The sequence below is a fragment of the Entelurus aequoreus genome, linkage group LG01, assembly GCF_033978785.1.
Source record: "Entelurus aequoreus isolate RoL-2023_Sb linkage group LG01, RoL_Eaeq_v1.1, whole genome shotgun sequence".
NCBI classification, from domain to species: domain Eukaryota; kingdom Metazoa; phylum Chordata; class Actinopteri; order Syngnathiformes; family Syngnathidae; genus Entelurus; species Entelurus aequoreus.
In genome coordinates, this window is record NC_084731.1 from 76157198 (window position 1) to 76301376 (window position 144179).

The window sequence follows — 144179 nt, forward strand, 5'->3', positions numbered from 1 at the left end:
CCCCATTTTTCTGCATTCTTTCGTATCTTGAGTTATCATTACGTATATGTATTGTTGCATTTGAACAACTGTATTGTTGATAATAAAGGTAAAGTATTGGTATTGTTCATTATCAGTAGCGCTATTTCTATTGGTATTTGTATTGCTCCATTTTTAGTGTAATAATGCTCATTGTCATTTCTGTATTATTTTTTATTTTCGCTAACTGCTTATTTGCTATTACTTTTACCATCATATTTGTACATGTCGTATTTGCTGATGTTGCTCTATTGTCGTTGTTGTTGTTGTGTTTGCTGTTGTTGTTTTTGTCTCTCTGTCTAATCCCCCTCTTGTCCCCACAATTCCCCCCTCTGTCTTCCTTTTTTTCTCTTTCTATCCCCTCCTGCTCCGGCCCGGCTGCACCAAATGATAATATAAATACATTTAATAAAGTCAAATACAAATAAGGCAACAAGAGAAGTATCCTACACTTCTCTTTTGTAAAGTAAATCTGAACAGCCGATATGGGCATCTACATCAACTATATGATTTGCCTGAGAAGCTGGACAGGACATAACATTTAAAAAATAAAAAATAAAAAAATAAAAAAAATAAAATAAAAAAAATGAATAACTTGATTAACAAACTAGCTTACAGGATGTGAGGCAGTGGCGTGCAGTCACTAGAGGCAGGGGAGGCGGGGCCTCACCTGCCATCATGGAAATAAAAAAAATGTAAAAAGAAAAATAAATTAATTAAATTGTTATATGTATCCAGTGATTATACTAAAGTTATTTTCCATTTAACTTCACCAGTTTTAGATTATTTTTATTTTTATTTTCACATTTGCCGTTCAAATACTGTGAAGAGACGGTGCCAGTTGAGGCACGTCACTGACTTGAGCCTCAACATGGATTGTGCGCAATGACTCGGCTAACTGCTGAGCTGCTGTGCAGTGAGACTGTATTGCTATATGAACTATATCAGCTAACTAAACCATAGTTTAGTTAGCTGAGGTATATAATGTACAGTGTATTTTGTCAACAACTGTATGTGTGTAACGTATTTCTTCAGCTGAGCATTCACAAAACTGCTGCCAATGACGTACTGTCTGAGGCTCGCAGTAATCCGGCCTCCTGGTGGTAGAGGGCGGTACTGATCCCAGAGATCATTCCTTGCCGCAGAAGAAGAAAAAAAAAAAAGTTAGCAATAATAAGTGCAGCGTTTTTTTATTTCCTCTCGCCTGAACTTTTATTAAAAACATGGAGGATTACATATGTAAAATAAAACAGTTTTCTAAACTGGACTTTCAATCGAAGCATGAGGTAATAATTAGAGGTAGACCAACGCCGGAGCTAAAAGGTTTGCTTTTGACTTCGGGACAGAAGACCCGTTCTTTTCAAACGGCGTGGTACACACGCAATGGCTGGATGTCCAGCAAGAAAGGTAAGACCATAATAATGTTTTTTTTATTAAATGTGCTTTTTTGTGTGCTAGTTTGTATGTGTAAAGAATGCTGGTATGAGCTTTTAAACATAACCCGTTAACTGCTGCCAATCACATGGTGAATAAGATACTATTTAGGGTTCATATGTTTGTAAATCTGACTGTGATGATGCAGTGCCTCACCAGACATTAACCTCACCGCACGCCACTGATGTAAGGGATGAAAACGATGTCAATGAATAACTTGATTAACAAACTAGCTAACAGGATGTTCCAACAAGCTCACATTTCTTCAGGTACTCCGGTCCGTAGTCATCCCTGACATGCTGGGGCATCTTGTCCCACAGTGACCTGACATTGTTGCTCAAGATGGCGGTATCAGTCACGTTTGTTTTGAAGAAGCCTGGTTCAATGCACAGGACCTTGACACCGAAGGCGGCCATGTTCAACCTGCGCGGACAGAATGTCACCGTACAAAATCACTAATTGTTTCCCCCGTCTGGGTGCTTTCTTTCACCTGAGGCTGTCGTTGAAGGCCTCCACGCCGTACTTGGAAATGGTGTACGGGCCGCCGGTGGCGCTGATCCTGCCGAACACGCTGGCGACGTTCACCACTCTGCCCCTGGCCTTCTTGATGAGCGGCAGGACGCTGAGGGTCACGGCGATCACGCCATTGAGGTTGACGTCCAGCATGTATTTGTAGTCGTCGATGGTCAGCCAGTCACACGGGGCGGAGGGCACGGACACGCCGGCGTTGTTTACCACGGCCCACAAGCCTGGGAAGACCACACGGGTCATGCCATACCATTGTGTACCATTTCAGGATTTTCAACACCAGGCCTGAATGGAAAATTCTGACATTTTGCTTTGAAACCCTCTAATGTTGACAACATTGCCACTCATTTTATAGTTCCGCACCTAAAAATGACGTCTGAAGGTAACAAATACACACAGTTGAGATTCTAGGCTTGTTTCTAGTTTGAGCACGCTTCAAAACACCCACTTTTAGCTCCAAAATGTGGGCGGGGCTTGCATCAGCCTTCTTACGCCAGAAGATTTAGGCCCACCAAAAAAGGGGGGCTACCGGGGGTGCGGGGGATTGTTTCATTGACCGTAAGTGAGGGTGGGTTTTATGACACCCCCAGGAAGCGGACGTGGCCTCCATGGACCCACTAGTTATTCGGATCTCCAGTACTCTGGAATGCCCTCCCGGTAACAGTTAGACATGCTACCTCAGTAGAAGCATGTAAGTCCCATCTTAAAACTCATTTGTATACTGTAGCCTTTAAAATAGACCCCCCTTTTAGACCAGTTGATCTGCCGTTTCTTTTCTGCTCTGCCCCCCTCTCCTTCGTGGAGGGGGGGCACAGGTTCGGTGGCCACGGATGAAGCGCTGGCTGTCTATGGCCGGGACCCAGGGTGGACCGCTCGTCTGTGCATCAGTTGGGGACATCTCTGCGCTGCTGACCCGTCTCCGCTCGGGATGGTCTCTTGCTGGCCCCACTATGGACGGACCCTCACTATTATGTTATATCCACTATGGACTGGACTCTCATACTATTATGTTAGATCCACTATGGACTGGACTCTCACTATTACAGTATGTTAGATCTACTATGGACTAAACTCTCACACTGTTATGTTAGATCCACTATGGACTACACTCTCACAATATTATGTTAGATCCAATATGGACTGGACTCTCACTATTATGTTAGATCCACTATGGACTAGACTCTCACAATATTATGCTAGATCCTCTATGGACGGGACTCTCACTATTATGCTAGATCCACTATGGACTGGACTCTCGCTATTATGTTAGATCCACTATGGACTAGACTCTCACAATATTATGCTAGATCCACTATGGACTGGACTCTCACTATTATGCTGGATCCACTATGGACGGAACTCTCACTATTATGCTAGATCCACTATGGACTGGACTCTCACTATTATGTCATATCCACCATTGACTGGACTCTCACACTATTATGTTAGATCCACTATGGACTGGACTCTCACTATTACAGTATGTTAGATCTACTATGGACTAGACTCTCACACTATTATGTTAGATCCACTATGGACTAGACTCTCACAATATTATGTTACATCCACTATGGACTGGACTCTCACTATTATGTTAGATCCACTATGGACTAGACTCTCACAATATTATGCTAGATCCACTATGGACTGGACTCTCACTATTATGCTAGATCCACTATGGACGGGACTCTCACTATTATGTTAGATCCACTATGGACTGGACTCTCACTATTATGCTAGATCCACTATGGACTAGACTGCCACTATTATGTTAGATCCACTATGGACTACACTCTCACAAGATTATGTCATATCCACTATGGACTGGACTCTCACTATTATGCTAGATCCACTATGGACTGGACTGTCACTATTATGTTAGATCCACTATGGACTAGACTCTCACAATATTATGCTAGATCCATTATGGACTGGACTCTCACTATTATGCTGGATCCACTATGGACTAGACTGCCACTATTATGTTAGATCCACTATGGACTAGACTCTCACAATATTATGCTAGATCCACTCAACGCCCATTGCGCCGGTCGCCCAACGGGGTCCCCACATCTGTGGTCCCCACCAAGGTTTCTCATTATTATCCCATTGGGTTGAGTTTTTCCTTGCCCTGATGTGGGATCTGAGCCGAGGATGTCGTTGTGGCTTGTGCAGCCCTTTGAGACACTCGTGATTTAGGGCTATATACAAACCCCGTTTCCATATGAGTTGGGAAATTGTGTTAGATGTAAATATAAACGGAATACAATGATTTGCAAATCCTTTTCAACCCATATTCAATTGAATGCACTACAAAGACAAGATATTTGATGTTCAAACTCACAAACTTTTTTTTGTTTTGCAAATCATAATTAACTTAGAATTTCATGGCTGCAGCACGTGCCAAAGTAGTTGGGAAAGTCCACAGTTTCCGAAAACAATTTGAAACGTGGACTCGTCAGACCACAGAACACTTTTCCACTTTGTATCAGTCCATCTTAGATGAGCTCAGGCCCAGCGAAGCCGACGGCGTTTCTGGGTGTTGTTGATAAACGGTTTTCGCCTTGCATAGGAGAGTTTTAACTTGCACTTACAGATGTAGCGACCAACTGTAGTTACTAACAGTGGGTTTCTGAAGTGTTCCTGAGCCCACGTGGTGATATCCTTTACACACTGATGTTGCTTGTTGATGCAGTACAGCCTGAGGGATCGAAGGTCACGGGCTTAGCTGCTTACGTGCAGTGATTTCTCCAGATTCTCTGAACCCTTTGATGATATTACGGACCGTAGATGGTGAAATCCCTAAATTCCTTGCAATAGCTGGTTGAGAAAGATTTTTCTTAAACTGTTCAACAATTTGCTCACGCATTTGTTGACAAAGTGGTGACCCTCGCCCCATCCTTGTTTGTGAATGACTGAGCATTTCATGGAATATACTTTTATACCCAATCATGGCACCCACCTGTTCACCTGTGGGATGTTCCAAATAAGTGTTTGATGAGCATTCCTCAACTTTATCAGCATTTATTGACACCTTTCCCAACTTCTTTGTCACGTGTTGCTGGCATCAAATCCTAAAGTTAATGATTATTTGCAAAAGAAAAAAAGTTTATCAGTTTGAACATCAAATATGTTGTCTTTGTAGCATATTCAACTGAATATGGGATGAAAATGATTTGCAAATCATTGTATTCCGTTTATATTTACATCTAACACAATTTCCCAACTCATATGGAAAAGGGGTTTGTAACACTTATATAAGACTTTTAAAGTAATTTTGATAGTAGGCTAATACAGCTAATATAGACACTTACATCATGTGTTACCTTCTTTTTAACACTTATATAAGACTATTAAAGTCATTTTGATAGTAGGCTAATATAGTTAATATAGACACATTGTGTGTTGTCTTCATTATAACACTTATATAAGACTTTTAAAGTCGTTTTGATAGTAGGCTAATGTAGTTAATATAGACACATTGTGTGTTGTCTTCATTATAACACTTGTACAAGACTTTTAAAGTCATTTGATGGTAGGCTAATATAGCTAATATAGACACTTACATCATGTGTTGCCTTCATTATAACACTTATATAATATATGTTGCTCTGTTATCTTGCACTACAACGAGCTATGCAACAAAATTTCGTTCTTATCTGTACTTCCATCCATCCATTTTCTACCGCTTGTCCCTTTTGGGGTTACAGGGGGTGCTGGAGCCTATCTCAGCTGCATTCGGGCGAAAGACCTACTGTAAAGTTCAAATTTGAATGACAATAAAAGGAGGTCTACCTACCTCCAAAGACATGCACCTGGAGATAGGTTGATTGGCAACACTAAATTGGCCCTAGTGTGTGAATGTGAGTGTGAATGTTGTCTGTCTATCTGTGTTGGCCCTGCGATGAGGTGGCGACTTGTCCAGGGTGTACCCCGCCTTCCGCCCGATTGTAGCTGAGATAGGCTCCAGCGCCCCCCGCGACCCCGAAGGGAATAAGTGGTAAAAAATGGATGGATGGATGGATGGATTCTGTCCCACCACCAGAATTTGGTCCTCCGAGCCCAAATCTTGCGTGAACAAACGTGATCTCAAGGGGTTAGTGTATCGATACTAAGGTGGGTACTGGTATCGGATCGATACCAGCGTGAGGGATTTATATTTTTCTTGTTGGTTCCCCGCCCCACATGTAAAGCTGCTTATTTTAGTACATTTGTTCACATTTTAAAATGTATATTTTGGTTAGTAGCATTTAAGTTAGCCAACAAGCGGCGTGACGGTGCTGTGAGTCGGATTGTAACGATAAACGGTATTAATGAAAACCGCGGTAAAACTACCGATGGTTAGTATGACTGCTCTAAATTAAAACGATGTATGATATCTTTAATAACTGCACTTTGATAGACTCACAGACTAAAAAGCGCCAGCTCGCTAACTTATATTGTAATTTCAAATGTTTCTATTTTTAATTTTATTTAAATATTTTATTTTTTGTATACAAGTTTTTATTTATTTTATTTCTGGTTGTATTTCTTTTATTTGTGTTTTATTGTTGTATGTTTTTTCTTCTGTGATATGGATCCCCCTGGGTCTGAAATAAAATGACTATCAGTATTATTATTATTAAACGCTAACATGAAAACAACGACAGAGGTGTTTTTTTTGTGTGCGTTCAAGGACCGCTGAAAAGAGTAGGACACCACAACGGCCGCCAGAAATAATAAATAATAATAATAGATTTTATTAGTTACGCCGTTTTTATTGAAATAAATCTTAAAAGTGCTAAAGTACAATATTTAAAACAATAAAAGCATAGTTAATAAAACTACCAAGACTAAAGCACATTTAGTGGAGCATAAGAAAACAAATCATGCAAATTAGTGGCTTTTTTTTTTTACATTGATTTTAGTTGTTTAAAAATGCTGAAAAGCCTTCAGTGACTGCATAAGTACTTTTTGAACACATTCACAATACCCCCATGCTAGTTTTGGTCGTGATAACCAAAGTGCGGTAATCCATAAAGGTTTTACGATAATTCAAGTGATGCTGTAAAATTATCCACGATTACTGTTGTAATGTTTATCATGAATGAGTAATTGTCACAACCTGGGAGTCTATTACGGTGATCCTAAATGATCCACTTGATTCCAATGTTATGTCCGACGTGTGTGAAGTACAATACAGGCAAGAAAAACACCTGTGCCAAGTGGAACAACAACTAAAAACTCACCACGCTGTCCGACTTTGTCCTTGATAGCGGCCGCGACTTTGGCGACGCTCTCGGCGGACCGGACGTCCAGGTGCGTCGTGGTCAGGTTGCCCGAGCAGGACTTCCTCAGCTCTTCTTCGCCCTTCTCCGTGTAACAGGCGGCGATCACCCGGAAGCCCAGCTTGTCCAGGTGGCGGGCCAGGAGGTTTCCGAAGCCCGTGTCGCAGCCTGTGACGTACACATATTTGCCGCCCTTGTCCGAGACCCTGGGCAGCTCCCTGAGCCAGCGGTACACGTAGTAGAAGAGCAGCAGTCCCAGCAGGTACAGAAACATGTCTACAGGAGGTCGGAAGGGAGATGGGTCTTCGGATCATGCGGTTTTATCCTGTGTGTGAAGCAACATTATTGCGCAACGTGTTTGGATTCACAGAACAGGACCTTTGCCCTCCTGCACAGAATAACACGCTACTTCCTGTGTCGCCAACCTCGCACAGAGAAACGTCCTACAAGTCACTTTTCATGCAGTGGCAAGAAGAGACCAAATCTGAAATCTCTACATCTGGTATGTTTTTTTTTCTTCGTGAGATTCTTGTGCTGAACATGCATGCAAGAAGCAGAGTGACAAGCTTACCTGCGGACCAGAGGAAGACCAGAGGACTCTCAAGCGCTTAATCCCACAGTTGTCCTCGATCCTGACAATGTCCCACCTCTCAGAACTTGGACAACACCCCTTTTCTGTCTGCAGAAGGCTGCCCCCAGCTGTCGAGAGGGGCACTGCAAGACCTTGACACCTCTAACCCATTCATAATTCATAATAACATGTGATATATATATATGTTGTAAGTATAAATGTAATGTAGTAACACTCATAATAACATGTAATATATACATGATGTAAGTATATATGTAATGTAGTAACATTCATAATAACATGTAATGATGTAAGTATATATGTAATGTAGTAAAAGTCATAATAACATGTAATATATACATGATGTAAGTATATATGTAATGTAGTAACATTCATAATGACATGTAATATATACATGATGTAAGTATATATGTAATGTAGTAACATTCATAATAACATGTAATATATACATGATGTAAGTATATATGTAATGTAGTAACATTCATAATAACACGTAATATATACATGATGTAAGTATATATGTAATGTAGTAAAAGTCATAATAACATGTAATATATACATGATGTAAGTATATATGTAATGTAGTAACATTCATAATAACATGTAATATATACATGATGTAAGTATATATGTAATGTAGTAAAAGTCATAATAACATGTAATATCTACATGATGTAAGTATATATGTAATGTAGTAACATTCATAATAACATATGATGTATACATGATATTACTATGTAATGTAGTAATATTCATAATAACATGTAGTATATACAGTACATGATGTAAGTATATATGTAATGCAGTAGCATTCATAATAACATGTAATATATACATGATGTAAGTATATATGTAATGTAGTAATATTCATAATAACATGTAGTATATACAGTACATGATGTAAGTATATATGTAATGCAGTAGCATTCATAATAACATGTAATATATACACGATGTAAGTATATATGTATGTAGTAAAAGTCATAATAACATGTAATATATACATGATGTAAGTATATATGTAATGTATTAACATTCAAAATAGCATGTAATGTATCCATGATGTCCGGATATATATGTAATGTAGTAACATTCATAATAACATGTAATATATACATGATGTAAGTATATATGTAATGTAGTAACATTCATAACAACATCTCATATATACATGATGTAAATATATATGTAATGTAGTAAAAGTCATAATAACATGTAATATCTACATGATGTAAGTATATATGTAATGTAGTAACATTCATAATAACATATGATGTATACATGATATTACTATGTAATGTAGTAATATTCATAATAACATGTAGTATATACAGTACATGATGTAAGTATATATGTAATGCAGTAGCATTCATAATAACATGTAATATATACATGATGTAAGTATATATGTAATGTAGTAATATTCATAATAACATGTAGTATATACAGTACATGATGTAAGTATATATGTAATGCAGTAGCATTCATAATAACATGTAATATATACACGATGTAAGTATATATGTATGTAGTAAAAGTCATAATAACATGTAATATATACATGATGTAAGTATATATGTAATGTATTAACATTCAAAATAGCATGTAATGTATACATGATGTAAGTATATATGTAATGTAGTAACATTCATAATAACATGTAATATATACATGATGTAAGTATATATGTAATGTAGTAACATTCATAACAACATCTCATATATACATGATGTAAATATATATGTAATGTAGTAACATTCATAATAACATGTAATATATACATGATGTAAGTATATAAGTAATGTAGTAACATTCATAATAACATGTAATATATACATGATGTAAGTATATATGTAATGTAGTCACATTCATAATAACACGATGTAAGCACAAGTTAACACTTGCAGGGCATTACTGCGTGACGCACCTCCGACAGTGCCATGTGGTGCTGGCTGCAGGGTCATCAGCCGGGAGCCACCTTTCACGGATGTTTCGCTCCTTTAATCCCGGAACATCTCTGGGTAGTGGAGCAGCGACAGGGACGTCTCCCTGCCGCCCCCTGCCGCCAGCTGAAGGATCCATACTGTACCCACATTCTAACCCCGGTGTTATTGCTGTTGTGTATATGTAATGAGTCCCAAGGGATTATGCATGGCAGGGATGTCCATCTCCCTGAGTGAAGCGTGGGCCTGACCGCATACCATAACATGGCAGCAGGGAAGCCTCCCTACTGCCCCCTGTCTACGCGCCTTGCTTTCCCCACACCTTGTCGTTTCTTCTGAGCCACAACCAGAAGCTCCCTTGTTCTGCCTCCTCTGCCAGGGCTTTGAGGGCCTTCTTTAGATTGGAGCCTTTGATCCCGAGGGACTTTAGGAGTCGCTGGGTGGACGCTCCAGTGTAGCCTCTACAGCCAACTTCTACTGGATAGGTGAAGGGCCTCCATCCTGCTTGTGCGCACTCGCTTGCCAGCTCTGAGGATTTGTCTTTTTTTCTTTCAAAGGCAGCCTCCATTCCCTCTTCCCATGGTACCGTTAATTCTACCATGATGACAGTTTTAGTAGAGGTGGACCACAGGACAATGTCTGGGCGTAACGAGATTGTTGTGATCTCCTCTGAGAATTTCAACTGACGATCTAGATCAGCCCTCATGTTCCATTCTCTGCCAGTTGACAGGAGGGACTGGATGCTCTTGCTGCTGCTCTGAGGCCTGGCCACCTTGCTTGACAAACTTAATCGACCGCTGGGCTGTTCCCGGACTGGCCCCATTTGCTTCCATTCTGCGTGCCTCCAGGATTTCAGCTAGCTTCCGCAGGACGCGGTCGTGCCGCCATCCATACTGGCCCTGTGACAAAGCTACCTTGCAGCCAGAAAGAATGTGATGCAAGCTTGGGTTCTGGGAGTCACAGAGCTGGCAGGTCACCTCTGCCCCGTACCACACATGCAAGTTCCCGGGACTAGGGAGGGTATCGTACGTGGCCCTGATGAGGAAACTTAACCTCGCCCGGGGCATCTTCCACATGTCTGCCCATGTAACAACTCTGTTGACAACGGCCTCCCAATTGGTCCATCTCCCTTGATGCTGTTGGCCCACAGCCTTGATCATGTAGCTCTCCTCTTCCATCTTGACCACTTCTGAGATCACCAGATATTTTCTTTCCTTCCTTGAGGCTTTGGACCACATCTTGGATGCTGTTCCCCATCCGAAGCCGGCTCTGCCAGACTGTATCTGTCCTACCATCTCCTGGTGTTTCAGTCGGACGATGGCCTGGTCTACTGTCTGCGTAGCATTCCACTTACGCCCTGTACAGACTTGGGTCTTGGTGTTACGGACAGACGGATCAGGTGAGTCCCTGAGCTCGAACACGAGCCTCACTTTCTCCTGTTTGTAGCCCAAGCTGATGGATTTCAGTGGTAGCTTCAGAATGGTTCTTCCAAACAGTGCCGTGTTGGAAAGACATCTGGGAAGGCCCAGCCACTTGCGAATGTAGTTGTTGGCTTTTGAGTCCATCTTGAGGACTGTTGTGGAGGTGATGTCGCACAACTTCTAGGGCCACATCAGGCGATGGTATGTGGTGAACCGGTAACACCAGACCTTGAATTTCCCTGGAAGATAGCTTTGGTCAATTTTGTTCAGGCTTTCTCCTGGTCATTGGCTTTCCTCCACTGCTTGCGTAAGAGGTGGCGTTCAAATGTAGTATATACATGATGTAAGTATATATGTAATGTAGTAAAATTCATAATAACGTGTAATATATACATGATGTAAGTATATATGTAATGTAGTAGCATTCATAATATTATGTAATATATGCATGATATTCAGTGTTGGGTTAGTTACTGAAAACCAGTAACTATTTACAAACACTAGTTACTCAATTTCAAAAGTAACTCAGTTACTAACTCAGTTACTTACATCAAAAAGTAATGAGTTACTGTGAAAAGTAACAATTTAGTTACTTCTTTTTTTTTACAGCTCCCATTAATGCCCTTTTAGCCTTCATTACAATACTGTTATTGCACTGGAGAATAATACAATCTCTTGATCAACTTGACATGCATTTTTATTTTCATTTTAACATAATTAATGAAAAACAGTGCAACATAAAAAGGCATTTCTCCTTTCTTTAAACTTGGACCAATGACCATTAATAAAAAACAACTTAAAGTGCAACATAAGAAGGCACATCATCTTCCTTGGAACATAGATAGTGAAATAAAGCCTGATGCTGCTGTCTTCCACACTTGGAGTCATGGATTGTACAATCCTTGTTTTCAGTGGCGGGATCATTGACACTGATGGTGAAGTTTCAGTGCTCAGTAGAGATGTAACACTTTTGAGGGGTTTAAGCACCTGGAGGACCTCCTCTGCCACTCTCACATCATCATCAGACAGGTTGATGATGTCTTTGACATTTTTCTTCAGGGTGTTGTGGGTCAATGCAGAGTATATAGCTGCCTGCTGCTGCAACATATCATAAGTGGAGTTCCACTTCGTTGGGACATCATGAATGAGCTTTATGAGTAGGCAGCTTTAGCATTTCTTGCTTTGTCTTAAGTACATGAGCAGCTGTTGTGCTAGGAAACCTCCTTCCTGATCCATCCTATTGACTGAGATGTGATGCCAAATTCACTACATGTGCAAAGCACCTATCTGTGGTCCCAGTCCTGCCTCATTCACTGTATTTATGTGATTTTTGGCATTTTCACTTGTGACTGGGATATCTTTATCTTCCATTCCTCCACTGCTTGTGTCAGTACATGTGCAAGGGGACTCTCGTAGAGGGGGCGTGTCTTTTCATCTGCCAGTCTGCTGTGATGAAGTGAGCGCTTATAGTTCCCCTGGACGTCCACCAGTCTGTCGAGAGCGCAACAGATGATGCTGGGGATAGTTCATCCACAACTTTTTTTTTCTCCTGCTCATAAAGATCTAGCACAATCTTATTGCTGAAGTGGGTGCGCGACAGGCTGTCGTAACGTGGCTCAAGCACGTTCAGCATGTGTTTAAAACCCTCGTCTTGCACAACGGAGTCTGCTCCTATAAACACACCGATTAAATGGCGCGGGGCGTTCAAGCTCCTCCGTTACTCTGCTTGCCATGACCACGCTGTGTGTGGACTGAACGTGCATGCGAACAACCTTTTTGTTTTGTTTTATATATCAAACCGCGGATCACGTGTGTCCCTCCCCCCCACACCCACACCCAGACACACACACACGCCTCTTTTCTTCTCTCCGGCGTGTGACAGAGGAAGATTCAGAAGAACGACACCGCAGCGCATCTGTTTCTAGCAGATACTACATAAAAAATAACGTAAAATAACGCAGTAACGCATCATGTAGTAACGGTAACTGAGTTACTGAATATAAAAAAAATAACGCGTTAGATTACTAGTTACCGCCGAAACTAACGGCGTTACAGTAACGCGTTACTTTGTAACGCGTTAGTCCCAACACTGATGATTTTACTATGTAATGTAGTAATATTCATAATAACATGTAGTACATACATGATGTAAGTATAAATGTAATGTAGTAACATTCATAATAACATGTAATATATACATGATGTAAGTATATGTGTAATGTAGTAACATTTATAATAACATGTAATGTATACATGATGTAAGTATATGTGTAATGTAGTAACATTCATAATAACATGTAATATATACATGATGTAAGTATATGTGTAATGTAGTATCATTCATAATAACATGTAATATATACATGATGTAAGTGTATATGTAATGTAGTAACATTCATAATAACATGTAATATATACACAATGTAAGTATATATGTATGTAGTAAAAGTCATAATAGCATGTAATATATACATGATGTAAGTATATATGTAATGTACTAACATTCAAAATAACATGTAAAGTATACATGATGTAAGTATACATGTAATGTAGTAACATTCATAATAACATGTAATATATACATTATGTAAGTATATATGTAATGTAGTAACATTCATAATAACATGTAACATATACATGATGTAAGTATATATGTAATGTAGTAACATTCATAATAACATGTAATATATACATGATGTAAGTATATTAATTAAAAAAAAAAAAACATTTATTTTTTATTTTTTTTATAACTTTATAAAAAGTTTATCGTGATACATGTCAAAAAAAAAAAAAAAAAAAGTATATTATTGGCGAGCACTACTTTCAGTACACATTAACATTGATCCAACACACTCAATACTTGGGAAAAAATAGATATTTGAAGACAAACTGAGTTGTAGTTTGCATAGCAGTATTGGCATAAACTTTTTCTCATTACTTTACATATTTTTTGCTCTTTTTTTCTTGCATTTTGATTTGATTTCCTTTCAACATGATGCGGCCCACACATGCCAGACTAACATAGCAAAAGACATAAACAGCTGTGGTCCATTTTCAACCAGCGAGCAGCAGGAAGTCACGACATTCCTCACACGCAAACAACATTCTGCTTTGTTTACTTTGGCAGCCGACCTCACTTCAGCGTGGAGGCAGGAAGTTCACGTGCACCAAATAAAAGTCAGAGTGGGAAGGATGGCAACGACATGTACAAAAACTCATCTATTAGTTTGGCACAAAAGCAACAATAGTAGAAGAAGATGTCAATAAAAGCAAAACAATCTCCAGATGCACTTCAAACTCTTGAAAAAAGAAATCCTTATAAATATGCTGCTGCCACTTCAAACCACACAAAGGATTAAAACAACATCTGATTGTCATCTGTGCAAATCCAGCATGTTGTTGCTAATAAAAGTAAATACGTCACACTGGTACTTTTGACTGAGTTTGTTTACATATCTGGATTAATCGCGCAATAATTAGTCAACAACATTCTGTAATAAAGTGTGTCACCTGTGTGCAAATATTAAAATACAAAATATTAGAAACCACTGTTGTAGGTGGTTCTTATGTTTTTAACGTGTTATTATTCATAACCAGCCCCTCTGTCCCAACTGTTTGTGCTACACATTTATAGTTTTTATGTTGTGGGGCTGGTTGTGAATAATAACACGTTAATAACATAATTCAGGGGGGTCCAAACTACAGCGTCTCCAACATGGCCCACGAGATATCATGAGTTCAACAAAGCATCGCACTACGGTAATCTCATATGTCTTTTTTTAGGTTCATTTAAATTACATATGCAAGGAATTTACTGATTAATCACGATTAATTCAAATTCAAAATTGTGATTCATCGGACGAGGAATTTGCATTATTGTCAAAATATTGGGGTCTTTTTTTTAGGTTAATTTAAGCAATGAATTTACTAAATAATCACGATTAATCCAAATTCAAAAGTGTGATTCATCAGATGAATTTGCATTAATGTAAAATTATTGGGGTCTTATTATAGGTTAATTTAATTTGCGTAAGCAAGTAATTTACTGTGATTAATCATGATTAATCCTAATTCAAAAGTGTGATTCATTAGACGATGAATTTGCATTAATGTCAAAATATTGGGGTGCTGTCTCTGAATGCTACAAATTGCTGCCATCTTGTAGACAGGGTGAGTGAATCAAGTCAATGACCCTTGAATGTACTTTAATAAAAATAATAGCACAACATTTACTTATATGACACAATCCAAACAACCTTCCCTAGTCATGGTGCAGAGAAAAAAAAATCAACCAGCACAAAATGTCAACACACATGGTCACTGAACATTATGGATATGATGAAAAACGTCCATGCACCATAAACAATTTCAAAATTACACCCATATCCATCAGAGTGCATGATGTGAAAAATGTAAAACACTCTCCACACTTATCCATGTTTGGCACATTTTAGCTGCTTGATATTTATGATTGATTACAAAACTTTAAGAAGGTCATCACTAGGGATGATACTCGAAACCAGTTTTCCCGGTTGTTCGATGAGAAAAGAACCGAGTCCTCGGACTCGAATCCCTTTTTGAGAACCGGTACCCGTTATCGAGACCACTATAGTAAAGAAAAAGAGTTGGTTCTTTATTCGAATCCCTGGAATCCCGTCCCGACCAGAAACGCTTTGTGTGACATCACAAGAAATGACGTCACGTAGCTCAGTCATTAGGCGCAGATAGCGAAAGCAGGAAAACAATGCACCGGAAAAAGCGCTCCAAGGTGTAATAAAGTTAAAAAAAAAAGGTATAATCCAATGAATAACTTTACTGAGAGATTTGAGCAGGGTACAAACACATGACGAACACTTTTACGACCAACCGGAAACATAGCAACCAGGCTAGCAACGCACCTCCTTTACGGCAGCTGTCACAACATTCTTAAAGCAACCGCAGCACATACATATATACGTATGACATCTCCCTTTTTTAACTTTTGTTTTTCTTTCCTTGTAAACAAAACAAAATCACACTGTATATGTGTTGTCTGTCTAATTATAAATAATGCAGACGAGGCGTGTTGGCTGAGTTCTTGACGTTTACTTTCACAGCGTGCTCATAACCTCATTCTTAGCTTCCGGTGGCGACATGCAACAACACTTTTCGGGGCTACCGCACATGCTCGTCACTCCCATTGCATGCTGGGTATTTTCCCTGGCTCATAACATCACATCTTTCCCCCTATAAAGAAAGATTTTAACTCAATAAAGTGTATTTCTTTTTTTAGCTTTAACTTTTCATTTTTTAGCATTGTAACCACATTTGCAAACAACTTTTCTCTTCATAGAATTTTCTTTCAATAAAGAAATAAAGTGCAAACATGTCAAAGCAATAACAAACAGTTATGTCAAATAGCAGCAGAAGTGCACTTTTCGGAGAGCTGTATTATTTTCAGTTTTGTGCCCAGGGAACTTATTTATACACCTATAGTGATCACAGAGACAGGTTGTTTTTGTGTTACTGTATATATTTGTTTTTCTGAAAAATCCCACTTAATATACTTTGCATAACAACAGTCAATATTTATTTATTTAATTTAATTTTTTTAGGGGGGTAACAGTCAATATTTATTTATTTATTAGATGTTTTTTTTCTTATATAATAAAAGTGAGCTTTTGTTAAACCAAATATTGTGTTTTTTTTTCCATATACAACAACCTATCTGGACTCGATAAGAGAATCGATAAGGAATCGGTTCGATAAGAGGATTCGATAATGGGCTCAAACTCGATAATTTCTTATCAAACATCATCCCTAGTCATCACGGAAGTGAACAAAGTAGGAGTCAAACTCTCACATACTCTTAATATTCAATTATATATACCTTGTATTAATATAATATGTATACACACACGCACACACAAATGTATATGTATATATGTATGTATATATGTATGTATATATATATATATACATATATATATATATATATATATATATATATATATATATATATATATATATATATATATATATATATATATATATATATACATACATATATACACATATATACATACATATATACACATATATACATACATATATACACACATATATACACATATATACATACATATATACATATATATGTATATAATGACATACATATACATATATGTATTTAAATACATACATATATATGTATATAATGACATATATATACCTATATGTATTTAAATAAAAAAAAAATATATATATACATATATATATATATATATATATATATATATATATATATATATATATATATATATATATATATATATATATATATATATATATATATATATATATATATATATATATATATCCATCCATCCATTTTCTACCGCTTATTCCCTTCGGGGTCGCGGATATTACGGATTTCCGATAATATCGGACTGCCGATATTATCGGCCGATAAATGCTTTAAAATGTAATATCGGAAATTATCGGTATTGATTTCAAAATGATCGGTATCGGTTTCAAAAAGTAAAATTGATGACTTTTTAAAACGCTGCTGTGTACACGGACATTGGGAGAAGTGCAGAGCACCAATAAACCTTAAAGGCACTTCCTTTGCGTGCCGGCCCAGTCACATAATATCTACGGCTTTTCACACACACAAGTGAAAGCAATTCATACATGATCAACAGCCATACAGGTCACACTGAGGGTACCCGTATAAACAACTTTAACACTGTTACAAATATGTGCCCCACTGTGAACCCACACCCACACCAAACAAGAATGACTAACACATTTCGGGAGAACATCCGCACCGTAACACAACATAAACACAACAAAACAAATACCCAGAACCCCTTGCAGCACTAACTCTTCCGGGACGCTACAATATACACCCCCCCGCTACCCCCCCACCTCAACCCCGCCCGACCCCAACCCCGCCCACTTCAACCTCCTCATGCTCTCTCAGGGAGAGCATGTCCCAAATTCCAAGCTGCTGTTTTGAGGCATGTTAAAAAAAATAATGCACTTTGTGACTTCAATAATAAATATGGCAGTGCCATGTTGGCATTTTTTTCCATAACTTGAGTTGATTTATTTTGGAAAACCTTGTTACATTGTATACTGTAATGCATCCAGCGGGGCATCACAACCAAATTAGGCATGATAATGTGTTAATTCCACGACTGTATATATCGGTATCGGTTGATATCAGAATCGGTAATTAAGAGTTGGACAATATCGGAATATCGGATATCGGCAAAAAAGCCATTATCGGACATCTCCTCCAACACGAACATTATTGTTGGCCCTGTGCAAAAGTGCAAAAACAATAATGTTTCTGTGTTGGCCCTGTGCAAAAGTGCAAAAACAATAATGTTCGTGTTGGAGGAGTTGTGAATGACTGCAGGGACACAACATTAGGTACACCTGCAGAGTGCAGCACGGATTTCATATTTCATTCATTCACAACTCCTCCAACATGAACATTATTGTTTTTGCACTTTTTGGCTTCTTATTAAATAACTTTTTTAAATAGATTCAATCTTGCACGCGGAAAGTTTAAGTGTGGGCTTTAGTTGATATAACACTCCCGTCAGGGGGTGCATTCTACGGAGGGAGTGCATTAATCCAGCACAACAGCGGCGCATGGACTTAATTTATAAGTAAAGGTAAGACCATAATAACGTTTTTTTTATTAAATGTGCTTTTTTGTGTGCTACAGTTTGTATGTGTAAAGTTAAAGTTAAGTTAAAGTACCAAAGATTGTCACACACACACTAGGTATAATATAATTTGTCCTCTGCATTTGACCCATCCCCTTGATCACCCCCTGGGAGGTGAGAGGAGCAGTGCCGCCCCCGGGAATAATTTTTGGTGATTTAACCCTCAATTCAAACCCTTAATGCTGAGTGCCAAGCAGGGAAGAATGCTGGTATGAACTTTTAAACATAACCCGTTAACTGCTGCCAATCAAATGGTGAATAAGATACTCTTTAGGGTTCATAAGTTTGTAAATCTGACTGTGATGAAGTCAGTGCCTTACCAGCCATGAACCTCACCGCACGTCGCTGATATATATATATATATATATATATATATATATATATATATATATATATATATATATATATATATATATATATATATATATATATATATATATACATACATACATATATATATATATATATATATATATATATATATATATATATATATATATATATATATATATATATATATATATATATATATATATATGTATGTATGTATATATATATATATATATATATATATATATATATATATATATATATATATATATATATATATATATATATATATATATATATATAGTCTGAGGTTAATTTAAAGGAGCACATGTGCTCACAATAAATAAATACATTTATCTGCTATGAATCTGCGTATATACATGATTAATGCAGTATTTTATGCGTTAACTCGTTAATTTTGACAGCCCTATATATTTAAATTTTCTAATTTTGACTAAGCACAATTTATCGCAGTATTTTACTTGCAATTGTGATTTAAAAAACCTCTAAAAAAAAGACCCCAATATTTTGACAAATGCAATGTTATTGTCATACAGGAACATTTTTCCGGTACCCATGAGGTTCATTTAAAGGAGCACGTGTGCTCAAACTAAATTGCGTGATTATTCCGTGTACATACATAATTAATGCAGTTTTTTTGTGTGAATAATCGCATGCATTAACTTTGAGAGTCCTAAATATAATATGTGCGTTAAATGAGAAATTTTCAAAAAAATCTGATTAATCACACTTTTGAATTTTGATTTAAATTACCTTTATATAATATTGCAATATTTTGACACAAATGCAATGTTATTGTCATACAGGAACACTTTTCAGGCACACATGAGGTTAATTTAAATTATTTTTGTTTTTTTAAATGTATATTATAAAAATTAATTATTAATTATGTGTGCTCAAAATAAATTGTGCAATGATTCTGTGTCTAAACATGATTAATGCCACATTTCTGGGGATTAATATAATACAGTAAAACATTTAAATCCAACACTTTTTACACGGGAGCTTTTAAAGGCTGATGAGGAACCTTTCAACATGACAAATTAACAAATGAAGAAAAACTGTTAATGTTCTTCAGAACCCAGACCTAAAACCAACAGAATATCTCTGCACTGACCCAATGAACACATCATCTGACACAGTTGGAGCTCTTTTGCACAAAGGAAATATGAACCAATAAACAATAGTCAACCTAGTAATTAATATCTCTAGAACGTCATCATTGTACATTAAAAAAAAAAAAATACTTTTTACAGTTATGTCTATTTTCTACTGCCAATATAAAAGTTATGTGTCATGACTTTTTTTTTTAGAATGTACAAAATGTTTTCACCAACCAGATTCAAATTTAACAAAACCAAACAAATACCTTCAAAAAATAACACGTGTGTGGTATTAATAAAATACAGCATATCATTTACATTTTTGTATGATTTGTCAGCACTGCATGTGCATGTTTTGCCACCAGGTAGCAGTAGTGGACTTCGACATTTTCTGCGGCTTTCACAGACACTCGGATAATATATCTATCCATCCAATTTTACCGCTTGTCCCTTTTGGGGTAATCAAATACAAATACAAATGCCCTTATATTAACCATGTGCACCTGCAGCATAGTGTCAAACTCAAGGCCCGCCACATCATTTATATAGCCCACCAATGACTGGAAATGATATGCATTAATAAAGTATTTTCTTCCTAAATGTGTTCGTTTTTTTCCCGTTTTGACATGAAAAAGTATATGTACTGCATGAAATTGCATAATTTTTAAATTTTATTAGTATCCAATATTGCAACAAATATTGAATCATCATACTTTCTAAACAAATGGTTTGCCAAAATAAAAATAAATACTTACATATCTACTTGACTCATGATTCCAAAGTAAGTTATCCATCAAAAATGACAATAGATTTATGGTAAAATAATGGTTTTTCTTTATAATTTTTTTTTTACAGCTTATTATTGTAAATTGAAAAAACTAGCATTCGTTTTTTTCACGGTAAAATTCTGTTAAAGTTTTTTTTTTCTTTTTACTGTAAAATCCGTTGGTTGTTTTTGCGGTGTATTACTTATTTAAAGGCCTACTGAAATGAATTTTTTTTATTTAAACGGGGATAGCAGATCTATTCTATGTGTCATACTTGATCATTTCGCGATATTACCATATTTTTGCTGAAAGGATTTAGTATAGAACAACGACGATAAAGATTGCAACTTTTGGTATCTGATAAAAAAAAGGCTTGCACCTACCGGAAGTAGCGTGACGTAGTCAGTTGAACATATACGCAAAGTTCCCTATTGTTTACAATGATGGCCGCATGAAGTGAGAGAGATTCGGACCGAGAAAGCGACAATTTCCCCATTAATTTGAGCGAGGATGAAAGATTTGTGGATGAGTAAAGTGCAAGTGAAGGACTAGTGGGGAGTTGAAGCTATTCAGATAGGTAAGATGCTGTGAGAGCCGGGGGTGACCTGATATTCAGCTGGGAATGACTACAACAGTAAATAAACACAAGACATATATATACTCTATTAGCCACAACACAACCAGGCTTATATTTAATATGACACAAATTAATCCTGCATAAAAACACCTGCGTGTTTGTTATGCTAGCTCCTAGCTCCTCTGCTAGCTCCTAGCTCCATAGAACACGCCAATACAATTCAAACAGCTGATCAACACACACAATCACTCAGCCCAAAAGACCGTTTACCTAACCCAAGGTTCATAAAGCTTATATATTTTTAAAAAGTTACGTACGTGACGCGCACATACGGTCAAGTTATCGAATGTTTAGCAGCCAAGGCTGCATACTCACGGTACCTGATATTCAGCTGGGAATGACTACAACAGTAAATAAACACAAGACATATATATACTCTATTAGCCACAACACAACCAGGCTTATATTTAATATGCCACAAATTAATCCTGCATAATAACACCTGCGTGTTTGTTATGCTAGCTCCTAGCTCCTCTGCTAGCTCCTAGCTCCATAGAACACGCCAATACAATTCAAACACCCGATCAACACACACAATCACTCAGCCCAAAAGACCGTTCACCTAACCCAAGGTTCATAAAGCTTATATATTTTTAAAAAGTTACGTACGTGACGCGCACGTACGGTACGGTACGTGTTATGCTAGCTCCTAGCTCCTCTGCTAGCTCCTAGCTCCATAGAACACGCCAATACAATTCAAACACATGATCAACACACACAATCACTCAGCCCAAAAGACCGTTCACCTAACCCAAGGTTCATAAAGCTTATATATTTTAAAAAAGTTACGTACATACGCAAAAAAAAGCCAAAGCTGCATACTCACAGTAGCACGTCTGCGTCTTTGTCATCCAAATCAAAGTAATCCTGGTAAGAGTCTGTGTTGTCCCAGTTCTCTACAGGCGTCTGTGTATCCAAATCAAAAGTCCTCCTGGTTAGAGTCTCTGTTATCCGAGTTCTTCCATCTTGACTGCATCTTTCGGGAATGTAAACAAAGAAGCGCCGGCTGTGTACTGTTGTGGCTGACTACGTTCGAAAAATACGTCCATTTCGCACCGACAACTTTCTTCTTTGTTTGCTCGGCTTCCTTCTCCATAATGCAATGAACATGATTGAAACAGATTCACGAACACAGATGTCCAGAATACTGTGGAATTATGAAATGAAAACAGAGCTTTTTCGTATCGGCTTCAATGTGGAAGGCATACCCGTGTTCGCCGGGCTACGTCACACGCATACGTCATCCTCAGAGGCGTTTCGAACCGGAAGTTTAGCGGCAAATTTAAAATGTCACTTTATAAGTTAACCCGGCCGTATTGGCATGTGTTATAATGTTAAGATTTCATCATTGATATATAAACTATCAGACTGCGTGGTCGGTAGTAGTGGGTTTCAGTAGGCCTTTAATGTCATTGGAAAAACGGTAACACGTTTTTTTCACTGTCACTGTAAACTGTCAGCTCATTTGCCAGAATTTAAAAAAACCCAGTGGTACTATTTCCATTTACTGTAATATGTTGTAACAAAAAACACAGTGTATTTTACAGTACCATTCTGGTGACTACGTTAGCGGTTTTTTACTCGAAAATCTACAGATGTTTTTTACAGTTTACATATATGATAGTTATATATATATATATATATATATATATATATATATATATATATATATATATATATATATATATATATATATATATATATATATATATATATATACATATATATACATATACTGTATATGTCTATACATATATACATATATGTATATACATGTATATGTATATACGTATATACATATATATATGTATATACATACATACACACACACATATATATATATATATATATACGCACATTTATACATATATGTGTATATTCAATCAATCAATCAATCAATGTTTATTTATATAGCCCTAAATCACAAGTGTCTCAAAGGGCGGTACAAGCCACAACGTCACATATATATGTTTATATATATACATATATGTGTATATATACATATATAAATTGATATATACATATATATGTGTATTTTCATATATACACACATATGTATACATCTGGATATATATGTATGTATATATATGTAAATAACACACATATATATATATATATATATATATATATATATATATATATATATATATATATATATATATATATATATATATATATATATATATATATATATATATATATATATATATATATATATATATATATATATATATATGTATGTATATATATATATACCGGTATATATATATATATATATGTCTATATGTCTATACATACATCTATATCTATATATGTATGTCTATATCTATATATACACATATGTATATATACTCTCTCTCTCTCTCTCTCCCTCTCTCTCTCTCTCTCTCTCTCTCTCTCTCTCTCTCTCTCTCTCTCTCTCCCTCTATATATATATATATATATATATATATATATATATATATATATATATATATATATATATATATATATATATATATATATATATATATATATATATATATATATATATATATATATATATATATATATATATATATATATATTCATATAATATGCTGTTATCAGCTTCCCCCTGATGTGGCCCTCAATGAAAACTAGTTTGACATCCCTGACCTAAACCATGAAGCATAACTTTCTACATAGTATTCTAGTAATACTGCATTACGGTACTTCATGTGTACTTCCCAACTTTTAAGTATTACTACTGGGAAATCCCGTCGCCTTAAAAATGCCGGCATTATCAAACAATTTCAGCATACTTCAAGATGGCACTGGTTGGAATTAGGATATTATTTGCAGGAACGGACGCATTTTTTTGCGTCCGTGTAGTTTCCCGACGGCAGTGAAGGCAGCAGGAGGACATGGAGCGAGTGACCTGCCGAGCGTTGAACTGTCTTTTCCTGCTATCAGACAAGGAAGAATGGAAGTGCGGATTGATCACATCCCCGAGTGCTTACAAGTATGCAGTTTGAAAGTGAGGTCCAAAATGACAGCATTTGATCAGGTTTCAACTCTGAATGGTGTGAAAATGTCCTCTCAGTCATGTTACTTGAATCATTTTTTTGGGATGTTTATATCTAAAACACTTTTTTTGTGTTAAATCCATAAACCAACGCACCAGATAGAATCTAGAGCAGGGGTATCAAACTCATTTTAGATCGGGGGCCACATGAAGAAAAATCTACTCCCAAGTGGGCCGGACTGGTAAAATCTCGGCACGATAACTTAAAAATAAAGACAACTTCAGATTGGTTTCTTTGTTTAAAAATAGAACATTGACATTCTGAAAATGTACAAATCATAATGTTTTTTGTTTTTTTTTACAATTACATGTTGCGGTTTATAGTATTCTCTCTTTATTTGTTGTTATTCATGTTTTCTGAATAAATGATGTGATAATGTTCATCAGTCAACTCATTGGTGTTAATTTGCAATCTATCAAGATACAGAAATACATCAATATCAAACTACAGTATGTTATTTATGTAGTTTGATCATTTTCCTCGACTGATATACTAACATCATGTGGTTTATTTTGTACATATGTAGCATCGTCCACAAAGATACAAAGAATTGCTATTGCGACATCCAGTGGACACATTTAGAACAGCAGTTTCTTTCATTCAAAAATTTCAGGTTAATTTTTGTACTTAGCAAACTCATCCCGCGGGCCGGATAAAACCTGTGTATGCCGGCCTGATCCGGCCCTCGGGCCGTACGTTTGACACCCCTGGTCTAGATCAAACTTTTTTCCACCAAGTTCCACCATAGTGACCGACATCAAAGTGCAGTAGCGTAGTAGGCCTGAGTATTCATTAAAAACAAGGCAGACATATATTTTTGGCCACTGTAACATTACTTGAACAGTAACACAGTGTGCAAATATTTAACTCAGTGATCCTTTGGCGCATGTCAGGTTCAAACACTGATGACATCTATTAAACAGACAAGAAGCAAGGAATCATGCAGAGACAGAGTTCAATTTGGCTCAATGAGGAGAGATGTTTTGGGGCTGCACACTCAGTTACAATCTCCCACCAATGTGCTGACACTCGCGATTTCGCCCTGTCTCTGCTTTGTCTGCGTCACGGTACTCGATGTTCTGGACACAAGCACTGATACAAGACGACTCGCAATCTTGGATTGCAAGTTGTCCCTTTGCACAGATAGAAAAGTACAACTTCAGCACAATTGATAATAACTATAGCAACAGCCTTTAAGCATAGGAGTTGTGTGATAACTTACACATAATTATTCTAACAGCGCACCACTAGATGGAGCCTGAGTACATTCAGTTTGAGAACCACTGGTCCAAAGCCCCAAACTGTTCGGGCTATAGTGCAACATAAAGGCACAATAATAACACCTTTGCCATTGTCCAGTTCGAGTGGTTGCGTTTTAATTGTTATGCCTCTAGTTAGCGTAGCGAACGTCCCCGTCAACACCCCAGGAGCCAACCAAAACGTCCTGCCTTACTCGCTAGCATTAGCTCACAGCTAAAGATGGACATAACTTTGTTTTTCCAAACATTGGGAAGGAAGAAAGCGAGCGCTGGGAAGAAGAAGCTGGAGATAGTCGTGGAATTCAAGAAATAAATGAAAGAGCGTGTAGCTCGCTAACTCGGCGAAGCAGCTGAAGGCTAAGCACCGCGAGTCTGCACCGTACTGAAGCAGATACCGCCGGCCAACAATCCTAAAACAATATCTCAATGATTGGCATTTATCCATTAAAGTATGGAGAGGCTGCTGATGGTGTGTTTGACAGATAAGCAGCTTGGGGTCCACTCTCCAAGGTAAATAGTGTACATTACTGCATCACTTCATGACACTACTGTCGTTGTTTGTACGACATTCTGTTTTGTTCTCATGCCGTATTTATTACTTCAAAGTTTGTTTTTCTTTTTAAAAGACATGCTACATGTGTAAATTGTGCTAACCAAGTTTGGAGTTAAGAGCTCCATTTAAAAAACCCCAACCCTTACTTGTGGTTTAGATCAAATGTTTATAACCTTTATAACATTTATACTTTCTGCATGTGTCTGCAAGATATTCCATTCCGGAGGCGTTCCCGGATTGCAAACTCCAAAAGTATCGCTGTTTTTTTTTTTTTTAAATGTACACTGTCGAATATCCAACCTTGAACCCATCACTGCTATTTTCTTTTTTTTTTTTAGACAATCTTCGTAAACATTATGGTTCTCAGTTGTAATACACTTCTCCACCACTTGTGGCAGTAATGATAATATATAACAGACAGAAGACATTGAGAAGTTTCTTAAGCGCAAAAAAATTAGACTCAAGGGTTGAAGCTGTATGTTTATTTGGACTTTGATTCTACTGACAGTTTAGTTATCAATTTACTTTATTTATTTTAGCACATTATTGTCAGGTTCAAACACTGATGACATCTATTAAACAAGACAAGAAGCAGGGAATTAAACAGAGACAGAATTCGATTTGGCTCAATTGAGGAGAAACGTCTGGACTGTACTCTTTTTACAGTCAACTGTACTCTTTGTACAGTCCCACCACGCTCTGACGAAAGATTGTACACCCCCTCTTTTATTTGGACTTTCCCTGATTACATGGCAACAGCTGTTTCTAAGGGAGGGGGGTCGTAAACACCATCGCCTTTGGTTACAAAACAGTTAAAAGAAAAGGTCGTGAAACAGTTCAAAGAAAAGGTGCCTGGAGCTTGGGAAGGTCCTGCTTCCTCTCCGCTTTGTAGATCTCGGGTCAAGACAATATCTTTCTGTGGATTACAATACATCAAAGAAACTGATGCCTTCATGTCAATCCCCATCCTACACAGTGGAGTTTTACAAGCCTTCTGCTTGGTAGGATCAAAGACAGCTTTTGTCCTCTCGCAGGGCGAGCTGAACTCAATGTAACACAAAGTTTTGTGATAACTTAGATATAATTATTCTGACAATTATTGTTTGCAAAATGTGTTATTGATTAGTATATTTTTTTAATTAGTATTTATTTTTCTAATCGGCCTGACTTAAGCCTTGATAATAATAACACACGCTTTCATAACAGACGACAAGGTTGTAAACTGTAAATAGGTCAGACACAGTTACTGAATACGATTACTAGTTCAGTGTAAATATTGGAGTCGGGCCCCCAGGACCCTCTGTAGTGGAAAAGTTGGGCCCCGAGGTCAAAAAGGTTAGGATAACACAAAAGTTCCAGTCTGGCTCAGCAAAGAGGGGCGGACACAGCAGGTCCAAGAATGCCCACATAAGTACGTCCGTCAATGTGTGACATCACAAATTATTCTATTTCAGGTCTAAGTCTAATTTTAGGGTTTTTCAACATATTTCGTTAAATATGCACTTGGGTTGTACGGTATACCGGTACTAGTATAGTACCGTGGTACTAATGAATCATATTCGGTACTATACCGCCTCTAAAAAGTACTGGTTCAACACCCCTGCACCTCCCTTTTTTAACGGGCATGATGGCACGTCGTCATGACATTGCTGGTTCTACGAGCAGAGGAGCATGTTCGGCAGCGCACACACACGGAGTACTTACAAGCAGACACAGTGTGTAGACAGAAAAGGGAGAATGGACGCATTTTGGCTTAAAAACTAAAGATAAAGGTGAAGTTATAACACTGAAACACCCCCAGGAAGAGGTGCTTTAAGACATGGCTAGCTAGCTAGCGGCTAAAGTCCAGCCCTAGTCGGCAGTGTTTTAGCTACTTCTAAAACACTAATACTCGCCTCCATGGTGACAAATAAAGTGAGTTTCTTACAAGTATCATTATCACTGCAGGAAGAGGAATAGCTAAACATGCTTAACTACACACCGTAGGAGGATACAATAGTTCACCGCTAACAGGCTAGCGCTCGTCAATGTAAACAAACGCCATTGGTCGATCTACACCTGACATCCACTGTAATGATACCAAGTGCAAGAGTGTATCTAGTCGATACTACTATGATTACATCAATATTTTTTATCGTCACAAAATTTTTTTTCGTTTAAAAAAAATCATATTATGTTTATAAAGTCAGGAAATATGTCCCTGGACACATGAGGACTTTGAATATGACCAATGTATGATCCTGTAACTACTTGGTATTGAATCGATACCTAAATGTGTGGTATCATCCAAAACTAATGTAAAGTATCAAACAACAAAAGAACAAGTGATTATTACATTTTAACAGTGTCACGACTTGGTCCTTGGCGTGGATTGTTTTTCCGTGGTGCAAAGCAACTTAACTGGACATGACGTGCAGGTGAGGACATGTTTTAATATTTAAACTCAAAAGGCTCAAAAGTGTATAAACAAAAGGCGCTCACAGCGGAGGTAAAAAACTTGACTAGGAAAACAAAAGGCGCGCACAATGGCGGAGAACTATGAACATTAAACAAAAACTTACGTGACAAGGAACTGTGAACATGGCATGAAGAAGCGTGATCATAAAGGGTGCAGAGCATAAATGTGGAGCATGAATGTGATGTTGCCAGGATGAACAACAGAAACAGAAAAGCTTATATAGTGACATGATCAGTGAAAACAGGTGTGTGACTCTAACCGTGAACAGGTGCGTGACATGACAATGTGAACCAGGTGAAACTAATGGTTGCTATGGTGACAAATAAAAGTGCACAAAAAGTCCAAAACCAAATCCGAACATGACTAAAACAAAATATAATCACAGACATGACAGAGCCCCCCCCTTACGGACAGATCCCAGATGTCCAAAACAAACAAAACAAGGCAGGGTCGAGAGTCATGGGAGGGCGGGACGGGGACATGGCGGTGGGTCGCCAGACCAGGTGTCCCCGAATCCACCGGGGCAGAATCAGGTGGCGGCGACGCGTGGACCGCCGCTGTACCTGACGAGGTGGGCGACCCGGGAATGGCCATATCCATGGCCGACGAGGAGGTGGGCGCACTTGGCGTGGCGGCTGACCAGGTAGTGGCCACATCCGTGGCCGACGAGGAGGTCGGCGTACCTGGCGTGGCGGACGCCCATGGACTGGCCACATCCATGGCCGACGAGAAGGCAGGCGCTTCGTCAACGTGGCAGTCGCAGATGACGAAGCTTGGCGTGGTGCGTCGGGCGGAAAAGCTTGGCGTGGCGTGTCCTTGTAGCGTGGGTCTTGGTCTTGGCAGTGTGGGTCTTGGTCTTGGTGTTGGTCTTGGCAGTCTTGGTCTTGGCAGTCCTGGTCTTGGCAGTCTTGGTAGTCTTGGCAGTCTTGGTCTTGGGGTGGTGTGTCTTGGTCTTGGCGTGGTGTGTCTTGGACTTGGTCTTGGCGTAGTGTGTCTTGGACTTGGTCTTGGCGTGGTGTGTCTTGGACTTGGCGTGAGGGGTCTTGGACTTGGCGTGAGGGGTCTTGGACTTGGCTTGAGGGGTCTTGGACTTGGTCTTGGCTTGAGGGGTCTTGGACTTGGTCTTGGCTTGAGGGGTCTTGGCGTGGAGCTGCGACTGGCGGCACTTGGCGTCGTGGAGCTGCGACTGGCGGCACTTGGCGTCGTGGAGCTGTGACTGGCGGCACTTGGCGTCGTGGAGCTGCGACTGACGGCACTTGGCGTCGTGGAGCTGCGACTGGCGGCACTTGGCGGCGTGGAGCAGGTAGCGGAACTTGGCGTGGAGCTGCGACAGGTGCCTGGCGTGGAGCAGGTACTGGTGGCGCTTGGCGTGGTGGAGCTTGGCGTGGAGGAGCTTGGCGTGGAGCTGGGCGTGGAGCAGGTGGAGGTGGCCTAGCTGGAGGCTGTGGCTTGGCAGGTCGAAAGACTGGTGGTGGGGGCCATGCTGGTGGCTGTGGCTTGGCAGGTCGAAAGACTGGTGGTGGTGGTCGTGCTGGAGGCTGTGGCTTGGCATGACGAAATTCAGGTGGTGGTGGCCGAGCTGGAGGCTGTGGCTTGGCATGGCGAAGCTGACCCACCCTACCTGAACAATTCCCAGCCCTAGCCCCCCCCTCAAGGAGCGGATCCCAGACGCGCTCCCCGCGGTCTGGAACCGTCTTTTGGGGTGGGTGGAGGGAGGTCGGAAGGGAGGCAGAATCCTCCCCTCCAAACTGTCCAAAAAGTCTCTCTTTTTCTACCTGGGACTTTGTGAGTGAGAAAATTTTTTTTTGTGACATGGGCGTGACTTGAGTCCTGGGGGGCGGGACATGAAAACTGGGTGACTGTGATTGACATGCTCTTATTTCTAAAAACATGTTTTGGTAGTGCTTTATCTTGGACTTAGAGTCTTTTGCTGGGGGCGGATGATCAAAAGAAAAAGAGTTCAGAAAAAAAAAATCCTGGTCTGTGATGTCATCCTGGGGAAGCCGGGCAGGCTGCGGCCCATTTCCGCCCGGAGGGGGAGGAGCTTGCAGGAGCGCCGCGTTCTGTCCGCTCACCTTCCCTGACGTCCTGGGTCTGGAGCGGCGCTTCCGGGACTGCGGTGACGCAGCGCCATCCTCGGACCAAATGGAGCTAATCGGAATTAGCTTGCCATTTGGCCCCCACATCAAATCTCGGTCCCCCATGGCACCTAGCGCTTCCCACCTTCCTTCCTCCATCCGCCAAGTTGCTTGCGGAAAAACGGATTGCTGGCGACATCTGTCACGACTTGGTCCTTGGCGTGGATTGTTTTTCCGTGGTGCAAAGCAACTTAACTGGACATGACGTGCAGGTGAGGACATGTTTTAATATTTAAACTCAAAAGGCTCAAAAGGGTATAAACAAAAGGCGCTCACAGCGGAGGTAAAAAACTTGACTAGGAAAACAAAAGGCGCGCACAATAGCGGAGATCTATGAACATTAAACAAAAACTTACGTGACAAGGAACTGTGAACATGGCATGAAGAAGCGTGATCATAAAGGGTGCAGAGCATAAATGTGGAGCATGAATGTGATGTTGCCAGGATGAACAGCAGAAACAGAAAAGCTTATATAGTGACATGATCAGTGAAAACAGGTGTGTGACTCTAACCGTGAACAGGTGCGTGACATGACAATGTGAACCAGGTGAAACTAATGGTTGCTATGGTGACAAATAAAAGTGCACAAAAAGTCCAAAACCAAATCCGAACATGACTAAAACAAAATATAATCACAGACATGACAAACAGAAGTGTAGATAGAACACGTTGAAAGAGAAAACAAGCAGATATTAACAGTAAATGAACAAGTAGATTAATAATACATTATTACAGTTTGTCCCTCATAATGTTGACAAAATAATATGATGAGAATGATAAATTACACAATATGTTACTGCATATGTCAGCAGACTAATTAGGAGCCTTTGTTTTGATTGGCAACACTAAAATTGGCCCTAGTGTGTGAATGTTGTCTGTCTATCTGTGTTGGCCCTACGATGAGGTGGCGACTTGTCCAAGGTGTACCCCTCCTTCCGCCCGATTGTAGCTGAGATAGGCTCCAGCGCCCCCCGCGACCCCGAAGGGAATAAGCGGTAGAAAATGGATGGATGGATGGATGTTGGTTTACTTACTACTAATAGACAAGTTGTCTTGTACGTTCACAATTTTATTTAAGGACAAACTCGCAATAATAAACATATGTTTAATGTACCCTAAGGTTTTTTGTTAAAATAAAGCCAATAATGACATTTTTTGTGGTCCCCTTTATTTAGAAAAGTATCAAAATACATTTTGGTACCGGTACCAAAATATTGGTATCGGCACAACCCTACTATGCACTCAGATACTTGGAATAAAAACAGGTGTATTGACAAGACCACAAGAATGCAGTCCTGATAAGGTCGTTTGCCCGTGCGGTCGGCGACCTTGACGGGCCGCGCGGACAGTTACCCTTCAAACAAAACACTCTGACCCGGGGGTCCCAACCAACGCCAGAGGAGCACGTGGGTCACTTCCAAGGTGCGCGCCTCCTAAATACGAGCGGCTCACCACAGGACAGTGTAGTCAGGGGGAGCGCAAAGACCGAATGGAACAGGATTTCAACGCCAAACAGGATCAGTTCTCGGCACAGTTCCAGGACCGTGTTACTTGGTATGCATATTCTCGTCTCCATGACGACGTAGACTCAGAGTGACTTATCGACGTTTACGCGTGACGTAGGTGAGCCACCATGCCGGCCGGGTCGGTGAAACTGGAAAGTATCAAAAGGTTTGGCCAGGAGAATCAGAGTTACGATGTCTCCGATGACGGTAAGTCAGTCTTGGTTGAGGTCGTGACCTGAGTCTAATGGCCATTTCCTGTCTTGCAGAACCAGCTGGCTCCTATATGTACGTACCTTTTGTCATTTGGAGAGCTACTTTCATAAAAACATGAACTATTGATCTTGTCTCATGGGATTCGATGCAAGCAGTGTGCAAAATATGATAACTCTTGTGAATCACCAACTACAACCATAACTCATAATTGCTCAGCATTATCATCTTGGCAGAATTTCTGAGCGTGTAGGAAAGTCAGTGTATTCTACTCTATTACTTTACTTATTCTACCGTTTGTCCTGTCCCGTCTTTCCATTTACAGCAATGCACTGTAACAACAACAGCCCTTGATGTTTTTGTAAAAATTGCAGCTCAGTTGCCAAAATTTTCGGGTAGAAATAACAGCGGTAATGCACTGTAAAAAACAACAACCGTAGATTTTAAGCGAAAAATGTAGCTCTGTCGCTAGAATTCTACTGTAAAAATAAAAGTGGTACCGTTTTTTATTTACAGTAATGCACTGTAAAAACAACAACCATATATTTTACGTAAAGAATGTAGCTCTGTCGCCAGAATTTTTCCGTGAAAACAACAGTGCTACCATTTTTATATTCACAGTAATGCACTGTAAAAACCACGACTGTATATTTTACGTAAAAAATGGTGCACTGTCATCAGATTTTTTTACTGTAAAAAAACAGTTGTATTTTTTTTTTCTTTTACAATAATACACTATAAAAAAACAAGGACTGTAGATTTTACGGTAAAAAAAAACAACCTAGCAGCTCAGTTGCTAGAATGTTACTGTAAATATAACATTGATACTGTTTTTCCATTTACAGTAATGCACTGTGAAAACAACAACTATATATTTCACGTAAAAAAATGTAGCTCTAATTTTTCCGTCAAAATAACAGTGGTACCGTTTTTATATTTACAGTAATGCACTGTAAAAACCACGACCGTATATTTTACGTAAAAATTGGTGCACTGTCATCCGAATTTTTTTTTACTGTAAAAAACAGTTGTATTGTTTTTTTCTTTTACAATAACACTCTGTAAAAAAACAATGACTGTATTTTTTAAGTAAAAAATGGTGCTCTGTTATCAGAATTTTTTTTACTGTAAAAAACAGTTATATTGTTTTTTTTAATTTCACAATAAAACTGTAAAAAAAAAACAATGACGGTAGATTTTTACGGTTAAAAAAAACATAGCAGCTCAGTTGCCAGAATTTTACTGTAAATATAAAAGTGGTATTGTTTTTACATTTACAGTAATGCACTGTAAAAACAACAACCATATATTTCACGTAAAAAAATGTAGCTCTGCCGCCAGAATTTTACCGTGAAAATAAAAGTAGTACCATTTTTCTATTTACAGTAATACACTGTAAAAACCATGACCGTATATTTTACATAAAAAATGGGGCACTGTCATCAGAATTTTTTACTGTAAAAAACAGTTGTATTGTTTTTATTTTTTAAATTTACAATAATACACTGTAAATAAAACAATGACGGTAGATTTTACGGTAAAAAAACCCCTAGCAGCTCAGATGCTAGAATTTTACTGTAACTATAATATTGGTATTGTTTTTCTATTTACGGTAATGTAGGGTAAAAACAACAACCATATATTTTGGGGAAAATATGCAGCTCAGTCATCAGAATTTTACCGTAAAAATACCAGTAGACCGTTTTTCCATTTACAGTAATTCACTGTAAAAACAAAGAATGTAGATTTTGTTTAAAAAAAACAATGGCTGCTCAGTCAGAATCATTTTTCTGTAAAATTTACAGTGGTCCTGTTTTTCCACTTATAGCAATGTGCGGTAATAAACAACCTTAGATTTTACAGTAAAAAAACAGCTCAATCGGCAGAATTTTTTTGTAAAAATAATAGCACAGTTTTTCTATTTACAGTAATGCACTGTAAAAACAGCAACCATATATTTTACGTGAAAAATGTAGCCCTGTCGCCAGAATTTTACTGTAAAAATAACAGGGGTACCGTTTTTCTATTTACAGTAATGCACTGTAAAAACCACGACTATATATTTTATGTAAAAAATGGTGCATTGTCATCAGAATTTTTTTACTGTAAAAAACAGTTGTATTGTTTTTTTCTTTTACAATAATACACTGTAAAAAAACAATGACGGTAGATTTTACGGTAAAAAAAACAACCCAGCAGCTCAGTTGCTAGAATTTTACTGTAACTATTAAAGTGGTATTGTTTTTCAATTTACGGTAATGCAGGGTAAAAACAATGACCAAACATTTTCTGTGAAATATGCAGCTCAGTCATCAGAATTTTACCGTAAAATTACCAGTAGACCGTTTTTCCATTTACAGTAATGCACTGTAAGAACAAATAATGTAGATTTTGTAAAAAAACAAAACAATGGCTGCTCAGTTGGAATAATTTTTCTGTAAAATTAACAGTGGTCCTGTTTTTCCAATTACAGCAATACGCGGTAATAACCGACCTTAGATTTTACATTAAAAAACAGCTCAATTGGCAGAATTTTATTGTAAAAATAATAGCACAGTTTTCTATTTACAGTAATGCACTGTAAAAACAACAACCATATATTTTATGTGAAAAATGTAGCTCTATTGCCAGAATTTCACAGTAAAAATAATAGTGGTACCATTTTTCTATTTACAGTAATGCACTGTAAAAACCACGACTGTATATTTTACGTAAAAAATGGTGCACTGTCATTAGAAATTTTTCACTGTAAAAAACAGTTGTATTCTTTTTTTATTTCACAATAATGCATTGTAAAAAAAACAATGACTGTAGATTTTACAGTAAAAAGACCAACCTAGCAGCTCAGTTGCTGGAATGTTACTGTAAATATAAAAGTGATACTGTTTTTACATTCACAGTAATGCACTGTAAAAACATCAACCATATATTTTACGTGAAAAATGTTGTTCTGTCGCCAGAATTTTTCCGTGAAAATAAGAGTGGTACCGTTTTTTCTATTTACAGTCATGCACTGTAAAAACCACGACTGTATATTTCACGTAAAAAATGGTCATCAGAATTTTTTACTGTGAAAAAACAGTTGTATTGTTTTTTCTTTTATAATATTACACAGTAATAAAACAATGACTGTAGATTTTTCAGTAAAAATAACCTAGCTGCTCAGTTGCTAGAATTTTACTGTAACTATAAAAGTGGCATTGTTTTTCTAGTTACGGTAATGTAGGGTACAAACAACAACCATATATTTTCTGGAAAATATGCAGCTCAGTCATCAGAATTTTACCGTAAAAATACCAGTAGACCGTTTTTCTATTTACAGTGTAAAAACCACGACTGAGGAGTTTACATGTACAGATAGAAGATCAGTTGCCAGAATTTTACTATAAAAAACAGCAGTACCTTTTTTTTCTTCTCAGTAATGGACTGTAAACACAAAGAGATTTTACGGTACAACAAAAAACTGGCAGCACAGTCACCAAAACTTTAGGGTTGAAATTTAAGTGCTCCTATTTTTCCATTCACAGTAATGCACGGTAAAAACAGTGACACTAGATAACACGTAAAAAACTGGCAGCTCAGTTGCCAGAACTTTACCGTGAAAAAGGTGGTACCCTTTTCAATTTACAGTATGAACCTTTTAAATCTACTGTAAAATTCTGACGACTGAGCTGCCAGTTTTTTTTTGTCCCGTAAAATCGACAGGTTTGTGTTTTACCGTGCAGTGTACTCGTACTGTAAACCTGTCCCGTACAAGGTCACACAGAGGTCAATGTTTGTGTTTGAGACAAAGTAGGCCATGTCAAATACAGTCCAGTTGCTTCACGTATGCACAACTCTCCTTTGCATGCAGGAGCATGACCACAACCAAGGAAACAAAGCAGTGAGTATGGCAGTTTAAGTAGTATATCATCGGAGTACCACTAACAAATAACGTGTTGTTGTTGTTGTCCAAACAGAGCTGAAGGCAAGAAGAATGATGCCGCAATAAGAGTTGGCTTCTTTCAGCTGGTAAAAAACAAAACATTTTTTACTTTTCCAAGTCTGAGTGATGGATAGGAATGAGTACTTTTCACTGTCCTAACGAGACAATATCAACTACCTGGGCAATTTTCAGTACTTTTGTGTGTACAGTCGTCGGTCACCACATTGGAATTCTTATCTTCACTACATGTCTATATTTTTTTAAAGCATATTCTTCATCTTTTTGGGCTATATTTAGCATTTCAAAGCATGAAAAACGCCATATGGATTAAAAAAAATCAATACTAAGGTAGTATTGGTCACTGGGTGAGACCGGACCAATCAGAGGGCGGGGAGTAGGCCTGGGCCGATACTCGATAAGTCAATCAACCGCACGATAAATGTTTGCCAGCCTGGATAATCGCCATGTGCGTGCGTTGCTACGGGTTACAAGAGCGCTCACGGTTACAGCGGCTGCGGGCGTTTTGTGCTACAAATAAACAGCAATAACGGTAACCCATTGTAAAATTCCCGACAGGTTAGTATTACCGTATTAAATCAAAATGATCAAAAAACCGCGATTGATAACCACACGTTGCTAAAATTACGGAGACCAACTAGCGTTAGCTTGAATGCTAACCTGTAAACAAGTGACATTACGTCTTTTTCTATTCAGAAACGTCATTCCCCAATCTAAACGTGTACAAACACATTACGTTTTATTTACCTTGAACAGAAAAACACAAAATCATTGCAACGTCAAGTTGAAACAGACGGACACAGACTCCCTTCAACGGGAAGTGAACTTGCGCGATGTCACATAAATCGGAAAACCGGACAAGTATTAAAAAAAAACATTCTAAAACGTTTACAAATTAAAATGGAGGAAGATAAACATACACTATATAACTCCCTAACCAAACATGCAATATGTCTAATAATACCTGGAATAATGTATCTTTGTGAGTTTTACTAGAAACATGTGCTTTTGTGAGGTTTGCAAACACAAAATTAGTTTTTACTCAATATGAAAGTAATGTTTTTAGAATCCTGAGATAATGTGAAAAAAGCAATAAAAAATGTATTCAAACATAACTCCTAAACCAAACATGCAATATGTCTAATAATGCCTGAAATTATGTATCTTTGTGATTTTTACTAGAAACATGTGCTTTTGTAAGGTTTGCAAACACAACATTTTTTTTTTTTTACTCAATATGACAGCAATGTTCTTAGAATCCTGGGATAATTAGTTTGAAGCAATAAACATTTTTTTCAAGCATATCTCCTAAACCAAACATGTAATATGTCTAATAATGCCTGTATTAATGTATCTTCGTGAGTTTTACTAGAAACATGTGCTTTTGTGAGGTTTGCAAACACAAAAATGAGTTTTTTTTATTCAATATGACAGTAATGTTCTTAGAATCCTGGGATAATTAGCTTGAAGCAATAACATTTTTTTTCAAGCATATCTTCTAAACCAAACATGCAAAATGTCTAATAATGCCTGTATTAATGTATCTTCGTGAGTTTTACTAGAAACATGTGCTTTTGTGAGGTTTGCAAACACAAAAATGAGTTTTTTTATTCAATATGACAGTAATGTTCTTAGAATCATGAGATAATGCAAAAAAAGCAATAAAAAATGTATTCAAACATAACTCCTGAACCAAACATGCAATATGTCTAATAATGCCTGAAATGATGTATTTTTACTAGAAACATGTGCTTTTGTAAGGTTTGCAAACACAACATTTTTTTTTTTTTTTACTCAATATGACAGCAATGTTCTTAGAATCCTGGGATAATTAGTTTGAAGCAATAAACATTTTTTTCAAGCATATCTCCTAAACCAAACATGTAATATGTCTAATAATGCCTGTATTAATGTATCTTCGTGAGTTTTACTAGAAACATGAGCTTTTGTGAGGTTTGCAAACACAAAAATTAGTTTTTTTATTCAATATGACAGTAATGTTCTTAGAATCCTGGGATAATTAGTTTGAAGCAATAACATTTTTTTTCAAGCATATCTCCTAAACCAAACATGTAAAATGTCTAATAATGCCTGTATTAATGTATCTTCGTGAGTTTTACTAGAAACATGTGCTTTTGTGAGGTTTGCAAACACAAAAATTAGTTTTTTTATTCAATATGACAGTAATGTTCTTAGAATCTTGAGATAATGCAAAAAAAGCGATAAAAAATGTATTCAAACATAACTCCTGAACCAAACATGCAATATGTCTAATAATGCCTGAAATGATGTATCTTTGTGATTTTTACTAGAAACATGTGCTTTTGTAAGGTTTGCAAACACAACATTTTTTTTTTTTTTTACTCAATATGACAGCAATGTTCTTAGAATCCTGGGATAATTAGTTTGAAGCAATAAACATTTTTTTCAAGCATATCTCCTAAACCAAACATGTAATATGTCTAATAATGCCTGTATTAATGTATCTTCGTGAGTTTTACTAGAAACATGAGCTTTTGTGAGGTTTGCAAACTCAAAAATGAGTTTTTTTATTCAATGTGACAGTAATGTTCTTAGAATCCTGGGATAATTAGTTTGAAGCAATAACATTTTTTTTCAAGCATATCTTCTAAACCAAACATGCAAAATGTCTAATAATTCCTGTATTAATGTATCTTTGTGAGTTTGACTAGAAACATGTGCTTTTGTGAGGTTTGCAAACACAAAAATGAGTTTTTTTTAATTCAATATGACAGTAATGTTCTTAGAATCCTGAGATAATGCAAAAAAAGCAATAAAAAATGTATTCAAACATAACTCCTGAACCAAACATGCAATATGTCTAATAATGCCTGAAATGATGTATCTTTGTGATTTTTACTAGAAACATGTGCTTTTGTAAGGTTTGCAAACACAATTTTTTTTTTTTTTACTCAATTTGACAGTAATGTTCTTAGAATCCTGGGATAATTAGTTTGAAGCAATAAACATTTTTTCAAGCATATCTCCTAAACCAAACATGTAATATGTCTAATAATGCCTGTATTAATGTATCTTCGTGAGTTTTACTAGAAACATGAGCTTTTGTGAGGTTTGCAAACACAAAAATGAGTTTTTTTATTCAATGTGACAGTAATGTTCTTAGAATCCTGGGATAATTAGTTTGAAGCAATAACATTTTTTTTCAAGCATATCTTCTAAACCAAACATGCAAAATGTCTAATAATGCCTGTATTAATGTATCTTCGTGAGTTTGACTAGAAACATGTGCTTTTGTGAGGTTTGCAAACACAAAAATGAGTTTTTTTTATTCAATATGACAGTAATGTTCTTAGAATCATGAGATAATGCAAAAAAAGCAATAAAAAATGTATTCAAACATAACTCCTGAACCAAACATGCAATATGTCTAATAATGCCTGAAATGATGTATCTTTGTGATTTTTACTAGAAACATGGGCTTTTGTAAGGTTTGCAAACACATTTTTTTTTTTTTTTTACTCAATTTGACAGTAATGTTCTTAGAATCCTGGGATAATTAGTTTGAAGCAATACCATTTTTTTTTCAAGCATATCTCCTAAACCAAACATGTAATATGTCTAATAATGCCTGTATTAATGTATCTTCGTGAGTTTTACTAGAAACATGTGCTTTTGTGAGGTTTGCAACACAAAAATGAGTTTTTTTATTCAATATGACAGCAATGTTCTTAGAATCCTGAGATAATGCGAAAAAAGCAATAAAAATGTATTCAAACATAACTCCTGAACCAAACATGCAATATGTCTAAATATTTTGCTTTATTGTGTTTGTATCATTTAACCTGGTATTTAACAGTTTACATTTCAGTTGCACTGTTAAAATATAGGAGAAATACAAGTTTATTGCATTTGAAAGGGTACACTTGCGTTATTATTGTGTACTATTACTACATCGGTGGTTCATTTGGTCTCCAAAAAAACTAATGGCAGTAATATCATTTATTGGCAATCATTTGTAGGTCGATACGTCGTCAAGCAAAATGTGTTATCGGCCCCGGCCTAGCGGTTGCAGCGTTATATTTATTACATTTTAACAGAAAGTAATCAAGTTATTGACTAAATAATACAACCGTAAATGATGCAAAATGTTACATCAGCAGCCAAATTAAGAGTTTTTGTTACCCGTTTTCAAAAGGTTCTGTTATTATTTATGTGATATATCGTTATGCAATACATCACGATGTAGATTTCAGGCCGTATCGCCTGTTAATTCAAACCCCCCCCCCCCCCCCCCCAATTATCGCACAGTTCCATTTTGCAACATGCCACGAGGTGGCGATGATGGCGGCGGGCAGCGTGTGCGCCGTGCTGCACGGCTCGGCCCAGCCGCTCATGCTGCTGGTGTTCGGCCTGCTGACCGACACCTTCATCGAGTACGACATCGAGCTGAACGAGCTGAGCGACGGGAGCAAGGAGTGCGTCAACAACACCATTCAGTGGAGCAGGAACCACACCGACGGGCTCCTGCACGCCGTCCAGCAGTCACACTGGGGCCCCGGCAACTTCTCCGCCTGGGCCACGGTGGCGCCGCTGAGCAACCGGTCGTGTGGGTAGGTGGGCGGGGCCTCGGCAGGTTGTGTCCAACACTCGAGTGCTAATCCCACGTTTTTCAGGATCCTCGACATTGAGTACGAGATGACCCTGTTCGCCTTCTATTATGTCGGGATCGCAGTAGCGGTCTTCATCTTGGGATATTTTCAGGTTAGTCACTTTTTTTATTTCATGCAGTTGGAATGTTCACACCTGAACATACATCACACCAGGTGTCATAGAGAGGAATTATCTAAGATTAAAGTAGCAGTAGAGTGGAAAAACAAATTGACTTCGTTGTGTTTCATTGTGTCCATTTAACATATCTACCGTATTTTCCGCACTATAAGGCGCACCGGATTATAAGGCGCACCTACAATGAATGGCCTATTTTAAAACTTTGTTCATATATAAGGCGCACCGCATTTTAAGGCGCATAGAATAGACGCTACAGTAGAGGCTGGGGTTACGTTATGCATCCATTAGATGGAGCTGCGCTAAAGGGAATGTCAACAAAACAGTCAGATAGGTCAGTCAAATCAGTCAAACTTTATTAATAGATTACAAACCAGCGTTCTGACAACTCCGTTCCTTCCCAAAATGAATAAACAGCTGTTTTATTATTTTGCCCGAGGTAAAGTCAGTGATGTGGTATTTCGTTTATCTTTTAACAACAGCAAGGTATAACATGTAGTGCAACATTTATATCACATAGTGGAGGGAAACTTTTCCCTGATTCAATAAACACGTAAAAAACAGTCTGATACTGTTACGGTAAAACAAACGTTAATGCTATCACAATATAGTAACACTCGGAATAGTGCAAAGCAATAACAATGTATCAATAACTCAACGTTGCTCAAACGTTAATGTCACACAACACAACACACAAAATAAACATGTAAAGCTCCCTTTATTAAGTCTTTCCTAATCCACGAATCCCTCAAATTCTTCTTCTTCAGTGTCCGAATTAAACAGTTGGGCGGATACGGCATTAATCGAGTCAGTGTCGCTGCTGTTGTCTAGCAGTTCAGTGACAATTCCTGCCTCGGACCGCACTCTGCGTCGTAAGCGTGTCTCTTAATAGGAGCCATTTTGGCATACTTGCCAACCTTGAGACCTCCAAATTCAGGAGATTTGTGTGGGTGGTAAGTATTTCTTATATATATATATAAATAAATAAAATAAATACTTGACTTTCAGTGAATTCTAGCTATATATATATATATATATATATATATATATATATATATATATATATATATATATATATATATATATATAATAAAATACATATGTATGTATATATATATATATATATATATATATATATATATATATATATACATACATATGTATTTTATTATATATATATATATATACATATATATATATATATATATATATATATATACATATGTATTTTATTTTATATATATATATATATATATATATATATATATATATATATATATATATATATATATATATATATATATATATATATATATATATATATATATACATATGTATTTTATTTTATATATATATATATATATATATATATATATATATATATATATATATATATATATATATATATATATATTTATATATATATATATATATATATATATATATATATATATATATATATATATATATATATATATATATATATATATATATATATATATATATATATATATATATATATATATATAAAAATAAAATAAATACTTGAATTTCAGTGTTCATTTATTTACACTTATACACACATAAAACTCCTCTCTACTCATTGTTGTATTTGAAAGTGCAATGCTTTACAGCCAGTAGCACAGCCTTTGAAGGAGCATAGGTATGGGCAGTGTAATATTCTGGGTTGGAGTCAATAACCAGGCGAGGTGACGAAGTTACGTCTCTTTACTTCAGACTTCAGAACCGACTACCACACTTGCATTAAAGATGTGCTACTTGGATTTACACTGTATGAAAAACAATTTGAAAAGGAATTTTACCTTTGCAACCTCATTATACTATTGGCTAAGTTTTATATTCATAAATGTAAGTTTCTCAATACCCGACCAGTTTTTTGTGCCTTTAAAAAATATTTAGAACTCTACATTAAAACACTTTCTACCTCTAACAACCAAAAAGCTGTGAAAACGATGATGCTGTGTTCCAAATTTAAGTTATTTACTGAAATTGAGTGAGCCTATGGCTTTGCACTTTGTTTATTATATATATGTATATATATATAGATATATATATATTGTATTCTATTTTAGTTACTTTGAATTTACAACCCCCTGGTTTGTACTGTTTTTGTATTTACTTTGATTATTATTTTCAACTGTTTTGCAAATGTTGAAATGTATAAATAAAGGTTTATAAAAAAAAAAAAAAAGAAAAAAAAAGACTACCACACTTGCCGTCAGGGTGCGCAATACAACGTAAACCGTTGGCCAACTAAAAAGTAACCACAGAACACTATACGGTATAGTGTTCTGTGGTTACTTTTTGGTTGGCCAAGCGGACGTGACGACAGGCTGTCCTCACTCAGGTCCGCACGGACCTGGAGGGGGCGTGCCTTAAGTCCGGCTGGAAATCAGGAGAAATTTGGGAGAATGGTTGTCCCGGGAGATTTTCGGGAGAGGCACTGAAATTCGGGAGGGTTGGCAAGTATGCATTTTGGGGTCTTTACATAAACACACAAATGGAAATGCAATGGCACGCCTCGCGCAGTCATATATCCCAGCATGCACCGCGTGCTTCTTCTTCTACGGTAAGCAGCCGCCGACTTCATTTTCCCCCGTAGAAGAAGAAGCGCTTAGTAGAAGAAGGTCTCGTAGTTGCGAGACCTGTTGTGGCTCAATATTGGTCCATATATAAGGCGCACCGGATTATAAGGCGCACTGTCAGCTTTTGAGAAAATTGGAGGTTTTTAGGTGCCCCTTATAGTGCGGAAAATACGGTAATTGTATTTACAATCCGCAAAGTACCGTTTACAAATATTCCACTCTGACTATTTTTGGCAATTTCCGTAGATTCTACACCAATGTAGGAACGCTTCTCCACTCTGACCATATTATTAGATCAGTCATACTGGAAATACGCAGAAATTAGACAGAGATGCAGGCCTCAAATTTTTACTTTTTAAGGTCAAGGCAAGTGTTGCCGTAAAGGAGGGCTCATATTTTAGGACATCAAGGCAAACATTATTTTCTTTCGAGGCAGGGGCTCCAAAGCATGCATGCATACATTATATATATATATATATATATATATATATATATATATATATATATATATATATATATATATATATATATATATATATATATATATATATATATATATATATATATATATATATGTATATATATATATATATATATATATATATATATATATATATATATATATATATATATATATATATATATATATATATATATATATATATATATATATGGTAACACTTTAGTATGGGGAACATATGAACAATTAATTAGTTTCTTATTAACATAGGGTTAAGGTTAGGGTAAGGGTTAGGGTCAGGGTCAGGGTCAGAGGTTAGGGTTGGGGTTGGGGTTAGGGTTAGGGTGGGGGGTGGGGTTGGGGTTAGGGATAGGGTTTGAGTTTGAGTTTGAGTTTATTTCGAACATGAGACTCTTAGTTAATGGCTTACTGGTTGTATAATAAGGCCATGCAGAATAAGGCATTAATAAGTACTTAATAAGTAGTTAATAAGTACTTAATAGTTAACAGCCAATATGTTACTAATTTGCATGTTAATAAGCAACTAATGAATTGTTCATATGTTCCCCATACTAAAGTGTTACCATATATATATATATATATATATATATATATATATATATATATATATATATATATATATATATATATATATATATATATATATATATATATATATATATATACTGTATATATATACACAGTATATGTATATATATATATATATATATATATATATATATATATATATATATATATATATATATATATATATATATATATATATATATATATATATAATTGTTTTTTCTATTCATTATTAATATAAACGTGTCAGCTTTTCGTCATTTCATGTTGCCTTTATCTTTATTTTTACATTTTGATAGAGGGAGGTTTTTATTATTATTTATTTATTAATTAAGTTATGTATATATTTATGTATATATATATGTATATATTTATATGTACATGTAGATGCTGTATCGGGACAGATCCATCAAGAAAGAGTTTGAGTAGAAATATGTCGTGCAGGAATTAACTATACACAATAAAACATTAACAACGTGCTGTGTCACATGAATGGTTTTTACAGTAACACCTTTGTGACATGAAAAAAACACAGGTAATGTAAAAATAACATGGCGTTTACTTTTTGATATCAATATAAAACTCAAAGCAGTTTGACTAATGAAGATGAAGTCAAATAAACAAGATGTGTTCTTCTCCAACAACGCCTCCTTGTGGTTCAGTGCAACAGTTTGGCAAACAAAAATAACAAGGAGTGACACCTCACACATCGAATACACAATCTTCAAAGCCTGCGTTCAATTCGATGAGATGACAAAACATTTGAGCTAGTATTGATGTTATTTGAACACTGATACATTTTGCAGGTAAATAAAGGAGGAGTGAACATTCCAGTAAACAAACTAAAGACTTTATAAACAAGTTGTGACAACGTTGACGACACATCGCCTGCTGCATGTTTCCTCACCTCATTAACTCTCAGTCACAGCAGCTGATGGACGCTGTATTGAGAAAATAACAGCAACATTAAATAGTTTTCTCCTTCGCTGTATACTTTTAGTGTGGGGACAAGTGTGTCTGTCTCCAATATTGTCCACACCTGTCTCCATCTAAACACAGCACAGCCACTGTACTTCTGCTTCTGCACTCTGACCTTATTATTAGATCAGTCATACTGGAATTACGCAAAAATTTGAGAGTGATGTGCTCACAATCTTCATACAAGACGTAACCACATATGTTTTTCTTTTTTTTAATGCATTCTAAGTCGTACATAAATAAATACCTAAATAGTCTGTCAATGGGGGCTCTCTATTTAGCCCACAAAACCCTCTAAGTAAACATCCAAAACCCGCCAACAATGACCTGAATATTGACCAAATATTAGCAATGTTGTTATCAAAGGCGCTAACACAGACTGACCATTTTTTAGCAGCTAATATCCCTCTGCTGCTTTACTGTAGCTGGTCCTGCTGCTCCCGCATCCTCCTCCAAGTTATTCTGGGTTATAAATCATGCCTCTCATCTGGATATTAGGAATATTTAGCCATAAATGTAGAAATTGTTCATCTGTGACATTCAATTTATACCCGGGGATGGAGACAAACACACGCAACCGAAGACGGTGTCTGCAGAGAGACTTTTCCTTGTTAACCCTTGGTGTGCATCACGACTCATTCTTCATCTAAACAGGAAAATTTGAACATCCTATCAGTTGTCATCACAGTCAGAGCAGACATTGTACAGTAAGAGTAAGAGATTGTTTTATTATGTTTGTGTTACTTGTTTAGCACTTAGCTGCTACATGATGCTTAGTATTTCCCTAAATCTGGATCTGTTTAGTAGAGCGTCTAAAATTTGGAGATCATCCTCCTTGTATTCAGGCTCAATAATATAAGGTTCTGGATCATCATTTGTTCCAAATGAATCGTTGTTGGCTCTCAGAAAGACTGCGTGATTAGCATAGTTGATTGTTTTCCACTCTACTGCTACTTTAAACATACAATAGGAAAGGTGTATGGATGTTGAGTTTAGGGCGGGCCCTTCGGGGGTCCTGGGTCTGGGGCCCTCATTGATCCCATGTCTGCTAGATCTCCCTGTGGGTGACGGCGGCCGCCAGGCAGATCCAGCGCATCAGAAAAATCTACTTCAGCAAGGTGATGAGGATGGAGATCGGCTGGTTCGACTGCACCTCGGTGGGCGAACTCAACACGCGCATGTCCGAGTGAGTGCGAGTGGCGGCACGGCGGCGGCGAGGATGTTGGCGTAGGGTGACATGGTGTGGTGTGTGCGACCTCGCAGCGACATCAACAAGATCAACGACGCCATCGCCGACCAAGTGGCCATTTTCCTGCAGCGCTTCACCACCTTCGTGTGCGGCTTCTGCGTGGGCTTTGTGAAAGGATGGAAGCTGACGCTGGTGATCGTGGCGGCGAGTCCACTGATTGGTGTCGGCGCCGGTCTGATGGCTCTGGTGAGATCTTTCATTTCTAAAATGTTCACTTTAAACGTATTTGTGCTCCCGGCACTCAGTTCACGCATTACAATTGTCCAGTGAGTCTCAAACGGCCACGCAAGCTCTATCTAGTGTTATGCTAAAGAATCACTTAATTAAATATTCACACACAGTGTTACTGTTCAAACTGTTTGTCATGCCACACATGGCCAAAATATGAAATATACTTGTTTGATAAAACCTCTGCCTTGTTTTTAATGAATACTTAGGTCTACTACACAACTGTATCTACTCTTGTCATTATGGTTGTACTTGATGAATACTTATACCTACTACACTAATGTATTTCAATGTTGTCATTATGGTGGTACTTAATGAATACTTGGGTCTATTACACTACTGTATTTCAATGTTGTCATTATGGTGGTACTTTATGAATACTTATGTCTACTACACTACTGTGTTTTAATATTGTCATTATGGTGGTACTTAATGAATACTTAGGTCTACTACACTACTGTATTTTAATACTGGTCATGATGGTGGTAATTAATGAATACTTAGGTCTACTACACTACTGTATTTTAATGTTGTCATTATGGTGATACTTAATGAATAGTTAGACCTACTAGACTACTGTATTTTAATGTTGGTCATAATAGTGGTACTTGATGAATATTTAGGTCTACGACACTACTGTATTTTAATGTTGTCATTATGGTGGTACTTAATGAATACTTAGGTCTACTACACTACTGTATTTTAATGTTGTCATTATGGTGGTACTTGATGAATACTTAGACTTTATACTTAATTTTCCTGAGGGAACTCTCCTGAAGGACTCAATAAAGTACTATCTATCTATCTACCTACTACACTACTGTATTTTAATGTTGTCATTACGGTGGTACTTAATGAATTCTTAGACCTACTACGCTACTTTGTTTTATTTTTTTGTCACTCTGGAGGTACCTGGAGAGCCAAGTTTTTCCTGAGGTGTCATTAGGTGTGCACAAAAATATTGATTCATATCTGAATCGCGATTGTTATTCATCCGATTCTAAATTTTCCAAAAAGCTTTATTTAAAAACCTTTTTTTGTTTTTTTTGGTAAAAAATCAATTTAAAAAAATAAGTTCTCCATGCAACCAGAAGGAACTTTTCTTTTGAAAATGTTATCATAGAATAGAATAGAATAAAATGCCTTTTATTGTCACTATACACAGGTACAATGAGATTAAAAGCAACTCCAGTATCAGTGCGACAGTCTACAAACATGCAAAACATAGGAAGGAAAGAAAAGAAAAATAGTGCAAAAGGAGGTAAGATGCACAGTCCAGTCCTGAGAACGAATGTTCTGAATGTGTTTTTTAAATATTATACTATATACCTATATACAGTAGCATTCAGACTGAGGGTGGAAAGTAAAAATTGCACACAGAGAGGTGCTAAACTAAAACATCAGTGCCTATGAGAGTTCACCGTGGTTCTGGCTTTAGGGAAAAAACTTGCTTGAGTCAGTTTGTCTTAGACCTGATGACCCTGTAGCGCCTTCCTGAGGGCAGCAGGTCAAACAGGTCAAAGCCAGGGTGGGAGCTGTCCTTGATAATGTTGGTAGCTCTGCTGAGGCAGCGGGAGGTGTAAATGTCTATCAGGGAGGGGAGAGGGCAGCCGATGATCTGCTGTGCTGCCTTTACCACTCTCTGGCGCCTCTCCCTGTCTGCAACGGTGCAGCTGCCGTACCACGCTGTGATGCAGTATGTCAGCAGGCTCTCGATGGATGAGCGGTAGAAGGTCAGCAGCAGGTTGGAGTCCAGGTTGTACTTCTTGAGGACTCTCAGGAAGTGCAACCGCTGCTGAGCCTTCTTAGTGATGGCAGTAGTGTTATCTGACCAGGAGATGTTGTCAGAGATAAGGACGCCAAGAGACCGGAAGTTGTGGACCCTCTCCACACATTCACCCTTGATGTAGAGGGGGGCTATGTCAGTGCTGTGTTTCCTGAAGTCGACCACGATCTCCTTGGTTTTCTTGGTGTTCAGAGCAATGTTGTTCTCTGAGCACCAGTCTGTCAGCTTCCAGACCTCCTCTCAGTAGGCTGCCTCGTCCCCCTTTGAGATGAGTCCGACCACCGTAGTGTCGTCCGCGAACTTCACTATGAGGTTGTTGTTGTGGGTCGGACATATTTAGTATACCAAATATTATATTGCGAGAATCGGTTTCAATCGAGAATCGTGTTGAAATGGAGTATCGATTCTGAATCGATACTGTTCCCAGTTAGCATTCCTCAACTTTTTCTGTCTTTTTTGCCACTTGTGGCAGCTTTTTTTAAATATGTTGCAGGCATTAAATGCCAAATGAGCTAATATTTGCAAAAAATAACGAAGTTTTCCGGTTTGAACGTTAAATATCTTGTCTTTGCAGTCTATTCAATTGAATATAAGTTGAAAAGGATTTGCAAATCATTGTATTCTGTTTTTATTTACCATTAACACAACGTGCCAACTTCACTGGTTTTGGGTTTTGTAGAAAAGGTGTGTTTTATCCAATTACTCGATTAATCGAACACATTTAGAATAGGTGTTTTATCCAATTACTCGATTAATTAAATGCATTTACAATAGGTGTGTTTTTTCCAATTACTTGATTAATTAAACACATTTAAAATAGGTGTTTTATCTAAATCCCCAATAATCGAACACATTTAGAATAGAGGTGTTTTATCCAAATACTCGATTAATCGAACACATTTAGAATAGATGTGTTTTATCCAAATACTCCATCAATCGAACGCATTTAGGAATAAGTGTGTTTTATCCAATTACTCGATTAACTAAACACATTTAGAATAGGTGTGTTTTATCCAAATCCCCAATAATCGAACACATTTAGAATAGGTGGGTTTTATCCAAATACCCGATTAATCGAACGCATTTAGAATAGGTGTGTTTTATCCAATTACTCGATTAATCGAACAACCTAATTGATAAATTGCTAAAATAATCAATAGCTGCAATTCTATTTCAGGTTGGTATGATATGGCAGTGGCACTTTTATATATATATTTTTTATCAAAGTTTAATATCTGATATCGGTCCGATATCAGCACAAAAGAAGAATGCGATTATATTGGCTTGCATCCAAAATGTCCGTAACAAGCAGTCCTGCATCGCGTTCATAGCCAGTTAGCATCCGAATGTCCTCCGATAAACACACAAGGTTGCTCTTTTCTTCTATTTTAGTCATTTACAAAAGGTAAACATCCTAGCCTATAGGCTACTAGCAGCTACACAACAGCTAAGCACACAATAGCACACAAGCTCGACCTACGTCGTAGGTGTCCTTGAATTCTGTGCTTCTCAATTGTGTTGCGCCCCCTCGCCCCCAGGAAGAAGGAAACATTTTACGTCCCCCCACTCTCCCCCGCGACTATAAATAGTGTCGTTGATCTTTAACATTGTTATAAGTACACCTCCGCACAACAGTGTATCCCTGTTAACTTTAAAGAAAACCAAAATAGAAAGAAATATAGAACAACTTACAACAAATAATAATTATATTAATAGTTTTTTAGTCTGCAACAGAACATATTTGCCTGAAATATTGTTTTCTATTATTATTTCAACTATAAACATTTTTGACAGTAAAAAATAAAATACAATTCTTAATTTTATCTATCTTTTTTTTTTTTTGTATCAAAATGAGAAAGTCAGGATTAATGGCTCCAATGATTCCCTGGGGTCACGGGGGCCCCTACTGGTATCGCACCGCCCCCCCAGGGATGCCCATCCGACCATTTGAAAAAAAAAAAGCCTTAAGTGAACAATATTGCAGGGTAAAACAACACATTTTATCAACACAAGTATCAAATCGTTATAGTTGCATACTTACACATCTCCGAAGCGCGTTAGAAAGTATCCAGTAACAAATGTGTCCGCATCATGCAATTTACTGCCTCATGAACTTAACTTCATGAATTATTTTGACCACTAGGTGTCACCAAAAAAAAAAAGTCCCACTCCACTTTTATTTGAAGACATATCATACATCAGTGTTTTTCAACCTTTTCTGAGCCGAGGCACATTTTTTTCATTGAAAAAATGCGGAGGCACACCACCAGCAGAAAACGTAAAAAAATGAAACTCATCAGCTGATATTGACAGTGAAAAGTCGTTCTCGCAGTTGTTGGATATGACTTTAAACCATAACCAACCATGCGTTACTATAGCTCTTGTCTCAAAGTAGGTGTACTGTCACGACCTGTCACATCACGCCGTGACTTATTTGGAGTTTTTTGTTGTTTTCCTGTCTGTAGTGTTTTAGTTCTTGTCTTGCGCTCCTATATTGTTGTTGATTGTCATGTCATGTACGGATGTACTTTGTGGACGCCGTCTGCACCACGCGCTGTAAGTCTTTGCTGTCGTCCAGCATTCTGTCTTTGTTTACTTTGCAGACAGTTCAGTTTTAGTTTTGTTTTGCATAGCCTTCCCTAAGCTTCAATGCCTTTTGTTTATTTTTGGTTTAAGCATTACATACCTTTTTACCTGCACGCTGCCTCCCGCTGTCGTCTGCATATTGTGATCACGACAAACCATGTTCCCGACATCTACAAAGCAACCTGCTGCCACCTACTGATATGGAAGAGTATTACACGGTTAATCTGTCGAGCTATTGACAGCACAGACAATAATTACAGGTTTGCAAAAAATATTTTTAACCCAATTAGGTGAAATTACATAATTTTCCACGGCACACCAAACAATATCTCACCGTACTCTAGTGGTTGAAAAACACTGTCATATCGGATCAAGATCGGTCTCAACCAATACATAAAGCTTGAGTGTCAATATCGTATCCAAAGTGAAAAAGTTGTATCGGGACACCCCTACTTTTTACAAATTTTAATATAATATAATTGAATTTAATTTAATTTAATTTAATTTAATTTAATTTAATTTAATTTAATTTTATTTTATTAAAGTGAAAAAGTTGTATCGGGACACCCCTACTTTTTACAAATTTTAATATAATATAATTGAATTTTATTTTATTTTATTTTATTTTATTTTATTTTATTTCATTTCATTTGGAAAGAAAAAGCAGATTCATTTGTTTACCTTTCAACACTGAACTGAGTGAAGTAAGGTGACTTGTGGACAGAAAAGAACAGTTTGTCTTGAAGTGACGTCCCTTTCACTTTGTGTGCAGTTTGTGGCTAAGCTAACGGGCATGGAGCTGCAGGCCTATGCTAAAGCTGGAGCCATCGCAGACGAGGTCCTCTCCTCCATCAGGACGGTGGCGGCTTTTGGCGGAGAGATGAAAGAGGTGCAACGGTATGCAAAAAGTTTTTATTACAAAATAAACAGTTTTTACATTTATTTATGGCCTTTTTTTTGTTTACTATTTTAATAGAAGGACTATTTTACCTTAATATTGTAGGTATACATAATATTTTGGCTACACCAAATATGACATGATCAAATCATATTTGGGCCACACATATTCTGGGAGTACTGAATCAATATTTTGGTACCAAATGTGTGCTTCATATTTTAGCTCTGTGTGTGCTTAATATTCTGGCTGTAAATATTTAGGGGCATCGTGTGTACCCAATATTTTGGCCTCAAGTGTACCTAATAATTAGGCCAAATTGTGCAAAATATTTGTGGAGTACTTCATATTTTGGCCAAGAATTTACCGAATACTTTGGCCAGGGATGTACCTAATATTTTGGGTGTAGTGAATATTTAGGCTCCAGGTGTGCCTACTATTTTGGGTGTACCTAATATTTTGGGGCCTGTAGGTGTGCCTAATTTTTTAGCTCTGTGTGTGCCTAATATTCTGGCTGTAAATAATTAGTAGCATCATGTGCACCTAATATTTTGGCCTGAAGTGTACCTAATAATTAGGCCAAATTATTTGAAATATTTGTGGAGTACTTCATATTTTGGCCAAGAATTTACAGAATACTTTGGCCAGGGATGTACCTAATATTTTGGGTGTACTTAATATTTTGGGGCCTGTAGGTGTGCCTCATATTTTGACCACAAATAATGTGTACCTAATATTGTAACCTGATGTACTGTACACCTAATATTTAGGAAACATATATACCGATCGTTTTCTGTCACAGGTGTACCTAATATTTAGGCCAAATGCATGCTGTGGAGTACCTAATATTTTGGGTGTGGTGAATATGTTGGCCCTTATGTTTGGATATTATTTAGGCTGCAGGTGTGTCTTAATATTTTGGGGATATGTAATGTTTTGCCCACGCCCCCAAAACAATATTGTGCCTATTAGTGTGCCTAATAATAAGTAATGCCTTGCTTCAAGTGTATGTCAGATTTTATCCGCAAATGTACCTAAAATTTTGGCCTGAGATACAGTATACCTAATATTTAGGAACAGTATGTACCTGTTATTGAAGTTGTAATGTGGGTCGAACGATGTTTACCAAATATTTTAGCCACAAATGTATCAAACATTTGGACCTCAGGTGTACTTACTATTCAAGTCAAATGTGTGCCTAATTTTTGAGTGTTAGGTAGGGAAGGGTACCATTCACATTTGAACCGATACGGTAGGTACCAATTTTTGGTACTTTTGTGTGTTAATAAATATTAGTTTTTTAATTAAAATATATTTTTTTAAATTTCAACATTTAAAAATTCTTCTTCTTTTATTATCATCATATTATCTTGTGCAAGTATGATGTTAACTTGCGATTACAGTTGCAAGTACAAGACGTTAGACGGCAGTGGTGTTATAGTTTATGGTGTTTTTTGTTGTTGTTGCGCCCTAAAAAATGTTAACACTGTAATTATCAATAGGTATGATGTAAGTATTGTACTTATTACGCACCAGCTGTTTGATTATAACACGCATCTTAGTTGTAGTTCTCATTAACACATTTTTAAAGGTGCTAAAATCGCCATGCAAAATCGCTAATGCTAATCAGTAGAATGTTAATAGCGAAGCTAATGTATATTAGCATCAAGCTAACGCACATTACTTAACTTGTGAGTTTTTTGTAGTCGATTTCTTTGTCGGCATGGAAAAATTGCAACATTACCCAGTGGTAGTTTGGCTGAGTCCGCTCTCAGTGCTGCTGGAGTGATCGCCAAAATGTGGCGATTCCGAAAAAGTACCGCGTGTCTAATATTTTGCCCGCAAGTCATCTCTGGCTTCATGTCTAGCCAAGATTTCAGCTAAAAATGTACCTAATCTTTTGACCCTGAGGTACCTAATGTTTAGGACAAATGTGTGCCGATCATTTTGATCACATGTGTACTTAATATTATGGCTTAATGTGTATTTAATAATTTGACCTCAGCTGTACTTAATATGCAGGTCAATCGTGTACCTAATGTATGAGCACAGATGTGCCTAATGTTTTGACTGCTGGCGTCCTATTTTAGCGGCTGATATGTAGAAGAAATAATATTAGCAGCATAAATAATAATCCAAGTGTTGCTCTTCCAGCTACGACAACAACTTGGTGTCAGCCCAGCGTTGGGGCATCAGGAAAGGCTTGATCATGGGGTTTTTCACGGGCTACATGTGGCTCATTATCTTCCTGTGCTACGGCCTGGCCTTCTGGTACGGCTCCAGTCTGGTGGTGGACGCGGGGGAGTACACGCCGGGCACGCTCCTGCAGGTAAGACCTTCCAGGCTGCTACTCAAACGCCCGTTTTTTTTTCTTGAAACGGTCCTCTAACGGGTGGTAAAGTCTCCCCTGTGGTCTTGTTACCTTTGAAGGCCTCCTTCAGGAGCTTTGCCGTTTAGTCGGACAACGATGCAGTACAAAAGTATTGGGACAGTTGACCTGAAATCCTTTTAGTGAAGTGAAGTGAATTATTTTTATATAGCGCTTTTCTCTAGTGATTCAAAGCACTTTTACATAGTGAAACCCAATATCTAAGTTACATTTAAAGGTGGGTAAAGTGTCTTGCCCAAGGATACAACGGCAGTGAATAGGATGGCGGAAGCGGGGATCGAACCTGGAACCCTCAAGTTTCTGGCACGGCCACTCTACCAACCGAGCTATACCGCCCTTTTAGTCTTCCGTAGATTCTTCATTTTAACACGTTTAGTGCTACAAAAGGAAGGAATTGACCTTATTTTCGGGTCTGCAGAATGGTAGAGTGGCTGTGCCAGCAACTTGAGGGTTCCAGGTTCGATCCCCGCTTCCGCCATCCTAGTCACTGCCGTTGTGTCCTTGGGCAAGACGCTTTACCCACCTGCTCCCAGTGCCACCCACACTGATTTTAAAAATGTAACTTAGATATTGGGTTTCACTATGTAAAGCGCTTTGAGTCACTAGAGAAAAAGCGCTATATAAATATAATTCACATTTCACATACTTTGGCTGCACCCACCAAATTTTAGAATACATTTTTTTCCCCATATATTAGCCGCACCAGACTATAAGTCGCAGATATACAGGCCAAAAGTATGGACACACCTTCTCCTCATTCAATGTGTTTTCTTTATTTTCATGACTATTTACATTGTAGATTGTCACTGAAGGCATCAAAACTATGAATGAACACATGTGGAGTTATGTACTTAACAAAAAAAGGTGAAATAACTGAAAACATGTTTTATATTCTGGTTTCTTCAAAATAGCCACCCTTTGCTCTGACTACTTTTTCGCACACTCTTGGCATTCTCTCGATGAGATTCAAGAGGTAGTCACCTGAAATGGTTTTCACTTCACAGGTGTGCTTGAACCTCGTCGAGAGAATGTCAAGAGTGTGCGAAAAAGTAGTCAGAGCAAAGGGTGGCTATTTTGAAGAAACTAGAATATAAAACATGGGTAACACTTTAGTATGGGGAACACATATTCACCAATAATTAGTTGCTTATTAACATGCAAATTAGTAACATATTGGCTCTTAATTAGTCATTATTAAGTACTTATTAATGCCTTATTCTGCATGGCCTTATTATACAACCAGTAAGCCATTAACTAAGAGTCTTCCCCCAATAACCTCAGAATTATTGCTTATTAGTAACCCTAACCCTAATCCTAACCCTAACCCTAACCCTAACCCTAACCCTAACACTAACCCTTATCTGTTCCCCTAGTGTCCAAATAACTCTAAATTAAGTCTTTGTTACTTTAATACGCAACTAATTAATGGTGAATATGTTCCCCATACTAAAGTGTTACCAAAACCTGTTTTCAGTTTTTTCACCTTTTTTTGTTAAGTGCATAACTCCACATGTGTTCATTCATAGTTTTGATGCCTTCAGTGACAATCTACAATGAAACATGAAAATAAAGAAAACACATTGAATGAGGAGAAGGTGTGTCCAAACTTTTGGCCTGTACTGTATACGTTGTGAAATAAAATATTTGTAAATGTTTATTTTACATACCTTAATTGTTTCCAGACATTGTCTCTAACACAGCAAAACAGATGTCATCGTCATGGACCCGCTAGCTGCGTAAGCTAGCTCTCCAATCCGCTTACACAGACTCAATACATTTACCAAACTGAAAAAAATACAAAAAGAATGCCATTGTGAGTTAATAATACTTAAGACACTTGTAAACGTGTTAGCATTCAGTTAATGCTAACGACGCTTGCTTGAGTACATTACAACAATTGTGCATGAAAACCCCCTACAGATGTCACACATGCGACGGTTTAGTAAGTAAGATTTTTTTGGTTACATTTAAAAATTCACAAACGTTGCATGGAGTGTCGAACGAATAATCCTTTCGAGCAGAAACACTGTGGAAGGTTACGCTTCCGGTTCGAGGCACAAAACAGGAAGTGCATTTTAACCTGCACATAGCACAAACAATTACACACCTTTCGGTGTCTCTGTGGGTCCAAGATGAAAACTATTTGTTGAATACAAAACAATATGGCGCTTAGCGGAGGAAAAATCCATAAATTAACCGCACTGTTTTACAAGCCGCAGGGTTCAAAGCGTAGGAAAAAAGTAACGAGAATACGGTATATGACCACTGCTGTCAAAAGAACATATCATCAAGAGCAGGCCGGACCTTCTTGTTAAACATTTGAAAGAATAATTTTTGTCTTGGCAGGTGTTTTTTGGCGTCCTGATTGCAGCCATGAATTTGGGGCAGGCGTCACCTTGTCTGGAAGCATTCGCCGCAGGCCGAGGAGCCGCCACCATCATCTTTGAAACCATCGACAGAGTAAGACGTCTTTAGTCTTATCTTTGGTCTCATCTTCAAGCCGCTTTCTGACCGTCTCTTCAGGATGCGCCATCTTAGTTGAAGTTTTTGGCGCGTCCCTATGGCATTTACTGACAGATATAAGATCAAAATATACGCTAAATAATCAATAAAGTATCTCTCTATCTAACTACCAATCTCAAAAATGTCAACAGTGGACGACAATGGCGGACTCGCGCAATGCACTTGGGGTACATTTCCACCATATATGGAAAATACACTGATGTTACAATCGGGAAAAACGTCACAATTTGGTCGGATCGTTTGGAGGAAGTTTAAAAGAAGGCAATATTGTTTTCTAAATATCTCCGCCATGCCTCCACGGTTTGATTTCAAATTATCGGGGACTTATGCAGATCCTAAAGACACAAAAACAGGTACCAAGAGGTAAGAACATTTGGTTTTGCATAATAGGTCCTTTTTAGTCCATTATTGTGGCCACTAGATGTCGCCAAAAAACTGATTGTCAGAATCCAAAATCGCTTTATTAATAATCCCCGAGAGGAAATTGGGGCGTTAGCATGGCTCTTCATGTATACAGTAATTAGGTAATAAATAATGGTTAATGCAGTGCTCCCAAAACTCCAGATACGGCCCGCCGGCATCCAAGATCCGGCCCGTGGGAAATATTTTTATTAATTTTTTTAAATCTGTCTTTTCCAGCCCATTCATTAATCCATTTTCTACAGCTTGTTACTCTACCCGCTCAGGGAGATCATATTGTCTAAAAATGCATTTTCCCATCGATAATGGGACGTCATCAGCTCGCGCCGCAGTGTGTTTATAGGAATTTTCGACCATTCTTCCAAAAACGCATTGGTGAGGTCACACACTGATGTTGGTCGAGAAGGCCTGGCTCTCAGTCTCCGTTTTAATTAATCCCAAAGGTGTTCTATCGGGTTCAGGTCAGGACTCTGTGCAGGCCAGTCAAGTTCATCCACACCAGACTCCGTCATCCATGTCTTTATGGACCTTGCTTTGTGCACTGGTGCACAGTCATGTTGGAAGAGGAAGGGACCCGCTCCAGGAGTTGGGCTTGGCCCCTTAGTTCCAGTGGAAGGAACTTTGAATGCTCCAGGATACCAAAGCATTTTGGACAATTCCATGCTACCAACTTCGTGGGAACAGTTTGGAGCGGGCCCCTTCCTCTTCCAACATGACTGTGCACCAGTGCACAAAGCAAGGTCCATAAAGACATGGATGACAGAGTCTTGTGTGGATTAACTTGACTGGCCTGCACAGAGTCCTGACCTGAACCTTATAGAATACCTTTGGGATGAATTAGAACGGAGACTGAGAGCCAGGCCTCCTCGACCAACATCAGTGTGTGTCTTCACCAATGCACTTTTGGAAGAATGGTGTAAAATTCCTATAAGCACACTCCGCAACCTTGTGGACAGCCTTCCCAGAAGAGTTGAAGCTGTAATAGCTGCAAAAGGTGGACCCACATCAATTTGAACCCTATGGGTTAGGAATGTGAGTCAAGGCAGGTGGCCAAATACCTTTGGCAATATAGTGTATATATATATTTATTTATATATAGCCCAACGCGGCCCCCGGGTCAAAAAGTTTGGGCGCCCCTGGGTTAATGAAATAAGCAATATAGTAAAATTAACAATGCAGTAAACAAAAAGTACCAAGTAAGACTACTGTGATATGTACAAGATAGACAATAAAGACAATATTTACATGGTGAAATAACAAAGGTATTGCAGGTATTGCACATTTTGTGAAAATATTACCATTCCATTTCAACTTAAAGACAGTATAAATCCATTCCAGATGGTTAATAATAAATAGGTTTGTGTTTTTCATACTTATCATTGTTCTCTGTTTGACTCATTACACCTTTTCTAACATCGCACTCTACAAAATTACAACAATACTAATAAAGTATGTTTGATTTCTGTTGATCTCGTGTGGTATCAATATTGATATCATACCAGGGGTAAAATAATGTTGTATCGGGACACCTTTACTTATTATGTTGTGACATCGATATGTTGTTTTTTCCCCCCTAGGAGCCTGAGATTGACTGTTTATCTGAAGCGGGATATAAACTAGATAAGGTCAAAGGTGACATCGAGTTCCACAACGTGACCTTTCACTACCCTTCCAGGCCGGAGGTCAAGGTATCAAAGTCCACACAGACTGCAGAACTAGGGGTGGGGACTGTTTACATTCGAACCGGTACCAAATGCCCATACCTGGAAATCGATACCGGTACCAATTTTCGGTACTTTTGTGTGTGCTAATAAATATTAATTGTGTGATAATAACATGAAATGTTTTGTGTAACATTTAAAATGAGCTGATTATGACAACTTTGCTGTTACATCGTCTTTTACTACACCATTTAAGTCTCATTCGCATGCCAATTGCACTTCTAAGACATTAGATGGTAGTACTGTACATGTAACTTTTCCCATGAAGCGGCATGTGTTATGTTGCGCCCTACAAAGTGTGTTTACTGTAAGTACTGTGTTTAATTGTAACATTCATCCTAATTGTAGTTTTCATTATCAAATTTGAAGGCGTTGGCATTGCCGTGTAAAATCGCTAATGCTAATCAGTAGCCCGTCTATGGCAAATTCAGTGTGAATTAGCATCAAGCTAGCGCATTTTTGAAGAGTGGTGCCTTACTTTGTGTTGGAGCGTTTTCTACCTAGCATACTTGCTTTGTTTGGGGTTGAAAATGGCAACATTACTTAGAGCAGTGGTGTCAAACTCGTTTTGTATTGAGAGCCTCATCGGAATTATGGCTGCCCTCAGAGGGCCACATGTAACAGTGAATATATATGAACATGTAAAATAGCTTTGTTACACAATTTGCAAATGAAAATGTTTTTGATAATCATATTTTTTATAAATTGATGGACAACATGCTTTGAAATTGTAAGTCAAGAAGATAAGCAAATATTTGAGTGTTTATTTTTGATGAAGAAAAAAATAAAATCTTGGAACATCAGATAAAATTAACGTTTAGAACAATTGCAAACTTTTTCTGTCAAAATTGAAAGAACAAATACATTTAGCTCGAAAGTCTTTTTTTTTTTTTTCCAGCCTTTTGCAGACCACTTGAATGATGTGGTGGGCTACATAAAGTTACGTAGAGGGACAAATTTCAAAATGAAGTGGGGGCCACTTTAAAATGGTATGGTGGACCACATTAAATGACGTGGCGAGCCACATAAAAAGATGTGGGAGCCACTTTGAATGATGTGGCGGGCCACATTAAAATTTCAGGGGTGGGCAAAAATAAAATTATGTGACAGGCGACAATAAAATTAAATGGCTAACCACATAAATTATATGGCGGACCACATAAAATGATGTTGGGGCCACTTTAATATTATGGGATGGGCCACTTGAAATGACATTGAGGGCCGGATTAAAATGACGTAGCGGACCACTTAAAGTTATGTGTCAGGCCTATTAACAATTATATGAACCACAGTAAAATGATGTGGCAGACCACGTTAAAAGAGGTGGCAGACCACATAAAATGATGTTGGGGCCGACTTTAAAATTATGTGGCGGACCACAATAAAATGACGTGTAGGTGCAGCTTAATATTATGTGGTCGACTAAATTAAATGACGAGGTGTGCCATATTAAAATAATGGGATAAGCAACATTCAAATGACGTGGTGGGCCACAATAAAATTATATCGCTGACCACATAAATGATGTGGCGAGCCACATAAGAAGATGTGGGAGCCACTTTAAAATGATGTGGCGGACCACTTTAAATCATGTGGCGGGCCACGCTTTAATAATTATGTGGTGGCCCAAATTAAACGATTTGGCATGCCACTTTAAATTATGGGATGGGCCAATTTAAATGACCACATAAATTATACAGTGGACTACATTAAAATGACGTGACGGGCCACAATAAATTATGTGACGGGCCACATTTGGCCTTCGGGCCTTGAGTGTGACACCTGTGACTTAGAGCAGTGGTCCCCAACCACCGGGCCGCGGCCCGGTACCGGTCCGTGGACCGATTCGTACCGGGCCGCACAAGAAATAAAAAATAAAAAATAAAAAAATATATATAATTTTTAAAATATTAAATCAACATAAAAAACACAATATATACATTATATATCCATATAGATCAATACAGTCTGCAGGGATACAGTCCGCAAGCACACATGATTGTATTTCTTTATGACAAAAAAATAATAATAAAAAAATAAAAAAATACCATAACAAATACTGCAATTACATATAGTAAATATACATAAATACTGAAAGTACATGTAGTACATACATAAATACTGCAAGTACATATAGTACATATATATATAAATAGTGCAAGTACATATAGTACGTATATATAAATACTGCAAGTACATATAGTACATACGTATAAATAATGCAAGTACACATAGTACATATATATACATGGTGCAAGTACATATAGTATATATATATATATATATATATATATATATATATATATATATATATATATATATATATATATATATATATATATATATATATATATATATATATATATATATATATATATATAAATAAATACTGCAAGTACATATAGTATATATGTATAAATACCACAAGTACATATATTACATATATATAAATACTGCAAGTACATGTAGTACATACATAAATACTGCAAGTACATATATGTATAAATACTGCAAGTACATATAATATATATGTATAAATACTGCAAGTACATATTTTACATATAAACATATATAAATACTGCAAGTACATACATATAGTACATATATATGAATGAATGAATGAATGAATGAATGAATGAATTATCTTTATTTGTCATTGTGCATGTGCAGGTACAGGTCCAACGAAATTTAGGTTGCTTCCCTGAGGTGCTTTGCATTTAAAAAAAAGAAAAAAAAACACACATATATATATATATATATATATATATATATATATATATATATATATATATATATATATATATATATATATATATATATATATATATATATATATATATATATATATATATATATATATATATATATATATATATATATATATATATATATATATATAAATACTTGCAGTATATACATACTGCAAGTGCATATAGTACATATATATAAATAGTACAAGTACATATAGTACGTATATATAAATACTGCAAGTACATATAGTACATACGTATAAATAATGCAAGTACACATAGTACATATATATACATGGTGCAAGTACATATAGTACATATACAAATAGTGCAAGTACATATAGTAAATATATATAAATACTGCAAGTACATGTAGTACATATATAAATATTGCAAGTACATATAGTACATATATATAAATACTGCAAGTACATATAGTATATATGTATAAATACTGCAAGTACATATAGTACATATATATAAATACTGCAAGTACATATAGTACATATATATAAATACTGCAAGTACATTGCAATATGTTGATATTTCCTCATCCTGCTGACTGTGCTGCAGATTTTGGAGCAGCTGAGTGTGGCGGTGAAGTCGGGTGAGACCACCGCCTTCGTGGGCCCGAGTGGCGCCGGAAAGAGCACGACCGTGCAACTCATTCAGCGCTTCTACGACCCTCGAGAGGGGATGGTAAGATGGCCACATGTTCGAATCTCGCTCTGAGCGACCGAACAGACTTTTTTCATCTCTAAACTGTTTCATTATCCTGCCGCTCATTTTCCTCTTTTCCTGGACTTGAAGGCTTCACTTTGATCATGCGCTCCTGTCGTTTTGTCCCATCATGCATCAGGTGACCCTGGACGGTCATGACATCCGCGGGCTGAACATCCAATGGCTGCGCTCGCTCATCGGCATCGTGGAGCAGGAGCCCGTGCTGTTCGCCACCACCATCGCCGAGAACATACGCTACGGCCGCCCCGCCGTCTCCATGGACGACATCGTCGCCGCCGCCAAGGAGGCCAACGCGTACAGTTTCATCATGGACCTGCCGCAGGTGGGGGAGACGCAGGGAGCGGACGTTTGGGGTTTCGGGCGCGACGCCACAGCCTTTTTGTTTGTTTCCACAGAGGTTCGACACCCTAGTGGGGGAGGGAGGCGGTCAGATGAGCGGCGGTCAGAAGCAGCGTATCGCCATCGCCAGGGCACTGGTGAGGAACCCCCGCATCCTGCTGCTGGACATGGCCACCTCAGCCCTGGACAACGAGAGCGAAGCTGTGGTCCAAGAGGCCTTGGATAAAGTACGTGTGTGTGTCCCTGTAAAGGCCTACTGAAATGAATTTTTTTTATTTAAACGGGGATAGCAGATCTATTCTATGTGTCATACTTGATCATTTCGCGATATTGCCATATTTTTGCTGAAAGGATATAGTAGAGAACAACGACGATAAAGATCACAACTTTTGGTATCTGACAAAAAAAAGCCTTGCCCCTACCGGAAGTAGCGTGACGTAGTCAGTTGAACATTTCCGCAAAGTTCCCTATTGTTTACAGTGATGGCGGCCAGAAGTGAGAGCGATTCGGACCGAGAAAGCGACGATTTCCCCATTAATTTGAGCGAGGATGAAAGATTTGTGGATGAGGAAAGTGCAAGTGAAGGACTAGTGGGGAGTGGAAGCGATTCAGATAGGGAAGATGCTGGGAGAGCCGGGGGTGACCTGATATTCAGCTGGGAATGACTACAACAGTAAATAAACACAAGACATATATATACTCTATTAGCCACAACACAACCAGGCTTATATTTAATATGCCACAAATTAATCCCGCATAAAAACACCTAGGTGTTTGTTATGCTAGCTCCTAGCTCCTAGCTACTAGCTCCCGTCCATATAACCCGCCAATACAATTCAAACACCTGCACAACACACACACTCACTCAGCACAAAGGACCGTTCACCTAACCCAAGGTTCATAAAGCTTATATATTTAACCAAAGTTACATACGTGACACGCACGTACGGGCAAGCGATCAAATGTTTGGAAGCGAAGCTGCGTACTCACGGTAGCGCGTCTGCGTCTGTGTATCCAAATCAAAGTAATCCTGGTAAGAGTCTGTGTTATCCCAGTTCTCTACAGGCGTCTGTGTATTGAAGTCAAAGTCCTCCTGGTAAGAGTCTCTGTTGTCCGAGTTCTTCGATCTTGACTGCATCTTTCGGGAATGTAAACAAAAGAAACACCGGCTGTGTTGTGTTGCTGACTTCCCTCGCAAAATACTCCGCTTCGCACCGACAACTTTCTTCTTTGCTTGCTCAGCTTCTTTCTCCATAATGCAATGAACAAATTGCAACAGGTTCACCAACACAGATGTCCAGAATACTGTGGAATAATGAGATGAAAACAGAGCTATTTTGTATTGGCTTCAATGGGGGAGACATACCTCTGTTTCACTGGCTACGTCACACGCATACGTCATCCTCCAAAGGAGTTTTCAACCGGAAGTTTAGCGGGAAATTTAAAATTGCACTTTATAAGTTAACCCGACCGTATTGGCATGTGTTGCAATGTTAAGATTTCATCATTGATATATAAACTATCAGACTGCGTGGTCGGTAGTAGTGGGTTTCAGTAGGCCTTTAAGAATGATTATTATTATGTATGTATTATTTTACCACAAAGAAGGGATCAAGATAATAGTTCACATATTAATGTCTGAATATCGCCCTGAGATGAGGTGGCGACTTGTTCAGGGTGTACCCCGCCTTCCGCCCGATTGTAGCTGAGATAGGCTCCAGCGCCCCCGCGACCCCGAAGGGAATAAGCGGTAGAAAATGGATGGATGGATGGATGTCTGAATATCAACGCAGAACTTATCAATTAAGGACTTATGGAAAGCTGCACATTGAAAAATCAAACCAAGCGGTGGCCATTTGGATATTTTTTACTTTCAAAACTAATACTATATACAGTCGTGGTCAAAATTTTACATACACTTGTAAAGAACATAATGTCATGGCTGTCTTGAGTTCCCAATAATTTCTACAACTCTTATGTTTTTGTGATAGGGTGATTGGAGCACATACTTGTTGGTCACAAAAAACATTCATGAAGTTTGGTTCTTTTATGAATTTATTATGGGTCTACTGAAAATGTGACCAAATCTGCTGGGTCAAAAGTATACATACAGCAATGTTAATATTTGGTTACATGTCCCTTGGCAAGTTTCACTGCAATAAAGCGCTTTTGGTAGCCATCCACAAGCTTCTGCTTGAATTTTTGACCACTCCTCTTGACAAAATTGGTGCAGTTCAGCTAAATTTGTTGGTTTTCTGACATAGACTTGTTTCTTCAGCATTGTCCACACGTTTAAGTCAGGACTTTGGGAAGGCCATTCTAAAACCTTCATTCTAGCCTGATTTAGCCATTCCTTTACCACTTTTGACGTGTGTTTGGGGTCATTGTCCTGTTGGAACACCCAACTGCGCCCAAGACCCAACCTCCGGGCTGATGATTTTAGGTTGCCCTGAAAAATTTGGAGGTAATCCTCCTTTTTCATTGTCCCGTTTACTCTCTGTAAAGCACCAGTTCCATTGGCAGGAAAACAGGCCCAGAGCATAATACTACCACCACCATGCTTGACGGTAGGTCTGGTGTTCCTAAGATTAAAGGCCACACCTTTTCTTCTCCAAACATATTGCTGGGTATTGTGGCCAAACAGCTCAATTTTTGTTTGAAATATTTCACAAAGTGTAATATTTATTGTGAAGTAATTGAAACCTTAAATTCGGTCAATAATTTAGAACAAATTCTTCTTTTTTTCCAGCAATGACAGTTTCGGACCCTACTCATAAAAGTGTTTAAAAAAAAAAGTGAAATATTTAATTTTTTACTTTTGACATTTATGTCTTTATTTGTCAATAAGTTTATTTTTTTTAAAGTTATTTTTTTTATACCCTTTGTTTTTTATGGCAAACACAAACAAATGAAATATTTTCCTGAATAAATATTTCAAAGAGGAATATTTGATGTGAAGTAATCAAAGCCTGGAATATGTCAATAATTCATCACAACATTCATTTTGATTCATTATTATTTTGTGAGTTTAAATAAAACAACCTACATGGCAGCTTTGTGTTATTAGAACATGAACATTGCAACTTTTTCTCGTTACATTTCACCTGTTTGCTCTTTATTCCACTTTTTTATGTTTTTTTTTTGTTTTAATGCTATTTTTAGAATGTGCCATTAAAAAATTAGCTGTATTATCGACCATAACTGTCGATTTCTGTATCGATCCACCTACTTTTGTTTAGATTCAAGAGCTCTAGCTTGCGGTTAGCAGTTAGCATATATTCCTACGCCGTTTAGCTAGTCTTGGTCCTCCAGTGATAATGATACTTGTAAGAAACGTAGTTTACTCTGCCCTCATGTTTACTCTGCTGACTCGGAAGTGGCGTAGCACTGTGGAGGGACGTTAGCAAAGACGCGCTCGTTCGATTGATATCATTGATATCGTCTGTATCAAGCCTACAACTGTGTAAATACAGGAAGTTGAGCTACAGCCACACCTCACATTTCCGAAACTTCTCCACAACTTTTGCTCCAGGCTTCTTCTGTTTGTTTGACATTGTCATTACTGCCACAAGTGGTGGAAAGGTGTATTACAACTGAGTACCACAGCTTGTTTGAGCGTCCCCCTTGGGGCGAAGAGACACTTTCAGGCGACATCACGTCTATGAAGAAAGTGTTTTCGCCATTCAAAAACGGCCATTTAAGCGCCTCCTTGTTCAATAATGGAGCAAATAAGTGAGAGAGATGATCGATGTTCCTCAAAGTCCGCTCGAGGGACACATAATACTGTAATAAGATCATTAAAGAAATCAATTTGACTTGAATGTCCCCGTTCTAAAGAGGTTTACTCTGCTCAGTGATGATGGATGCTGCTGGTGGTGCAGCTCAGGAGGAGAAGGGAGGAGGGAAATATTCATTGATTGAAACGGCGTGAACCAAATGTTGACAAATAAGGCTTTGAGTTGGCAATAGAGAACTTATTGTTCCCCGCTTGCATTGTGAAGGTGCGCCATGGCCGGACCACCATCTCTATCGCCCACCGACTGTCCACCATCAAGAACGCCGACGTGATCGTGGGCTTTGAGCGCGGCCAGGCGGTGGAGAAAGGCAAACACAGCGAGCTGCTGGACAGGAAGGGAGTCTACTTCACTTTGGTCACCTTGCAGAGTCAGGGAGACAAAGCCCTCAATGAGAAGGCCCGACAAAGTGCGTTACACACCTACAGATCCACACATACTATCATCCTCATCGTCATTGTCATTGTCATCCTCATTGTCATCATCATTGTCATCCTCATTGTCATCATCATTGTCATCTTCGTTGTCAACCTCATTGCCATCCTCATTGCCATCCTCATTGTCATCCTCATTGTCATCCTCATTGTCATCATCATTGTCATCCTCATTGTCATCCTCATTGCCTTCCCCATTGTCATCATAATTGTCATCATAATTGTCATCCTCATTGCCATCCTCATTGTCATCCTCATTGCCATCCTCATTGCCATCCTCATTGTCATCATCATTTTCATCCTCATTGTCATCCTTATTCTCATCTCATTGTCATTCTCATCTCATTATCATCCTCATTGTCATTCTAATCTCATTGTCATTCTCATCTCATTGTCATCCTCATTGTCATCTTCATTATCATAATTGTCATCCTCATTGTCATCATCATTGTCATCCTCATTGTCATCTTCGTTGTCCTTCTCATTGTCATCCTCGTTGTCATCATCATTGTCCTTCTCATTGTCATCATTGTCGTCTTCATTGTCATCCTCATTATCATCCTCATTGTCATTCTCATTGTCATCATCGTCATCCTCATTGTCATCCTTATTGTCATCCTTATTGTCATCATCATTGTCATCATCATTGTCCTTCTCATTGTCATCCTCGTTGTCATCATCATTGTCCGTCTCATTTCATCATCGTCGTCCTCATTGTCAGCATCATTATCATCATCATTGTCATTCTCATTGTCATCGTCATCCTCATTGTCATCCACATTGTCATTCTCGTTGTCATTCTCATTGTCATCATCATTGTCATCCTCATTCTCATCTCATTGTCATCCTCATTGTCATATTCATTATAATAATCGTCATTGTCATCATCATTGTCATCATGATTGTCACACTCCTTGTCATCCTTATTGTCATCCTCATTGTCATCATCGTCATCCTCATTGTCATCCTCATTGTCATCCTCATTGTCATCCTTATTGTCATCCTTGTTGGCATCCTCATTGTCATCGTCATTGTCATCCTCATTGTCATCCTCATTGTCACCCTCCTTGTCATCCTTATTGTCATCCTCATTGTCATCATCGTCATCCTCATCGTCATCCTTATTGTCATCCTCATTGTCATCCTTATTGTCATCCTTATTGTCATCCTCATTTTCATCCTTATTGTCATCCTCATTGTCATCCTTATTGTCATCCTTATTGTCATCCTCATTGTCATCCTCATTGTCATCCTCATTGTCACCCTCCTTGTCATCCTTATTGTCATCATTGTCATCATTGTCATCCTCATTGTCATCCTTATTGTCATCCTCATCGTCATCCTCATTGTCACCCTCCTTGTCATCCTTATTGTCATCATCTTCATCCTCATTGTCATCGTCATTGTCATCATCATTGTCATCCTCATTGTCATCATCATTGTCATCCTCATTGTCATCATCATTGTCATACTCATTGTCATCATCATTGTCATACTCATTGCTCTCCTTTGCCTCCAGTGGCTGAGAATGAAGAAGTGCCAGAGAAGATCAGTCTATCAAGGGGTGGCAGCTACCGGGCCAGCTTGAGGTACTACTACACAATATTCATCCATCTATCATCCATCCTTCCTCCCACCCACAAACCCACCCATTCATCCACCTGTTGAGCCATCCATCATTCATACCTCCATCTGTTCATCCATCCATCCGTTATACCAACCACCGGCCATCCATTAATCATTCCACCCACCCACCTATACATCCATCTGCCCGCCCACACATTATAGTAATTTCTTTCAGCCTGACCTAAGTCTTGATCATAAACTGTAAAAAGTCTGGAGCTGAAGTTATAGAGAAGTTTCTTAAGCGCAAAAAAATATGTCTAAAGTAGTGAAACTGTATTGAAATTTGCACTTCCCTTGTATTGGCAGTTTAGTTAGGAAACATACTCATTGGGTTTATTTTAGCACAACATAATTGCATGTAAATTAATGTAGTTACGAGTCCCTTCCTATGCAGTGTATTTGACTAACACTGATTTTTCTAATCAGCCTGACCTAAGCCTAAGGTTTATGTGTTAAATAAATATTAATCTTTGTGATTAACACGTGCTTTCTTATCACTTGACAAGTAGGTTAGATGTAATTATTGAATACGATAAAAATCAAAAGTAAGATTACTAATTCAGTGTTCACATTTGAGCGAGCAGGACTCCTGTGTAGTGTAAAAGTTGGGCCCCGGGGTGAAAAAGGTTAAGAACCCCTGCATTAATCCATGTGTGGTATCTATGCATTTGTTGAGCCATCTAACATCCATCCAACCAACCATTAATCCGTTCATCCATCCTTTGCCCAAACCCTATTCATTTATTATTATTATTTTGCCTTTATTTAACCAGGTAAAATCCCATTGAGATCAAAGATCTCTTATCCAAGGGAGACCTGGCCAAGAGGGCAGCAGCAAGGTTACATTAAAAACAGTAAACAACACAAAAAACATCAAATTGACAACTTTAAAACTTGCTCACATAACACATGGACATACAGACAAGGTAGACTGCAATCCTTTCACAGAAGCTTTAAACTCATTTAATGTAACAAGGGTTTGAAGTTGAAGATTTGATTGTAGGTTATTCTAAGCCTTCGGTGCTGAAAACCTTATTGCTTTCTTGCCCAGTTCAGTTCTTACTTTGGGGACGACAAATTGCAGAATATCCATTGAACGAAGATTGTGACTTCCTTGTTTCTTTGTTAAAAGACAAGACAGATAAGATGGGGTGATACCCAGAATGGTTTTGTAGATGAACACTAGGGCTGCGAATTTTTAGGTGTCCCACGATTCGATTCAATATCGATTCTTGGGGTCACGATTCGATTATAAATCGATTTTTTCGATTCAAAGCGATACTCGATTCAAAACGAAATTTTTCCGATTCAAAACAATTCTCTATTCATTCAATACATAGGATTTCAGCAGGATCTACCCCAGTCTGCTGACATGCAAGCAGAGTAGTAGATTTTTGTAAACCGCTTTTATAACTGTAAAGGACAATGTTTTATCAACTGATTGCAATAATGTAAATTTGTTTTAACTATTAAATTAACCAAAAATATGACTTATTTTATCTTTGTGAAAATATTGGACACAGTGTGTTGTCAAGTTTATGAGATGCTATGCAAGTGTAAGCTAATGTGACACTATTGTTCATTTAAATGTTTTTATAAGTGTCTAATGTCAATGAGGGATTTTTAATCACTGCTATGTTGAAATTGTTACTAATATTGATACTTTTGTTGATAATATTCATTTTTGTTTCACTACTTTTGGATTGTTCTTTGTCGTGTTTGTGTGTCCTCTCAATTGCTCTGTTTATTGCTGTTCTGAGTGTTGCTGGGTCGGGTTTGGTTTTGGAACTGGATTGCATTGTTATGGTATTGCTCTGTATTTGTTTTGTTGGATTGATTAATAAAAAAAAAAATAAAAATAAAAAAAAATCGATTTTTGAAAAATTAGAATCGATTCTGAATCGTAGAACGTGAGAATGGCGATTTGAATTCGAATCGATTTTTTCCCACACCCCTAATGAATTGAGGCATCCAGCACATAAAGACGTCCATTGAGTATAACATACAATGGTGAGTAAGGGGTGCGCAGTTGGTGATGAATCTCAGTGCCCCGTGGTACGCACTATCCAGCTTGTGGAGACAACCAGCAGTAGCATTCATGTACAACACATCTCCATGGTCAATCACAGGTAAAAAGGTTGTTTCCACCAATTTCTGTTTCACAGTAAAATAAAAGCAAGACTTGTTTCTATAATAAAATCCCAGTAAAAGTTTCTTTTTTTTTTTTTTTTACAACATACCTAATGTGCTCCTTAAAACTCGAGTGGTCATCAATTAAAAATCCTAAATACAGTATTTAAAAGAAGATACTAACACAATTTGTTGTCAATTTCTTGTTCAAATGTTCTCACACAGTGCTGATCTTACAGTTGTTGATGTGGTAAAGAACATACACTTTGTTTTCTCTGCATTTAAAACCAGTTGAAGATAGCAAAGTTGTCCTTGTACTCTGTCAAATGCATGTTGTAAATATTTAAAGGCCTCAGCAGGAGTGGGTGCTGTGCAGTATATGACAGTATCATCAGCGTAGAAATGGGAAGTTGAGTTTGGAACATTCTCTCCAAGATTATTTATGTAAATGTTGAATAATAAGGGGCCCAACACAGAACCTCGAGGGACACCCTTTTTCACTTGCAGTACGTCCGAGGAGGAACCCTCTATCTGAACAGCCTGAGTTCTACTTGTGAGGTAATTTGCAAACCATCCACTGCTAGCTGAGAAAAACCAATAGCTGAAAGACGTTTGATTAAAATGACATGATCAACAGTATCAAATGCTTTTGAAAAGTCAATAAAGGAGGGACAGACAGCACTGGTTCTTGTCAAGAGCTTCAGTTACATAATTTATAAACTTCATAGCAGCAGTAACAGCACTGTGATTTTTGCGAAAACCTGACTGAAAAGGTCACAGAATAGCCAAAAAGTATTTTATCTGTTCACTGATAAGGGATTGAAGCACTTTTGCCAGAACAGAGAGTTTAGAGATCGGTCTGTAATTATTTAGATTGCTAGGGTCACCTCCTTTTAATAGGGGGATTACAAGAGCAGATTTCCAATCCAAGGGGATGTCATTTGAAATTAGAGTAAGGTTAAAAATGTGAGTCAGTGGTACAGCTATAATTTCAGCTGCCAACTTTAGGAAGAGCGTCTCCAACTTGTCTGAGCCAGCTGGCTTTCTAGGTTTAAGTTGTTTTACAGCCCTCATGACCTCTGTTGTGGTAAAGGGCGTAAAGTTAAAAAAACTGGGTATTTTCAACGGTTCTTTCCGGAGTTAAGGGAACTTCAGTAGAGTTGTCAGAATTATAGAGAAAACCAGAGGAAATAAAATTATGATTAAAATGATTACCCATTTCTCTTCTGTCACTTACTCTGAGACCAAAGATTTTGATGATTTTCCAAAACTTCTTTGGGTGTTTGAGGTTTTCAGTTGTTGTGGAGAAATAAAATTCAGATTTTACTTTCCGTAGGAGAGGGGTAAATTGATTTCTTAATTGTCTAAAATTCAGCCAATCTGCTTCTAACCCTGACTTTTGTGCCCTGTCACAAGCAGCCTTACACTCATGCAATACATCTGGCAGGTCCGTTGTAAACCACTGATTGTCACGTCCTTTAACCCAAAATTTTCGAAAAGGGGCATGTTTGTTCACTATACTCAAGAAGTTTTCGTGAAAATATTTCCAGGCCATTAATCGATCCATCCAGCCATATATCCATCCATTAATCAATTCATCCATCCACCTTTACCTACCTATCCATCTATCTATCCATCCATTAATCAATCTATCATCAACCTAGCCATCCATCCATTCCTGTGTAGGGTGACAGTGTAGCCGGACTCTACCCCTGCAGAACATGTTGCTAGGCAGGCGACAGTCCTCCCTGAATCACGCATGTGGGAGATTTGAACCCTTTCTGCTTGTGGCGTCACAATAGCGACAGCTCACAAACGGACTACCGTATTTTTCGGAGTATAAGGCGCACTTAAAATCCTTTCATTTTCTCAAAAATGGACAGTGTGCCTTATAACCCGGTGTGCCTAATGTATTGCATAATTCTGGTTGTGCTTACCGACCTCTAAGCAATTTTATTTGGTACATGGTGAAATGATAAGTGTGACCAGAAGATGGCAGTCACACATAAGAGATACGTGTAAACTGCAAGATGACGGCAGTAAACAACAGCAAAACTTAAAATGTTCCATTGAGAATATAGAACATTACACACGGCGCTCAAAAATCTGTCAAAATGTTTTTAGTATGACTTCGGTAAGCTATGAAGTTGCACCGCTTGATGGATTGTCGGTGCATTAAACATACGACTATTATTATGGTGTGTGTATAAGGACCGCAAAATGGCACCTACAAACGTACTAGCAGACATACTATCTGGTGTTTTGTTTCGCAATATTATGCAAAAGCAACTTTTCTTACCTTCTGGTAACTGCTGATGTGTATTTGGGATCTGCATAAGTCCTGAAAATGTGCGCGCGTCCGCAATTGTAATCTGTAGTCGATAAGCTTCTTCTTTTTCTCTACCTTCTTATGTGGCATTCACCTTCTGCTGTTACCATTTCTAATATAAAGTAGTGTAAAGTTCTTACTTATATCTGTCAGTAGACTAGCTATCAAATCGCTAAAAACTGTAGTGGGTTTACATAATTCACCCACAGAACTTTAGTTATTAGAGGGTTCTGGTTTTTCACGGGACACATTTCTGGCGTTGATTTTGCATTATTGAGCCACAGATGAGAAGACGCTGCTCTGTTATTGATTTAAGTACACCGCTACAACAAAGATGACGGGGAGAAGATGCTGTCGAAGGTAGGTAAGACCGCCCACAAAACAGCACATCCTGAAGAGATGCTCAGAAAGCGACTTGAAGATGGTTTGTAAAACATAATCTATGCAACATTTTGACCAAAGAACCACCATTTCATGTTATGTAGACCACAAGGAAGTGTTTTAGATTTAGAAAAAATCATAATATGACCCCTTTAATGCGCCTTATAGTCCGGTTCGAAAAGTACGGTAATCCTGCGAGAGAGCCTGCGTTGCTAAAAGACAGATTGTGTCCAGCTGGGTGGATGTTTGCTGTGGCGACACTAGCAGGAACTTGTGTAAATGCAAACGTACACTTTTGTTCCACAGAGCCTCCATCCGTCAGAGATCCAGATCACAGCTGTCCAACCTGATTCCGGAATCCTCCGTGTCCATGGCTGGAGAGCTGGGCCCCAGAGCCTACGCTGTGTCACAAGCAGACCAATCCAAGGTGAGTGGGCGCCAATTACAAGCTTGGGTGCTCGGAGTAGGCCACCAGTTCAAGTGGTTATCGTTCATTTCCTTCACACGCTCAATGTCCAATACTCAGGACGCCATCCCGGAAGAGGAGGAGGAGGAACCCGTGGAGCCGGCGCCGGTGGCTCGGATCCTGAAGTACAACGTGCCCGAGTGGCCGTACATGCTTTTTGGATCTCTGGGGGCTGCTGTGAACGGGGGAGTCAACCCCGTCTACTCGCTGCTCTTCAGTCAGATCTTGGCGGTGAGACTTTGAAACGGAATTATTCTGAGAGGGCAAAACGGCAAGCAGTCTGTAACTTCTTTCTGTGTGTTTGTGTGCAGACCTTCTCGCTGACAGATCCTGTGGCTCAGAGGAAGGAGATTGATAGCATCTGCTTATTCTTTGTCATGGTCGGCGTTATCTCCTTCTTCACTCAGATGCTGCAGGTAGAGTATCCGTCAGCTCGAGCCAGCCCAAAACTAATATCCTTGATCCAGGATATCCCCTCACGCTGAAGGTCACTGTCATTTTGATCCACTAGTATTACTTCTTATTGACCACGGTCTTGGGGCAGACGTTTAATCAATCAGAGGTTCCTGCTGAAGCTTAATTCTTCATCTAGCCAACCTTTTGGGCAATGGCAGGCCTCCAAATGGGTAGGAACAGTTCAATAAGTCCTTTCTCGTGCCAGCAAGTGCACAAAGCAAAGCCTGTAAAGTTATGATTGGACGAGTTGGAAGAAACTTGACACTTTTAAACGCTACCAAAGTTAAGTACAACTACGGATTGGTATTATATATTCATTTGTTACATGGGAAAATGCACATTAATGATCATATAACAGTGCTGAACTGTTGCATATAAGTTGAAGTGCTGGTATTATTGCACCTTGCCTTAGTAATTAGCATTAACAGATGTGTTTACGTATAGAAAATTGCACTAAAATAGCACACATAAGCGTATCAATGTATGAAATATTCTCCAAAATAGTACATAACTTTTACTATGTAAGCATATTTGAAGATATTGACATATTTAAACATGGAAACAAGCCTGGTTGGTCCTGAGCCACACTTTCAAATTGGATAGGTATCGAATTGGACCGATGTCAGTCCGTACCAGGGTTGTACGGTATACCGGTGTTGGTATAGTACCGCGAAACTAATGAATCATATTTGGTACTATACCGCCTCTAAAAAGTACCGGTCCGCCAACCCCCGTCATCGTCATGTCGTTTCATTGTTGTTGGTTTTATGAGCAGAGTAGCATGTTTTGCAGTGCACACACACGGAGTACTTACAAGCAGACACAGTGTGTAGACAGAAAAGGGAGAATGGATGCATTTTGGCTTAAAAACTAAAGATAAAGGTGAAGTTATGACACTGAAAATGCCCTCAGAAAGAGGTGCTTTAAGACATGGCTAGCTAGCTAGCGGCTAAAGTCCACCCGCAGTCGGCAGTGTTTTAGCTACTTCTGAATCACTAATCCTCGCCTCCATGGCGACAAATAAAGTAAGTTTCTTACAAGTAACATTATCACTGCAGGATGAGGAATAGCTAAACATGCTTCACTACACACCATAGCTCACCGGCGTCACCGCTAATGACGCCGTTCCTGAATGTAAACAAATGCCATGGGTGGATCTACACCTGACATCCACTGTAATGATACAAAGTACAGGAGCGTATCTAGTCGATACTACTATGATTACATCAATATTTTTTAACATCACAAAATATATTTTATTTAAAAAAAACATTATATTATGTTTATAAACTCAGGAAATATGTCCCTGGACACATGAGGACTTTGAATATGACCAATGCATGATCCTGTAACTACTTGGTATCGGATTGATACCTAAATTTGTGGTATCATCCAAAACTAATGTAAAGTATCATACAACAGAAGAATAAGTGATTATTACATTTGAACAGAAGTGTAGATAGAACATGTCGAAACAGAAAATAAGCAGATATTAACAATAAATGAACTAGTAGATTAATAATACAATTTTACAGTTTGTCCCTCATAATGTTGACAAAATAATAGAATGATAAATGACACAATATGTAACTGCATATGTCAGCAGACTAATTAGGAGCCTTTGTTTGCTTACTTACTAATAAAAGACAAGTTGTCTAGTATGTTCACTATTTTAATTAAGGACTAAATTGCAATAATAAACATATGTTTAATGTACCCTAAGATTTTTTGTTCAAATAAAGCCAATAATGAAATTTTTTGTGGTCCCCTTTATTTTGAGAAGTACTGAAAAGTACCGAAAAGTATCGAAACATATTTTGGTACCGGTACCGGTACCAAAATATTGTTATCGGGACAACACTAAAAGCCAATAATGCAATGTTTTGTGGTCCCATTTATTTAGAAAACTACTGAAAAGTATCAAAATACATTTCAGTACCGGTACCAAAATATTGGTATCGTGACAACACTAGTCAGTACTACCGTGTACTCATTCACGTGAAATCAAAAGGTACCATACTTCGGTGATGTGCAACAAAGCAAAAACAAGGCGCTCAACAGTACAGTAAGGCCCTACTTCTCAAAAAGCGATAGCTCAATGCTAATTTATATTTGATTTGCCGTAGACATGCTACTGATTAGCATTAGCGGTTTGACATGATGACTTCAGCACCTCCAAGCTAAGGTGCGCGTTACTAACAAACAGCTGGCGTGTGATAAGTACACTACTTACAGTACAAACTATGATCACGTTGTAGGGCTCGACATAAGACTAGACTGGAACATTCAACTTATTGGCAAAGACTACTTCCCGACTACAGCAACACACTGTAATCGATACACTACTGCCATTTGACATCTTGGAATCGTAACTGTACGCAAAGTCTACTATATGAGACATATGAAAACAATCATTCACAACACACACTGTTGAAAATTGAAAGTACTGGTATCGATTCCCAAGTACTGGGAATTGGTACTGTAGCGATTCCGATGTGAAAAGTACCCGTCCATGACTACAAGAGAGAGTCTGAGGCCATCAGTGAACTCGGACATAAGTTCCAATAGATTTTGCGCCCCTGTAAAAGGCCGTACTGTACGAGAAGAGTACAAAACTGCAAAGTGGGGACCAGCTTTCCATCTTCTTTACTTCCTGTAAGTTAGTTCTCTGGATGACTTCATTCTTTCCTGTGTGTGTCATCAGGGTTATGCCTTCTCCAAGTCTGGAGAGCTGCTGACCCGCAGGTTACGTCGCCTAGGCTTCCGCGCCATGCTGGGCCAGGAGATTGGCTGGTTTGACGATCACAGGAACAGCCCCGGAGCGCTGACAACACGACTGGCGACCGACGCCTCGCAAGTACAAGGGGTAAGTAAGTAAGGCGGTGTTCAAGATGTTTGATACGTCGCGTCCTCTTCTTTAGGGAATTGCAGTAGCCGTGGTACTGATCGAGGGTGGTTAGTAGGGGTGTCAAAAAAAAAAAAAGTTTTAAATAAATAGCGATTCTTACTTTTAACGATGCTTTATATATATGTATACTGTATATATATATATATATATATATATATATATATATATATATATATATATATATATATATATATATATATATATATATATATATATACTATATATATACTATATATATATATAGTATATATACATATATATATATTAGAGTTGTACGGTATACCGGTATTAGTATAGTACCGCGATACTAATGAATCATTTTCGGTACTATACTCACTCTGGTCCGCCACTCCCCCGCCCCCGCGTCGTCGTCACGTCGTGACATTGCTGGTTTTACGAGCAGTGGCGCATGTTCGGCAGAGCACACACACAGAGTACTTACAAGCAGACACAGTGTGTAGACAGAAAAGGGAGAACAGACGCATTTTGGCTTAAAAACTAACAATGAAGGTGAAGTTATAACACTGAAACGCCCTCAGGAAGAGGCGCTTTAAAGGCCTACTGAAATGAATTTTTTAAATTTAAACTGGAATAGCAGATCCATTCTATGTGTCATACTTGATCATTTCGCGATATTGCCATATTTTTGCTAAAAGGATTTAGTAGAGAAAATCGAAGATAAAGTTCGCAACTTTTGCTCGCTGATAAAAAAGCCTTGCCTGTACCGGAAGTAGCGTGACGTCACAGGAGGCAATATTCCTCACAATTTTCCTTTGTTTACAATGGAGCGAGAGGGATTCGGAGCGACAAAGCGACGATTACCCCATTAATTTGAGCGAGGATGAAAGATTCGTGGATGAGGAACGTTAGAGTGAAGAACTAGAGGCAGTGCAGGACGTATCTTTTTTCGCTCTGACCGTAACTTAGGTACAAGCTGGCTCATTGGATTCCACACTCTCTCCTTTTTCTATTGTGGATCACGGATTTGTATTTTAAACCACCTCGGATACTATATCCTCTTGAAAATGAGAGTCGAGCACGCGAAATGGACATTCACAGTGACTTTTATCTCCACGACAATACAACGGTGACACACTTAGCTACTGAGCTAACGTGATAGCATCGTTCTCAAATGCAGATAGAAACAAAATACATAAATCCCTGACTGGAAGGATAGACAGAAGATCAACAATACTATTAAACCATGTACATGTAACTACACGGTTAATAATTCATAATTCAGTAGACCTTTAACAATGCTGTTGCTAACGACGCTAAGGCTAACTTAGCAACTTAGCAACCGGACCACACAGAGCTATGATAAAAACATTAGCTCTCCACCTACGCCAGCCAGCCCTCATCTGCTCCTCAACAGCTGTGCTCACCTGCGTTCCAGCGATCGACGGCGCGACGAAGGACTTCATCCGTGGGTTTGGCGGCTAGCATCGGCTAGGCGTCTGCTATCCAAGTAAGTAGTCCTTGTTGTGTTGCTACAGCCAGCCGCTAATACACCGATCCCACCTACAACGTTCTTCTTTGCAGCCTCCATTGTTCATTAAACAAATTGCAAAAGATTCACCAACACAGATGTCCAGAATACTGTGGAATTATGAAATGAAAACAGAGCTTTTTCTACGGGCTCCGAATACTTCCCTTGCCCTCGTGATGTCACACGCATACGTCAGCATAATAAAACGTTTTTAACCGGAAGTGTGGCGGGAAATTTAAAATTGCACTTTATAAGTTAACCCGGCCGTATCGGCATGTGTTGCAATGTTAAGATTTCATCATTGATATATAAACTATCAGACTGCGTGGTCGGTAGTAGTGGGTTTCAGTAGGCCTTTAAGACATGGCTAGCTAGCTTGCGGCTAACGTCCATCCTCCGTCGACAGTGTTTTAGCTACTTCTAAGTCACTAATCCTCGCCTCCATGGCGACAAATAAAGTATGTTTCTTACAAGTAACATTATCACTGCAGGACGAGGAATAGTTAAACATGCTTCACTACACACCGTAGCTCACCGGCATCAAAATGTAAACAAATGCCATTGGTGGATCTACACCTGACATCCACTGTAATGATATCAAGTTCAGGAGTATATCTGGTCGATACTACTATGATTACGTCAATATTTTTTGGCATCACAACATCTTCTTTTGTTTTTTTAAAATTCATATTATGTTAAAGGCCTACTAAAATGAATTTTTTTTTATTTAAACGGGGATAGCAGATCCATTCTATGTGTCATACTTGATCATTTCGCGATATTCCCATATTTTTGCCGAAATGATTTAGTAGAGAACATTGACGATAAAGTTTTGGTCGCTGATAAAAAAGCCTTGCCTGTACCGGAAGTAGCGTGACGTCACAGGTTGAAGGGCTCCTCACATTTCCCCATTGTTTACACCAGCAGCTAGAGCGAGAAAGCGACGATTACCCCATTAATTTGAGCGAGGATGAAAGATTTGTGGATGAGGAACGTGAGAGTGAAGGACTAGAGTGCAGTGCAGGACGTATCTTTTTTCGCTCTGACCGTAACTTAGGTACAAGGGTTCATTGGATTCCACACCTTCTCATTTTTCTATTGTGGATCACGGATTTGTATTTTAAACCACCTCGGATACTATATCCTCTTGAAAATGAGAGTCGAGAACGCGAAATGGACATTCACAGTGACTTTTATCTCCACGACAATACATCGGCGAAGCTCTTTAGCTATTGAGCTAACGTGATAGCATCGGGCTTAAATGCAGATAGAAACAAAATAAATAAACCCCCGACTGGAAGGATAGACAGAAAATCAACAATACTATTAAACCATGGACATGTAACTACAGAGTTAATGCTTTCCAGGCTGGCGAAGCTTAACAATGCTGTTGCTAACGACGCCATTGAAGCTAACTTAGCTACGGGACCTCACGGAGCTAACGTGATAGCATCGGGCTTAAATGCAGATGGAAACAAAAGAAATAAACCCCTGACTGGAAGGATAGACAGAAGATCAACAATACTATTAAACCATGGACATGTAAGTACACGGTTAATGCTTTCCAGCCTGGCGAAGCTTAACAATGCTGTTGCTAACGAAGCCATTGAAGCTAACTTAGCTACGGGACCTCGTCAGAGCTATGATAAAAACATTAGCTCTCCACCTACGCCAGCCCTCATCTGCTCATCAACACCCGTGCTCACCTGCGTTCCAGCGATCGACGGAGCGACGAAGGACTTCACCCGATCATAGATGCGGTCGGCGGCTAGCATCGGATAGCGCGTCTGCTATCCATCTCAAAGTCCTCCTGGTTGTGTTGCTGTAGTCCGCCGCTAATACACCGATCCCACCTACAGCTTTCTTCTTTGCAGTCTTCATTGTTCTTTAAACAAATTGCAAAAGATTCACCAACACAGATGTCCAGAATACTGTGGAATTTTTCGATGAAAACAGAGCTTTTTGTATTGGATCCAATGGGATCCAATGGGAACTTCCGTTCCAACCATTGACGTCACGCGCATACGTCATCATACATAGACGTTTTCAACCGGAAGTTTCGCGGGAAATTTTAAATTGCACTTTATAAGTTAAGCCGGCCGTATTGGCATGTGTTGCAATGTTAAGATTTCATCATTGATATATAAATTATCAGACTGCGTGGTCGGTAGTAGTGGGTTTCAGTAGGCCTTTAATATAGTAAGGAAATATGACCCTGGACACATGACGACTTTGAATATGACCAATGTATGATCCTGTAACTACTTGGTATCGGTGTGATACCCAAATGTGTGGTATCATCCAAAACTAATGTAAAGTATCAAACAACAGAAGAATAAGTGATTATTACATTTTAACAAAAGTTTGGACAGAACATGTTAAAAGAGAAAGTGAGCAGCTATTAACAGTAAATGAACAAGTGGATTAATAATTAATTGTCTACCACTTGTCCTTTATAATGTTGACAAAATAATAGAATGATAAATGACACAATATGTTACTGCATATGTCAGCAGACTAATTAGGAGCCTTTGTTTGTTTACTTACTACTAAAAGACAAGTTGTCTAGTATGTTCACTATTTTATTTAAGGACAAACTTGCAATAATAAACATATGTTTAATGTACCCTAACATTTTTTGTTAAAATAAGGCCAATAATGCAATTTTTTTGTGGTATATATATATATATATATATATATAGGTTTCATAATACACCTCACGGTGCAACCTGGACACATCATCAGTGATTCTCCCGGGGTCATAGGGTGTTTCGGGTCTTAATCAAACACCCTCTCCCGGGCGACCCAGCCGAGGGTGATCAGTCCCTCGACTTGTGTCCAGGTAGCGCTCCACGCCACGCGTCCCCCCTCCGACGGTCTGCCCCGGGGTTGCGCCGGTGGTGCTTGGAAGTTCCAGGCACTGTGGGGAGTGTGCCTGGGTCCTCCTCCATCTCATCAGGGCCGTACAAGGTACTGGCCCTGTGCGTTGCACCACGGGTTTCCTCAGGCAGCCTATCTTGATCTTATGAGTCTTCAGGGTTTTTCGCAGTGTTATATGGGTGCTCCCTTGCGGGAGCTGCAGCTTGGGATGCTACCCCTCCCTGCCCCGGTTGCCGTCTTTCCGGGCTGTCAACTGTCTCTCCAGTTGTCACCACTCTTTCAGGGTTGTCATCCAGCCTCTTCCTGGAAGTCAATGGTGATGCCATACTGGATCGGTTTCATAATACACCTCACGGTTAGTGAGGTGTATTATATATATACACTAGTTAAATATTATATATACACTATATATTATATATATACACTAGTTATATATATATATAACTAGTGTTGTCCCGATACTTTTATATATATATATATATATATATATATATATATATATATATATATATATATATATAAAATATATATATATAATATATGTATATATATATATATATATATATATATATTTTATATATATATATATATATATATATTATATATATATATATATATATATATATATATATATTTTATATATATATATATATATATATATATATATATATATATATATATATATATATATATATATATATATATATATATATATATATATATATATATATATATATATATATATATATATATATATATATATATATATATATATATATATATATACATATATTATATATATATATTTTATATATATATATATATATATATATATATATATATATATATATATATATATATATATATATATATATATATATATATATATATATATAATAATAATAATAATGGATTAGATTTATATAGCGCTTTTCTAGACACTCAAAGCGCTTCACAGAGAAGTGAGAACACAGTGAGAGGGAAGTCACTCAGGATACCAGACGGCATGGCCAGAACACTTGTGCTGGAGGCGTTCGGAAAGAGCGAGTGAACTGGCCAACTGCAGCTGAAAGGAAAGAATGGGATATGTTTGACCGTGATGTCGACCAGGTGCTGGAAGCGGCGATCGCAGGAGACGTGGGAAAGAAGCTCAAGGCTATGTCCTCGATAATCTGGAGTATTGGCGCTGATCGCTTCGGAAAGAAACAACAAAAAGGCAGAGTAAACATCCAGCCCAAGGAAAACAGACGCCTGAAGGAGATAGCAATCCTTAGAGGAGATCTGCGTAGGCTTAAGAAGGCCTTTCGTGAAGCAACAGCAGATGAGAAACCAGCTCTCACAGAATTGCGAAACGGCCTGAGGGAGCGCATTAAGATCTTGCGACGAGCTGAGTGTCACCGCAGGAACAGGAAGCGGCGGTTGAAGGAAAGGGTGGCCTTCACAAAGAACCCATTCAACTACCTGTCGAAACTCCTGGGTGACAAAAGATCAGGAGAGTTGAAAGCAACAAAGGAAGAGGTGGAGGAGCACCTTCGGCAGGTCCACAGCGATCCCAGGAGGGGGGACACTTTGGAGGAGATGGAGAGGCTCATTAAACCAGCTGAACCAACTATTCCTTTTAAGGCGGAGGAACCAAGCTGGCAAGAAGTCAACAGCTTCCTCAAGAAGGCAAGAGGAAAATCAGCCCCAGGGCCGAACGGCATCTCGTACAATGTTTACAAGCATTGCGAAAGGCTCAGGAAACGACTCTGGAAGCTGCTGACGGTGGCGTGGAGGAAGAACTTCCTTGCTGATGAATGGCTGGTGGCTGAGGGGTGCTTCATCCCTAAGGAAGAAAACTCTTCAGGGATTAAGCAATTCCGTACCATCTCCCTCCTCAATGTGGAAGCTAAGCTCTTCCTGGGGATTCTGGCGAAGAGGTTAACCACCTTCATGTTGGATAATGGCTACATGGATACTTCAGTTCAAAAAGGTGGCATTCCAGGGGTATCTGGCTGTCTCGAACACACCAGCGTAATATCCAAGATCATCGAGGATGCAAAGAGGAACCACGGAGACCTAGCAGTCTTGTGGCTTGATCTAACAAATGCCTATGGAACGATACCCCACAAGTTAGTGGAGCTGACTTTGAAGACCTACCACATACCAGAGCGATTCCAGAAACTCTTGCGTCAGTACTTTGACGGATTCAACATGCGATTCACCTGCGGAGAATTCACCACCAACTGGCAGAGACTCGAAGTGGGCATTGTCACTGGCTGCACAATTTCAGTGATTTTATTTTCTGCAGCCATGAATCTTCTTGTCAAGTCGGCAGAGAAGTTCGGTCGAGGCGCAGTCCTTGCAAGCGGAATCCAGATGCTGCCCATTAGAGCGTTCATGGACGACCTTACCATCACAGCAAGATCAGTGCCAGAAGGAAGATGGATTTTGGAGGACCTGATTGAGCTCACCAATTGGGCAAGGATGGAGTTCAAACCGGCAAAGTCCAGAAGCCTAGTTCTGAAGAAAGGGCGTGTTCAGGACCAGTTTCGCTTCAAGATCAGGGAGAACATCATCCCAACTGTCCAAGAGAAACCTGTGAAGTGCTTGGGGAAGTGGTATAGGGCAGACCTCAATGACCGGCTGAGTGTGAGAGAAATGCTTAGCCAAGCAGAAGCCTGGATGACATCCCTCGAAAAGAGCGGCCTCCCGGGCAAGTATAAGGCCTGGGGTTACCAACATGGGGTTCTCCCCCGTCTGCTCTGGCCACTCCTGGTTTATGAGGTACCTGTATCCACAGTTGAGAGTCTGGAGAAAAAGTTGAACACCTACTTGAGGAGATGGCTGGGTGTCCCAAGAAGCTTCTGTTCCATTGGACTGTACAGCACAGGAAGCAAGCTACAGCTGCCAATAACATCAGTGGTGGAGGAGTACAAGGTGACAAAAACACGCCAGGCCATGATGCTACGAGACAGCAAAGACAAGCGAGTACGGCAGGCAGGCATTGTCGTCAGGTCAGGCAGAAAGTGGTTAGCCAGCAAAGCACTGAGGGAGGCGGAGGATCGACTGCATCACGCGGACATTGTGGGATCAGTAGCCCAGGGAAGACTTGGTCTGGGTTGCTCATCCAGAACAAGATGGAACAAAGCTGACCCAAAGGAGCGGCGAGGCTTGGTGCAGAGGGAGGTCCGAAAGGCTGAGGAGGAAAGCCGGTATGTCAAGGCAGTAGCCATGAAAAAACAGGGCAGCTGGACTAGATGGGAGAGTGTAAAAGACAGATCTCTAACCTGGCAGGACATCTGGAGCATGGAAGGCTACCGGATCAGGTTCCTGCTGTGTTCTACATATGATGTCCTGCCCACCCCATCAAACCTCCATACTTGGGGAATGGTAGAGAGCCCCAGCTGCACACTCTGCGGGAAGATAGCTAACCTGGAGCATGTCCTCTCCTCTTGTCACTCAAGCTTAGCAGATGGCAAGTTCCGGTGGCGTCATGACCAGATCCTTGCTCAGCTGGCAGAAGGTGTTGAGCAGGCCAGGAAGAGGACAAGGCAGCTCTCTAATGGGCCACGCTTCATCCACTTCGTCAGGGCAGGTGAAAGCGCAGCAGCAGGAGGGAGGAACAAAGGAGTTCTGGCCACAGCAAACGACTGGGAGATGCGGGCCGACCTGAAGAAGCAGCTCAAATTCCCAGAGGAGATAGCCCACACTACCCTGAGACCTGATATTGTTCTGTGGTCTAGAGGAACCAAACAGGTGGTGCTTATCGAGCTGACAGTACCTTGGGAAGAGAGGATGGAGGAGGCGTACGAACGCAAGCTCAAGAAGTACCAAACCCTCATCCTCGAGAGCCAGCACAATGGATGGAAGGCCTGGAACCTACCGGTGGAGGTGGGCTGTAGAGGCTTTGCGGGGCGGTCGCTCTGGAGAGCACTCGGACTGCTAGGGATCGAGGGGCTGGCTAGGAAGCGGCTGGTAGCCAACATCACTAAAAGGGCAGAGGAAGCATCGCGCTGGATTTGGTTACAAAGAAAGGTGCGGTGGCAGAGCCGACCTACTGAAGGACTAGGGACATAGAGTTGGGTGGCATTCAGCGGGGGTAGATCCAGGACGCTGGATCTGCCGTCGAGCCCCTCCGAAGCGTCATGGGCTTAATTCGACGAAACGTTGATGACGGGGGGTGCCCATTTGAGAATCTGCTGATGCCAACCAACTCATGTCCAGTTGAAGTATGCGGTCAAGCTTAGTTTTGGCTCAGGGAGGAGGACGTCCCTGCCATGCAGAGTCCCGCCGGTGCCTTGATGGAAGGAGAGATGAAGAGAGCGAGGCCACAGGCTCACAGATGGTGCAGGGGCGAGTACCTGTAAAGGTGAGCCAGTTGCGATACCCTTATCGTATTTTGCATATATATATATAATAATAATAATAATAATGGATTAGATTTATATAGCGCTTTTCTAGACACTCAAAGCGCTTCACAGAGAAGTGAGAACCCATCATTCATATTTACAACTCATTCATTCATCATTCATTCTCCGGTGTGAGCGGCACCGGGGGCAAGGGTGAAGTGTCCTGCCCAAGGACACAACGGCAGCGATTTTGGATGGTAAGAGGCGGGGAGCGAACCTGCAACCCTCAGGTTTCTGGCACGGTTGCTCTACCCACTACGCCATACCGCCCCTATATATATATATATATATATATATATATATATATATATATATATATATATATATATATATATATATATAATATATGTATATATATATATATATATATATATATATATATATATATATATATATATATATATATATATATATATATTTTATATATATATATATATACATATATATTTTATATATATATATATATATATATATATATATATATTTTATATATATATATATATATATATATATATATATATATATATATATATATATATATATATATATATATATATATATATATATATATATATATATATATATATATATATATATATATATATATATATATATATATATATATATATATATATATATATATATATATATGTACTAGTGTTGTCCCGATACTTTTATATATATATATATATATATATATATATATATATATATATATATATATATATATATATATATATATATATATATATATATATATATATATATATATATATATGGAGTTTTTTCAATCTGTCCTGTACATGGCAAATCATATTGTTGAGAGCCACATCGCAGTTATAGTTTCCCTCAGAGGGCCGCTTTTAACAGTGAGTAATATATGAATATACATGTATATATATAATACATTAACAATATTTATACATATACAATATAGATAAACATTTTTTTTTGTTTTTCAATGTTTTAGTGTCTTACTGTATATGGAAAAAAACAGGACCAAAGTTGATATTATGGTAAAAAACTCACTCGGCGGAATTTACTCAGTGGCCTAGTGGTTAGAGTGTCCGCCCTGAGATTGGTAGGTTGTGAGTTCAAACCCCGGCCGAGTCATACCAAAGACTATAAAAATGGGACCCATTATTACCTCCCTGCTTGGCACTCAGCATCAAGGGTTGGAATTGGGGGTTAAATCACCAAAAATGATTCCCGGGTGCGGCACCACTGCTGCCCACTGCTCCCCTCACCTCCCAGGGGGTGACCAAGGGGATGGGTCAAATGCAGAGGACAAATTCACCACACCTAGTGTGCTTGTGACAATCATTGGTACTTTAACTTTAACTTAAACCGTAAAATCTAATGTCAGTTTTACAGTCTACAATTTGATTGGTAATTAGTTTTGAAATCGTAAGTCAAGCAGATATTTAAGTACAGTATTTATCTTTATTTTAACAAAAAATATTTTTGGAATACATGATAATATTTTGATTTTGATAATATTGAATTTTAAAACATATGCAATTGCATGCAGTACATGATTTTTAATGTCAAAAGGGAAATAATTATATTTAGTAAGAAAATATTAAGCATTTTATTAATGCATATTATTTCCAGGCTTTCGCGGGCCACGTAAAATAATGTAGCGGGCCAGATTTGGCCCCCAAACCTTGAGTTTGACACCTGTAATGTACAAACCCCGTTTCCATATGAGTTGGGAAATTGTGTTAGATGTAAATATAAACGGAATACAATGATTTGCAAATCATTTTCAACCCATATTCAATTGAATATGCTACAAAGACAACATATTTGATGTTCAAACTGATAAACATTATTTTTTTTGCAAATAATCATTAACTTTAGAATTTGATGCCAGCAACACGTGACAAAGAAGTTGGGAAAGGTGGCAATAAATAATGATAAAGTTGAGGAATGCTCATCAAACACGTATTTGGAACATCCCACAGGTGAACAGGCAAATTGGGATCAGGTGGGTGCCATGATTGGGTATAAAGGTAGATTCCATGAAATGCTCAGTCATTCACAAACAAGGATGGGGCGAGGGTCACCACTTTGTCAACAAATGCGTGAGCAAATTGTTGAACAGTTTAAGAAAAACCTTTCTCAACCAGCTATTGCAAGGAATTTAGGGATTTCACCATCTACGGTCAGTAATATCATCAAAGGGTTCAGAGAATCTGGAGAAATCACTGCACGTAAGCAGCTAAGCCCGTGACCTTCGATCCCTCAGGCTGTATTGCATCAACAAGCGACATCAGTGTGTAAAGGATATCACCACATGGGCTCAGGAACACTTCAGAAACCCACTGTCAGTAACTACAGTTGGTTGTTACATCTGTAAGTGCAAGTTAAAACTCTCCTATGCAAGGCAAAAACCGTTTATCAACAACACCCAGAAACGCCGTCGGCTTCGCTGGGCCTGAGCTCATCTAAGATGGACTGATACAAAGTGGAAAAGTGTTCTGTGGTCTGACGAGTTCACATTTCAAACTGTTTTTGAAAACTGTGGACGTCGTGTCCTCCGGACCAAAGAGGAAAAGAACCATCCGGATTGTTATAGGCGCAAAGTTGAAAAGCCAGCATCTGTGATGGTATGGGGGTGTATTAGTGCCCAAGACATGGGTAACTTACACATCTGTGAAGGCGCCATTAATGCTGAAAGGTACATACAGGTTTTGGAGCAACATATGTTGCCATCCAAGCAACATTACCATGGACGCCCCTGCTTATTTCAGCAAGACAATGCCAAGCCACATGTTACATCAACGTGGCTTCATAGTAAAAGAGTGCGGGTACTAGACTGGCCTGCCTGTAGTCCAGACTTGTCCCCCATTGAAAATGTGTGGCGCATTATGAAGCCTAAAATACCACAACAGAGACCCCCGGACTGTTGAACAACTTAAGCTGTACATCAAGCAAGAATGGGAAAGAATTCCACCTGAGAAGCTTAAAAAATGTGTCTCCTCAGTTCCCAAACGTTTACTGAGTGTTGTTAAAAGGAAAGGCCATGTAACACAGTGGTGAACATGCCCTTTCCCAACTACTCTGACACGTGTTGCAGCCATGAAATTCTAAGTTAATTATTATTTGCAAAAAAAAATAAAGTTTATGAGTTTGAACATCAAATATGTTGTCTTTGTAGTGCATTCAACTGAATATGGGTTGAAAAGGATTTGCAAATCATTGTATTCCGTTTATATTTACATCTAACAAAATTTCCCAACTCATATGGAAACGGGGTTTGTAGATGACCACATCTGCTGTACAGATTTACTTTAGAAAATAGAAGTGTTGGATACGTTTCTTGTTGTCTAATTTGTATTTGACTTCATTAAACGTTTGGGTTGAATTTTATTAAACAAAACCATTTTTTTTAAAGAAATGGATCAGAGCTGTTTATCTATTTTATGCAGGAATGAAGTTAATCATAGAACTGGCACCCAATGTTATTAAAAACGTTCCATCAAGCGGTCGCACTGGCTTCGTAGCTTACCAAAGTCGTACTAAAACATTTTGACAGATTTTTGAGCGCCGTGTTTAATGTTCTATATTCTCACTGAAACATCAATGTTCTGGTGTTGCTTGCTTACCCATACTTGCTAGCGTCATTCATTGAACAGGGGGTGTCAACCTGCAGTCCACATGTATATCTTATTTGTGACTGCCATCTACTGGTCACACTTATCTTCACACCTTGAACCAAATAAAATTGCTTCAAGGTCGGTAAGCACAACCAGAATTTATACGTACATTAGGCGCACCGGGTTATAAGGCGCACTGTCCATTTTTGAGAAAATAAAAGGATTTTAAGTGCGCATTTTAGTATAAAAAATACAGTATTTTTTAAGGCAATTCAAACCCCTTTATTTATATTTATACAGCACTATTAACAACCAAACTGTTTCGAGAGTAAAAAGTAATTAATTTAAAAGCATTTAAAACAAAACAAGTAAAAAACAAATCAATAAAAAATAGAATAAAACAATAAAAGACACACAATACTCACGCCGATTTTAAAGCCAGAGAATAAAAGTGGGTTTTAAGACGAGACTTCAATCAATCAATCAATCAATCAATCAAAGTTGACTTATAAATCCCTTAATCACAAATGTCTCAAAGGGCTGCACAAGCCACAACGGCATACTTCCTTAAGAGACTTAATACATTCAACAGTGGGGGCCGTTCTGACAAGAGGGGGCAGAACATTCCAAAGTTAAGGACCCACAACAGAGAAGGCCCTGTCTCCCCTAGTCCTAAGCGTCGTTTTAGGCCCCACTAGTTGGAACTGGCCCTGGGGCGTACATCTGGATGAGGTCCGTGATGTACTTTGGGGCCGGTCCATTCAAAACTTAAAAAACAAATAGTAAGATTTTCAAATCAATTCTAAAACGAACAATTTTTGCCTCATTCCTGCGTGTGACTGAAGCATTAAGGAGTGGGACTATCCAGGGCTAGCTGCAGTGTGCTCAAACAACCACCGGATGGCCTCTGTGAGCAGATAATACTCTATCATCTTTTTGGGACTTTTTAGGTCGGTAGTGCGTTCTCGGTTCTTCAGTCTCGCTCTAAAGCGGTTGTGTGGAACTTGTTTTCATGAAGGGCCACATCGCAGTCATGGCTGCCCTCAGAGGGCCACTTGTAACAGTGAATGTAAGAATGTAAAAATATAAACGCCACATTGTACAAATTGATGGATAACTTGCTTTGAAATTGTAAGTCAAGGTGACAAAAGCAGATATTTAATTATTTATTGTTATTTTTACAAACTATCATACGGTATATAATAATTAGAGGTGCTAAAAAATGTTTTTGAACAGTTCTTTTTCTCTATCTTCTTGTTATGGGACATTCATCCTTCGCTGTTGCCATTCCTAATATAAAGTAGTGTAAAGATCTAACTTATATCTGTCAGTAAACTCACCATGAAAGTGCTAAAACATACCGGTGTAGTGAGTTTGTATTATTCACTCAAGGAAATGTTTTTTAGCACATTCGAATCCCAAATTTTTTTGTAATTTTCAAAAATCAAATGTATTTTTTTTTTTTTGGCGAAATAATTAAAAAAAACAACAATTTTTTTAGGCCATCTCTATGCTTACTTGGTGCACATATGTGTCATACGTCAGCAACCAAAAGGTTTTGTAACCTGTAAGCTGTTTTGTTAAGGTGTTGTTATTATTATATCAAATAGTACATTGCAAAAATCAGTTTGAATCGAGTATCGATTATGAATCAAATCCTCACCCCAAGAATCGGAATTGAATGGCGAGGTGCCCAAAGATTCACACCAATAACAATTGAATATTTGTTTGTATATAAAAGTTTAAAACATATAAAATTTCATGTATTACATAATTTTTTTCTGTCAAAATGGAAACAATGAACACATTTACAGTATTTTCCGGACTATAAGGCAAACTTAAAATTATTTATTTTCCTCAAAACTCGACAGTGCGCCTTATAACCCGGTGCGCCTAAAGTACGGAATAATTATAGTTTTGCTTACCGACCTCGAAGCAATTTTATTTGGTACATGGTGTAATGATAAGTGTGACCAGTAGATGTCAGTCACACACAAGAGATACGTGTAAACAAGATGACAATATCACTCAAGTAAACACCACCAACATTTTATATGGTCCATTTAAAATATAGAACATTACACACGGCGCTGGAAAAATCTATCAAAACGTTTTAGTACGACTTTGGTAAGCTATGAAGCCGCACCGCTTGATAGATTGTACTGTGCTTCAACATACGAGTATTATTATGGTGTGTGTATAAGGTAAGACCTATTATCTGCCGTTTTGTTTCACAAGATTATGCAAAAGCAACTTTTCTTACCTTCTGGTACCTGCTGATCTGTATTTGGGATCTGCATGAATCCGCCTTTGTAGATACGCTTCTTCTTTTTCTCTATCTACTTGTTATGGGACATTCATCCTCCTCTCTTGCCATTTCTAATATAAAGTAGTGTAAAGTTCTTACTTATATCTGTCAGTAAACTCACCATGAAAGCGTTAAAACATACCGGTGTAGTGAGTTTACATTATTCACCCAAGGAACTTTAGTTATTAGAGAGTTTTTTCACGGTACACATTTCCTCTGCTGCTCCGTTATTGATGGAAGTAAAGTCTGAATGTCATTACAACAGTTAGCTCCATCTTTTGACACTTCTTCCACTACCGTCCTTGCACGCTACACCGCTACGACAAAGATGACGGGGAGAAGACGCTGTCGAAGGTGAGCCACGTAAATAAGACCGCCCACAAAACGGCGCATCCTGAAGCGACTGTCAGAAAGCGGCTTGAAGATGATCTGTAAAACATCATCTATGCAACATTTTGACCAAAGAACCATCATCACATGTCATGTAGACCAGTGGTGCCCAACCACCGGTGCGCCTTATATATGAAAATACACCATTCATCGGCAGTGCGCCTTATAATCCGGTGCGCCCTATGGTCCGGAAAATACGGTAGTAAGAAAGATGAAGTAACCACATTAATCCCAGGCTTTCGCAGGCCACATTAAATGACGTGTCGGGCCGGATCTGGCCCCCGGGCCTTGAGTTTGACACTTGTCAACTAACCCAGACCTATTCTACTTGTTGGAGACGTCCGCTCTACAGGCTGCATGTTTGTCTCTAAAGGCCACCGGCTCCCAGATCGGCATGATCGTCAACTCTCTGACCAACATCGGGGTGGCCATCCTCATGTCCTTCTACTTCAGCTGGAAGCTCACGCTGCTCATCCTGTGCTTCCTGCCCTTCATCGCTCTGTCAGGCGGCTTCCAGGCCAAGATGCTCACCGGCTTTGCCAAGGAGGACAAGGAAGCCATGGAGTCTGCAGGACGGGTCAGCATATTCTTCACTCACCACTCGCACCGTCAGCACATTCACTTCCCCACCAGTGAGGAACGTCCTCACGCCGAATCGTCATACCTTAGTTGAGGAGCAATCAGTCTATTTTTAGCTCCTCGCCCCAGCTTCCCTCCATCGCTGTGCACACGCGGCAGTCAGTGTGGGAGACGTGCTGGCTGCCAGCTACTCTATACACCACCCGTCTTTGAAGGGCTGCCATGATGCTGGAAGCTCCCTCTGGGGTGCGGAAAGATGGAATACGTTCACTGAGGGGGAAAAAAAAAAAAAGGTTATCAAGTCAATTGCTTTTTCATCCCGTTACACTTTTGGAAAGATGGAAGTTAAGAAAACCTAAACTATTCAATATACTGTAGCTGGACTTATCTGGTAACTATGGATGGTCAAATGGGACAAAATTAAATAAATAAATTTACGAATATTACTTAAATGTGTTATTAGTTGACTATAATTGGAATTAATTGATTAATTGATAATGTATTGAATTAATTATTTCATCATTTCTTTATTTTATGTGTTGTTAAATGTGTCAATTCTTATTTAATTATTTATTAAGATATTTGATTATTTAATTAAACTGTAAATAACAAATAATTATATTAATTATGGAGTTCATTGTTTCACGATTTAATCATTTATTTTTAATTATTAATTTAATGATTTAATGAACCCGTGTGTTAGTATGGACGGTCAAATGGGACACAATTAAATAAATACATTTAAAAATATTACTTAAATGTGTTATTAGTTGACTATAATTGGAATGCGTGCGTTATTACATGTGTCATTAATCATTTAATAATTCATTGAATTCATTATTCCAGAATGTAATCACATACTTCATCATTTCTTAATTTTATGTGTTATTAAAAGTGTCAATTATTATTTAATTATTTATTAAAATGTATGATTATTAATTTTATTAAACTGTAAATAACTAATATGTTTTTATTAATTATGGAGTTCATTGTTTCGCAATTTAATTATTTATTTTTAATGATTTATTTAATGATTTAATGAACCTGTGTGTTAGTATGTAGGATCAAATGGGACAAAATTAAATACATTTATTTAAAAATATTACTGAAATGTGTTATTAGTTGACTATAGTTGGAATGATTGTGTTATTAAATGTGTCATTAATCATTTAATAATTTATTGAATTCATGATATCAGAATGTAATCACATATTTCATAATTTCTTTATTTTATATATTAAATGTGTCAATTATTCTTTAATTATTTATTAAGATATTTGATTATTTAATTAAACTGTAAATAACTAATAATTTGATTAATTATGGAGTTAATTGTTTTGCCATTTAATGATTTATTTGTAATAATTTATTCAATGAACACAGTATGGAGGGTCAAATGGGAAAAAAAAGTAGTAAATACATTTACGAATATTACTCAAAAGTGTTATTAGTTGACTATAATTGGAATTAATTACATTAATGTGTTATTACATGTGTCATTAATCATTTAATTATTTATTGAATTCATTATTCCAGAATGTAATAATTATATAATAATAATAATATAATATCCATCCATCCATCCATTTTCTACCGCTTATTCCCTTCGGGGTCGCAGGGGGCGCTGAAGCCTATCTCAGCTACTATCGGGCATATAATATATGATTATTTATTTAATTACATTGTAAATAACTAAAAATGTTATTAATTATGGAGTTCATTGTTTCGCGATTTAATTATGTATTTTTAATGATTTATTTAATGATTTTATGAACCCGTGTGTTAGTACGGAGGGTCAAATAGGATAAAATTAAATACATGTATTTAAAAATGTTAGTTAAATGTGTTATTAAATTACTATGTTTGGAATTAATGTGTTATTACATGTGTCATTAATCATTTAATCATTTATTGAATTCATTATTCCAGAATGTAATCTCATATTTCATAATTTCTTTATTTTATTTGTTATTACATGTGTATTTATTAAGATATTTGATTATTTATTTAATTAAACTGTAAATAACTAATAATTGTATTAATTATGGAGTTTATTGTTTTGCGATTTAAATATATATTTTTAATGATTTATTTAATGATTTAATGAACCTGTGTGTCAGTATGGAAGGTCAAATGGGACAAAATTAAATAAATACATTTACGAATATTACTTAAATATGTTATTAATTGACTATAATTGGAATTAATGTGTTATTACATGTGTAATTAATCATTTAATTATTTAATAATTTATTGAATTCATTATTCCAGAATATAATCACATATTTCATCAAATCTTTATTTTATGTGTAATTAAATGTGTGAATTATTATTTAATTATTATAATAATTATATAATAATTATATAATAATTATATAATATATGATTATTTATTTAGTTAAACTGTAAATAACTAATAATTGTATTAATTATGGAGTTCATTGTTTTGCGATTTAATTATATTTGTTTAATGATTTAATGAACCAGTTTGGAGGGTCAAATGGGACACAATTAAATAAATAAATCTTTCAATAATTCCTTAAATGTTTGTAAATTAATTATAATGGGAATTAATGGGGTTAAATTAATTTAATTAAGTGAAATTAATTTAAAAAATTAACAAGTGAAATAAATGCAAATAAATAAATACAAATGAATGAAATTAATCTAAAAAAATAATTAAAAACAATGAAAACACTTTAGTAAAATATTCAATATATCATAAAATAATTATTTAAATCGTGAAATAATCAAAGCAATAATAATTGAGTGAATCAATAATCCATTAAATATCAAAATAATGTATTAAATTGTTAAATAAAATGCACCTTTACATTAAATACATTCATGACACATGTATATTTTATTCCAATTATAATGAATAAGTAATTATTTAAAGATGTATTAATTTATTTAATTGTGTCTTAATTGACCCTCCATATAGGATAGGATAGACTTTATCCCACAATGGGGAAATAATGGGGTTGCAGTGCAGATTCAAAAAGTTCACCAAAAATGAGGTAAAACCACATGAAAACAAGAAAGGAAACATTAAAGGACACAAAGGAGGACATACAAGAGGACAGAGCTGTTGCAACCAGCTGCCACTTCAGCTCAGCGGCACCATTTTTACATACAGCAACAAAAGTAAAAGACAATGAAAAACTAAAGTGTACTAATCATCTACTAACTTGTAGTAAATACACTACCGTTCAAAAGTTTGGGGTCACCCAAACAATTTTGTGTAATAGCCTTCATTTCAAAGAACAAGAATAGACTGTCCAGTTTCAGATGAAAGTTCTCTTTTTCTGGCCATTTTGAGCGTTTAATTGACCCCACAAATGTGATGCTCCAGAAACTCCATCTGCTCAAAGGAAGGTCAGTTTTGTAGCTTCTGTAACGAGCTAAACTGTTTTCAGATGTGTGAACATGATTGCACAAGGGTTTTCTAATCATCAATTAGCCTTCTGAGCCAATGAGCAAACACATTGTACCATTAGAACACTGGAGTGATAGTTACTGGAAATGGGCCTCTATACACCTATGTAGATATTGCACCAAAAACCAGACATTTGCAGCTAGAATAGTGATTTACCACATTAGCAATGTATAGAGTGTATTTCTTTAAAGTTAAGACTAGTTTAAAGTTATCTTCATTGAAAAGTACAGTGCTTTTCCTTCAAAAATAAGGACATTTCAATGTGACCCCAAACTTTTGAACGGTAGTGTATGTTTTTTCATCATGCCAGATCTCAGGCGAAGCCCTCAACAACATTCGCACCATCGCTGGTCTGGGCAAGGAGAAGAACTTTGTGGACATGTACAACGCACAGCTGGATGCTCCGTACAAGGCAGCTTTGAAGAAGGCTAACGTCTACGGCGCTTGTTACGGTTTCGCCCAATGTGTCGTCTTCTTGACCAACTCCGCCTCGTATCGCTTCGGGGGCTACTTGGTACGCCAAGAAAAGCTCCATTTCAGCTTGGTGTTCAGGTAAAGAGACAAGGTTGGAAGCTGTCTGTGGAATGTTAGCGCTGGTGTGTTTTCTTCTGGTGCAGGGTCATCTCTGCCATCGTCACCAGCGGTACAGCCCTGGGCAGAGCTTCCTCCTACACTCCCGACTATGCCAAGGCCAAGATTTCTGCCGCACGCTTCTTTCAGCTGCTGGATCGCATGCCTAAGATCAGCGTCTACAGTAACAATGGACAGAAATGGGTATGTCTCAATGTACTGTACATAGGGATGGATACGGTACCGAGGGCGGTATGTAAACTTTTGATCGCAACTGTATGTTATATATATATATATATATATATATATATATATATATATATATATATATATATATATATATATATATATATATATATATATATATATATATATATATATATATATATATATATATATATGTCTATGTGTATGTAGACATATACATATATATGAATATATATATATACAGTATATATAAATATATATAAAAATATATGAATGTATATGTACTGTATATATGTGTATATATATATATAATATATATATATATATATATATATATATATATATATATATATATATATATATATATATATATATATATATATATATATATATATATATATACATTATATATAAATATATATAACAATATAGGAATTTATATGTATATATGTGTATACAGTATATATATATATATGTATATATATATATATATATATATATTTATATATATGTGTATGTATACATATACATATATATGAATATATATATACAGTATATATAAATATATATAAAAATATATGAATGTATATGTACTGTATATATGTGTATATATAATATATATATATATATATATATATATATATATATATATATATATATATATATATATATATATATATATATATATATATATATATATATATACAGTATATATAAATATATATAAAAATATATGAATGTATATGTATATATGTGTATATATATATATATATATATACATATATATATATATATTTTTATATATATATATATATATATATATATATATATATATATATATATATATATATATATATATATATATATATATATATATATATATATATATATATATATATATATATATATATATATATATATATATATTGTATATATATATATATATATATATATATATATTGTTTAATATATCCACATAATGTATTGCAATAGCATTTGGGGTGCTACTTGGCATTCATACCTTTATAAAATCTTATTAATCCAAAACAAGTTCTTTAAAATAATGACTTTTTCCATTAGACTGTCGTCAACTGCTCCACTTTAAAAAATAAATAAAATAAAATAATAGAATTTTATATTTTATATATAAAATTGTCAAACATTTTTTTTTTTTTTTAAACAAAAACAAAACAGTACTATGTCCGATACTTTACTTCCAATAAAGTGAGCAGTCAGAATGCAAAAATAGAAAATGATCAATAGCTTTTACGCTGTGTTGTTGAGTCTAACCGGTTTGTTGACAGAATGTATTCCTGAAACCAAGGTTTTTGCACCCTGTTGCTTGCTCCCCAGGAGAACTTCCAAGGGAACCTGGAGTTCATTGACTGCAAGTTCACTTACCCCACCAGACCAGACATCCAGGTCCTCAATGGGTTGAATGTGGCGGTGAAGCCCGGCCAGACCTTGGCCTTTGTGGGCAGCAGCGGCTGTGGAAAGAGCACCAGTGTGCAGCTCCTGGAGAGGTTTTATGACCCCGACAAGGGCAAAGTGGTGAGATTCTGCACATGCATAAACACTAACCTGTACTCTACATTAACTATACATGCATGAATCGTACACAATGTATCCCCCTGGTCATCCACAATTGTTAATGTTCCTTTAATGATATAAGAGTCAATGTATGCTTTAGAACAACTTTATAGGAAAAGGCTTTGCTACTCATCTTAAACTGAACTTTCCCGGAGCTCTGTAGGCTATTTCATCTGTACAGAAGAAGGATCGTAAGTTTAATAGTTTTCTTTTTATTCAGCGAGAATGCTAACCCAGCATGTTGTTGCTGTTAAAATATGAGTGGAATTTTTAGGGGTGTCCCGATCCAATATTATTATGGGATATTGGTATGAGATTATATCAGCTTGCATGTAAAATCTTCAATATAAGTGCTCCAATATGAAAGGTAAACATGCTGGGCTATAGGCTACTAGGCGCTAGCAGCTACACAACAGCTAAGCTCACAAAATAGCACACAAGCTAGACATATTTAATAAGTAGGTGTGTCCAAATCTGATATTGATATTTGATATCGGTTCGATATCAGCAAAAAAACAAAACAAGTATTGAATTTCTATCAACTTGCATCTAAACATTTTGATATGTCTTTGTGTCGAACTTTGACATCTATGTCCTCCAATAAGTATTTTCTTCTATTTTAGTCAAGTCATTTCCAAAAGGTAAACATGCTGGGCTATAGGCTGCTAGGAGCTAGCAGCTACACAACAGCTAAGAACACAATAGCACACAAGCTAGGCATACGTAATAATTGAACACATTTGTCAATAGGAATTATAGTTACATATTACTTATACATTCAACGTCTCCTAGGCAGAAGTGTATTAGAAAGTATCGAGTAACAAAACTTTCTGCGTCATGAGCTTAACCTAATTAATTATTGCGGTCACTAGGTGTCGCCAAACACAATTACCACTCCACTTTAATTTAAAAACAGCCTAACTCTATTCCAGATGGTTAATAATAAATAGTGTTTTTCATACCTACCATTGTTCTTTAAAAAAAAAACTAATTTCACTTGATTAAACCTTTTCAAATATTCCACACTACAAAATTAAAAAAGTATGTATGATTCCTGCTGATATCATATCATATCAATATCGGTATCAGCCAATACCCAAGGCTCCAATACCGGTATCGTACCGGAAATGAAAAAGTTGTACCGGGACACCCTTGGTAATTTTAGCATGTAGCTCACATAGCTAGCTAGTGCTGCTAACGCGTGTGTCCTCCTGTCCCTGGCAGGGGTGTCCAAAACTTTTGGAGATGGGGGTGGGTGGGTGGGGGGACGCTCTGGGCTTAAAAAAATTGTCCGAGGGTCAAGAGCCGACTGATTGCAAAGTAACTATATGTGTATATATATATATATGCACTTCTAATAATGGATATATAATTAATAATTATGATAATTGGTTATTAAGAGTACGTGAAAGTTTGACTCTTATCTTGTTTACTTCCGTGACAATCTCCTTAAAGTTTTGTAATCAATCAGAAATATCAAGCAGCTAAAATGTGCCAAACATGGATAAGTGTGGAGGGAGTGTTTTGCATTTTTCCCATCATACCTTGTAACGGATTTAAGTGGGTGTAACTTAGATTTTTTTAAATATTGATTAGACGTGTTTTATAATATACAGAAAGTTAAATGAGCAGGTTGTGTTATGTGTGACCATGTTTGTTGACTTTTTGTGCTGGTTGATATATTTTTCTTGCACCATGACTAGGGAAGGTTGTTTGGAATTGGGTCAAAAAAGTATATGCAGTGCTATTTATCTTTGTCAGTATAATTAATGGTTAAGGTAATTTTTATGGTGACATAATGGCAACTATCAGACCCCTGGCTATTTGTACATGATATGCATACACCGTTTCCCGCCATTTATTGAGGGCCAAATTGAAGATGCCGGCGGACCGCATTTGGCCGTAGTTTGGAAACCCCCAGTGTACAGTACAGGTCAAAAGTTTGGACACACCTTCTCATTCAATAGGTTTTCTTTATTTTCATGACTGTTTTCATTGTAGATTGACACTGAAGGCATCAAAACTATGAATGAACACATGTGGAGTTATGTACTTAACAAAAAAAGGTGAAATAACTGAAAACATAATCTAGTTTATTCAAAATAGCCACCCTTTGCTCTGATTACTGCTTTGCACACTCTTGGCATTCTCTCGATGAGCTTTCAAGCACACCTGTGAAGTGAAAATCATTTCAGGTGACTACCTCTTGAAGCTCATCGAGAGAATGCCAAGAGTGTGCAAAGCAGTAATCAGAGCAAAGGGTGGCTATTTTGAAGAAACTGGAATATAAAACATGTTTTCAGTTATTTCACCTTTTTTTGTCAAGTACATAACTCCACATGTGTTCATTCATAGTTTTGATGCCTTCAGTGACCAGTGTTAGGTTAGTTACTGAAAACCAGTAACTAGTTACAGTTACTAGTTACTTTATTTCAAAAGTAACTCAGTTACTAACTCAGTTACTTACACCAAAAAGAAATGCGTTACTGCGAAAAGTAACTATTTAGTTACTTCTTCTACTTTTTTTTTTTTTAAGCTCCCATTAATGCCCTTTTAGCCTTCATTTCAATACTGTTATTGCACTGGAGAATAATACAATGTGTTGATCAACTTGACATGCATTTGCATCACTGAACTCTGCTAAGCAATGTGGTCTACATACAACACACAAAGACAAAGATATGTTTCAAAGGGCCAATTTATTTCAGGCCAGAAGAAATTGACAAAACTAATTTAAATAGCTGCAACATAACATACACTACCGTTCAAAAGTTTGGGGTCACCCAAACAATTTTGTGGAATAGCCTTCATTTCTAAGAACAAGAATAGCCTGTCGAGTTTCAGATGAAAGTTCTCTTTTTCTGGCCATTTTGAGCGTTTAATTGACCCCACAAATGTGATGCTCCAGAAACTCAATCTGATCAAAGGAAGGTCAGTTTTGTAGCTTCTGTAACGAGCTAAACTGTTTTCAGATGTGTGAACATGATTGCACAAGGGTTTTCTAATCATTAATTAGCCTTCTGAGCCAATGAGCAAACACATTGTACCATTAGAACACTGGAGTGATAGTTACTGGAAATGGGCCTCTATACACCTATGTAGATATTGCACCAAAAACCAGACATTTGCAGCTAGAATAGTCATTTACCACATTAGCAATGTATAGAGTGTATTTCTTTAAAGTTAAGACTAGTTTAAAGTTATCTTCATTGAAAAGTACAGTGCTTTTCCTTCAAAAATGAGGACATTTCAATGTGACCCCAAACTTTTGAACGGTAGTGTACATAAGTAACAAACAGCATAATAACACTAACACTAACCACGTTAAACCCAGATTCCGAACTAACAAAGGTCTTAACTCCTTCTCTTTCTATGCCACATCAATATGGAATGCACTCCCAACAGGTGTAAAATAAAGGGCATCTCTATCCTCCTTCAAAACCGCACTAAAAGAACACCTCCAGGCAACTACAACCCTAAACTAACACCCTCCCTTCCACATAATACCTCTTCGGGTTGTAAATAATCAAATGTAGACACTTTGTCTTATACTTTCTGATCTCTCTCTCTCTCTATGTCCACTACTTGCTGTACAGATCCTACCAAGTCAGACCTACACTGTTTCAATGTCCATTTCTCTGATGATGCAATTGTTGATGACATTGCTGATATCAACCAAACCTAACACCCCTCATATCCCACACCCCGGATTGTAAATAATGTAAATAATTCAATGTATATACTCTGATGATTATCTTTTGTGATGACTGTATTATGATGTTAGTATATATCTGTATCATGAATCAATTTAAGTGGACCCCGACTTAAACAAGTTGAAAAACTTTTTGGGGTGTTACCATTTAGTGGTCAATTGTACGGAATATGTACTGTACTGTGCAATCTACCAATAAAAGTTTCAATCAATCAATCAATCAACAACATAGCTGTAAACCTGGCTTCCCCTAAGGAAGGCACACGTGACATACACAGAGCCTAACCAGGCATATTTGAATTGTTGTTTTGGGCAGTAGACGGGATCTTTGATCCAAGACACAACTTACATTTAACTAAATTGTTATTTTCTTTGTGCTCGACAAAAGAAAAGAAGTGAGAATATCTCATACTTGCCAACCCTCCCGAATTTCAGTGCCTCTCCCCAGGACAACCATTCTCCCCAATTTCTCCCCAATTTCTCCCCAATTTCTCCCGATTTCCAGCCGGACTTAAGGCACGCCCCCTCCAGGTCCGTGCAGACCTGAGTGAGGACAGCCTGTCGTCACGTCCGCTTGGCCAACCAAAAAGTAACCACAGAACACTATACCGTATAGTCGTATAGCAGGGGTGGGCAATTAATTTTTACCGGGGGCCGCATGAGCAACCCGAGCACTGCTGGAGGGCCACATCGACAATATTTCAATTAAATTTTGCTCAATATTATTTTTGATGTATACCGTAAGATAAATAATAATAATAGTAATAATAATAATTAATAATACTACATCGTAGTGTGCTCGGGGGGCTGTATATCTAAGAAGGACAGCTCCAGACTGGAGAAACTGATCAGGCGGGCCGGTTCTACGATCGGACTAAAACTGGACTCACTGGTGACGGTGGCAGAGAAGAGGACTGTGGAAGAACTAGTGAGCATCCTGGATGATGCCAGTCACCCTCTGCATACCGTTGTCAGTAGCCAGAGGAGCCTGTTCAGTGCTAGACTGCTTCATCCCAAGTGCAGGACTAATAGACTAAAAAACTCCTTTGTCCCACACGCCATTAGACTGTACAACTCCTCTCTGGGAGGGAGGGGGGGTATTAGAATGACGGGGGATGCAAAACAATAACAGTGTAATACGTTTTCATAACATGGTCACTAATGCCTAGTTTCTCTTGTTATATTCTTATTTTACTGTTATAGTTGTATTCTCATTGATGCTTTTTGTTTTTATTCTAGTGTAATATTTTTCTATTATGTTTCCATTTATACCCCCATTATTTACTTTTTTAAATTCGATCTCAATTCTGTACACTGCTGCTGGAATTTTAATTTTCCTGAGGGAACTCTCCTGAAGGAATCAATAAAGTACTATCTATCTATCTATCTATCTATCTATCTATCTATCTATCTATCTATCTATCTATCTATCTATCTATCTATCTATCTATCTATCTATCTATCTATCTATCTATCTATCTATCTATCTATCTATCTATCTATCTATCTATCTATCTATCTATCTATCTATCTATCTATCTATCTATTTATCTATCTATCTATCTATCTATCTATCTATCTATCTATCTATCTATCTATCTATCTATCTATCTATCTATCTATCTATCTATCTATCTATCTATCTATCTATCTATCTATCTATCTATCTATCTATCTATCTATCTATCTATCTATCTATCTATCTATCTATCTATCCATCCATCCATCCATCCATCTATCTATCTATCTATCTATCTATCTATCTATCTATCTATCTATCTATCTATCTATCTATCTATCTATCTATCTATCTATCTATCCATCTATCTATCTATCTATCTATCTATCTATCTATCTATCTATCTATCTATCTATCTATCTATCTATCTATCTATCTATCTATCTATCTATCTATCTATCTATCTATCTATCTATCTATCTATCTATCTATCTATCTATCTATCTATCTATCTATCTATCTATCTATCTATCAATCTATCTATCTATCTATCTATCTAATAATAGTAATACTTCAACATAGTGTGTGTAACAGCATTCCATGACTAATATAAATAAATTAACATTAATAATAAATGACAGTAAAATAAGCACACGTATGACTGAGGAGTCATAGTGTAACTTTGTGTGGTGTTTGAGTTGTCCGACTTTTTGTGTGGCCATAAACGCGCCAGCGGTTTAGTGCTATGCGTGTTGGTGACAGATGACAAGTTTGTTTTGGCCTCGTTTGTACGGCAGAAAATGACTACTTTTTCGAGATAGAAGTGTTTTACTCATGTTTTTGGTGTGGTTATGTCCGAATATAAACAGTTTTGCTCAATAAAGTGATCGATAAAATTCCTGTCCTCGAAGCATCTCGATAGACGTTACAATAATTGAACGGTGTTGACGAACACCGTTAGGGCCGCTTGTTGTCACTGTCACTCAAAGTTGCATTGCAAAATTACACAGAATAAATATGTTTATTTTGTTTAGAATTCAGATGGGATTTGATTTAGTGCGCGGCATATATTTGCTGTGCGCAGCGGACGCTTGAGCCGTGCGCAATTGCGCAGGCGCGCACCTTAGAGGAAACGTTGCTTGGCAGTCCATGTCTTGTTAAAAACATGCCATTCGTCATCAACTTTTCTCTTTTTAGCGTCTCGGGTGTAAACCGTGCATCACTAGTCGCTGCATGTGCACCTTCACTCGCAGGTTACACACGGACATACGCCCATAAATAATACTTTTCAAAATAAAAGCAGCACAGTTGTATTGCGCGCACGACATAGATGTTTTTTCAACTTTATTTTGTAATTTGTGATTGCAGCTGTTCACATTCACTGTCCACACGGAAGTAATACAAATAACGATTTTCAAAACAAAAGCAGCACCGTTGTATTGCACACTCGACATAGATACTTTTTTAAATGTATTTTGTAATTTATAATTGGCCTCACGCGGGCCGGACAGGGACACACAAAGGGCCGGATGCGGCCCGCGGGCCGCAGAATGCCCAGGTCTGTCGTATAGTGTTCTGTGGTTACTTTTTGGTTGGCCAACGGTTTACGTTGTATTGCGCACGCCCCTCCCCTCCCTCCCCTCCCCTTCCCACACCCAGACACACACAGAGTGCAGAGGAAGAATCAGAAGCACGTCACTGCAGCGCTGTAATAAAACACACTCAGATCTTCTGTTTCTAGCCGATACTACATAAAAAATTACGTAAAATAACGCAGTAACGCATCATGTAGTAACGGTAACTGAGTTACTGAATATAAAAAATTTACTGTGTAACGCGTTAGTCCCAACACTGTCAGTGACAATCTATAATGAAAACAGTCATGAAAAAAAAAAACCGCATTGAATGAGAAGGTGTGTCCAAACTTTTGGCCTGTACTGTAAATGTAAAAAGTGGGAAAAAAGCGCAACATTAGCGCTTGTTGGATGGACTCACGTTGCTGAAGACAAACAGCTCATTAGCATTAGAGCTACAGACACACAAAAAAACGTGTTCCCAGTAGGGCTCACTAAAAGCACTTCTGAACCGTCTATACTCTGAGCTAGTTTGTGCAATTCCCTTCAAACAAACTACCGTGGGACCTCTGAGACCTATTTAAAAGTGTGGTAAAACAGTTTAATATGACACCTTTAATGACGCTTTCATAAAAGTTATAAACAAAAAAAAATAAGCTTCCATTTCAAATGCAGCATCTATAACAATCTTTAGGAGGGAATGAGCTCTCATGTGACGCTCCAAATATGATTTTTCAGTAAACACACACACAAATGACTTCACAATCACAATGTGCTTGCTCTCAACTAAAAGGGCCGTCCAGACGAACAAAATTTCACTTAGTTCTGTATTTTTTTGCTCATGAAAATGAGTAACTTTTTGAGTAATGTGTAGATAATTAACTTTACAAGGAACATCTACACCACTAGAGCCCATTCCACAGCTTAAAAAGGAGATAAAGGCATGGAAATTATTATTTTGATCTGTAGATTGCACGTTTTGTCACCCCAGTTCATGATTGCTTCAAAGCTGAGACGGCTAACATTATGAGCCAAAAATAAATATAAAATAATCCCCATTTCCGGATTCCCCCGTTGATGACATAGCCCAGTGCTAATCAGTAGCATGTCAATGTATATTAGCATCAAGCTAGTGCATTTATGAAAACGCATAGCTTTACTTTACTTACGTTGGCGCGTTTATTGAGTCAGTTGCTTTGCCAGCATTGAAAATTGCAACATGACTGTGTTTCTTAACCATTGTCGGGCCGCCATAAAATAACTTTTTTCTGGACCGCAGCAATACTCAGTTGCAATACACTTTCCCACCACTTGTGGCAGTAAAGACAATATCAAACAATCAGAAGAAGTCTGGAGCTAAAGTCATAGAAACGTTTCTTAAGTACAAAAATGATGACTAACGTGGTGAAGCTGTAAGTCCATTTGCACTTTAATTGTATTGACAGTTCAATTAAGAAACATTCATTATTAATTTGTACATTTATTTTCCGTCAGTGATTCATGAGTCCCTTTTAATGCACTATATTTAGTTAGTACTTATTTTTCTAATCAGCCTGACCTAAGCCTGAGGTTTATGTGTTAAATAAATAATATTTTTTTGTGATTAACACATTCTTTCATATCATTTGACAAGGTTGTTAACTGTAAGTAGGTTACATACAATTATTGAATATGATTAAAGTCAAAAGTAAGATTACTAATTCAGTATTAATATTTAAGTGTGTCCCAGACCCCTCTGTTGTGGAAAAGTTGGGCCCTGAGATAAAAACGTTAAGAACCCCTGACCCAGAGGTAGTTTGGCCGAGTCCACTCTCAGTGCTGCTTGAGTGATCGCCAAGTGCCAAAGTGCGAAGAGTCGGCAACCGAGCGTGACGTCACGTGCAACCCGGGTACCGTAACATGCCACCGTTGGATTTCACATGAATCGGGTGCCAATAAAAGTACGCCCTATAATAATAAACAACACTTTTTAGCGCTTGTTATTGGGATCTCGGTAGATCAGGCCCTCTGTCGTTTACCCGGAGACAAAATAGAGGTCTAAATTTATATCAGTCAACATGATACAGTCATGGCACATGATGGCCTTTTGGAAAATGTCAGACATGTCGCTTTCAAACAAATCAGTAAGTGTCACTGTCCATGAAACCTGTCTAAGGCAGATAACGAATTTGGGTTATTTACTCCACCAAAGTACGCTATTTTCCTGACTGTAGAGCGCATATAAGCCACCAAATTTAACAAGAAAAAAGTATTTTTTCCTATATTAGCTGCACCAGACTACAGGCCGCAGATATATAGCTTGTGAAAATAGTTATTTAAACAGAAGATTCTGTAAATGTTTATTTGCATACCTTTATTGTTTCCAGACGATGTCTGTAACAAGGCAGTAAAACGGGGGATCAAACAAAACAGAATTCATCGTCATGGACCCACTAGCTGCGCAAGCTGGCTGTCCAATCAGCTAAACAGACTCAATAACTCCACGGTGACGTTTTGGTGAATTTTAAGAAACTGAAACAATATAAAAAAATGGAGGTTAATAATTCGAACACAGGCACTCGTAAACGTCTTAGCATATTGGCTGTTGCCAGCGATGCTAGCTTGATTACATTACAATAGCACGTACAACTATGCACTCCTACAGACATCACACATGGGACGGTTTAGTCAGTAAGAAAAGTTTTAGTTATATTGTAAAACTTACAAACGTTGTTTGGAGTGATGAATGAAGAATCCATGCGAGTAGAAACGCTATGAACAATTAGTAGACGAAATGGCACTTGTACTTTCGGTTCAAGGCACGAAACTAAAAAAATTACTGTAGACGAAAAACCCGCAGCACCTTCATTAAGCAAACTAGTCCAAAAGATGGCACCATAGCACAAACAATAACACACCTTTTGTTAGTGTCTCTGTCGGTGTTTTATGACAACTATTTGTTGAATACAAAACATAATGGCTGTTACCGAAGAAACATCCATAAATTAGCCGCACCGTTTTATAAGCCGCCGGGTTCAAAGCATAGGAAAAAAAGTAGCGGATTAAAGTCGCCAAAATACGGTATCAAAAGTGATAAGTCAATATAACTCAGTGAATAAGTGCCTGAACACAAGGGGGACTTTGCGGGCAAAAACCAACATATTTTCCAATCAGCTAAACAGACTCAATAACTCCACGGTGACGTTTTGGTGAATTTACTGAGGAATTTGTGAAACTGAAACAATACAAAAAGAATGCCGTTGTAAGTTAATAATACTAACACAGACACTCGTAAACATGTTAGCATATTATCTGATGTTAACGTCGCTAGCGTCATTAAATTACGATAGCGCGTTCAAATATGCATGAAAACACTCCCACATACATCACACATGGGACGGTTTAGTAAGTATAAATAGTTTTGGATATATTGTAAAACTTACAAACGTTGCTTGGAGCGATGAATGAAGAATCCATATGAGTAGAAACGCTATGGACTACTGGAAGAGCAGATAGCTCTTGTACTTCCGGTTCAAAGCTTTAAACAACAGGAAACACTGTAGCCAGTCACTTGGGCTGTAAAGCTTTGGGAGCCACACGATTCGATTCGATTCTTGGGGGTAACAATTCAATTCAGAATCGATTCTCGGTTCAAAACAATTCTCGTTTCAAAATCTATACTTTTTAAATATTATTGCATGCCAGTGCTATGATTAACTGCATTCCTCAAAAAAATAAACAGCTCTTATCAATTTCAATATTACTTCAAATAAAACTGGTTTTCTTTTGTAAAATTCTTCCCAAACATTTAATAAAGTTAAATACAAATATCCAACACTTCTCTTGTCTAAAGTGAATCTGTACAGCAGATATAGATCATCTACATCAGGGGTCTCAAACTTGTTTTCAATGCAGTTATGGCTGCCCTCAGAGGGCCGCTTATAACTGTCAATAATATATGTATATGTACTGTATTTGTATTTAATTATTATTTATAATGTTAGGCACACATAAAAAGTCTGCAGTTTTCACGGCAAAAATCTGGTAGCTCAGTTGCCATTTTTTATAATCATAATGTTTGCAGTATTTTTTAACAGCACATTACTGTAAGTGGAAAAAAGGTCCCGCAGTTTTTTTGCTGTAGAATTCGAGCAACTGACTTGCCATTTCCCCCCATAAAATCCATGGTTGTTGTTTCTACAGTGTACTACTGTAAATACAAAAACGCCACCATTTTATTTTTTGGGGGGAAAAATTCCGGCGACTGAGCTCCAACTTTTTTTTTTTTTACAGTCAAATTAATTGTTATTCCTACAGTGTACAATTTGATGGATAACTTGCTTCGAAATCATAAATCATCCAACATAATTTTTTAGTGTCATAATATAACATTTGTTACATTATTAGATAATAGTATTGTATGGAGTGCATCTATTTTTTCTGTGAAAAAAAGTCCTTTATTGAGACATATCATGTCCAAGCTTTCGCGGGCCACATAAAATGATGTGGCCTCCGGGCCTTGAGTTTGACACCTGTGAACTACATCAACAATATGATTTGTCTGAGTAGCTGGATAGAACAGATTGGAAAAAATATATATATATTAAAAAAAAAAAATGTAATCGATTAATAACGTTACAAATAAGAATCGCGATTAATTTGAAAATATATTTTTTTTACAGCCCTGCCATTCAGCCAGCAGCACTGGAGTGAGCAAACTCGTCCAAAAGATGGCGCCACGGCACAAACAATAACACACCTTTTCTACGTCAGTGAGGGCACCTAAATTAGCCGCAGGGTTCAAAGCGTAGGAAAAAAAAAAGGAGCGTCTTTCAGTCTGGAATTCACGGTAACGATGTAACATTTCTGAATATTCGGTTCCTTGGTTCACATTTAAATCAGACAATTTCGTGAGCACTTGACTTCCCTGCCAGAAGGGAAGGAGCGCCAAGATGTAATTGGTGGTAATTGAGCTGCAAGTGGCGTGAGAAGTCACGGCGGTGATTGAGTAAGTTGGGAGGAGAAAGGAGAGTGGAGCTCATTAACAGGATTGTACTTCCACGCTTTGGCCGCGACTAACAGCGGAATCAATCGCCTCTTACAGCTGATCGATGGCCGCGACTCCACCCTGGTCAACGTGTCTTTCCTGCGCTCCAAGATCGGCATCGTGTCCCAGGAGCCCATCTTGTTTGACTGCAGCATCGCCGACAACATCAAGTACGGCGACAACTCGCGCGCCATCGGCACCAACGAGGTGATCGCCGCCGCCAAGAAATCGCAGCTCCACGACTTCGTCATGTCTCTCCCCGAGGTAGGTGGAGTCGTGTGGGGCGACCCCGGGCGCAAACACGGGGATTAGTTTGTTTGAATGTTCAGGCTGATCAGTCAACAGGGGCAAACAAATTAAGACTGCGAGAGAAAACGCAGGCGGGAATAATAAGGTCGCTGAATCGATGGCAGACACTTTATCAGCTTTTCAATGGCCATGTTTGGATTACATCAAGAAACTTTTACACCAAGGGCCACCCGCTGAGTAATCAAAACTTGCGGGGGCCATTTGGATTTTTTTATTTTTCCAAGACCAAAACAATACAGAGATTTTTTAAAGGCCTACTGAAACCCACTACTACCGACCACGCAGTCTGATAGTTTATATATCAAAGATGAAATCTTAACATTATAACACATGCCAATACGGCCGGGTTAACTTATAAAGTGACATTTTAAATTTGCCGCTAAACTTCCGGTTCGAAATGCCTCTGAGGATGACGTATGCGCGTGACGTAGACCGGGGAACACGGGTATGCCTTCCACATTGAAGCCAATACGAAAAAGCTCTGTTTTCATTTCATAATTCCACAGTATTCTGGACATCTGTGTTCGTGAATCTGTTTCAATCATGTTCATTGCATTATGGAGAAGGAAGCTGAGCAAGCAAAGAAGAAAGTTGTCGGTGCGAAATGGACGTATTTTTCGAACGTAGTCAGCAACAACAGTACACAGCCGGCGCTTCTTTGTTTACATTCCCGAAAGATGCAGTCAAGATGGAAGAACTCGGATAACAGAGACTCTAACCAGGAGGACTTTTGACTTCGATACACAGACGCCTGTAGAGAACTGGGACAACACAGACTCTTACCAGGTCACCCCCGGCTCTCACAGCATCTTCCCTATCTGAATAGCTTCAACTCCCCACTAGTCCTTCACTTGCACTTTACTCATCCACAAATCTTTCATCCTCGCTCAAATTAATGGGGAAATTGTCGCTTTCTCGGTCCGAATCTCTCTCACTTCATGCGGCCATCATTGTAAACAATAGGGAACTTTGCGTATATGTTCAACTGACTACGTCACGCTACTTCCGGTAGGGGCAAGCCTTTTTTTTATCAGATACCAAAAGTTGCAATCTTTATCGTCGTTGTTCTATACTAAATCCTTTCAGCAAAAATATGGCAATATCGCGAAATGATCAAGTATGACACATAGAATAGATCTGATATCCCCGTTTAAATAAAAAAAATTCATTTCAGTAGGCCTTTAACCTTTAGTGCTACCCTCAAGTTTGGTCTCAGTCATAAAAACTTTAAAAATAAGTCATATATATATTTACAAACCCCACAACCAGTGAAGTTGGCACGTTGTGTAAATGGTAAATAAAAACAAAATACAATGATTTGCAAATATTTTTCAACTTATATTCAATTGAATAGACTGCAAAGACAAGATACTTAACGTTCGAACTAAAAAACCTTGTTATTTTTTGCAAATATTAGCTCATTTGGAATTTGATGCCTGCAACATGTTTCAAAAAAGCTGGCACAAGTGGCAAAAAAGACTGAAAAAGTTGAGGGATGCTCATCCAACGCTTGGCCCCGGTATAAACCGCTTGCTTGCCTAACAGAATTGCTATTGTGACATCCAGTGGACACATTTAGAAGAGCAGTTTCTTACTTTAAAAAAAACAACTCATTTTCATACTTGGCAAACTCATCACACGGGCCGGATAAAACCTGTTCACGGGCCTGATCCGGCCCGCGGGCCCTACGTGTGACACCCCTGGTTTAAATAATATGCAACTACTTGATACTTGTTTATATTGACAAACTGTTTTAGACCGCAATATTGTGCAATGAAGGACACTTATTACGTATGTCTAGCTCGCGTGCTATTGTGTGCTTAGCTGTTGCGTAGCTGCTAGCTCCTAGTAGCCCTCCGGTATCGTCCGATACTTGTTTTTTCCGCAATATCTGACATCAACATCGGATCGGGACACCCCAAGTGGATGCAGAGATGCCTCCTAATTGGCAACACATGATCTTTGTGCTCAGAAATACGACACCAACGTGGGAGCTCAGGGTTCTCAGTTATCGCGAGGTCAAAAGCAGCGCATCGCCATCGCCAGGGCCATCATTCGCGACCCCAAAATCCTGCTGCTGGATGAAGCCACCTCAGCTCTGGACACGGAGAGCGAGAAGGTACGAGGATGCACAATATTATTCTGCGGGCCACAGCTTGTGAATTGCGACTCTATTTTGCTTTTGGCCTCAAGACCGTGCAAGCGGCGCTGGACAAAGCCAGAGAAGGCAGGACATGCATCGTCATCGCCCACCGCCTGTCCACCATTCAGAACTCGGACATCATCGCCGTCATGTCTCGGGGCTACGTGATCGAGAAGGGAACGCACGACCATCTGATGGCCCTGAAGGGAGCCTACTACAAGCTGGTCACCACCGGGGCACCAATCAGCTAATTGCAGATGACATGAGGGAACATTAGATAATGACAGTATTTATTTGTGTGGAAAGGCCAGCAGGGGGTTTGAGGACCGTGTCGTGATGCTGGTTGTCAAGCAGACTTCTAGTCGTTTGTCATAGGGCGAGCAGTTTTTTGGAGTTCCCAGCATGTTATAAAATATACAAGGTGCTTTGCGATAGGCCTGGTTGAAAACTGCATACAAGTGTTTTATATCGGTCCATATCCACAATTATTGATTTTTTTTTAATTTTTTTTATGACCTATTAAAATGAAGGACCAGGATGAAAATATATTGCAATGTATTTCAAAAGTCTCCTTCCTCTGATTAGAATCGAGGCAGAAAGCAAAGGAAATGTCAACGCAAGCATGGAGAACACTCAATGCAGACACAATCGTAAACACTGAACAACACCGGCAAATTCCCTGACAAAATGAAAATTGCAAAAGTCGTACCAATTTATAAGTATGGAGACATACACCAGTTTACTAACTACAGACCAGTTACATTACTTCCACAATTCTCCAAAATCATGAAAAAAACTATTCAATAGCCGATTAGATATATTTATCAACAAAAGGGACGGCGTGGCGTAGTGGGTAGAGCAACCGTGCCAGAAACCTGAGGGTTGCAGGTTCGCTCCCCGCCTCTTACCATCCAAAAAAAAAAAAAAAAAAAAAAATCGCTGCCGTTGTGTCCTTGGGCGGGACACTTCACCCTTTGCCCCCGGTGCCGCTCACACCGGTGAAATGAATGATGAATGAATGGTAGGTGGTGGTCGGAGGGGTCGTAGGCGCAAACTGGCAGCCTCGCTTCCGTCAGTCTAGTAGCTGTGGCTACAAATGTAGCTTACCACCACCAGGTGTGAATGAATGATGGGTTCCCACTTCTCTGTGAGCGCTTTGAGTATCTAACAATAGAAAAAGTGCGATATAAATCTAATCTATTATTATTATTATTATTATTTCATTATTAAAAGTGGGACGCTCGTGGAGAACCGATATGAATTCTGAGCAAATATCTCAACATCGATAGCATTAATCAAAATAACAGAGGAAATGACCAATGCAATAGATGGTAAAGAATGTGCGGCCGCTAGAGATGCGCGGTTTGCGGACACAACCGCGGAGTCCGCGGATAATCCGCGGGTCGGGCGGATGCATGACGAAAAAAATAGATTTTAAATAGATTCGGGCAGGTGGCGGTTGAACCAATTCAGAAAAAAAAAAAACATAGTTAAAATTTGTTACCCACATACGAAAAACGAGCAGCACTCTTTGAAACAGGCAATTATTCATCAGGCACTGCTGCAGCTGTCACGCCAAATTTCTTCCCCCCTACAAAAGCCTTCCCCCCATTTACTTCCTGGGCTGCGTCCAATAAAGTCACAAAGTTGCCGGGGGTCCTTAACCCGCATGCGACTGTCCTGTTTCGCGCCTGTACAAAAAAAAACAATAATCGATTTCTTCAGATTCAAGCAGCTGTCAAAGACGAAGTATCCTTCCAGCGATGGGCAGTCAAAGCCGAAGCGCTATCGATCGCTGTCAATGACGTAAGAGGAAACATGACCACGGAAGTAAATGGGGGGGGGGGGGGGGGTTGTAGGGGGAAGAAATTAGGCGTGACACAGCACACCACAACACAACACAACAGTAGAAGAAGAAAAAAATAAAAAGATTGCAACGCCGGCTGCAGACGTGGTACGCGACAAATTAAAAAAGGGAATACTAAAGACCAGGGAAAAAAAATAACAATAATAGCCAACACTTTCTTAATGGAAATGACAATAATATTATAATAATGATAAATAATATTATCACGCATTAATATCTCTTAGCCTCTAATGCGTGGCCAAGAGATATTAATGTGTGGCACGCATTGAATGTCTCTGCTGCATTGGATCAGTCTCCTTTCTTTAACAGGAATGCCTTGCATCGTCTATATTAGATATATAACAACGGGTGGGTGGCGGGCGGTTGTGGTTTTGATAAAATGTTAGTTCGGGTGGATGACGACTTTTGTGATGCAGTTGCGGATGAAATAATTGCCTATCCGCGCATCTCTAGCGGCCACTGTATTCATGGACTTAACAAAAGCATTTGAAACAATTAATCATGATATTTTAATAAAGACATTTGAACAATATGGCATCAGAGGTTTGGTCTTGAACTGGGTAAGAAGCTATTTAACCAACAGGAAGCAATATGTGAAGATGGGTGAAAATATGTCAATATCTTGTGGTGTACCCCAGGGATCAATACTGGGACCAAGATTGTTTAATATTTATATAAACGGCATTTGTAAAGTTACAAAGGACTTAAAGTCAGTTTTATTTGCAGACGACACAACTGCTTTCTGTATAAGAGAGAACACACAGAAGATAATACAAATAATAACAGAAGAAATGAACAAATGAAAAAAATGGTTTGACAAAAACAGACTATCTTTGAATCTCAGTAAAACTAAAATAATGCTATTTGGTAACAGTAGAAGAGAGAATGATACACAAATACAAATAGACAGAGTAGACATTGAAAGGGTAAAATAAACCAGATTTTGGGGAGTATTAATAGATGATCAAATGAACTGGAAATCTCATATACAAAATATACAACATAAGGTGGCAAAAAACATTTCAATAATGAAAAAAGCAAAATACGTCGTGGGCCAAAAATCACTTCATAATCTCTACTGCTCACTAGTGTTACATATCTGAGTTATTGTGCAGAAATATGGGGAAATAACTACAAATGTGCGCTATATTCGTTAACCGTGTTACAAAAAATATCAGTTAGAATAATACATAATGTTGGAAATAGAGAACATACAAACACTTTTTTATTGAGTCAAAAATATTAAAGTTCTATGATTTGGTAACATTGCAAACAGCTAAAATGATGTACAAAGCAAACTATAACCTGCTACCAAAGAATGTACAACAATTCTTCTCAACAAAAGAGGAGAAATATAACCTTAGAGAAAAATCTAATTTAAAACATTTTCTTCTCAACAAAAGAGGAGAAATATAACCTTAGAGAAAAATCTAATTTAAAACATTTGTATGCACATACAACACTTAGAACCTTTAGCATATCAGTATGTGGAATTAAATTACGGAATGGATTAAGTAAAGAAGTTAAACATTGTACTGATATGATCCAGTTTAAGAGGTTGTTCAAATTAATAGTGCTTACAAAGTACAAAGAAGAAAAATTATGAGAAATACTTTCAACCTTATTGAAAATAAGATATTCTTCATCTCAGTATGTTAATAATGACTGACTTAATTATATATTACAAAACTGTTGTATTATTCATTCACGGATGTCATTTTACTATAAAAAAAAGTCAGTAAATGAATGTATATATTTGTAAACGCGCAGAAGTGGGAAAGGGGTAGGAGTAAATAAACTTTGCTTCTTCCTACTCCTTTTCGGACATGATGTAAAGTGAAATTATATGAAATTGTGTGATGTATTTTGCTGTAAGTGTGTTCATGTTCGAAATAAACTAAAGAAAGAAAGAAAGAATAATCTCTTAATGACAAGGTGCAAAACTTTAGCATGCAAGCACGCTAACATTAAAGTGCTAACTTTTTTGCTAACTTTACATTGTTTTCTTTAATTACACAGGCATACACCTTACAGTCGTATAACTTGGTATGCGACACATGATAACGTTAGCATGCTAGCATGCTAACATTAAAGTGCTAGCTTTTGGAGCTAATTTAGCAACCGTTTACCCTAGAGTCATTTAACTTGGTATGTGACAGCTGTTGACTGTTTGTGTGCCAACGTTAGCATGCTAGGGCGCTAATGATAAAGTGCTAACTTTTTTCCAAATGTTACACTTTTTTCTTTGATTCCGCAGCGATACACCTTGCAGTATTATAACTTGGTATGTGACACAAGCTAAAATGCTAACATTAGCATGCAAACTTTTTGAGCTAGTTTTGCAACCCTTTACACCAGAGTCATATAACTTGGTATGTGACATTTGTTAACTGTTAGCATGCAAACGGTAGCATGCTGGCAAGCTAACTTAAACATGCTAAGTTTTTCATCTAATTTTACACTGTTTTCTCTATTTTCGCAGCCATACACCTTTGAGTCATATAACTTGGTATATGAAACATGCTAACTGTTATCATGCTAACATTTGCACACATGCTAAATGTTAGCATTTTGATGTAAGCATGCTAACATTTTAGGCTAGCAGTGTAGCTCTATTTGTACAGTTAAACCTAAAATTCTTGGATTTAGACACTCGGCGCCATCTTAAAAGTACCCCGGCTTCCGGCCACCCCCGGCCAGAGGTCCAAGGCACAAATAGCAGGCCCATCAAAATTTCTGCGGGAATTTTCTAGTTCTAATTGTTATGATTGGTAAGAATGATTTGTCAACATATGATTGATTGATTGATTAAACCAATATTTACAATACATACTTTTTTCTTTGCACAAATGTCCTAAATTCTTTGAGGGCACACATTTAAGTGCTCGGAAACAAAATAATTATACCCACATACTATTATAGAAGTCTAATTCCAAAAAGTTTTCTACTTTTAATATTTTTATTTTCAAATCCAATTGGATGTGAGAGTAGCAACAATATTGTTTCATTTTATCTAAAAAAAAAAAAGTATAGTTTAGTGCTATTAATCAATATAATCAATCTTTTGTATTTTGATTAATCGCGTCCATTGTTGGAATAAACTTTAAAAAACTAATATTTTGACAGAAATGCAATATTTTTTGTCGGAATGTCATACATGAACTTAAAAAAAAACGTTTGACTTGAATGTACGTCATGTATTTGCTCAAAACAGTTTTATTTAGCACTAGCACATTCAACTTAATAGCAAAGACTACTTCCTGACTACAACTACACAACTAGGACAAATTGAAATGAGACTCAGAAGTGTACGACAGCAGTACTGCTAATCAGCTACAAAAAATGAAGCTTTTATTACAAAACAAATTAAAATGTACTACCATATAAACACACAAGTTGTTACCGTGAATCAACGGTATAGTTACCGTATGAGATTATTTGCATGGAGTGAGAAGAGAGAGTATATTGTGGATAAAAAAGGAAAAACGTCCTCTTGACAGTGTAACAGTTTTTTAGTTTTATCCAAATGGGACCGTAGTCAGACCAAGGTGGTCTGTCAATGATGCGAGGCGCTCGTCCCCACCAAATCCGCTAATACCACACCGGCTGAGCTTAACTTTGAAGCAGGTTGCTCACAACATGAACGGCCATATGATGGACCGTTACACAAGCGATGCCGCCATATTGCATACAGACAGCTTGTCAGGCTCGTATGGGAAATTTCCGGGACCCCAGATACGAGTGCCTCGGCCATCCTATGCCGTAAACAAGATACGTTCGACATTTCAGTGAGTGACTTTGTGGGATTCGAATATCCAGATATACCGAGGTGGACAATACATATTTACCATGTGATGTTGTTCTCAATGTTTACATCCCTCTTATCCGCATTCAATAAAACATTATTAATTGCCTTGACTTTGCATATTATTCACAATCAGAATCTGATTTATTGGCCTAGTGCAGGGGTCGGAAACCCAACATGTTGAAAGAGCCATATTGGACCAAAAATACAAAAAGCCTTATGTAAGTGTTATAATGAAGGCAACACATTAAGTAAATGTCTCAGAAGGTGAGCTAACTCCTGGAAACGACTGGCTTAAAACTGCCAAAGATAAAGATAAATGTGCCCACGTTAAAGGAATCAATTATAATGGATTGATTACAATCTTTGCAAGCTGGGTAACGTTTGTTGTTGTCTGGAACAACATGGCACACAATCAGAAATGCAGCCAATATTACATACAGATAATGTGTCATGAGACCATACTTGCCAACCCTCCCGATTTTCCCGGGAGACTCCCAAATTTCAGTGCCCCTTCCGAAAATCTCCCGGGGCAACCATTCCCCCGAATTTCTCCCGATTTCCACCCGGACAACAATATTGGGGGCGTATCTTAAAGGCATTGCCTTTAGCATCCTCTACAACCTGTCGTTATGTCTGCTTTTCCTCAGTACAAACAGCGTGCCGGCCCAGTCACATAATATATGCGGCTTTTACACACACACAAGTGAATGCAAGGCATACTTGATCAACAGCCATACAGGTCACACTGAGGGTGTCCGTATAAATAACTTTAACACTGTTACAAATATGCGCCACACTGTGAACCCACACCAAACAAGAATGACAAACACATTTCGGGAGAACATCCGCACCGTAACACAACATAAACACAACAGAACAAATACCCAGAACCCCTTGCAGCACTAACTCTTCCGGGACGCTACAATATACACCCCCCGCTAGCACCAAACCCTCCCCCCCCCCCCATCTCCCGAATACGGAGGTCTCAAGGCTGGCAAGTATGCATGAGACATGCAAATATAAATTAAATACACAGAGGATATAAGTCAAGGAAATTAAATGAACTCAAATATACCTACAAACAAGGCATAATGATGCAATATGTACACACAGCTAGCCTAAATAGCATGTAAGCATGGATTATTAGCACTCCACGCAAGTCAATAACATCAACAAAGCTCACCTTTGTGAATTCACGCACAGCATAAAGCGTTTGGTGGACAAAATGAGACAAAGAAAGAGTGACATAAAACACGTCTTTCCGTGGCAGCGTCGGAGAAAGTTATACATGTAAACAAACTACGGTGAGTTCAAGGACAGCTGAAATTAGTAGGACAAAACGGCACTCGGCAAATACTCTCATCAGTGAAGCATAAACACAAACATATTAAACAGTGGGATTTCTAACAATTAGGAGGGTTTGTGTCATGTTTGTCCTTCTACAGAAACATTATTAAAACAACAAATATATCCCCCCCCCCCCCCCCCCCCATTTTTGAAAACACTCCAAGGAGCCACTAGGGCGGTGCTAAAGAGCCGCATGCAGGTTGCCGACCCCCGGCCTAGTGTGTAAAAAATCAATACCAAAATAATGATGGATACAAGGACACCATCTTAAAAGAACTGATATTGCACGACGTGGAAAAAAAGGATTGCAGTGGAAGGGGCGTAGACTCCTTACACCAGACCTGGGCATTCTGCGGCCCGCGGGCCGCATCCGGCCCTTTGTGCGTCCCTGTCCGGCCCGCTTGAGGCCAATTATAAATTACAAAATACATTTAAAAAAGTATCTATGTCGAGTGTGCAATACAACGGTGCTGCTTTTGTTTTGAAAATCGTTATTTGTATTACTTCCGTGTGGACGTATGCGTGTGCGTGATTGTGAGTGAATGTGAACAGCTGCAATCACAAATTACAAAATAAAGTTGAAAAAACATCTATGTCGTGCGCGCAATACAACTGTGCTGCTTTTATTTTGAAAAGTATTATTTATGGGCGTGTGTCCGTGTGTAACCTGCGAGTGAAGGTGCACATGCAGCGACAAGTGATGCACGGTTTACACCCGAGACGCTAAAAGAGAAAAGTTGATGAAGAATGGCGTGTTTCCAACAAGACATTGACTGCAAAGCAACGTCCCCTCTAAGGTGCGTGCCTGCGCAATTGCGCACTGCTCAAGCGTCTGCTGCACGCAGCAAATATATGCCGCGCACCAAATCAAATCCCATCTGAATTCTAAACAAAATAAACATATTTATTCTATGTAATTATGCAATGCAACTTTGAGTGACAGTGACAACAAGCGGCTTTAATGGTGTTCGTCAACACCGTTCAATTGAACACCGTTCAATTATTGTAACGTCTATCGAGATGCTTCGAGGACAGGAATTATATCGATCACTTTATTGAGCAAAACTGTTTATATTCGGACATAACCACACCAAAAACATGAGTAAAACAATTCTATCTCGAAAAACTAGTCATTTTCTGCCGTACAAACCAGGCCAAAACCAACTTGTCATCTGTCACCAACACGCATAGCACTAAGCCACTGGTGCGTTTACGGCCACACAAAAAGTCGGACAACTCAAACACCACACAAAGTTACACTATGACTCCTCAGTCATATGTGTGCTTATTTTACTGTCATTTATTATTAATGTTAATTTATTTATATTAGTCATGGAATGCTGTTACACACACTATGTTGAAGTATTACTATTATTATTAATTATTATTATTATTATTATTATTATTATTTATCTTACGGTATATATCAAAAATATTATTGAGCAAAATTTAATTGAAATATTGTCGATGTGGCCCTCCAGCAGTGCTCGGGTAGCTCATGCGGCCCCCGGTAAAAATTAATTGCCCACCCCTGCCTTACACTATATATAGCTATAGGTATAGCTCGGTTGGTAGAGCGGCCGTGCCAGCAACTTGAGGGTTGCAGGTTCGATCCCCGCTTCCGCCATCCTAGTCACTGCCGTTGTGTCCTTGGGCAAGACACTTTACCCACCTGCTCCCAGTGCCACCCACACTGGTTTGAATGTAACTTAGATATTGGGTTTCACTATGTAAAGCGCTTTGAGTCACTTGAGAAAAAGCGCTATATAAATGTAATTCACTTCACTTCACACTAAATTAAAAAAAAAAAACTTTGATTATTTTATTACAATAAGCTATACCCACATAAATATGATCCAAATGACAGTTTTTTTTAAAAGTAAAAACATGTACAGTCGAGTCGGAAAGGCGAGGTATTTAATCCCAGGAACACCATTCCCACCGTCAAGCATGGTGGTGGTAGTATTATGCCCTGGGCCTGTTTTGCTGCCAATGGAACTGGAGCTTTAGAGAGAGTATATAGGACAATGAAAAAGGAGGATTACCTCCAAATTCTTCAGGACAACCTAAAATCATCAGCCCGGATGTTGGGTCTTGGGCGCAGTTTGGTGTTCCAACAGGACAATGACCCCAAATACACATCAGAACTAGTAAATGAATGGCTAAATCAGGCTAGAATGAAGGTTTTAAAATGGCCTTCCCGAAGTCCTGACTTAAACGTGTGGACAATGCTGAAAAAACAAGTCCATGTCAGAAAACCATCACATTTAGCTGAACTGCACCAATTTTGTCAGGAGGAGTGGTCAAAAATTCAAGCAGAAGCTTGTGGATGTTTACCAAAAGCGCCTTATTGCAGTGAAACTTGCCAAGGGACATGTAACCAAATATTAACATTTCTGTATGTATACTTTTGACCCAGCCTATTTGGTCACATTTTCAGTAGACCCATAATAAATGCATAAAAGAACCAAACTTCATGAATGTTTTTTGTGACCAACAAGTATGTGCTCCAATCACTCTATCACAAAAAAATAAGAGTTGTAGACATGATTGGAAACTTAATACAGCCATGACATTATGTTCTTTACAAGTGTATGTAAACTTTTGATCGCGACAGTATGCTGCTGCCAAGTATCCCTTTGTAACACTCAAAATTAGTGGAATACCTTAAAACAGTGGTCCCCAACCACCGGGCCACGGCCCGGTACCGGTCCGTGGATCGATTAGTACTGGGCCGCACAAGAAAAAAAAAAGAAAAAAAAAGTTTTTAATTTTTATTAAATCAACATAAAAACACAAGATACACTTACAATTAGTGCACCAAACCGAAAAACCTCCCTCCCCCATTTACACTCATTCTCACTCATTCACACAAAAGGGTTGTTTCTTTCTGTTATTAATATTTCTGGTTCCTACATTATATATCAATATAGATCAATACAGTCTGCAGGGATACAGTCCGTAAGCAGACCCCCTTCCTTTGGCTGCAATCTGTCACATTTATATTTGAAATGCTCATTAATGTGCAATGTATCATGTCACAAAGTTATAACAAATATAACAAATGGCAACTCCCTATAAGGATATGTATTATATAGGGATGTCCGATAATGGCTTTTTGCCGATATCCGATATTCCGATATTGTCCAACTCTTAATTACCGATACCGATATCAACCGATACCGATATATACAGTCGTGGAATTAACACATTATTATGCCTAATTTGGACAACCAGGTATGGTGAAGATAAGGTCCTTTTTAAAAAAATTTATAAAATAAGATAAATAAATTAAAAACATTTTCTTTAATAAAAAATAAAGTAAAAAAATATAAAAACAGTTACATAGAAACTAGTAATTAATGAAAATGAGTAAAATTAACTGTAAAGGTTAGTACTATTAGTGGACCATCAGCACGCTTAGGGACTGTATCCCTTGCAGACTGTATTGATATATATTGATAAATAATGTAGGAAACAGAATATTAATAACAGAGAGAAACAACCCTTTTGTGCGAATGAGTGTGAATGAGTGTAAATGAGGGAGGTTTTTTGGGTTGGTGCACTAATTGTAAGTGTATCTTGTGTTTTTTATGTTGATTTAATAAAAAAAATTAAATTTTTTATTTTTTTTAAAAAATGATACCGATAATTAAAAAAACTATACCGATAATTTCCGAAATTACATTTTAAAGCATTTATCGGCCGATAATATCGGCAGGCCGATATTATCGGACATCTCTAGTATTATACATCTATAAACAAGCTTATTGGTGTGTCAAGTGGGACAGGCCAAAGTTAAATCGGAGAAAAAGCAGTCGTTTATAAATTATTTTATGTTTCTCTGCGGCCCGGTAACAAATGCGTCACGGACCGGTACCGGTCCCCGGACCGGTGGTAGGGGACCACTGATCTACACGATTATGTTTTTTCATGTTTGTTTACTATGCTACGCCAAGTGATTTAAGTTTTGCTAGGCTAGGCTTTTTGTGGACATACCAGGTGCACAACCTATTTGTATTTGCTTTGTTTGAGAAGTAAACGAGATGTATCTTACCTGCACGTCCTTCCTCATCCTGGAGAACACACCCATCGCAGACATGCGACCGGAACGTGACACATTTATTATTGATCTGTTCAACTTCCATTTAGTCTGAGATTGTTCTCAAAATGAGGATTGGTTGAATACTAGCCGTTTTTGTAAATGCCAATGTTCATGCCTGCAAACAAAAAAAGTGCGCTTTTACTAATCCTCAAGGTTGCTTAGGGAAACAAAATGATGAATGTCTTGTTGTTTGTCTGCCAGAGGGCCAGGCGAGGGAGTCAAATCTACATCTTCAGGTTGCTGAGCAAAGGTGACAAGCTCCTTTATCAATTCTTGTGTGTAAACTGTGGGAATAATACATATAAAGATACACATGCACATTAGGTTTGTCATTCTTCATTTTAACAGTATCAAATATTTTTTACAAGTGTTTGTTTTTATCATTTATGCTGGATCAGAAAATGATTTGCTGATAACAAAACCAACCAAAGCTTGGGCCATCCATGATCTTTGCAATAGTCGCTGCGCCTTTACGGGGCTTTGGATATTTGAGGACATATCAGAGGTGGGACCAAGTCATTGCTTTGCAAGTCACAAGTAAGTCTCAAGTCTTTGCCCTCAAGTCTCGAGTCAAGTCCCGAGTCAAGACAGGCAAGTCCTGAGTCAAGTCCAAAGTCAAGACTAGAAAGTCTCAAGTCAAGTCCCAAGTCCTGCATTTTGAGTTTTGAGTCCTTTCAAGTCCTTTTAACCACAGACTAATATTTTTACACAGATTGTGTATGCTTTTAAAACGCTGTATTTATTAATTAAAACAAGTGCATTTGAAATTGCAGGAAAAAAATGGTGCTGACATTGCAATTCATAATAGCACTATTAACCAGTCATTTTAATAGTTTAAACAATTTTAAACATTTAACTCATTCCTTTACAGAATAAACACATTTGCAAAAACAAACATTAACATACTATTGGTTGTATTTTATGAAAATAACATTACCACAAAGTTGAGAAGGAGCAAAGATCTTCAATATTTGTATGTGAGAATCACAAAGAAATCTTCTGGGGGAGGATGACACCCCTACAGGGGTTTGGTTTACAAACTTTCAGCCCCACCTAAAACAAAATTCACCAGCCGCCACTGATTATGATGCATTCTCATTTTAGGCAAAGTATAAGACAATACTTTCTTAACAGTATAATTGTAACCAGGAATAAGTCTTCAAGTAACAATATTCAAATACTAACATTGTTGGGTAAAACAGCATTTGGTTTTATTCTGAATCCAGTGAAACAGATTGGTGGTTTTAGCTGATATAAAGACTTTCAGGTGTTTATATATGTTTAAGTATTTGGCAGACGCTTTTATCCAAAGCGACATACATAAAAAATAGATATAAAACAATCACTGTAAACATTATCATTTAAGGGAAGAATGTAATACAAAATATCAATACAAAGTGTCCAGACAGAATAAACTCTCTGCTGCTGCAGCAACAGAGTTAAAGTCTATAGGTCCCTAAAATATATAGATATCTAATGTATTCATACATTGTTCATGTAGGATATACGCATGTATATATAATCTAATCATATTGTTTCTTCAACTTAAAAATAGCTGACCGTTTTTTTCCCTCTTCTCTGGGCTTATATTCCCAGTTTTGATCTCGGACGTCTGGTCATTTATAGCGTATAAGAATATTATATTACTGTTAAGCAAACTATGAATAATAAAAACGCCAAAACATGTGTCCGTTATCATAGCTACACGTATGACAAAAAAAACGCGTGAAAATCAGTGGTATTCAGTGAGGTAAGATGAATTAAATTTGCTGACAGTTCATTGCTCCTGCCAAATGAATTGCACTGAGTGGAGCGGATCACCACTCCAAGATGGCGGCTCCGCGTCTCGTCTTCGCCAGTAGGCAGTAGCGCTCAATGCTGCGTACCCTTATAAGATGTCTATGGTTATAACGTTAGCAGTGAGTTTACAGCCTCACTGATTTAACTACACAGCAAATAAAAGTCATGTTACTTAGCCAATAAACGTTATCTTACATTCAAAACTTACCCTTCTTTGTGCAACTTCAAATGTCGAACGAAGTTGGAAGTTGTTGCGTCTCCGTCTGTAATATTCGAACTGCGTGATTTGCATACGGCAATTCGTTTTTTGTTGACCAAGTCGTAGTTTTTATACCCGAACAAAACCAACTTTGGCATAATTGTTTCTCACTGCCGCGTTGTTTGACAACTCATGTTCGGTGGTTGTCCTGCAATTGGATTGGATGAGAGCTGTGGGATGAAAACAACGAAGATTTAATTTGATTGGCTGTTGTACTGACAGCACACCAGCTGACAAGCAGCACACACGCTTATAGACACAGACGTATAAAATGAAAGATACGGAGCGCTCCCAAATAACTTTTTAAGGTTTGGGTTTTGGGGAAAGTAGCAAGTCATGTCAAGTCAAAAGGCTCAAGTCCAAGTGAAGTCACAAGTCATTGATGTTAAAGTCTAAGTCGAGTTGCAAGTCTCTTTACATTTTGTCAAGTCGAGTCTAAAGTCATCAAATTCATGACTCGAGTCTGACTCGAGTCCAAGTCATGTGACTCGAGTCCACACCTCTGGGACATATTGCCAAAGCCCATTTTGGTCTGAGGCCTGCATTTTGTCCGAGTTTTCATTAAAATGCAGTGCTGCCAACTGCAAACTGAAAGAAAAAGACATTTTGATATTTGAAAAGTGAGAACCACATTAATTATTATTGCAACATTACACTGTTGTAATAAATAAATGGTACCCCAGGATTTCCCCTAGGTTGCCAGGATACCTGTAGCGGTGGGGGCGTGATCACCATGACAACATTGTATAATTTACTATGATTTTTTTTAAAAAAGGCTACAAATTGCATACATACATTTAAAAACTAATTTCTGTTATCATTTAATATTAACATACAGTACAGGCCAAAAGTTTGGACACCTTCTCATTCAATGCATTTTCTTTATTTTCATGACTATTTACATTGTATTTCACCTTTTTTTGTTAAGTACAGGGTGGCCGTATGGAGAGACGAGGCGGGGTGTCGGTGCGGTGGTGAACAACTCCACTTGTGTTCATTCATAGTTTTGTTGCCTTCAGTGACAATCTACAATGTAAACAGTCATGAAAATAAAGAAAACGCATTGGTGTGTCCAAACTTTTGGCCTGTACTGTATATATTTTATATTATATAGTTTTGCTGTATTTTTAATTGTTAATGCTTATTGCAAAATCAACTTTTTCAATTTTTAAAGTTTTTAGAACAGGGGTGTCCAATTTTTTTTGACTTGGGGCCGCATTGGGCAAAAAAATAAAATAATATATATATATATATATATATATATATATATATATATATATATATATATATATATATATATATATATATATATATATATATATATATATATATATATATATATATATATATATATATATATATATATATATATGCATGTGTGTACATATTAATATGTTGGATCTATAATTAGTATAATGGACATATATGATAGATATTAAGAGTATGTGAAAGTTTGACGCCTACCTTGTTTACTTTCGTGACAACCTTCTTAAAGTTTTGTAATCAATCAGAAATATCAAGCGGCTAAAATGTGCCAAACATGGATAAGTGTGGAGAGAGTGTTTTACATTTGTCCCATCATGCACTTTGATGGATATAAATGGGTGTAATTTAGAAATTTTTCATGGTGTTAGGGCGTTTTTCATAACATCCACAATGTTCAGTGAGCAGGTTGTGTTATTTGTGACCATAACCTTTACGTTAGTTGCATTTTTTTTTGCACCATGACTAGGGAAGGTTGTTTCAATTGGGTTATATAAGTAATTGCTCTGCTTTTACTCAAAGTACTTTCAAGGGACATTGATCTGATTTACTCACATTCTCCACAAAATGGCAGCAAATATGTAGCATCTAGGGACTGCCTGGTATTTAAGACTAACTTGAAGGCACTCCCCAATGGTTGGTTGAAATCATGGCGTCTCGCCAAATTGAAGACGCTGGCGGGCAGCACTTGGTTTGTTTCAAGTATTTCGAGACTTTTGTGACTTTGTCTTTATCAAAAACGACGAGCAACGAATCAAGCACCTTTTTCTGCTGTTTTTATAGACTAAATCTGTCCCTCGATCTCTACGACCAGCGGCGAGCTGCAGCCAGCATGACGTCACCATTGCTTCACCCTGCTGTTCGAGTTGGACTTTCTCTCCTTAAAAACCGCCACTGTCTTAATATTTGCACATTTTGTAGAAAGCTGTTCGCGGGTATATCTGGGACATTTTAAAGTATGTCCACATTGCAGACATACTACCTCCGCTGCAGACAATCCCGTGCATAACATCCCTTTCCGGCAGCGCTGTTCCACTAACCAAAGTATTCTTTGGAGGCCAAAAAAAGGTAAGCAGAGGGGGACATACAGCATGCGGCCAGCACTACAAGAAGGACTGAAAGGGTCGAGCAGACCGGAGAAGATTTCTCACAAGAACTATAATAAACACCCTGTCAGATATCAAAACATATTTAAGGAAAATTATTTACTATGAGAGTAATTTTCAATCTTAAATTACAAACCCCGTTTCCATATGAGTTGGGAAATTGTGTTAGATGTAAATATAAACGGAATACAATGATTTGCAAATCATTTTCAACCCATATTCAGTTGAATATGCTACAAAGACAACATATTTGATGTTCAAACTGATAAACATTTTTTTTTTGCAAATAATCATTAACTTTAGAATTTGATGCCAGCAACACGTGACAAAGAAGTTGGGAAAGGTGGCAATAAATACTGATACATTTGAGGAATGCTCATCAAACACTTATTTGGAACATCCCAGAGGTGTGCAGGCTAATTGGGAATAGGTGGGTGCCATGATTGGGTATAAAAACAGCTTCCCAAAAAATGCTCAGTCTTTCACAAGAAAGGATGCGGCGAGGTACACCCCTTTGTCAACAACTGCGTGAGCAAATAGTCAAACAGTTTAAGAACAACGTTTCTCAAAGTGCAATTGCAAGAAATTTAGGGATTTCAACATATACTGTACGGTCCATAATATCATCAAAAGGTTCAGAGAATCTGGAGAAATCACTCCACGTAAGCGGCATGGCCGGAAACCAACATTGAATGACCGTGACTTTCGATCCCTCAGACGGCACTGTATCAAAAACCGACATCAATCTCTAAAGGATATCACCACATGGGCTCAGGAACACTTCAGAAACCCACTGTCAGTAACTACAGTTGGTCGCTACATCTGTAGGTGCAAGTTAAAGCTCTACTATACAAAGCGAAAGCCATTTATCAACAACATCCAGAAACTCCGCCGGCTTCTCTGGGCCTGAGATCATCTAAGATGGACTGATGCAAAGTGGAAAAGTGTTCTGTGGTCTGACGAGTCCACATTTCAAATTGTTTTTGGAAATATTCGACATCGTGTCATCTGGACCAAAGGGGAAGCGAACCATCCAGACTGTTATCGACGCAAAGTGTAAAAGGCAGCATCTGTGATGGTATGGAGGTGTATTAGTGCCCAAGACATGGGTAACTTACACATCTGTGAAGGCACCATTAATGCTGAAAGGTACATACAGGTTTTGGAACAACATATGCTGCCATCTAAGTGCCATCTTTTTCATGGACGCTCCTGCTTATTTCAGCAAGACAATGCCAAGCCACGTGTTACATCAACGTGGCTTCATAGTAAATGAGTGCGGGTACTAGACTGGCCTGCCTGTAGTCCAGACCTGTCTCCCATTGAAAACGTGTGGCGCATTATGAAGCCTAAATTACCACAACGGAGACCCCCGGACTTTTGAACAACTTAAGCTGTACATCAAGCAAGAATGGGAAAGAATTTCACCTGAGAAGCTTAAAAAATGTGCCTCCTCAGTTCCCAAACGTTTACTGAGTATTGTTAAAAGGAAAGGCCATGTAACACAGTGGTGAACATGCCCTTTCCCAACTACTTTGGCACGTGTTGCAGCTGTAGTGGATTGTCCGAAGCTTAAACAGGCAACAAAAGTAGTTTAGTACAACAAATTTATTTACCCATTATCAGAAGAGCAGGTTGAATTAAGTTGGCCGTGCAGACAGACCACATGTAAACAAGACACACACAAGCCAAAATCACTGTCGAGTTCCGGTCTTCTGCCATTTTTTATATGTCTCTTGTGCGTCATTGTTTTTTATCTAGTGCGCCAATGTCTTTTATCTAGTGCGTCAATGTCTTTTTGTTTTCCCTATCTGTTCCATAACAACTCGAATCCTTTAGACAGTCAACACATTCTGTAGACAGGTTGGCACGACTTAATATTCACTTTTGTCCCACTGGCACAGAATAGAAGAGAAATTAAATGAGCGTACATTCTTGATAGACGTGCAATATAGGTCAAAGGTCAGAAATTCTACTACACAGCCATGAAATTCTAAGTTAATTATTATTTGCAAAATAAAAGTTCTGATGCTTTTTTTTTACATACCATTGAATCAACTTGCAAATTTATGAATTTCTTATACATTTTTTAATTGTCCCTTGTCCTTTCAGAACATGGGATTTCAACCAAAACTGGACAACAAACACTGTATTGATTTGTTTTACTCTTTTAATAACACACAGACTTAAAAGTAGACACAAGATGTCAGTAAAAAGATATACTCAGAGCTTACTGTCAAATTAAAGTACTGTTTTAATTAATCATAACTATTAGGGACAACAAATCAGTTCACATTCAAATCGTGATTCTTATTTATCACGATTCTAAATCGATATGTAATTCTCAAATATCGATTAAAAAAATATATTAAAAAAAAATATATATATATATATATATATATATATATATATATATATATATATATATATATATATATATATATATATATTATATATATATATATATATATATATAGAAAAAAACAATTTTAACCGTAACAATCAATTTTAAGTTACGGACTATAAACCACTACTTATTTCCTACACTTTAAGCCTGTGGCTTATAAGACAGTGTGGCTCATTTATGTTTTTTTCTTCGCTGACGGCCACAATAAAACTAGTTTAAAAAACCCCAAAAACGAGCAAATACACCGAGAAGGCGTTATATTGTTTGTGCTATGGCGCCACCTTTTGGACGAGTTCCCTCACTGCAGGTGCTGCAGTGTACTTCCATTTAGTGCTTTTATCCGGAAGTAGAGTGCCGTTCAGTCTACTAGTCGTCCATAGTGTTTTTACTGGTATGGATTCTTCATTCATCACTCCAAGTTTGTAAGTTTTACAATATAACTAAAACTATTGATACTTACTAAACAGTCCCATGTGTGATGTCTGTAGGAGTGTTTTCATGCATATTTGTATGTGCTATCGCGATGCAATCAAGCGAGCGTTGTTAGCATGAGCTAGTATGCTAACATGTTTATGGGTGTTAGTATTAAAGGCCTACTGAAATGAAATGTTTTTATTTAAACGGGGATAGCAGATCCATTCTATGTGTCATACTTGATCATTTCGCGATATTGCCATATTTTTGCTGAAAGGATTTAGTAGAGAACATCGACGATAAAGTTCGCAACTTTTGATCGCTGATAAAAAAAGCCTTGCCTTTACCGGAAGTAGCGTGACGTCGCAGGTTGAAGGGCTCCTCACATTTCCCCATTGTTTACACCAGCAGCGAGAGCGATTCGGACAGAGAAAGTGACGATTAGCCCATTAATTTGAACGAGGATGAAAGATTTGTGGATGAGGAACGTGAGAGTGAAGGACTAGAGTGCAGTGCAGGACGTATCTTTTTTCGCTCTGACCGTAACTTAGATAAAAGGGCTCATTGGATTCCACACTTTCTCCTTTTTCTATTGTGGATCACGGATTTGTATTTTAAACCACCTCGGATACTATATCCTCTTGAAAATGAGAGTCGAGAACGCGAAATGGACATTCACATGACTTTTATCTCCATGACAATACATCGGTGAAGCACTTTAGCTACGGAGCTAACGTGATACCATCGTGCTTAAATGCAGATGGAAACAAAAGAAATAAGCCCCTGACTGGAAGGATAGACAGAAGATCAACAATACTACTATTAGGAGACACCGAACCAAACACTGGACCTTTAACTACACGGTTAATGCTGTGCCGCCTGTCGAAGCCTAGCAATGCTGTTGCTAACGACGCCATTGAAGCTAACTTAGCTACGGGACCTCATCAGAGCTATGATAAAAACATTAGCGCTCCACCTACGCCAGCCAGCCCTCATCTGCTCATCAACACCCGTGCTCACCTGCGTTCCAGCGATCGACGGCGCGACGAAGGACTTCACCCAATCATCGATGCGGTCGGCGGCTAGCATCGGATAGCGCGTCTGCTATCCAACTCCAAAGTCCTCCTGGTTGTGTTGCTGCAGCCAGCCGCTAACACACCGATCCCACCTACAGCTTTCTTCTTTGCAGTCTCCATTGTTTAGGCTGACCATATTCTGAAATCCCAAAAAGAGGACACATATATGCGTGACTAGGTGAAAATTTACCAATGATACTCGAACTTGCTTTATAAATAATATATATTTTTAAATAAAGCATTTTTTCTCCTCTGTTGACAGCAGTGTTGGCGCTAGGAATTTTCAAAATGGGATCCCAGGGACCCCATCAAGTCATAAAAATGGGGTCCCACAGTAAATTTTTTGGGTCCCACTTTTCTGTAAGCGTTTTGAAAACAAATGACAAATGTATGCATTATCCTGTTATATCTCACATTCTATATTGTGTTTTGGAAAAAGGTTGTCATAAACGTTACTTAATTCATTAAAAAAGATAATACAAAAGAAAACAAATGTGTATACATATGTAAATGTATTCAGTTATAAACATTCATTCACTTTCTTCTTTCCTTCATGGATCTAAACTTTACTGCTGCTGCTAGTTTTTTCTATGTTTTTATTTAATACGTTGTAGGTGTATTTATTTCAGTATAAAAGTGTAAAAAGTGTTTTGCTTCGGTCATGAAATGATGATAATGGTGTGCCAGGGCATAAATACATTTTATATTTAGCACTTAGATCTCTGGAGTCTACATCAACTTCGGATCTATTCCTCATTTCAAAATGTTTTAGTTTTTTTTTATGTTGTTTTTTTTGTTTGTTTGTTTTCCGCCCTTTTTTGTCAAACAAAACTATGTTTTTTATGGCAAACACACAAAATATGCAAAATCTTCCACCAAAAATATTTTTCAAAGTGGAATATTTGATGTGAAGTAATCGGAACCTTTGATAGGTCAATAATTCATAATAACATAACAATGACCGTTTGAAAGAAAAAAAAAGCAGCTTTGTTTTATTAGTCAACATTGCAACTTTTTCTAAATTACATTTCACCTTTAAGCTTCTTTATTCCACTTTTGTTATGTTTTTGTTTATTTTAATAGTATTTTTAGAATGTGCCGTGGACCTTTAAAACATTAGCTGTGGGCCACAAATGGTAAATTTTTTTAAAAAAAAATTAATAATCTGCGTCCTTTCTGATTTCAATGCGTTAAAAAGACACAAAAAGTGCGTTAACGCCAACACTGCTTGACAGTATAACAAAATAAGTCACACTTATATTCTGTAACATTCACAGTTTTGGAAAAAAAAGTGCAGAGGTAGAAATATTCAAAATAACCTCTTGTATATAATGTAAACATAAATAATGCCTCAAAAGAAGTTAATTACATTTAAACAAAAAACAGCAGACGAGCTCTCGCCCTGCACAGCTGTTTTGTGCTTTGTAGTGTCGATAGGGCTTGTAGATCATTGGCCCCTTTATTTGCCACAGATATATACGTTCCTGCTTTGCACACAGTGCATTCTGCTTCCCATGTGTCACGGCCAGGACGAAAACTCGAATACTTTTCCCGCAAATCATCCGTGAAGTTGCATTTACGTTTAGGCATTTCTTGTTCTCATGCCTGTCTCTCCAGTGTCTCCACTCACTAGCTCTCTCACTCTGTGTCTCTGCCCTTCCCTCACGAATGTTGCTACGTGCGCGCACCTTCAGGTTTTTTTTTTAACCCCTTCTTAACTTAACCCTGAACGTACATTGAAAATACACGCAACCCTTATTCAAAATGCCGGACATTTGAGGCATTTAAGAAACCCCGCCCAGACACCCCGGACACCCCCGCAAAAGAGGACATGTCCGGGGAAAAGAGGACGTATGGTCAGATTCACCAACACAGATGTCCAGAATACTGTGGAATTTTGCGATGAAAACAGAGCTGTTTGTATTGTGATACAATGTGTCTGAATACTTCAGTTTCAACCATTGACATCACGCGCAAACGTCATCATACATAGACGTTTTCAACCGGAAGTTCCCCGGGAAATTTAAAATTGCACTTTATAAGTTAACCCGGCCGTATTGGCATGTGTTGCAATGTTAAGATTTCATCATTGATATATAAACTATCAGACTGCGTGGTCGGTAGTAGTGGGTTTCAGAAAGCCTTTAATACCTTACAAGGACATTCTTTTTGTATTGTTCCAGTTTTACAAATTCCTCAGTAAATTCACCAAAACGTCACCGTGGAGTTATTGAGTATGTTTAGCTGATTGGAGAGCTAGCTTCCGCAGCTAGTGGGTCCATGACGGTGACTTCTGTTTTGTTTGATCACCCGTTTTACTGCCGTGTTACAGACACCGTTTGAAAGTGTGTAAATAAACATTTACATAATCTTTCTGTGTAAATAACTCATTTCACAACGTATATATCTGCAGCTATATATATATATATATTTTTTTTTTTTTGCCATCTCCATGCAACCAGAAGGAGCTTTTTTAACCCGTTTTAAAAAAAGTTTCATTATTTTCATTATTATACCACATAGCACTTTATGTTGAATTGAGAATCGATTCTGAGTTGAATCGCCACCCCAGGAATCAAAAACGGATCGAATTGTTAGATTCCCAAAGAGTCAAAGGGCTATATAAATAAACATTGATTGATTGATTGATTGATAATAACAAATAATCACAATAATTATGATTTACAAAAAGTAATATTGTTTATGTTCCAACTAGGGTTGTACGGTATACCGGTACTGGTATAATCGTGGTACTAATGAATCAAAAACGGTACTATACCGGTTCCCAGGCATGACGACGTGTCGTCACGTCATGACATTGCTGAGTTTACGAGCAGTGGAGCATGTTCGGCAGCGCACACACACACGGAGTACTTACAAGCAGACACAGTGTGTAGACAGAAAAGGGAGAACGGACGCATTTTGGCCTAAAAACTAAAGATAAAGGTGAAGTTATAACACTGAAACGCCCTCAGGTAGAGGTGCTTTAAGACATGGCTAGCTAGCTAGCTGCTAACATCCATCCGCAGTGCTTTAGCTACTTCTAAATCACTAATCCTCGCCTCCATGGCGACAAACAAAGTATGTTTCTTACAAGTAACATTATCACTGCAGGACGAGGTATAGCTAAACATTCTTCACTACACACTGTAGGAGGATACAATAGCTCATCGCTAATAGCAAACTAGCACCCCTGAATGGGTGGATTTACACCTAACATCCAGTGTAATGATACCAAGTACAAGAGCGTATCTGGTCGATACTACTTTGATTACATTGATATTTTTTATCGTCAAATCTTTTTTCCTTTTTAAAAAATGTATATTATGTTTATAAAGTCAGGAAAGATGTCACTGGACACATGAGGACTTTGAATATGACCAATGTATGGTCCTGTAACTACTTGGTATCGGATCAAAACCTAAATTTGTGGTATCATCCAAAACTAATGTAAAGTATCAAACAAAAGAAGAATAAATGATTATTACATTTTAACAGAAGTGTAGATAGAACATGTTGAAACAGAAAATAAGCAGATATTAACAGTAAATGAACAAGTGGATTAATAATACATTTTTACAGTTTGTCCCTCATCATGTTGACAAAATAATAGAATGATAAATGACACAATATGTTACTGCATATGTCAGCAGACTAATTAGGAGCCTTTGTTTGTTTACTTACTACTAAAAGACAAGTTGTCTAGTATGTTCACTATTTTATTTAAGGAAAAACTTGCAATAAGAAACATATGTTTAATGTACCCTAACATTTTTAGTTCAAATGAAGCCAATAATGTAATTTGTTTGTGGTCCACTTTATTTAGAAAAGTACCGAAAAGTATCGAAATACATTTTGGTACCGGTACCGGTACTAACATATTGGTTTTGGGACAACCCTAGTTCCAACACATTTACTCCCACACGTTGAGAGCATTTGTGAACTGTTGAGAGCGTTCCATAGCGCTAATTTTTGTTGGTAAATGAGAGACGATGAGAGATTATCATCACACTTCAACATCTCTGACATGTATATGCTGTATTGCAAATGAGAATAAGTTCTTAATGGTTTTACCCTGGATAAATAAAATGCATGTAAACTGTGATAAAGAGTTGATATATTGTCACATATTGTTTCTGCAAGAAACAAACATACATTTTGATCAGACAGTCACTTGGTAAGGTTGAGCGCCGCTCAGGGACAGATTGGAACGACGAAAAAAAGTTAATTGGAGACCACGTGCAACGAAATTGGGTTGAATTTACATGTATTATTGTGATCGTGAATCCCTGGTGGGTGCTGTTTATACATTATATGTAACATAAATGTATTAACATTATGTATTATGTTTTTTTATTCCTGTACAACTACAGTTATTCTCTGTTTTGTTTTTGATTAGTTGGATTTACATTATCTTAACTAATTAACAGTCTTTGTTGGACTTTTTGGAAGAGATTACTAACGGAAACTGACACACTGATAGTTAGTGCATCATTAAAACTGAGCAAAACTACAAAAACATATTTAAATTATGTATTGATTGTTTATTGTGTAGTAGTGTTGTCTCGATACCAGTATTTTGGTACCGGTACAAACATTTTTTTTGATACTTTTTGATACTTTTCTAAATAAATCGGACTACAAAACATGGCATTATTGGCTCTATTTTAACATAATATCTTAGGGTACATTAAACATATGTTTATTATTGCAAGTTTGTCCTTAAATAAAATAGTGAACATACAAGACAACTTGTCTTTTAGTAGTAAGTAAACAAACAAAGGCTCCTAATTAGTCTGCTGACATATGCAGTAACATATTGTGTCATTTATCATTCTATTATTTTGTCAACATTATAAAGGACAAGCTGTAAAAATTATTATTAATCTACTTGTTCATTTACTGTTGATATGTGCTTATTTTCTCTTATAACATGTACTATCTACACTTCTGTTAAAATGTAATAATCACTTATTCTTCTGTTGTTTGATACTTTACATTAGTTTTGGATGATACCCCACATTTAGGTATCGATCCGATACCAAGTAGTTACAGTATCATACATTGGTCATATTCAAAGTCCTCATGTGTCCAGGGACATATTTCCTGAGTTTATGAATATAATAATAAAATAATAAAATAAAAATAAAATATATATATTTTGTGACGATAAAAAATATAGATGTAATCATAGTAGTATCGACTAAATACACTCTTGTACTTGGTATCTTTACAGTAGATGTCAGGTGTAGATTCACCCATGGCATTTGTTTACATTGTGACGCCGGTGAGATATTGTATCCTCCTACGGTGTGTAGTTAAGCATGTTTAGCTATTCCTCATCCTGCAGTGATAATGATGCTTGTAAGAAACTTACTTTATTTGTCGCCATGGAGGCGAGGATTAGTGATTTAGAAGTAGCTAAAACACTGCCAACTGCGGATGGATGTTAGCTGCTAGCTAGCTAGCCATGTCTTAAAGCACCTCTTCCTGAGGGTGTTTCAGTGTTATAACTTCACCTTTATCTTTAGTTTTTAAGCCAAAATGCATCCATTCTCCCTTTTCTGTCTACACAATGTGTCTGCTTGTAAGTACTCTGTGTGTGTGCGCTGCCGAACATGCTCCTCTGCTCGTAAACCAGCAATGTCACGACGTGACGACGCGCCGTCATGCCCGTTAAATAAAAATATGAGTATAGTACCGTTTTTGATCCATTAGTACTGCGATACTATACTAGTACCGGTATAGTGTAAAACCCTATTGTGTATTATACCCCACTAGTATTCATACTGTACAACAACAAAACTGTTGTTTTGCTGGCCAGTTAAATAGCATCAGTAAAAAAAAGCTTGCCCATCCAAGCATTCCTAAAATAATGAGAGAAAAAAACATGTTTTGTACAATAACACAGGCACGGTGCTTCTTTTAAGACACCCAATCCTGCCTCCACTTGCAATTTCTCAGTTAAATTATTGTCTCGCTATAATTACTGTTTGGGCTTCTTATTAAGATGGACAAAAAAAGTATCACTCATGCAGACTTTGTGTAGGCGCACACGTGTTTTTGTGCACACATCTCATAATTAACTTCCCACAAGGATAATTGCTGCGAGCGTCTGGGGCCCGGCCTCATCTACTGGACAACAAGAAGTCTCCGCAGGAAGTCACTTGATTGTGGGCAAGCTCACGGAGACAGTTCGGCAAATAGTCTTGATCTCAGGAGTCCTCAGGAGGATTTTTTATTTATTTTTTTAATGTGGTGGCCTGCTCAGAATTCTATTAATGGTTTCAGCGAGGAGTGGACTTGAAAACTTCAAACCGACCGTAGTTTTAGGACCAGTAGTAGTACAAACCCCGTTTTACCATATGAGTTGGGAAATTGTGTTAGATGTAAATATAAACAGAATACAATGATTTGCAAATCTTTTTCAACCCATATTCAATTGAATGCACTACAAAGACAAGATATTTGATGTTCAAACTCATAAACTTTTTTTTTTTTGCAAATAATAATTAACTTAGGGCAGCACGGTGGGAGAAGGGTTAGTGCGTCTGCCTCACAATACAAAGGTCCTGAGTAGTCGTGAGTTCAATCCCGGCCTCGGGATCTTTCTGTGTGGAGTTTGCATGTTCTCCCCGTGACTGCGTGGGTTCCCTCAGGGTACTCCGGCCTCCTCCCACCTCCAAAGACATGCACCTGGGGATAGGTTGATTGGCAACACTAAAAATTGGCCCTAGTGTGTGAATGTGAGCGTGAATGTTGTCTGTCTATCTGTGTTGGCTCTGCGATGAGGTGGCGACTTGTCCAGGGTGTACCCCGCCTTCCGCCCGATTGTAGCTGAGATAGGCTCCAGCGCCCCCCGCCACCCCGAAGGGAATAAGCGGTAGAAAATGGATGGATGGATGGATAATTAACTTAGAATTTCATGGCTGCAATACGTCCCAAAGTAGTTGGGAAAGGGCATGTTCACCACTGTGTTACATGGCCTTTCCTTTTAACAACACTCAGTAAACGTTTGGGAACTGAGGAGACACATTTTTAAGCTTCTCAGGTGGAATTCTTTCCCATTCTTGCTTGATGTACAGCTTAAGTTGTTCAACAGTCCGGGGGTCTCCGTTGTGGTATTTTAGGCTGCATAATGCGCCACACATTTTCAATGGGAGACAGGTCTGGACTACAGGCAGGCCAGTCTAGTACCCGCACTCTTTTACTATGAAGCCACGTTGATGTAACACGTGGCTTGGCATTGTCTTGCTGAAATAAGCAGGGGCGTCCATGGTAACGTTGCTTGGATAGCAACATATGTTGCTCCAAAACCTGTATGTACATTTCAGCATTAATGGCGCCTTCACAGATGTGTAAGTTACCCATGTCTTGGGCACTAATACACACCCATACCATCACAGATGCTGGCTTTTCAACTTTGCGCCTATAACAATCCGGATGGTTCTTTTCCTCTTTGGTCCGGAGGACACGATGTCCACAGTTTCCAAAAACAATTTGAAATGTGGACTCGTCAGACCACAGAACAGTTTTCCACTTTGTATCAGTCCATCTTAGATGAGCTCAGGCCCAGCGAAGCCGACGGCGTTTCTGGGTGTTGTTGATAAACGGTTTTCGCCTTGCATAGGAGAGTTTTAACTTGCACTTACAGATGTAGCGACCAACTGTAGTTACATGACAGTGGGTTTCTGAAGTGTTCCTGAGCCCATGTGGTGATATTCTTTACACACTGATGTCGCTTGTTGATGCAATACAACCTGAGGGATCGAAGGTCACGGGCTTAGCTGCTTACGTGCAGTGATTTCTCCAGATTCTCTGAACCCTTGGATGATATTACGGACCGTAGATGGTGAAATCCCTAAATTCCTTGCAATAGCTGGTTGAGAAAGGTTTTTCTTAAACTGTTCAACAATTTGCTCACGCATTTGTTGACAAAGTGGTGACCCTCGCCCCGTCCTTGTTTGTGAATGACTGAGCATTTCATGGAATCTACTTTTATACCCAATTATGGCACCCACCTTTTCCCAATTTGCCTGTTCACCTGTGGGATGTTCCAAATAAGTGTTTGATGAGCATTCCTCAACTTTATCAGTATTTGTTGCCACCTTTCCCAACTTCTTTGTCACGTGTTGCTGGCATCAAATTCTTAAGTTAATGATTATTTGCAAAAAAAAAAAAAAGTTTATCAGTTTGAACATCAAATATGTTGTCTTTGTAGCATATTCAACTGAATGTGGGTTGAAAATGATTTGCAAATCATTGTATTCCGTTTATATTTACATCTAACACAATTTCCCAACTCATATGGAAACAGGGTTTGTACAATTGATCTAAAACGTAACTTAAGTAACTAACAGAGTAAATGTAACAGGTTACTACCCACCTCTCTCTGCACCACACTGAAGCAGAATTAGTAAATAACACCAGTCAAGGATGGTAAAATAATATCTAAACGGCAGACATTTATCTATGAAAATAAGGAGAAGCTGCTGATGGTGTGTTTGACGCAGAAACCACTCTCCAAGGCAAATACTGTACATTATTATTGCATTACTTCATAAAACTACTGTCGTTCTTTGTACCACATTTTGTTGTATTTGTTTTTGTCACGAGCGCCATCACAGAACCATTTAAGCCACGGTACCACCCTATCAAGCAAAACCTTTTTTTGTCGCCACATTTTACCACTGCATTGACAACAAAGCTATGTTAAGCAATACTTTCTTTTTGGAAAAAAAATAAATGTTAAAGATTAAGCAAAATATCTTCAACTAAGACAAAACAAATCATCTCATTGGTTGAATTCTGAATCGTTCCACTTTTAACACTGATCCTTGCCGCCCAGACACCAGTAATACAACATTGAAGTCTTTTAGTCAGTTGGGCATTGAAGGCGAGCGTCGCCATAAAACGGAAAATTAATAAGGTCCATCATAAAATAAATCTATAATTAAAAATGTATCATTAAGCAGAGGAGATGCGAGAAGAAGCTCTGATTTAACATGAGCTTATTTCCGTCTTTACTGGAGAAATGTCCATGAAATATTTGCATTACCATAATTATTGACGGACTTTCGTGCTATTCCAGTGCACAGGTTGTTGTCCTCCTCCGTCCTTAGCTCGAACTCCCCATTTCAAAGATTTTTTATTTCTATTTTTATTGACATCCAGCATTAGACATTCCTATCCATTACATCATATTTGCATACATCATACATCTATTGTCTGCCCAAAATGTCAAAATATTTTTTTGTTTATATCCCAATGATGCCATCCCTCCCCCCAAAAGAAAAAAACAAAACTAACCAAAAGTAATAATAATATTAACAAGTAAATACAATTAAAATAAGGATAAGAATAAGAATAAATAAAATAATATAATAGTAAATAAACAGATAGTAAATACATAAATATTAAAAAAAACTGTAGACATTAGTGTTGTCCCGATACTAATATTTTGGTACCGGTACCAAAATTATTTCGATACTTTTCTGTACTTTTATAAATAAAGGGGACCACAAAAAATGTCATTATTGGCTTTATTTTAACAAATTTTTTTACAGTACATTAAACATATGTTTCTTTTTGCAATTGTGTTCTTAAATAAGATAGTGAACATACTAGACAATTTGTCTTTTAGTAGTAAGTAAACAAACAAAGGCTCCTAATTTAGCTGCTAACATACAGTATGCAGTAACATATTGTGTCATTTATCATTCTATTATTTTGTCAACATTATTAAGGACAAGTGGTAGAAAATGGATTATTAATCTACTTGTTCATTTACTGTTAATATCTGCTATCTACACTTCTGTTAAAATGCAATAATCACTTATTCTTCTGTTGTTTGATACTTTACATTAGTTTTGGACGATAACACAAATATGGGTATCGATCCGATACCAAGTAGATCCAGGATCAGACCTTGGTCATATTCAAAGTCCCCATGTGTCCAGGGACGTATTTCCTGAGTTTATAAACATAATATGAATTTTAAAAAAAGGAAAGAAGTTGTTGTGATGCCAAAAAATATTGACATAATCATGGTAGTATTGACTAGATACGCTACTGTACCTGGTATCATTACAGTGGATGTTAGGTGTAGATCCACCAATAGCGTTTGTTTACATTTTGACGCCGGTGAGCTACGGTGTGTAGTGAAGCATGTTTAGCTATTCCTCGTCCTGCAGGGATGATACTTGTAAGACCGGTACTTTTTAGAGGCGGTATAGTACAGAGTATGATTAATTAGTATCGCGGTATTATACTAATATCGGTATACCGTACAACCCTAGTAGACATATAGGGAAAAAGATTTCGAAGCAAAGTTTTGAATGGCCAATGGTTATGCAACAATGAAAACGTACAGACAGAAAGAGGAGGTTCCCTCCGAAAAGTACAACTAATCTTTACCAGACGAAGAAAACTGAAATGATAACAAAGTACTTGTTCACGAGTTAGGCAAGAATGTATCGCAAGATCGAGAGGCTTAAAGATGTAACGATTACATGGTTTTACGATAATTTTAATTTTGAATGGTAACACTCGCCGTTTTACCAGGGTTTTTGAATTAATACTGTTTATCGCTACATCTCTAGTGTAGACGAAGAG

At 37.8% G+C, this 144179-nt stretch overlaps 2 protein-coding genes across 3 annotated transcripts in view; one reads left to right on the plus strand and one right to left on the minus strand.

The window, feature by feature from the left end:
- LOC133657353 (retinol dehydrogenase 7-like) overlaps positions 1-7949 on the minus strand; it is an 8940-nt gene extending 991 nt beyond the window's left edge. The window contains exons 1-4 of one of the 2 annotated variants that reach the window (XM_062058598.1): positions 7819-7949; positions 7209-7523; positions 1943-2201; positions 1712-1875 (exon numbers count right to left, since the gene is read on the minus strand). In XM_062058598.1, coding sequence (XP_061914582.1) covers positions 1712-1875; positions 1943-2201; positions 7209-7521 — 736 coding nt within the window. In that variant the 5' untranslated portion in view covers positions 7522-7523; positions 7819-7949. Of the gene's footprint in view, positions 1-1711; positions 1876-1942; positions 2202-7208; positions 7573-7818 lie in introns of both variants that reach the window. The other variant, XM_062058588.1, reaches the window with a different exon arrangement.
- Positions 7950-32639: 24690 nt separating this feature from the next.
- Positions 32640-117908, plus strand: LOC133657360 (bile salt export pump-like). The gene is made up of 29 exons (XM_062058611.1): positions 32640-32791; positions 32861-32949; positions 33009-33027; positions 36806-36835; positions 36912-36963; positions 41186-41487; positions 41551-41638; positions 47347-47480; positions 47558-47729; positions 52916-53040; positions 55193-55367; positions 57774-57887; positions 59948-60058; positions 63415-63540; positions 63701-63904; positions 63978-64148; positions 67923-68124; positions 69669-69738; positions 74922-75042; positions 75142-75312; positions 75393-75497; positions 78242-78403; positions 93879-94082; positions 97834-98075; positions 98141-98297; positions 99654-99851; positions 111719-111925; positions 113943-114089; positions 114164-117908. Exons 2-29 carry the CDS (start codon positions 32871-32873, stop codon positions 114362-114364), a joined length of 4089 nt encoding a protein of 1362 aa, XP_061914595.1. The 5' UTR covers positions 32640-32791; positions 32861-32870; the 3' UTR covers positions 114365-117908.
- The last annotated feature ends 26271 nt before the right edge of the window (positions 117909-144179 follow it).

Coding starts and splice junctions, on each gene's coding strand:
- LOC133657360 (XM_062058611.1), top strand. CDS start 32,871: ATGCCGGCCGGGTCGGTGAAACTGGAAAGTATCAAAAGGTTTGGCCAG. Junction 36,836..36,911: donor ACAACCAAGGAAACAAAGCA/GTGAGTATGGCA, acceptor TTGTCCAAACAG/AGCTGAAGGCAAGAAGAATG. Junction 47,730..52,915: donor GCGCCGGTCTGATGGCTCTG/GTGAGATCTTTC, acceptor CTTTGTGTGCAG/TTTGTGGCTAAGCTAACGGG.